Source organism: Anas acuta, chromosome 14 (genome assembly GCF_963932015.1).
Source record: "Anas acuta chromosome 14, bAnaAcu1.1, whole genome shotgun sequence".
NCBI lineage: Eukaryota > Metazoa > Chordata > Aves > Anseriformes > Anatidae > Anas > Anas acuta.
Window position 1 is genome coordinate 3,900,595 of NC_088992.1, and position 140,583 is coordinate 4,041,177.

At 37.8% G+C, this 140,583-nt stretch overlaps 1 protein-coding gene across 3 annotated transcripts; it reads right to left on the bottom strand.

Moving 5' to 3' along the window:
• Nucleotides 1-9,313: 9,313 nt before the first annotated feature.
• On the bottom strand, nucleotides 9,314-100,535 carry TRPC7 (transient receptor potential cation channel subfamily C member 7). 3 transcript variants are annotated; one of them, XM_068698292.1, is made up of 13 exons: nucleotides 100,382-100,535; nucleotides 71,351-72,128; nucleotides 54,023-54,205; nucleotides 40,257-40,421; nucleotides 35,748-35,964; nucleotides 30,183-30,416; nucleotides 28,035-28,299; nucleotides 21,519-21,714; nucleotides 18,586-18,807; nucleotides 15,778-15,858; nucleotides 13,709-13,762; nucleotides 11,848-11,923; nucleotides 9,314-11,107 (listed from the first exon to the last, which is right to left on the bottom strand). In XM_068698292.1, exons 1-13 carry the CDS (start codon nucleotides 100,396-100,398, stop codon nucleotides 10,965-10,967), a joined length of 2,631 nt encoding a protein of 876 aa, XP_068554393.1. In that variant the 5' UTR covers nucleotides 100,399-100,535; the 3' UTR covers nucleotides 9,314-10,964. The 3 variants fall into 3 exon arrangements, with proteins under 3 accessions (XP_068554393.1, XP_068554391.1, XP_068554392.1); XM_068698290.1 differs by lacking the exons at nucleotides 13,709-13,762; nucleotides 100,382-100,535 and adding an exon at nucleotides 79,132-79,483; XM_068698291.1 differs by lacking the exons at nucleotides 13,709-13,762; nucleotides 100,382-100,535 and adding an exon at nucleotides 77,324-77,403.
• Nucleotides 100,536-140,583: the final 40,048 nt, after the last annotated feature.

The following is a 140,583-nucleotide window of genomic DNA, read 5'->3' on the forward strand; positions in this document are numbered from 1 at the left end:
CTAGCTGACACTTGCAATTTATGTTGAGGGAATATCCATGTTTCAGCAATACAAATCTATTCCCTATCTTGTTATTTTTTCCAGTAATGTTCTTTGTGAAAAATAATGGGTGACGGCCTTGCTTATTTTTTCCAACTAGCAATTGCTTTACAGATCAAACTGCAAGCAGCTCTATAACTTTCTGACATGGCAGGATTATGAAAGACCTGCAGAAGTGTCATGCAGCTTCTGCTGTGAAATCCGACAATTTAGGAGGCTTCATCCTGGTCCTGGCAGCAAAGATTTTTGATACCCCATTAAAACTCACTTCTATTTCTGCTCTGACAGGTACTGGAGAAATAAATGAAATCTGCAATCCTCTGTGCAGATGGGAGGGCATTAGATGATTCACTGGCTTGGAGGGTGCTAACAGGCATCTTTTACACATCTTGTGTTGCTTTAATGGGTAGTTTGCAGCTGTAGGATCATTGCTATATTTTGTAGATTTGTTCTATAATTAGCTATGAAAGGAATATGAGACCACAGATAGCTTTGTATTAAACTACCAGTTCTGGTATTTATTGGCACCACCTGGGGATTAAAACAGATGCTGTCACTCTGCAAAGTTATCCTCAAAGCAGGGGAGATATAATGAATGTGTGATCAAAGCACCCTTGCTTCATCCAATTGTGTAGTAATTACAGATGGAAACACTTCTAAACCAGTAACATTGGCTCCGATTCTCACAGGAAAGCAAAGCCAGTCCCCAAAGCCTTCAGTGGTTAAGGGATGGGAAACACCCCCCAGTCACGACAGCCTCTTCTGGGTAAAGGCCACAGCAAATCGTCCTGCAGTACCTTATGGGCCAGGAAATACCTTGTAGGCGCTAAGTTGGCCACATATTGACAATGACTAGGAGCACTTTTATGATAAAACTCTTTCAGTGCCCTTTTGTGATGATTTCAATTCATTCAGCCATGGCTGCTGGGCATATTCCTGCCTTTTCAAAGGCTGATGGGGACCTCTTCACCAAAGGAAAACACATTTACCTCACAGATAATATGGTGATCTGTCCTTTGGAGGAAAGAAACCATAGGATGAGGTATCAAATCTGTGACATAGCCACCTGCTCATGTTCCTTCTATGTGTGATTTACTGAGCTGAGAATGCTCCAGGCTATCGTTTAGGCACTGTGGGGTCTGTCTGAGGTGTAGAAGAGCCCCACTTAAATTGACAGTGCCTCACACTTCATACATTGAGGGAGGTCTGCAGCCTCTCAGGCTTATGTCGGTGGTTCCCTGAGCTTGTTCCTTGTCTGTGCACCTTTCCTGACCACAGCAAGGCAGCTGCACAAGACCAGCATGGCCCTTCTCAGCTCTCTGAGCTCTGCTGAATCAGGGTCAGCTTTCACTGATGTATCAGTGGCAGCATTCCCGAAATCAAATGATGCTTTCCAGCCACCTTGCACACTGAGCTGCAGGTACAAGGTCTCAGAGGCTGCCCCTGGGTGTTACTGAGCACCATTCCCTTTCTCCTCCTGCTACTGACAGGCAAGTCTCATCTGAACATTAATTGCATTAAGTGTAATTGTGCTAGCCAGCTGCAGCCTGGTGCAGGTTGACCTGTGCTAGTGGTGTGCAAACGTCAATTGTCATGGGTGGGTTTGTGGTGACTTTTATGGTGTTTCCTTTCAAAGTCTGATGATAAGAACGTGTCAAAGTTAATGGTAAGTTTTACCTTCTTTTTTCAAAAAATGTGGGAAGTACTAAGGTAAAGCTGAGGCTGGAGGTTAATGGGAGAAAGGCAAGTCACAGTGAGGAGCTCTGTCCCTGCAGCCCTCGTGTTTGCTCGTACGAACTATGAATAAAGCACTGTTCTTCCAAATCTCTTTCTAAAATAAAACATCCAGATGGCTGTAAGTGAAAACCTCGTCGTCAAGCTGAGTAATGCGTATTTTGAGTGTGTTAACAAAGGAACTTGTAGAATTGTGCTGAATTATGCATAATGCCACTCAAACAGATACACACTCAGAGGCAGGAATATCACAAGTATCAGACAGTGGTGATTCATGCTGTTCTGGTCCTGGCTCATGGGACAGTCCTGAGAGCTATTTCAGGGTGTCTAACATGCAACATGTAAGAGAGGAAGAATGTGATTACTCTCTTACAGCAGTATAGGACTGGAATCACTCAAAAATAAATAGCAGTAAATATATAGTGCTTAGTGAAAATAAATGTTCTCTCCTTTCTTTTTTGAGAGGAGGTGGAGAGGACAGACTATTTATTATTTTTTTTATTCAGCTTAGGCAATACTGGGTTTCTTCCCCCCACTTGCCCCAGGATTTCCAATGCAAACTTGGAAAAAAAAAAGTTGAAAAGAGACACTAACAGAGGAAGGCAAAAGACAGGTGTTCTGCTAGGGCTGCATATGTGAGTAAAGTAATAGAATAAAATATAAATTCACAGAGATGTTTTCCAGCCCACTCCTCCCTAACTAACAAGCCTGGTGAGCGCTCACAGCGAAGGGGCTGGTGAGTGCAGAAAGGTGTGCTTGATTGCTTTTCATGGCACACTCAGTAGGATGGCTTTCAACAGCATTTACTGCATGAATGGCGAGGAATTGTCACAAGGTCTGTGCAGCTGAGGATTACTGGAAGGGTCTTGCTGGCTCCCACCAGTGCTTTATGTTTCCTGACTTCACTCCTCAAACCTCAAGTCAAAAGCTTTCTGCAGGCACCCCCCACAGTGCTGGGTGTTACTGGGGCTGCCGTGAGTGGTGTGCCCTGCACAGGGCCTGACTGCAAACCTCCAAAGCTCCAGCTGGGAAAAATATCACCTGGAACTCTGTTTGTCCACTACACACCAATTTTCATAGCAAACTTTGTGCTGAAATACAGGCTGAGTAATCGCTTTATAATTTTATTTTATTTCATTTTATTTTGCTTTCCCGAATGCAATTTTTATTTGCTGTTTAATCAAGTCCTTTCCCTAGCTGGAAGAATGTGAGCAACTTTCATGTATAGGAAGATTATAGTGGCACAGTGGAGAAATAAAACTATCAGAAGCTCTTGAGGAATAAATTCAAACCCTCATTAATCTCTGTGGGCTGCATCTCAAATCTGATTTTTTATAGAACGTGGGTGGTATTTTCAAAGCGAGTTGCTGGAACAGGTTGACTTCAAGGGTTGACTTAGATGATAACAATATATTTCTGAACCAGTCCTCTGCCAAAGAAGATGAAAGCTGTGGTTTATCCTGTGTATGTGCCCAATACACGTGTGCACCCATGGCGCTGGGGTGGCTCCAGGTCCCTGCACTACTCCTGCTGGAGAACAACAAGGCTGCGGGAGCACGTGAAGTAGTGGGATGGACACTCAGAGCTGCTGATAGGCTTGTTTTGGTTTCTTTGACATTCACTGGTACAGTTATGGTGGGATTTTAAATTTATTTATTTTTATCTATTATTTATTTATTTATTTATTTTAATCCCTTACCTAACACAACTCAACTTTTCTGCAGTAAAATTCTTATTCAAGTCAAAGAAAGTCTGGTGGATGTCATCCCAATAATTCTGTGTCACTCCTGCCTTTCATCCAGATCTCAGAGGAGTCCATATTTACTGACAGTGCATCTTGGAGACCCAAAAGTCATGAACGAGGTTAAACTGATTTCGGTGCAGGAGGGGTAGATTTCACCCCTGAGCTTTTGTCTGACTCTTATTTGCACCTGGGAGCATAAAATTCACTTGTTTAAACTGTCACAATGCAAAGATTTCTGACTCATCATTGCAAGAAGAAAAGCAAGAAATAAACTTCTGTATTTCTGGAAGTTTAGTCTGTTGCTGAAGTAGTGTCTCTAACCAAGTATAGACTAAGTGCCTAGAACGAGTAGTGGCTAAAAGGCTAAATTCTAGCCCCAGGAAGGATACATGCTGGAGGGATTTCCTATTAGAATTTGGAAAGCATCCAAGGAAGACTATTACAGGGGATCAGGGGCTGGCCCACTGCTGTCACTTGTGTGGCTCACAAGTATTTTTGTACTTAGAATCATATTATCATAGCATAGTTCGAGTTGCAAAGGACCTTGAGGGTCATCTAATTCCAATCCCTGGGCTGGGATCCCTTCCACCAGCCCAAGCTGCTCAAAGCCCCATCCCAAAGCCCTTGGGCACTGCCAGGGATGGGGTGCCCACAGCTCCTCTGGGCCTCACCACCCTTATAATAAATAATTTCTTCCTAATGTTTAATTTAAATCTACTTGTCTAATATGTCTTCATTATGTACCTCAGATGTACATATGTTCCCCATTTTGTTAATACCATTAAAATTTGAAGGATGGGTCAAGAAAACCCTACTTATTATATGAGATGATAGCAGAAACATGACTTTGTTTTCAAGTTCCAAACAATTTAATTTTGACTTGTGTAGGTATGGGTTGGAGAAGAATCTAATCATACTGTTTTAAAATAAGTGTAAGTAGCTGAATCTTCACTTTGGGGAAGCAGCAGGTGGTGATTTGGACACAGTAGGTCTGTAACACAAAATCCATCCAAAGGGTGAATTTTGCTTACAGAGATTTTTTTATCTTTGGGCAGGTGTGAATAAGTGTGAGACACTGAAAGATGTAGTCCCCTGGGAGCAGGGTAGATATTTACCAGAAAAATTAAGACTGTACAAAGAAACAAAACCTCTCTGAGCGCGCACTGAAATCAGATGAAGAAATGTTATCTAACAAGAAAGCGGCGTTTCCACATTTCCTTCATTTAATGACACAGTTTAATAAGAGCTACATTCATGTGGCTTTGTGTGTTGTTAAAGCATGTAGGCAGGTTGCTATACCGAGTTGAAAAAAAAAAAAAAGAAAAAAAAAAATCCTGCAGAAAGAGGATTTTTCTGCTTCTGTCGATCTGGCTTTATGTTGGAGCCTCAGAGGCAGAGCTGCAGATTGCTTGTTCGTGAGCACAGCCTGCTGGCCCCGAGTGCAAGCAGCAGCCAGGGCACGAGTCGTGCATCAGCTGCGCCACTGTGAGTCTTTTCACATTAAAGGCAGAAAAAAGCTCCTGAAATTATGGTAAATAGTTCCTCTCCTCTCAGACCACCAGGCTACCTGGGGGTATAAGGGATTGTGGGGTTATTGCAGGCTGTGGCTGTTATTTTAACTGGCACCTCCTGACACCCACTGTAACATTCCTTCCTCTCATTTCCTCTCATACTTTAGGTTACACTTCTCCCTCCTCCTCATTTTCCCCTTAGAAAGAGCTGCAGAACATGAACCCCACAAGTCTTTTCTTATGTATTAATAAAAAAAGCAATCAGAAAAGCCTGGGCTCCCCAGTACCAGAGGGACATGGAAGCACTGGAGCAAGTTCAGAGGAGGGCAGCAGCAGAATGAAAGGCAACGGGCACAAACTGAAGCACAGGAGGTTCTGGTTCAATATGAGGGGGGTCTTTCTTACAGGGAGGGTGACAGAGCAATGTGAGGGGTTGGACTGGATGATCTCCTGGGGTCCCTTCCAACCCTGCCCATTCTGTGAGTCTGTGGGAGAACAGAATGCTCTTAGACACAGGGCTACAGGTATGGGTTTCTTTTGGGGATTGGTTCATTTGTTTTCAGATGCCATTTGCTATGAAGTCCATGTGCCACCTCCTTGAATGACCTTCATCCTCTGGAAGATCTTGACCGTCACTCTTCTGCCTCCTCAGTATGTGGGGAGTAATTGCCCACTCTCAGGACCAGTGGCTGCAGCAGGGAAATTCAGCTCAGCACCAGGCCCCCAGTCCCTCCTGCTGTGTAAGCTTTAATTAAATCCTTGCAGCAGTATAATTAATCATTAGTATGGGAATTGCATATTAGTCTGCATTATAGTAAATATTAGCTAAAAATTAACAAGCTCGTTAGCTATTCAATAACCTTTAAAGCCCTTCCAAATCCTCTTTGTCATGCTGCAAATTTGTGTTAAATATCTCTCTCAAATGACCTTAAGTGGATACACTTTTACTTGCTGTTAAAGCCATTACAAACTCTACAAGCAGTTTAGTTATTTTGCCCCCTTGGCTATTATCTCCCTTTCTGTATGGATTTATTTAAATTAAACTGTAGTGAAGACTTATCTCAGTGTCATATGAAGCCATTAAAACCTCCCAGAGATTTAGAGAATCACATCCCCAAATGATATATTGCTATTGAGGCAGAGTCTTTTTTCTTGGTGTCCTTCCACTGCTTTCACTGGGCATTGGCAGAGCTTATCCCTCGCACATTGCATGTGCCCTACAAATGTGCAGTGCAGGGAGCGAGAGAGGGCAGAATTAATGTGTAAATATTGCTCCAAATAGGATTCAATTATCCAGAAACCTGTTTTGCACCCTGACTTCCAGCTCATTAAGGCAAATCCCTGAATTTCCCTGTGCCTCCCTCTCCTCACAGGAAGCTAGGGGTGTCATACCTGCTTCCCCTCTTTCCCCTTTTACTAAAAATTAAGTTCTTTAAGGCCCCATCTGAGAGACATCTTGCAGAACCTGCAGCCTTGGCTACAAAGTCAGGGTTGTTGTTTCCCTGTTGGTGAGCAGGGAGGCAAATGCAAGCCAAATGAATGAAGGAAAGTCCTGCTCACCAGGTGCCTGCGTGGCCTGAGAGGCCATGGAGCTGCTTTGTGGCCTGGTCCTGCCCCACGCAGCTCTGGAGCCCTGTCCCAGCCTGTGGTGCAGGGAGAGATGCCACCAGCCTGCGAGTTGTGGCAGAGGGATGTCTCACAGGTTGTCCTTGCTGAATGATCCTTAATCTCTTCCATCTTTTAATTAGGCCAGCTTCTTCTGGCCTGCTGGAAAGGCATTTCTCTTACAGATAATTAGAAATAAAGCCTATCTCTGACAATTTAATGTGCTGTGAGGGCTGATTGGAATGCAGGCAGTCTCCTAAACTGTTATTCATGCCACTGCTCTTGTTTTTTGTTTACTTTTAAGTTGTATTTTCTGGGGACAAGGGACAGCAGCAGTTCTCTGTAAAGTTGTGGGCAGCATTAGTCCAGCCCTGAGGGCAAAGCTGTGTATGAAGCATCACCCCCAGCCTGTGCCCTGCAAAGCCCATCCCATGCTGCTGAGAGCAGTGCCAAGATGCCAGATACCCTCGGGCAGCTCCTTTGTTTTAAGATTTGCATCTCTGGACAGGAGCAGTTCATGGCTTAAGGCTTTGCAGTTCACCTAATTAAAGGCATGTTAATGCTTTCTGCTTTTGCCCCCTTTCTGGTAGCATCAGCTGAAAGGTTTTGTGTTTGCAAGACAAGAAGCAATTGTCTGAACACTTGGGCAGTCAATAAATTGCTACTGGCTAGTAAAAGGCTTTGTTCCAATCTTCTTTAGTTTGTTTAACTTCTAGTTTGATTGGCCTGCTGGGTTTGCACAATTAGGAAGATCACTTGGAGAGCAGTCACCCTTATTTAATGTTTTCCTGACCACCCCTCTAACATATTGCTTATAAAATGTCACAACTCTCTATCTACAAATAGTTTGGGAAAAATCCCTTTACATTTTGAATTTGTCCAAGAAATATAAATTCTATATTTCAAAGCCACATGTAAGAACTGTTACAGACTGGATCAAATTTAAGCCATCAGAGGAGTTGTTCTGGAACCAGCTACGCCCACTGGTGATGGGAGATGGGGCAGGGGCCCTGCACATCCCAGGTCTAGTCCCAGCTATTCTGATTTTTCCTCTTCAAACTCTCTGAGTTCTCTCAGGGATCTTTTATTAAGGCTTCTTAACTTTAATTTATTGTAAACAGAGCTTGGAGAATAAACTATGCAGTGAATTTAACATAATTTCTGCTGGTAGCACATTAATACATAGTGTTCAGCTTCCTTATGTGTGTTTCTGGGACCAGATGAGAAAAGTGCTCTGAAGAAGTGGGATTTTGCTTGCCATGAATATTTATATAAGAAAACTCTGTGCCTTGATAGTTCATGGAACGTAAATGTAAAAAGGGAAGAAGCATATTTTTTAAGCTGTATTTTTCCTGTATACCTTTTAGTCTCCTTTTGAAGTTCTAGAAAATATTATGATCTTTCATAGATACACGTCTGCATGCAGAGCAGCATGCTGGCACGCTGTGGCAGGACTTATACTGATGGTACCAGGGCAGCAGGTGGTAGCTGGTGGGGCATGGCCGTGCTTCTGCATAGGCCCATGTAATTCAGCAAAGCTCTTCACAGTATGTGTGACCAGAATGTGCACTGACTGCAATACTGGGCAGCAGAATAATGTTCCTGTTGGTGTTGCTGGATGTTAGGACAGACCTTTTGTTGAGTTACATCTAAATATGCAAAGTGTAAATGTCTCGCTGCATTTCCACTTACCTTTTTCATGTGATTTTGCATGCAGTACAATGAGAAATGCAAATTATGGTTATTATTTGCTCTACATTGAAGAATTCTGCTTACATTCCTAGGAAATGTTAAAACACTGAATGGGAAGGGTAAAGTAATGCTTTGAGCAAGAGCCAGGTGTAGAGCTGTAATGAGACAAATCTTGAAGACAAGGCTGACGCAACAGAGCTGGTTTTCCAAAACTGAAATTAGTTTTGTACAGTGGTTGGAAGGGAGAAAAATTTACCAGGGAAGATATTCTTTCTTCTTCTGGGGAAAGAATAATATTTGAAATCAGCACCATTTTCTGATTTAGGTAAGGAAAGACAGGCCAGTGAGTTACTATTCCTGCAAATATTATTATATGCAGTGACTGTCTTACACTGGCATTCAGTACTTGCTTATGAATGCTGTCATCTAAATGTATCATCCTGACACTACATTATAAGAGCTACCATGCAAAACTAACAGATTTACCACATTTCCAGCCACGGCTCTGGGAAATGCTATTCTGTGCTGCAGCATTGGAAAGTACCTTTCATACAGATGGGGTAATGCAGAGGCAAACGCAGTTTCAGCTATATCTCAGCTAAAAGTCACTGCAAAAATGTTACTTATTTAATTTTTGATTGCACACTCAGCACCATCAATATATATGTGTGTAGCCACCTGAACTGAATTTCTGTTCTTAGAACAAAATTTTGCAAATGTGTTATTAAGTAAAGAATAATTTCAAATTAAGTACCACAAATACAGAGTCACTTTTGGAGAATATAGTTGGTCGCAGAACTTCTCATTCCCTAGTTTATTCCCTTGAAATGTATTTTAGTTAAAATTTTGTTTTTGACTACTTCAGGCTTCAGAAAATCTATGACAAAATTGCTTCATACAACAGTTTTGTTGTTCACCCATCACATTAAAACAATAAAATGTCCATGTATTGGATATTCAAATGATCAGGCAAATATTTCACCCAGTGTACAACAAAATATTATGAGGTAATTTTATTTTTTCCCATTTTTAGGTAAAAATATTACAGTATACAAGATAATCTTATTAAAGGTAAAAATACAGTATTTTGCTTTTTCTCTAAACAGATCTACGTACAGTACACTTTTTATTTTGTTTTCTTTTTTAATGTTTTTATACAAATATAACTATTATTCTATTAGGCTATCTGTGTTCTCATCTGGCACTTAAGAACTGATCACAGGTCACCTTCTGGTTCTGCTTGTTTTTCTTAGCTGATATCTAAATGCAATGGTCATCTTATAGGTGTATCTTGTAAACAAACAGGTCCATTCAGTGGTTCCCAAGTAGTAAGGTGTGCTTTAAATAGTTGAAATCACGTAGCTAAATGTAAAAACCCAAGCAATCGAAGTCTGTAGTTGCTTTGCATCGACTTATTTTTACCATTCATAAAAATGCAGTCTGATTATTTGTATTACTGCAGCCTTTAAAGCAGTTTTAATTCCTTCCTGGTCCTCTGAAAGAGCCAAACTCATAACTCAAGACAATCATTTCTCCGATGATTTTTTTTCTCTCTCTTTTTTTTTCTTTTCCTTTTTCTTTTAATTATTATTATTATTATTATTTTCACGTTGTCCTTGGTGGAATTGAAGCCTTTTCATATTGTTTTAAATGTTTGAAACTACTGGGTATGTTCTTTATGATTTATCTCACTCTATGGCTTGCTGACCTCTGAAATCCATAAGTAGAGCAGAGTTGTGTTGCTGTTGGATTAATGCTCTTCCTTGTACTGAACACGTTAGCACAATATATATTATTTCTGCTGTGGATATTACTGGGAAGTGAGTTTCATATCACTCTGAATATGTCAGTACACTGTTGTTGAAGCTGGGATCATCTGAGGATAAAAGAGAGGCTAGGTGTGTACGAAGAGACCATATCCATTAGTGGGTTAGATAATAGAGCTGGAAAAGGCAGAGAGGAATTTTTGGCTGGGAATCCCTTTATCAGGTTCTAGCAGAGGGATGAAAGGATGCTTTACCCAACAAGCTTTGTTTATTTTTCCAACTCTGTCATTCAGCCTAAAAAGTAGATGACCTCCACCTGAGACACTTGGCCTCGGTCATTTCAGCAGATGATTTCTCATTTATTTGTCATTAACCACAGTGCTGTTCAAAGTTATCTTCATGGATGCCCATGTAAACATAAAAGGAGAGTACACACCCAAGGTTAGGATTTTTTAAAAAATTTGCAAGGAGCATTTGCTTGGCACAGTTTTTCTTCAGACTTCACCCACTTCTGATCAGGTCAGTCTGAGTTGGTATAAACAAGCACAGTCCCTTCATTGGACTCAGGCGGGTGAAGATATGTTTTTGTTTCTGTTTTTTTTTGCTTTTAACTAAAGGTGCCTTCCCTATGGTGCATTTGTTTCTGATGTCAAAGGGCATATATTTTTACCAGTAAGTCACTTTTGTGTCTTAAAAGTTTTAACTGGTAATTCACCAAACACAGGAGTAACGTGAGGTGCTCCTACCAATACTTGCTAGTTCACAAAAGTTGAGTGTGTGGCACCCATCTTTTGCACTGCTTTTGCCCTCCTAAGATGCTGGTTGAGACTGAAAAATGTTTAGAAAACCAGTTGTTTTTCTCTGTGTCCACTATCAAATGTCCTTATTTAAATTCTTCCCAAATTTGTCACTCAACTGCTGTATTAGTCTTGCCAGCTCATTGGTAGCTTGTGACTTTTCCTCCAAGAGTTCATATCGGAGACTAGAAATATCTTGCTTAATCTCTTTAAGTTCTCCTAAAGGGAGGAAAATATTCTTGTTAGCAATATTGAATCAAAGGAGTCATCCCTATGGTTTTAAGACATGAGAGAACATTTAAGTGTGCTTGGTCAACAGTGTGTGTGACACTCTATATGATGTTGCTGGGTTCATGCCCTTCATATTTGGCTTTACAGTAAATAACCCATACTTGCAGCAGTGGTACCAACTGCAATAGCAAGTGCATATGGAAAGTTCATCTTTCTTCTAAAGTCTGTTCCCTCTCCATGTATAGATCCCCATCCATACTGGACATTTACAGAAGGGTAGCAGAGAGAAGGTATTACGAGGAGTTTCTTTTCCATCTACTTAAAATTCCTATATGACACCATGGCAGTGCACATCTTTATCCAGTTCCAAAAAGTCTGTGGGCTAAGTACAGGCAGCACAGTCAGAAACTGCTGTATTTAGACCTCAAGAAAAGGCCAGGTATTGGCCTTTACAACACCCTGTACCCTGGGTGTTGTAAAGCAAGGATAGGTAGAGGTGTGGGGCAGAGCAGGACTAAGTGTAGACAGATCCTACAATACTCGTGTTCTGCTAAGGAATATTTCAGAGCATTAAGGTGGCTCAGAGTCACCATTGTTCGCCTTTGTGTGAGCCTGAGCATGCTCTCTCTTCACAGAGGGTGTTAACAAAGCACAATCCTCTTACTGGAGGTATCAGTAGCAATAACATTACACGCTCTAATTTGTGGCAATAATAAAAATCCACTTGCCTTCATTGACTTCATCATTTTCTCGGTCAACCTGAGCCTTCAGTACATACCGCTTAATCAAACGTTTCATTATTTTCTGAAAAGAGAACAGAAACACTTATCTTAACATGAGCTTATCCACACCTCCTTAATTCTAGACTTATTATGAGCAATTCAAGTGCCTGATTTCTCTAAGGATGAAGCCTGGCCTCAGTGGAAACAAAGGGAATTTTATTACTGACTTTTCATTTATTCTCTACTTTATATTATGAACTCTGTATTAAAATAGTTGATTGACAGCAATTGCATAATGAGTACACATAAAGATACTTTGGGGTGTTTGTGGGATGCACACAAATGGACAGGATGAAAACACAGATGATGCAGTAGCAATTTAAGAAATGGGATCCAGATCATTTTTTAGCATGTTGCTATTTAATATATCAATAAAATACAATTTACTGGAAGGATTAAGTGGTTAATTAATGTTGTTAACAAAGCCACTCATGATGATGAGCTGAACATCTGACCCAAGGTTAAACAGAAAGACTCTGCTTCGGAATTCAGGCTTATGGAGAAAACAGACAATGAGGGACAGAGAAAGAGAGTTTGAACAAAAATGGAGAGCTTGGCAAGGGTAAAATGGCAGATTTTAAGGGACATACACAGGGTAAAAATAGCACCATGCAGATTTATAACATGGGCAATGACTGTTAGTATGGAACAGAGAATACGGAAATTGTAGGAAACGTTTATGAATACAACCTTGCAATGTGATATTGTTCCAAAAATGCATGTTACATTTCTGTAAAAGGAAAGTAACTTTGGCAGTCGATCTACACAGTGGGTTACAGCTGAAGGCCTGCATCATTGCCAGTGACACCAGTGTGAGAAATGTGAAATCATTGCTCTATCAGAGATGATGATTTAGGTGTCCCAACAGATATACCTAAATTTGGTTATCAGATATTTACATTACTTCTTTGGGTACCCAAGTGCTTGATCACCACAACTCAGACTTGGAGGTCCTCAGGCAGATAAGGCAGCACATGCTGTTATGTTGGGAGCAGCTTCTTGAAGCAGAGTATAATAGGAGAGCCTTTTACTCTCCTATTTTGATTTAACCACTGCCAGAAAGAGGTAGTATTCAAATCGCATTCTTTGAGACAAAAGAGTGATAGGTTCAATGAAGATTTCTGTGCCCTCAAAGCTTTCTGCATGCTCTGTAAACAACAGAGGCCTCAGCAAACATCCAAGAAAAGATAGAAAAAAGATAGAAAACATCTTTTATTTTATTTTTCTATTTTTTTTGATTAGATGGACGTTATTAAAGGAAAAACATCTCTCAGTGTGAGCTCATATATTCCCAGAGCAATCAGGACTGTCTTTAAATATCACTGAAAACACTGCAAAGATTATGGAACATGAATTAAGGAATCAGATTAGAGTAAATCATATTAGATATAAGGAAGAAATTCTTTACTATGAGGGTGGGGAGGCACTGAACAGGCTGCCCAGAGAAGCTGTGGGTGCCCTGTCCCTGACAGCACCCAAAGCCAGGCTGGATGGGGCTTGGGCAGCCTGGGCTGGGGGTAGGTCCCTGCCCAGGGCAGGGGGTGGGACTGGATGGGCTTTGAGGTCCCTGCCAATGCAAACCAGCCTACGATTCTATAAATACACCTGCTCTTTTTTCTTAGTAGCCAGCTCTGAATTATAATGGTACTAAAGGCATGTGAATATCAAAGGAGGATCCAGTCATTTATATAAAGGTCATGTAGTCATGGAATGCGGGATGTTTAGGACTCTGTCCTTGTCTCAGAGAGGCATCTGGCTAAGCAGGTGAGTCAATTAAGTCAACAGAGATGAGGCACAGTGCACGTACGGTGTGTTGAAGATGGCCAAGGTAGTAGAATCCAGAGGGAGGTAGGGTTGCCACCTGGGGAAACATAAATGAAGTAATGTTTGGGGAAAGTAGGGAAATTCTGGATCCAAAAAGAATTTTTATTTTTATTTTTTTCAGAACAGATGACAGAGGAAATTTAGAATAAAACAAGGAATCAACATAAACAATGGATGCTATTACTACCTGGACCAATATCTATCTACTCCAGTTTCCATATAGCTGGTACTGTGGATGGCCACTACTCAAATACATGTACTAACCATATTAACTGCTGTCTGTGATGAAAGCCAAAAGTTTAAGGGTGTCTGCCTAATTTATCAAATACACGATGTACTCAGATTTGTCTACAGAAACAAAATATTAAAAATGTGACCATTTAACATGAGGCTACTTAGTCACTTAATAGATATTTCTGCCATTAGGTTTAGGAAATTAATTCATTTTTGCCCCTGTGGTTTCCAAGTCTTGCTTCTCCTTGGTACTGTTCCTTATTGCTACACTAAATGAAATAACCTCTTAGAAAAATAAACCTGGTTACTGCAAGAAAATCCTGAATAAAACTTCAAGACAGACTCTTGGTAATGAATGCCAAGCTGTCTTTTTTTGGTATCCCTCAAGAGCACTGCACGTACATACATGTACATCAGGTGCACAAAACGCAGATACATCACTTGATAAATTTCACTAAAGAAAACAGTTCAGAGCTAAGCCACTACTTCAAAGGTTTTCCCATTTGCAGAAGAAAGCTTGCTGGCCAGACTATCAAAGTTTGTTCTTCTTTGTATTTAGATAATCAAGATTGTTACACCTTTCTTGTATTATTTGGAAAATTTCTTTCTGCAGCAATGGAAACTTTCTAAGATTATTTGAAGAGAAACCTAGTAGGGGCATTAGGAAAGTAAAATAACATGTAGTTATCTCTCTCTTTGAAAACACAAATACTTTTCACAGCTGCTTTTGGCTTTTTCAACCTTGGAAGTAAGGGCTTAATTTACCACAAACATTAGGTGTTCTCATTTAGAAATAATAGGTGCAGGAAGAGAATGAGTCCAGCAGAGGCTGATGCATCTTTCTGTTACTTGTGGGTCTGAATGTACAGAAAAATGTCAGAAATACTCAAGTGCCAGTTTGAGCATGACAATCAGCTCTCTTCCTTTTGCCTTTGATGGTGTAAAGCCAACTAACTCCAGATGCCAGAACAAATGAATTCTGTTTCTAACTGTAGTAGGTGTCTTAGAGACACCTACTATCTTGGCACAAAAGCCTAGACAACTTTTAAGACCAGGAAAATGTTATTACTGGTATGTTGTACGGACTAGGAACACATTGTGCTGGATGCCACACCAGTACATGACAAACAAGTCCTAGAATTGCCATTGCACATCACACCCCATTAAAATATTATTTTTCTCAACTCTCTTCAATGTTAGTTCCTTCAGACATAACAGTTCCCATCAGATTTCTTTCGGGATTCATCAAATCCCATGGGTTGCCTTCTGCTTATTGTGTTATCCTATTACATGCTTGCACAAGAAATAATATTTATGCTGGCACGAATGCTCCAACCGAGACAGAGAGCTGTGCTAGTTCGTGCAATGGCTGAGGTGCCCTGTGCCACTGCTACAGTTGTGGGTGTGTTTGAACCATACCACATTGCAGGTTTAGCTCTGCAGAACAAGTTACTGCCAGGGAAAGCACATGCAAATGATAATGAAAAGGCTGGAGACGTGACACGGTGTCATGACAAAATGAAATGCTGACAACGCAAGACCGGGAGATTAAAGCTCGAATGATATCTCTTGTATTAAATTATACACCCTTGAGTGGAATTAATTAGCGTGACATACATTAACACCATGTCTATTGCCATGGATGATATGCTGCGCTTTTCTCCGAGCACTGTGAACGTGAGGTGCCCCAGCCCAGTCCTGTGGCCACAGCGCAGCTCATCACAGGCTGGCAGCAGCTGGACCAGAGTGAATACAACCCCTGCAGAGCTCTTCAGTGACAGATCTCTTCCCTGGCTCTTGCTTTCATGCTGTGATTACCTGATATCTCGTGGGCTTGTTATAAGCATTCTTCCCCGAATAATTTTCTGAGTTTCGAGTGCTAGACTGAAAGCGAACTTTCTGAAATTATAAAACATCATGATAGATTAAATCAATGATAGCTTCTCATACCCAGGCAGCCCCAAAGTAAACAGAGCCTTATAGAAACAGTAGGAAATGGTTTGATCTATGGGTAGGATAAAAGCCAGCACATTCAGGTCTAAAAAAGTGAACTTTTGAAAGACAGAAAAGGTTGAAAAACACAAATTACAGAAAAAAAAAATAGATTCTAAATTGTCTAGACAAAAATGGCATGCTCACTCAATATTTGGACAAGAAGGTGCTAAGAGAAACAAAATATATTTGTCTTGGATTAGTGATTATCAAAGTAGAACACAATTTAAAAAATAGAATAAAAATAAATAGGTTTATAGAGGACAAGTCAATGCACCTATGAAAACATTCAGAAACCGAATTGATTTTCAGCAGGTTTTTTACAACTGTACAATTTGCTACTCATTTAGCTGAAAAAATACTCCTTTTTTAAAACAGATTTTATTTTTTAAATCAGATGACATTGGAACTATTAATTTTGCACTCTAGTAGCTTCTAAGGAGTTTTTACAGCACAGAGAATATTTGTAACAAATTTCTTTGACATTATTATTCACCTATGAATTTTTTGGTCCAAGTGCTAAAGAAAAAAATTTTCTCAAAGGAATTAAGTCATATCGTAGACCCAAAGGAGCTGGTGGGTATCAAAAACCCTTGTGACTGCATGCAAATGTATGTACAGGGAAGGCCTTAGTTAAGGACTTTTCATCCCTGACAGGCCCAGAGATCCTGTGAAATAATGGTGTTCCTGTTTTTTGTTGTTGGTTTTTGTTTGGTTGGTTTTTCTTTCTCATTCACCAGGTGTGCCATGGTAATATAGAGATGATCTGTGAAAAAAAAAATCAACAGGCAAGCAAGAAATGACTGGGAGTTGTCATTGCTTATGTCAAAGCCATGGAAACTGTGAGTTCTGCATGAATTCCACAAGAAAGGACAAGCCAGACACTTTCACTTATATGGCTTGGGGAAGAAGAATCTTAGAGAAAATTGTATTACTTTGCTTGATGCTCTGAAGCGGAAGAAATCCAGACTAAGCAGACATTTTGTAGTTTGATTAAAATAATGTTTTGAAAATGTTATCTTTCTAAATCATTATTTGAGATAGAGGAAAAAATATTTCTTTAATTTCAAGATTTTACTGTTCTAATGGGTCCTTCAGTAATCATTATTAGTGTTAAATGAGTTTATGAACTAAAATGCTGCCACGTTGTCTAACTTAAAAACTGTTCACAAATAAGGAACTCAGTTAAATTATATGAAAACATGGAGCAGGCCCAATACATATGCCATTCTCTTAGGTTCATATGAGCTTGATCTTGTCCCAGGTGTGGGCTTTGTCTGGAGCCAGGTGGCTCACCAAGAGTCATCATCCTGCCAGGCTGCGTGCTCCTCTAAGGAAAACCAACAGATCCAAACAAAGCCCAAAGCAGGCTACACAAAGGCAAACTGCAGAACCTTTTCCAAGCTCTCTTTCTTTTTCCTGGTGTAACTTGTTCCCTTTCTTTACTTCTGCAAGATTAAAAATGGGGGTAGGCTGCTCACTTCTGAAAGCAGGTTGTTAGAATAGCAATGTGCTGAGGAGCCACACCAGCCTCTCACATGCAGTGACCGTAAGAAATGAGACAACACATTTTGGAGGGCTTTTCTTTTCCCCCAGGAATCAATTCTCAGTATTGTTCTCTTGTTTCAAACCCAACCTGAGCTGAGAAAATTAAATTAGCAAAGCTGTCTCCTCACATCTTTTAATCCACTGAGTTTGATGACTGCAGCCAAGCAGCTGCAGCTGAGTTCCTGTGAATGTTTTGGACTTTTTCTTCTCCTGTGTAATGCAGAAATGTTGCAGGTGGATTTGTCCTGTGAGTAGGTTTGGGTGTGTTACAAATGTATACACTAGGAACACTCTGTCCTAGGCATGCTTTGTACATTGCGGATAAAAATTTCCATGGGTAACATCATTTTCTCTAATTTCTTTGGCATTTCCCTAGGGGAGGAACAAAACTAATTCTGTTGGGAAGGGTCTGGACATTAAGCATATTCTTGCAGCTCTCTTGGTTTGTCATGCAGACACTCACTTTTGATGGGAAAAGCGTGTCACCATGCAGCTGGTGCTTACAAAGCACATTTCTATTTTAAAATGACCAAAAAACGAGATGGAAGAGGCAGGATCTGCCCATTAGTAGCTACGCATCACTAGACAGATGCAAATAGAGAACTTGCTAATTACAGCTGTAGGTATTTAGGAGGTGTTATTAATCCCTACTTGGAAACTTGTTCCCAAACCTGGAATGGCAGTAAATGCTATTAATGTAATGGCAGTAAAATTTGGAAATCACTTAAAGGCCAGAGGATGTTTTGAATAGGCATAAAGGCCTGCTGAGTATGTTAGGAGCCACATCTAGGATCTGATTTATGCATCTGCTTTTTCCCTTGGTCTTTGACCTTGCTTATTTGTCTTTGCAAAGTGCCTCTGTTTAGAAGAGTTGCTCTTTCACTAGTGTCCAAACGGTGCCCTGTATAATGAGCCTGGGAGGACCCTCTAGGTGCTAATACAATACAAATAACATGCAATGACAATTCTGGGTAAGAGGTTGCTCTGTCCCTGGTCTACCTGTAAACCATGCAACCCTCTCCTGAAGGTCTCTGGCAGGTGTGGATCCATTACACAAAGAAAGTGAAAAGTAAAGATGCAACATACCCGTTGTTTTGAATTCAGCATCCCCATCTCAAGATCATTTTCACAGTTTTTGGCCTTAGATTTGCAAAGTTTTATGAGGCACATTTTTATTCTCAGTATGAGATAATAAAATGATTTAGGGCTTGGCACTAGATTAAAAGGAGCAGGTAAAGTCCTTCCTTCGTCAAAGTAGGATAGCCAGAGCTTGGCACGTGCAAACTTCCACTCCACATCTGCATCCTCCTTGGGAAGGGAAGAGAAAAGAACACACAAATACAAAATTAGTACATAGGAAAGAATTTAGCTATCATAAGGACAAACATACAGGTAAGATATTACTAGAATCAGTCTTGTTTTTGCCAAAACAAGACACCTGACACAACATGTCTTCTTAGGCTTCTCTGTGGTGATCTCAAACTAAGGAAAATTTGACCAAATAAATGAATAAACAAAGAGTACAAGCTCTCCAAATACTAGACTGAACAATAATGAAGGCTGCCTCTGATTAACTGCAATACTAATTACCAGGTAACCATTATCACTGCATTGGCCAAAAAATCCCCCATAAAGGAGACTTAAGTCCCTGACTTCTATCATCAGCTTATTTTCTCGTTAGTCCCATTTGCTTTCAGCATCATAATGTCCCCAGATAGATAGACCTGCCATTCACCTTCTGCCACTTAAGCAGGTGGAGAAAAAAAAAAATCAATCACTGTGCCTGTGAATCTCCTTTATGAATTGTTGGGATGGACCAGGATCACTTCCAAGTACAAGGGCAAGGTCAGCACACTCTTTATGGATCTGCTTGGCATTTATATAGGAGGATGGCCAGACCCAAGTATCAGGACCAGCTAGCAGACAAAGGAATGGAGGAGATACAGCTGCTCTACAGCTGTTTCCATCGCGGCTTATGTGGAGGCCAGCAGCATCAATAGAAGTGTGGGTCTGCCAATTCCCCATACTCATGTACATCTGTGTCATGCTAAAATTAATAACCTGTGATTACCCCGTACCTCTGAAACCCAGTCAAAAACTGGCAGAACACAATTGAGCTTAATTCTGTCATAGATATAAAAATGTCTGCCAATGGAGCTGTATTCACATCTGCTGTTTGGCCTTCTCATTCTTTGCGGTTGAACCTCACAAAAACCTAAAGCTGAATTACAATAGAAATCACTTATTAACATTTTTAATGCTTTTCTGCTAAAGAGATACTGATGGAAGTAGTTCTGGTTTCCGGCTGGCAGAAGAATTTTTTTTTTTTTCCATAAATGCAATGTAGCCAGGAAGTGCTAATACTTGAGGGATAAACAGAAGAAAAACAGAAGTAGCTGAAGAGTGATATTCAATGCAAAGCATAAAAATGTGGCCTTATATCTGCAGCTAAAAGTAATGCATGTCCCCACTGACTGTAATGGAATTTAATTCCTCAGTAATTGACATCCTCTGTCTTTATTGACATTGCTGTTGTCAGAAAAATACATTGGCAAAAGGGACTTTGTCTCGTCAGTAGAATGACTTTGTTTTTCCTTAATCTCCCTGTCGCTGAGGATTTAAAGGAATTAGTATGAGATTTACTAGGTTTCTCCCAGTTCTCAAGCAGGAGGATCTGGAATGAGTAGCTCACATTTGTTTTACTTGCTGATAGTTATAATATTCTTTAACAAAGTTTTATAGAATTCCAAGCAGCCAAAAAGGATGGTAAGGCCTTTTTCTAGGAAACTGGTAATCACATAGCTCAAACTAGAAAATTAATATAGTCTATCTAGTAAGATATTTCTTAAGATTTTTCTTTAGTAAACTTGCAAGGGCATCTCTACTTACTATATGCATTAATAGGCTGAGACCCCTTCAGAAATAACTCTTGTTTCTGTAGAAGAGGATTCAGGAAACACTTGATCTTATGTGATTAGAAATCTTTGGGGAAATGACTGCTTTCTGCACATAGGAAAGCTTCTGGGGCAGAGCACATATGTAAGGTCTCTCTGACATTTAGACTTAGTTGCAGCACAAAAGATAGAGCTATATTTGCACTACAGTACATGGAAGAATCAGACATTACAGTGAGGAAAGGTTTTTTACTCCGGCCTTTTCCAGTGTTAGGTTCTGAGGGAAGATTAGAACAAATAATTAATACAAAGTCAACTACAGAAACTTGACATTTAACAAATTCACATCAAAAGAGGTGAATCGGCATAAACATTGTCCAAATATTAATCTTTTTTATCTGTCACTATGTACATGAGCAGGGATTTGTTTATGTCCAAAGCATTTAACAAATCCAGCCTGCTAATATTAATACTACTGAACAAAGCTGGGTAAAACCTGCAAACACCTTCCTTGAGGGTTGTATTCATATCCTTTCAATGTTGACTTTTGCTCATGCCATTAAGTTTTGTAGGTCCAGGGACTCCTCCTCCACCTACATATATATAAAGATTGTGTGCCAGGTATTTGAAAAATACATAATTTTATATATGCATCCATGAGTTTCAGACCTAGGTGGGCTTTTGTGTTTAACCATTACAGAGCAGACAGAAAATAAACTGACAAACAACAACAAAAAAGGCAAACATGAGATATTCTTTGGTCTTTCTTAAGCAAACAGCACAGCTAAGGTAATACACATGGATAAATTATCATAAATAACAGGGAGTAAAAAATACCGCAAACTGCTTTCATTAAATACATGTAAAGGAAATTGGGTTTGCTCACAGATGGTCATTAAAAACAAGGAAGTTGAAGTTGTTATACGAATGATTCATTGTTAATTATTAATTCAGCCCTAATTTGGGGTCAGACTCAGCCTTGACTCTTGCACAGTGTAGGATTTGTGTTTCAACAACCCTCTAATCATGCATATGGAATAAACTGCAGCTTACTTGTTCTTTTCACATTTTCATTATCAATAATAATTATGTACACTGAGTTTGTAATTCAGTTTCTTATCTTACCTCAATTTCCTGATAGGAGTTGTTGATCATGGCTATTAGCATATTAAGCAGCACCACCACCATGGTCACGTTATATACTCCATAGAGTACGTATCCAATATTCTCAATGAATTTATGATCATACTTCAGCACCACAGATATCACTTCAGATAAGCCAAATATTGACCAGAATAAGGTTTTAAAACTTTCTTCTACCCTAAAAAATAAAGCAAATGATCACTTTATAGAGTCGGTACCAGGTTAGACAGGCCAAACCCTAATAGTAAAAGTGGTAATCCACCAATATAAGTATGATTCGTTGGCACAGCTATTACAAGCCATTATCTATCACCCAGGGACATGCCAGATCATATTTCCTGATCTGATAAAGAAATATGATTTCTAATAAATACTCTGAAGTGACAGTGCCCCTTTGTTTGCTCCATCTGTTCTTCTCAGATGTGTTACTTGCCATTTGGCCTTTGAGTCCCTATTAAGGACTCCTTCTCCATGGGCCACTTGCTGTTTGAAACATTTTGTGTAGGGCCCAGTACTTCTACTCAGTCACTCATTTCTCATCCAGAGAAGATAGACAGAGATTATCTAGGAAAGGGAAGAAGGAACCTATGTTGACTGCCTCATATGCAATTTCCAGGGCAAAAGAGACCTTTTACACAGAAGGAGTCAGTGAAAAGTTCTGTTTTGTGGCATTAACATAACCAGCACACTATGCAAGTAAAGTCATCCCCTGGTCTGATTTTCTTCTCTTCCTGCATTGAGGTTGCAAACAAATCAGACGCCCAAAGATGTGTAGTAAAAAATTTAAGTTCCTAAAGAATTTGAAATTAAGGAGTAGTAAAAGATGTTACAGAGAGGCACTTTAATTTTATTGTTACCCTTGCTTGAAAGTAGGAACTAGATGAAAATAAAAAACTGAAGGATGGGAAAAAAGGAAGGGATGACAAAGAGATGGGAAGTCTGCAGCTGAACTTACAGGCCAAAAGGAGACCTGGAGGGAGCCAAAGCTATAACAGGCAGAAGGGGAGCAGCCATAACTAGAAATGAAGGAAGGAGGAAAAGGAGGGAAACTGGTACATTTTGGAAGCTCTTTGCTTAGTTTAAGTTAGAAGCAAATATGCCTTTATTGAATAATCCTTAGAATATTAACAAGCAATTACCTCCGCTCCCCCCGGCCTCCCAGGAGGTAATGTCTTCTGAGAAAACAATGCCATTAACAAATGATTTTGATTTCTTTTAAATTATTATTATTAATATAAGGATGGCAGCTTAATTTTGCTACATGTTTATAAAAACAGATTATAGACACAAACTACAACATGTCCTAAGGCAACAATAAGCTTTACATCTACTCCAGTATCAATTACACTATACATGCAAGCAAAACAAATTAATTTCAACCCTTTGAAAGGCTAGTGAAGAGCACTGGGCAATTCCTTTCTGCCACAGCAGACTAGTACTTATGTCTCATCACAACTCATGGCATTCCCACTTCCATTTGCATGTAGCATTAGTAAGACTGCAGTAAATAATTAGGTACCATTCTCCGCCAGTATAACTGCATTTACATGTGGGGATAACCCTGAGCGATGTGTCAGAGAGATGTTGCACAACATCATTTAAAAATGTGGCTTTCTATTCAGTCTCCACGTTACTCAGAGTGTGCTGTCGTGTTCACTCCTTGCTGCTTTCATAAGGCTGGGACACTGTGCAGAGATGTATTTGTCTCCTGCCCTCAAGTGCAGGAAAGGGCAGCTGACATTATTATGTTAGAGACCCTCCACTTTTATAGTAGCAATCTGGTTTGCACTTATTATATTAAATGTTGTATTTTTAGATAAAGAATGCGTACAACACCAAAAACCTTTGGCTTTGAAACCTATCATCCAAGTCACTTATCAAACTAATAAAAAAACATAACCAATAGCCTTGATCCCAGCTGCACCCTGCTATTAACCTTCCTTTTTTAATTTGGAAAAGTTCCCTTAGTTTTCCACCCTGCCGGTGGGTTTTAATACAACACACCATTCTCTGCTCCTTCTCTGCAGCTCAGGCATTAACCTTTGCTCTGGAGTGCTGCCAGGTTCTCCTTGAAAAGTTAATTACTGCCTGTATGTGGCCCTGACTGCCCCAGGCAAGCATCGGCTCCAGCACAGCCACCATGCTCCTCTGCAAATGTCCACAGTCCTTATTCCCAGTGCCCTTGTGGGAACAGTGCCCACAGTAGTGGGAGGTGCTGTGAGAGGTGAACCTGTCCTGCAGCACCCCAAAACTGCTCAGCAATGCCTACAGACAGACACAGCTCTCCCACTCCTGGGGAAAAATATTTCTACGGAGACCTTGTACTAGTTCGTCCCTACCCTCTGGAAAGGCTGGGTGGCTTTCTCTCTCCCTTTTACTCTACTGTCAAATTGCAGAAGGTTTGGCAGAGGTTACAGGGAACAATTTTTTTTTCTTCTCCTTTTTGCGAATGTCTCACTGAAACACGAGACAAGGATGTTTGGAGCCAAGTTCCTGAAGTTTCCAAGATGTTGATGTGTCTCATCATTGCCAACTAAGCAATTTACCCCCCTCCTGCAACATCAGGAGGGGTTATCCTTCCTAGAAGCAGACAAATGAAGGAACAAAGGAGGTCAGGAGTCCTGCCCAGGCCGACAGCTCCTGACAGCAGGAGGAGCTGGCAGTGGCAGATTGACTGATGCTCCTTGCTGAGTTGGGTATGCTGTGCTCTCACTACTGTGGTCAGGGCCAGCTATGGCAGTGAGGAAAGAGCAAAGGGATTTTTGTTTCAACAGACATAGTCCTGTGGAAATTAAACACAGATTTTGCGTACAGGAAGAATACAGACCAGAGGTGATCACCTAGTTGCAAGTTTTCCTTGCTTCTGTAAACAGCAGTGTGCTGTTCATCGAAAAAGATCACAGCAAGGCCATAATTTCATGCCAGTCTTGTGTCCTCCTCTTTAAGAAAGCTTAAAGCATCCTTTTAGATTAAGTTATTCCTTAAATTGATTGGTAAAGCTTTAACACTGCCAGAAAAGCAATGGAGGTAATACAATCTGCAAAAAATATCACATTTTGACAAAGAAGAGTGAGAAGAAAAAAGCCTTCAAGCTTCTAAGTAACATTGGCACTGAACAGTGAGTCACACTTCCCTTCGGGGAGAAGCAGACAGAAAACCTTGTGCTGTAGCCTTCAGCCTGATTTGTGATGCAGAAAGCAAGATGAACACAATCAGTCTTGCCTCCATTTCAATTTTGTTTGCATAGCATGTTCTTAATTACAGGCTGTTTTGAGAGCTGTGTTCTGTACACAGCATACAATAAACAGATAAACATCACTAGGGTCGGCTGCAAGAGTCATGAAAATTGTCTACTTTTCAGCAATGAAGAACTTCAAAAATTTTTCAAAGTATACTATGGTTAGCTGAATAATCTCTGTATTTAACAGTGTGAAGTAAAGTACACCATGTTTTTATTTCCTTTGCGTCAAGAACATTAAGATCTTAGAAATGACAGAAAGTGCATGATAACATAGTTCAGAGGCCACTGGGGTGCTACGTGACTGCCCTGTAGAAGGCATCAAAAGCAAAACTCAGCACATGATTTTGAAAGTGCAACAACATGGTAAGTTACACCAAACATTCACGGATTATTATTATTAGAACTAAGAAAGCAATTCCCTCTCAGTGATATCTAGACACACTTTTTTTTTTTTTTTCTGCCTTCTTACTGTCCTGGTAAGCCATGGTTTTCTCAAATGTTCAATGCAAAGTTATTTCAGTGAGTAGCTCTTTGTCTGCTCACTGTGGAACTGGCCACAATCTAATTAATGAGCAAATCCAGAGGGCCTTCTTCTGTCCCGGTTAGGCAAGTGATATCTGATTCAGGACCCATATTAAAATAGACAAATTTTTTAGTACAAAACTTGCTTTCTGTAAAATTTCACCTATCCTCATAAGAATTCTCACCGTGCCTGCCAAGAAATGTATTCAGTGAAGTCACTGAAGCCACAGAGTTGTTACGAGTACAGCAAAGTACGCATTACTCTATGCCTCAGTGAATTTTGACAATATTTGAGTTATTTATTCTACTCTAATAGTGAAATCTTCCTTCTTTTCACAAACAAGTTAATGGCAGAAGGAGACCACAGCATTCTGCAAAGCCCACAGGCAGCTCAGGATAAACAGAGGAGGAAACGTTGCTGGAATTGGTAGCTGCCTGTCTGCCAACAAAATGTTGTTAATAGCTTACTAAAATTGTTTGGGACTGTACATTTCAAGGATTCTAGTTTGTTGAATGAGATATCTGAGAAGGATTTTTAGGATGAATGTTAATTGACAGTCTTTGTTTCATACGATGAAGAATCTCATTTTCACTCATCATCATTTGACACTCCCGTGTGCTTAAGTAACCAGAAGCCAGTAAGTCTATTTTAAATCTTTTCCAAATTCTTAAAAGGAAAATTCATGTTTGTGGAAAATTTGCTTCATAACAAAATGAAGTCCCTCCAGGATAGGATAGGTAATCACAAGGCTGAAGTTAATGAAGAAGAGCACTACCTTTTGACAAGACTCTCCCCAGCCCAGACATCCCTTGGCATTTAAGACATCTCTAGTCCAGTGAGCAGTCCTCATTTTGGTCAATGTTTACTCATTATTTCTATCAAAAGACAGTAATTCCTAGAAGACCCATTTGGGTCCCATGTGTTAATCCGACAGTTACCACCATTGCACTGGAGACTGGAATTTGTTAATGCTGTGCTCCTGTGATATGCCTGAGACTTGTACTGAGGACCATAACTGAGGCAACCAGGGATGGTATCGACTCAACTTCTCATTACCTCTCGTGCTTCAAGGACATCTCCTTTTCAAATAAGCGGCAAGTCACATCCCACACACTCAATTTTCTTCTACCTTACTACCAAGCACAGATAAATGTAATTGCGTCTAGCCTCATAAATCCTTCCATTAAAATGTATCCTGAGGTTACAAGAAAGGTTCGGAAGGCATATTTGGCTCAATCAGAAAATTTAAACATTAGGGTACAAAGTACATGTTGCACAAAAGAGCAGGGCGGTAAAACTGGCTCCTGAGCATTTGGAAGGAAACAGCCACTTGCAGGAGAAATTATGCTGAAAAGGTCATTTCTCCTAGAGGAGCTACAAGCTAAGCCCCCAGCTCGCTGTGTGACACGTTAGAGAAATGACACATCAAATGCCAGCTGCTGCCTGCTCTGCAGCTCAGGTATTTCCAGTGTGGCACGGTTGCCTTGAAGGCAGATCATAGCAAGGGGAAAACATCACACCCAGCTTTCCTCCTCCCTCACAGGTTGGCATATGGGAAGGGAAGTCCCCACTGTGTCCCCAGGGCAGTCACAGTGATTTTGTGTGCATGTAAAGCTGCCTGCTGCGGTCTTCTGCTGGTGCTGGTGCCTTTCCTCTGGGCACAGGGGACATTCCTGCAGATACAGCAGATCACTGGGATGTTCCCACCTCTGAAACCTCCCATGGTGGCACTGCAGTAAGTTGCAGGATGGCCAGCGCACAGGAGGGAGGCTGCTGCCCTGCACTATTAATAGAGAAACAGAGAAACTGAAAATTTCCTGAACATCTCACAGAATGTTTTCCTGATCTGTTATTTTGATTTCCAGAAATAAACATTTCTGAACTACCCATCTCCCCAAGCTCAGGCCTTGAGCTATCTGCCAGGACTGGAGGCTGTGGTACGAGTTTCCCAGCCAAAGTCTGGATCTGATTTCCCCACGCAGCTAGAAGAGAAACTTTAGATAGCTCTCTCAAATGAGCAGAGCATACAATCTCTGAAAAATTACAAAATGGCAGAATTCTTATAAAATGCCATTAATTATTTCCAAGGAAATAAAGTGCTTATACAAATAAAAAGTGTTGTGGGGGGGATAGAGGGAGGGGGAGGTGGTGGTATATAAAACCCATTAGTTGTATCATTTCCAGCCTTCTTTGTAACCCTAGTAATATCATATACATTTGGAAGCTCTAACCCTGCAAACACTGGTTCTGCAGAGCCATGCAGGTATGTTTTGGGCTCATATCTGGTTGAGATTAAAAGTTTTGTTTTGTTTTTTGTTGTTTTTTTTTTTTGGTGGAGGAGATTAAATAGAGTTGAATGAGTGTGTTGGTTGCACAGAGAGATGATTGAACCTAAAGAATCAGGGCCAAAGAGGAATGTGGGCAGCCCTGGCAGAAATAGGAAGGGAGCAGCTGATGATGAAGGGAGAATTAAAATTGTTGGGCTCACAGAAAGAGGAATAAGAACACAAAGATATATTTAAGCATGTTTAGGAGATGGACTTACGTTTGCACACAGAATCACCTGCTATACAGACACTTCTCTGTTTTCAGCCGAGCACCTTACATGGTCTTTACAGAACTACCACAGAAGAGTGTTTGGCAGCATCCTGGCTATCTGCGCACACTTAGCAGCAGCAATGGACCAGGATGGACTCAGCCCTGCAAGAGCAGCCGTTTTTCCTTAGGTACTCACGTTGTAAACGCTGGGTTGTATTTCGCACCAAGGTAGTAAGAGTAAAGGTTGAACATTCCAATCATGAAGGCCAGGAACACCATGATGAAGATGACCATGAACTTGAAGATATCCTTCACAGTCCTCCCCAGAGAGATCTGCAGGGGGCCGAAGCTTTCGTTGGCTGGAAGAATGTAAGCAATGCGGGAGAAGCTGAGTACCACAGCTATTGCATACAGTCCTTCTGAAATGATCTGAGGATCCGAGGGAAGCCACTTGTTCCTGGCTAAAACAATACACGTACATTAGGTATTAGTAATGAAAAGAGGCAGATGGAAGTTATGATGACAAATGACCCCTTCTGAAGGCAGAATCTTAGTTTTGTCCACGTGAAAAAAAATAAGGTTGGAAGCAACTGGTTATTGAAGTCCTAAGCATGCTTTACAAGGATAGGTAAGATATAGTTGTATTTTTCACATGGAAAAGATGAGAAATGAAAAAGTCACTGGGATTTACCAAAGTCACACAGCAAATAAATAACATGGGTTTAAACAAATTCGGTATTTTCAGTATCCTCGTTGAACAAAAACTGTGCTGTCCCTTTTCCAGCTGAAGCCCTTGAGACGGAAAACCAAAACTACAACACAGTGGAGCTTGGCCATAGCTTTGGATACATGGCACTGTGTCAGTATAAGGAATATAAGAAAACATTAGGGAGGCTGAGACTTCTCTCCCTACCATTATGCAAGGAGGCTTGGATTTGTTCAGATAAAGCAGATATAGCCATCAAGTGTATTATCTTTGTGTTATCTTTAAATTAAAACCAATTCTGGCAATGTAATCATTCTAATATTTCTACTTTGAAAATCTTGTTGATAGCAGATATGCATCATTTGTTTAATCTACTGAAAATGTGAAAATTTATATTAATGTAGCTTATAAGTGTCATTGCATCAGCTGAGCAACTCGACAAAAATATTGACTCAGAGCTAAAACACAGGACATCTTTAAGGACACAGCAGTAAACTCAGGCATTATTTTCAGTAATCTGAACCCAAGGACAAGAAGCAGATGGAGGAATTCACAGAATCTGGTTGTGACATTCTGTTCTAGACCTTTTGCATCTCTGTAGCATGAACTGACTTTAAATGGGTCAGCAGCAAACCAGAGAGAGGCAAACCACAGTGTAAGTTCAGAAGCCTCTTGCTTGCCCAGGCAGGGAGAGGGATGCTTACCTGCAGGGGGACCACACCAAGCAGGAGGATGAGCCAGTGCCAGCTCATCCCATCAGCAAACCTGTGGCTGTGCACCCTGGTGTGGGGTCAAGGCACGTTTCTGGTGCTGCATGGTGTAAGCCTACAATGGATGAAATCTGACAGCCTGGATCTGCTTTTCCAGCCCCAAGCACATTGCTAGAACATTGTCTTGCAAACCTAGGGAGCTAAGGGTTTTCCTCTGTGCCCAGATCTCTAGATCCTGCAGCCTTCCATGAAGAAAGTCCCCACAGATTTTGCTCAGGGTTACATCTCATGCTTGCAGAGTTGTGCATTGAGTCCAGCCCCTACATATAAGGCACAAAGCTCTATTCATTTGTGAATATCAAAGAACCATTTCAGCCATCAAAAATAATGTCAAGGCTATACTATTGCTTGCATTTTCAAATGTTAGAACTTACAGATGATATAGGATCTCCAAAATAGAGATTTTCTCTAGAAGAAGCAGCTTATAGGTGTACTTTGTGTTTCTGTGTCTATTACACAGGTATTGGTTTTAGCAGAGATGCATAGCACACCACCAGTTGGAAATGCAGCTCCAGATCTTATTTACTTTTTTTTTTTTTTCCATGTCCCCTCTGTTGCATTTGGAAAATGGAGCAGGTTCATTCATCTTTAATTTAAATTATATCCTGCTCACTCACAGTTCCTGATAATTTGTTGCTCAAGCTATTTTGCAAAGATGTGATTGACTTAGCCTTATAAGAGACTCAATGAGGTTCAGTTCTTGATTCCTTTGGGCTGTTTATGAAGATGGCTGGAATGGGCAAATCTCAGAAGAACATTTTATCTTAATTTGAAAATAACCTTTATAAATACCACAAAAACTGATTTCATCAGTTCCACACACAAGCCTGAAAGAACAGGAAGCATTAGATAGCAGAAAGCATCTTACCATAAGTAAAGTAAGCAACTTCAGGGGGAAGGGTGACATTATTGAGGTCATCGTCTTGAACGTACTGATCTACGTACTGTTGTGCTTCAGTGGCTTTGAGAAAAGCCATGAACCTGGCAGTGAATGATGCCACGAAGATGGACAGCATCCCAAAGTCCAGCAGGTTCCAGAGATGCAACACATATTCTCGTGGACCTTCTTCCCAAATCTCCTTACACTCTGACCATATCATGCCTGCGGAAAGGCCAGAGCGCGTTTAACCAACATAAACAGAAGGTACTTTTTGGATTCAGACAGCCCATTGCCTGGCTACTGGTGGCTTCTAAGACCAAAGCAAATAAAATAAAAATCTACAGTTAAACTGAATCTCTCAAGATAATACTTCATATGTCACCTTAAAAAATAATAAATAAATAAAAATAATAAAATAATCTTTTAAGCATGTGAGGCTAAAATTTCACTATATTATTAAAAACTAAAATAAGTTTCTGATGTTGTCAGTAAAAGCATGGTTTTCAAATACTGAAGGCAACTACAGCTGATCTACTAGGATAAAAACATAGATTTCCTCTCTTCCCTCTAAAATCTTCATGCTAAATTAGGCCACTGAGGGTGGTGTTGCTTGCTCTGCAAGAGCTTTTCTTCTCTCCTAACCTAGAGGGTGAGTCCATTTTGAAAATGGAAACAGCTTTGTGAAAAGAACTCTGATCTAGCAGGAAATACCACCTGATTAGAGAAAAGAGAAGCCAGGAGGTCTGCCACTGCAGAACTTCTCATGAAGTTTTGTCTATTAATTAATAATGAATTTCCAAACACTAAAGTCTGCTTTACCACTTCAAATATCCTGAGTTTAACCTGAACTTAGAACCCTCCTAATGATAAAGTTACAGATAAAACCAAATGCCAAAGCCAGAAAATTCATATATTTTGACATCCGTCTTCTACTGGGTAGTGCTAAGGAGGACAGGCAAATTCACTGGGAAACTGGAGCTAAATGATTCAGGTCAGATTCACCAGTTTGCCTGATTCTCAATCACAGCAACGATCTGGGGCCAAAATCTTGCTTCTGACTGGATAAAATGTCACAGTAATTTACCCACTGATAATTATAAATATTTCCTCCAATCCTGTTTCCATGGCAGCAGCAAAATTCACTTTTAATCAAGCAGGAGCAGGGCCTGCCAATTGCCATGCGGCCTCCTGCAACCTTGTCCTTTATATGAACTCTTCTTTGCTGGAAGCTCTCATGGTGTGGCGTGTAAATGCATTTGCTTGGCTACTTCAGAGACTCCTGGAAGCACACGGTGTCCCACGGGGCACAGCCAGAGGTTGGTTATAGGGAAGGAAACAAGACTGTGTGAATCTAGCCGGAGGCTGGAGGAATGCAGAGCAGCAGCGTGTTCCCCGTGCCCTGGGAAGGCTTTGAAAGGCAAAGGAAAACTAAACTAGCTTTCTAAGGCACTGCTAGCCCGTGACCTAGGAGCCCTGGGATCTCCAGGCAGATTTCAGGAGCTGTGCCGTGATATAGATTATAGCTCCTATAAGTCTGTCTTGAGAGAAAACCTGTGGTCTGCTGAGTGGTGAGCAGGGGGAGGGTAGAGAGGAGCCTCCCAGCTCTTCTGCTCGTGTCCACAGGTGCACAGCTGAGTAAAAGCAAGAGCTTCATCCCCAGCCATCACTCACCACGATGAGATTTAATAATAAATAGCCTAAGGCAGAAGGTGAAAGAATTGGTTTCTCAGGAACTGTCCTGGAGTGAGGATGAAATATTAAAGAAACACATTTCTATCTTAAAAAAAAAAAAAAAAAGTCCCAGAAGTGATAGCCGTGAAACATTAGGCTGCACATTACGTGTGCACGCAGTATAAAAAGTACCAAAGTACTTCAGGAGATATTACTTGCACGTCATTGCCAAACACAGCACTTCTTCACTAATGCCCATAAATGTCTTTCCTGGTTTAAATATTAACTCTCCCACCCAAATTTATTTCTAATCTCGGTCACTTAATATACCTAAGTCACACGTTAATGAAGTAAGACGTGTCTAAAATCGAGTAGACTGACTAAAATTAGAATCACTCTGTGAAAGTATCACACTATTGGCCTATAATTTACATCATTCTTTTTGCCAACTACGTGACAGTCATTTTTTATCCATACATATGGAAAAATGTCTATTCAGGACAAGTAGATAAGTTACAGTGATTATGTGGTCAGTGCTGCTGGGTAATTGTATATACACTGTGGAGGAGTAATTCAAAGCTTCTAAAATAAAAATATTGAGGAGAGAGAAAGCTGCTAAAAATCAGGGGATCAGACATAAGACGAGACATGAGAACAGAGATAAGGGCAGGCAGCTGGGTAAAGCAGACTTTGCAGGGTGTGCTGGCACCTCAGTAATGGTGTTTCTGAGGCCCATTGATGGCTCTGGGGGAGGTTGTTTCCCTGACTTTGATGCACAGAGAGGTGATATGAGCAACTTCTGCTCTCCAGTTTCTGGAGATCTCTCGTGCCTGCTATCCCACAGTGAGGATAACTGGAAATGTCACCTTGACGAGCTCTTCTGGTGTCAGCAGGGGAGAGTCAAGCTACAGGCACAGCCTGTCTAGGAGAAAAATGGAAGCACGCAAGAAGTGCTGTTCACCACCTGTGCACAAAGAGGAACAGTTTGTCAGATTTTTATATCCACTGGCCTGATACATAAATCATGAGCAGCCGGTGTTGGAGAACCTACTTTGAGCCCTTCTCAATCTGCCAAAGGCCGTAGGATTAGCAGAGGCAGTGGTGCTCAGATTGCGTCCACCCAGAGCTTAACTGCTTCCTCTGCTGCTTTTGCAACAGGGAATTTGTCTCTCAAAATGAAATCTCTCTGCTTTCAGTGAACATTTTGAGCCTATCACTCACGCAGAAAATCCCAGCCTTCCTCACAGAAGAAATGGGAAAACTGGGATGCAAGGGGAGAAAGGTAGCCAAGGGATGACGAGCCGCAGGTGCATAAATCTAAATTGCTGTGCCCAGCACTGCAAGGCTATGGACCAAGGGGCAAGTTCTTGTACAACAGCATTGCCATATTTCTCTGTGCTGACAGGGCTGTCAGCAGCAGCCCTTGAACTCTCATTTGTAACAAAGAGGAGTGAGACCAAACCAGCATTTTCTCATCTAAAATGCTATTCCTTATCTGGCTGTTCACAGGGATGTTAAATGGGCTACCAACACTACCTGGCTGATCCAACAATGCTTTATATCTATTTCAGAACTGCAGGCTAATGGAAAATAAAGGCACTGATATAGACTTGTAAGCAGGATGAAACGTTTGCCTGGCTGAGATTTGTTGCCTCTGCTGGGTTTACTCCATTACTCACTTCCATTACAGACAGTTAGGAATCAGACATGGCAATGTGAGCTTTTTGCCTAGCTGTAGCTTGAAATTCTTGCACTGGTAGTTTTCTCTTACAGTATATGTATGTGGGTCAATTTTCATACCTCCAGGAAGATTAACTGTAGGGCGTGCTATTACAGGTTGTACTCACTCATGGCCACAGTATATTATGTTAATGTGTCACATTATTCTCAAATAATGCTATTCTGAACATGCATCATTATTTTATGGTTGACAGCCAAATAACTCAGACATCCAATTTTTCTCCCCCAAAAGGAACCAAGAGCAGGGACCTGTAAACTAATTGATCAAAAATCATCTTCTATGGTTGGAACAAGTAAGGTGTCATCAGCATTCATCATTGCTGTCATAGTATAAAGGAGAAAAGAGAAAGTACAGAAACAGGAGGAAGGAATTTATGAGCTGAGAATAAATAAATTTTCACTTTTGAATTGTACTGTGAACTGCAATCTAGGTAACACACCTATGCTCTTGAGACTGAAGAGGGCAGCTGCAGATGTTGCCAAGCAGGATTAAATACATCTATGCATATTTAGTACCTAAGAGTTTTCTTACACTTCAGCATATACTTACTATCTACTTATATTTGTCTCTTTGGAAAGCATGTCTTGCTATGTTTGCCTGTGATATTTATCTATAACTTTTATTTTTATTTAATTATATTTACACTTACACATGTATATTTCCAATATCTATAATATTTTTGCACCAAAACTTTGGGCAGTTCATGACCCTTCATGTTTTGACAGTTCTTAAATTTGAGGGTCACATACAGGACCACAGCAAGTGCCCGAACCCCCAGGACAGCTGTCCACTGGCCGTGTACACTAGAATTTCTCCATAGTATTGCTGAAATATTATCCATGAAGACAGATAGGTAAAATGGCCAGAGAAGACTGTCAGTGCAGATGTAGGCAGTCATTAGAAAATCTCATTATATTCAGAAGTCTGTACAATGAATCACCTTTCTTCTGCCAGGAAAGTGAAAACCCTTGCTTTAAATGAAATGTTTTCTTCTTCATCTTTCAGGAACTCACCAGGCAGGCAGATACCTACTGCCTATAAGAAAAGAATACCTAGGCTAAAATCTAATCATCTTGTCCAACTGCTTTAATATCATTTTTAAAATATCTCTTACAGACTTACTCTATCCAGTCTGACATCTATTCATTTTTTTTTCTTGTCTAATATCCTGTATGGGATTCTGCTTATTGTGGGGACTGGGAACAAAGAAATGGTGGCCGGGAAGTCATCAGATAGAGCAGTCCTATCCTATTTTTCAGAGCAGTTTAATGCCATCAGTGCTTATAGAACCATGGAATTATTTGTCCTTCTGCAACAAAATAATCAAAATCATGGTGATGAATAAAAATAGATATAGAAGAGATACATAAAGATTCTGCAGAGTTGATAGACTCAATTTCCCAATAAATCCTTCTGAGCTTGTTTAGATTAGTGGTTCAAAGTAGCTGATCTGCTGGGAATTAATTGTGCCTACAGAAAAATTAATACATCTGAGTCTTCCTAAAACTCCCAAGAAGTTTTTTAGCATGTGACATAGTTTTGCACTTGAAGGGTTCATCCAAATGAATTCATAACTTAGAATTTTTGGATAACTTCATTGGTAAATAAAACAAAAATAGAAAATAGAAAATATTTCATACTATAAATTTCATAAAATTTATAATTTTTGCCCTTATTTACCCAGTAATTTTCATCACTAGATCTCAGAGAGCTTTACATATCACCAAATAACAATAATATTCCTATTTTACAGATGAGGAAACTGAGGTTCAGTGAGTTACAATAGGATTTTATGTGAGGGTAATAAAACAGGCTAGTCATTCATGTCCCAAACAACACATTTTTTTTACTCACTTTAGATAGAGCAATGTCCTATGGAGAAACTGTAGGTTATTATGACTACATAGATTACTATATTCTTTAAGACGCAATGATTAAACAAGTAGGGCAAACAAATATCATCTATAACGTTCAATATGGAAAATGAAAAAGTAGAAAAGTGACAATTTGCTAATCATTATTCATTTCATTTTATTTATTTATTTATTTATTTCTCTCTTTGGCAGATCACTGTCTATCACACTATTCCTAGTCATGTTTAATTTCCCTGGAGGACTTGTAGATATTTTGGTTTTGCTTACCCAATACCCACTTCATGATCAGCAATTCTGTCCATGAGAACTGTGTTGTTTTGACTCTAAATATTTGTTTTGGATGATCCGTGATGGTTTCATTGGGAAGATTTTTTACTCCTTCAAACCGATCTGAAGCATTTACTACTAACAGTCCAAGGAAGATTGTGAAAGAAACAGCATGTGCCACAAACTTCATGAAAGGACTTCGGAGGGTCCGTCCCAACTGAAATGAAATGTACACAAGACATCAGATTTTTTATTTATTTATTTATCTATTTATTTATTTATTTTCCAACTACACTTTGGAAGTTTTTTCCTATAAAATTTTAACCATTTGTCCAAGGTAAAAAGGATCAAATTTTAACAAAAATTCAGAAATGAATTCTATATCTTGAATGCAAGGAGTTTTAGATTTCTCCAAGTTGTTTTTTGCTATTACCAGATGTTCTTTCTTGCAGTTTAAATTATGCTGTGAAAATTAATGAAGCATCAATTCTTCCAGTCAGTCTAATGTTTTATGACAACACGATATTTTTTCCAAGCAACACGACACAGTTAAACTCAAGGTGTGTAACTACTTGTACGTACCAATTTCTCAATTACTTTATTAAATCAAAATTTGATCTTTCATCAGAATGGGACTGCAGGGAAGTGCCTGCCTGCCACTGTTAGGATGACAAAAATGCTGACAGAATGTGAATACAAAGATTAATTCTTAAGAGAATAGCTCATTTCAAGACTTAATATCCTATCTGTATCAGAAGAAGCATAAAAACACATAAAAAAGAAAATACAAAAAAAATGTGATAGTGAAACAAAGTTTTCCTAATGTAAATTAATCTCAACTCCAAGATATAGGAACAAATAAAGATAGAAATATCAAAAAGAAAAAACTTTACTATTTTCAATAGTGTGTTCATAGCAGAAGCTTGACAAAGATTGCTGTAGAAAGTAGGTGAACTAAACCATTATAGTTCCAGTGCATAAACGATACTGAGTCTTTCCCAGTGGAAGCTATGGTTCGTAAATCCCCAGCATGGTTACAATAAAGCTGAAGAACAACCCAGATAATGAAAGCTGCTTATCAATTATCTCTGTTACTTCTGTAGCATTTGAATGGACTTCAATGGACTAGAGAAGAAAGGTGACACTTTGTAAAACTCTGCAGGCAGGCCAAACAGACATGCTTGCTCTTGTCATTACATTTTTGAGCAGCAGACTGTGCAATTTTTCCATCCTAACTCTTATCTTCTCTATTGATCACCAGTAAAATGCTCTGGAGAACAGCATATAAACCAGCAGTTTGTTTCAGAGTCTCAATCTCCATGAGATGGGTAAGTCAACACAGACATTTCAGGATAGGGTAGGCTTCCACTCCACAAGTTTTGTGCTAACACTTCATCTATCCAGTGAATGAAAAACTGACACTAAAATTGCTTTTAATAAACATAATGCTGTGCAACTGAATGTAAAAGAAGAGTTCAGTTGCAAACTCCGGTTAACTCTACTTACTAAGTTTTTGGGAATAATATTTGCTATTGTATATAATAGACCACAGAGCTTCATTAAAGAAGATTTTCAATTAGAGAGTAAAGGCTTGAAAATATATTTACTCAAATTCAAGTAAACAAATTGTTCTGAGATATAAATTATTCTATATGAAATTGTAGATTTTGATTAGTGCATCTTAAGAATGGGATGCACAGCAATATTGGTCAGTACAGCTTTTATAAGCAGGATTTCTCATTACAGAGGTTTATTTATTTTATTTTATTTATTTATTTATTTATGTATTTTGTGTCACTGTCTGAGCTGAGCAACGGGTGCCTGACAGTAAAACTTGAACACAGCCCTAGCCCTGTGCAAAAAATCTGGTGAGAGCTAAAACTCCAGACAAAGCACTTTAAGCCATACTCACTAAATCTTCAGCCTATCGGGTTAAAAACAGAACTAGAGATTGACTCATATATCTTCAGAATAATATCATAAATAATTACAAAATATAACATTAGATGAAAGCAGTGAAAAAGGCCCAGGAAAGTGGCTTTATCACCTAGGGTCTGTCCCCTGGTTTCCCTGGAGGCTGCAGAAGCTGTCCTGGCACTGCCAGGCAACTCCTTTGCTCGAGCATGTGCCTTTTAGGTCAGGACTGATTTAAGTTAAATATCTTTAGTTGATTGTTACTAGGGAAAAAATATTTAATTCTCACCCAGTTGTGTAAAATTACAATTGTTTTAGTGACTTAAAGACAAAAACAAACAAACAAACAAACAAAAACTTATAAAAAGTGACCAGGGGAAACATGGACTGTCTAGAGAATCACACACGAATCTCTCAGTATTATCTTCCTGTCATAGGATAGCTGCCTGTGTAAAATTGCAGTAATAGTATGCTCATGCATCAACCCTCAGCCCTTGAACTTAATAATGATGATTTTGGGTGAGTTTTCAGTTCACAGGGGGAAAATGCATTCATTATGCCAATATTCGGTTATTTATATCAAAGGCCCCAATCAAAAATCAAGACTACATTGTTCTGATCAATGGCAAACCATGCATTGAAAGACAATTGACGAAAGAACTTACAATTTGACTTTAGGATAGAAAGTTACATGTGGTTTTTCAAAATCTAAAGTGGTATGAAGAAAAAATTGACACTGAAAATTGAGAATGCATGAAAGGTTTAGTGGAATAAAATCACAGTCACTGAAAAGTCCAAGGGGATTGTGCTGTCTCCATCTTATTTTTAACACGGCTACCTCATTAAATTAAAACCAAATAACTTTTTCAATTATTTATTGTTTCTCCTGTAAAAGTAATTTACTTCAAGACTTTGACTCTTTTTCTGGCTTTTTTTTTTTTTTTTTTAATGTTTTTCATTTAAATTCTCTGCTTATTTCTACTCTAACTGTACTCCTTACCTATTACTCTATTCAAACACAAGCCTTGTAATGGTGAGAATACACCACAAATGTAGTTGTTGGCTAGTGTGCCAGCTCACAGGACATTCAGCAGATGTGAAGGAAATTAAAGAGTTTCATAAATCCCTCCTAGACTGAATTCTGACATAAAGCAGTCAACAGTACTTTCACACACAAATTCCCACCGTGGCCTAACCAAAACCAACCACAGTGCAGCCCTGGTTTCACATGCACTTCTCCATGAGAAACCCTGGAGTCTTGTCCAGTATTCATTAGAGCTGTGGGCTTTTGTGTTGGTACCTAGCTTGAGAAAATGAAGTTACATTTTCAAGCACTCTAAGAGAAAGTACTTGTCTTGGAGATATTTTGAAGGACACCAAGACTTAAACATGTTTTATTATCTCAGATATTCTAAGAAGACTGTTTTCAAAAGGTTTGCCTGGTTATACTACCAGATGAATCTTTTGAAATTATAGGGTTTCCTTAATAACAGTCAGTGGATCTATACTTTCTTGGGCTTGACAAAGTTAGAAATAATTCCTTGCTGAGTTTTGGACAGAAATGGAAAAAGTTGCTTTCAAGACTGAGTAATATTACCAATGCCAGGAGTCATTTCTATCAGATTTAAGTACCTTTGATAACCCTCTTGCTGAGGACACTTTATCTTGTAATAGATGGTGTTGCTGAACATAAAATGAACTTCTCCCCTCCCACCATTTTTTCTCTCTCTATCTATCTATATTTCTTTTACCAAGAGTAGTGAGAAAGATTTTCATCACTCTGCCACATACCTATTTATCTCAACTCGTTTGAGCAGTTTCCCTCGAGATGGAAACCTACTTACCGAGTTCAAACCACAGACAACTCAGGATTTTACACAAACTAATGTTTGGTTCTGTGACCTCTAAGCCTTGGCAAAACTCTCCTGCTCCATTTGATGTTGTGAGATATAGCATGGCCATATTTAGGCAAAGGGAAGTTTTCCAAGTTTCATCATCTTTTCCCTCAAATCTGTAAAGATTGTATGATTAAGTCTAGTCTCCAGCACTAAGCTGTCCACCATGGCTGGCCAGAATTTCAGGCACATGTGCCATAATAATACTCCACTAACTGAAAATATAAGATCAGAAAGGAGGAAGAAAAGGATGAAAGGAACCTTGAAAAACGGACAAATCTGTTACACAAAGTACAGAAAAGTAATGAGAGTCTAAACAGCAGAGTGAACTTAAAGGGCAACAAAACCCTTCCATTAGTTATTCCCCATTTTGGCAGTTCTTCTATTCTTTCGTCACCCCACTCCAATGTTGTCATCCCCTTTCCATTTGTTATCATTCTTATTTCTTATTCTCACCTGTTATCTCAATGCTCCTTCCCCCACAACCACCACTTTCATTAATTTTGAAGATGAACCTGAGACCATGCCTAACAGGTCTATTTGCACCTATCAAGCAACCTCTCGAGGTAGCCCTTCTCTGAGGCAATATTAGAAGATAATCACAAATCACCTCCCAACAGTGGCACAGAAACATCTGTGACTTCATTCCAGGCCCTGAATAGAAATCACCATCAACAATATGCACTTAAAGAGTTTGTACCTTGCTGCAGGGAGCAATCCAGTAGGCTATGGCAAGGAAGGGCAGGCCAATGGAGACCCCGAAGACAGCCAGAAACTTCACAGCTATAGACTGCTGCCGTAAGCCTGAGAGGTTTTCATACCACATGGTGAGTAATTGCTGCTGGCAGTTGGGGTGAGCAACAAACTGTAAGAGAAAAAGAAGCATCAGTAGCATTGTCTGAAGAGAATGAGATTTTGGTGAGCAGCCTGCTGAATGTGCCCAGTGGAACGTCATGTCTTTGTAGTCCAACACAGCTTTTGGTGTCACAAACAGAAGATTGCAAACCCAACATCTGTCAGTGGTCAGCATGGACAAAGCAACTCTGTGGGGTCAGGGTCTGCAGCTAAGACAGTCCACATCATGATTCAGAAAAGAAAGAGAGGCACTTTGATGCCAAACTCAAAAAAAAACCTCTGTTAAATTGCTAAAGACATAGGCTATTGAAGTAGTAGCTCAACGCAGCCCTAAAATTATATTGTTTTCATTCACTACATATTGACCTTAAATGAACCATTCTGCACTATTCTTCTTCTCTTGAAACCCATAAGATGTCTGGCTGATATTTTGCAGTGAACAACTTTAAATACTTTATCTCAAATTATCTTTCAAAAATGATGGTTCATTCTTTACTGCTCAGGCAAAAAGACAAATTTAGAAGCAGAAGGAAGCGCTCTGGTACAGAAAGTACATGTTTTGTATCCTGCAACTGAGATTCTTCATCAGCTTATTGTTCAGAGGAAGAAGAAAAGGCAAGAAGCAAACAACTGAAAAGGGCAATTTCTTAATGGGAAAATGACAGCCCCACTGGATCCCTTGGAAGATTTTTATAATAAAAGATTAAGCTTCTCTATTTCATATTATTCTTCAGAGTGATTGAATTTAGCATATGACTGTTTTTAATAACAAAGAAAGATAATTAAAAGGAAAATAACTGGAAGAAAAGATGAAAAATAAATATGTTGCTAATGTAGCTGATTACATTTGGAGAACTGATTGTTTCATTTATGAGTTTGATGGGTGAGTAAAAGTTCTTAGAAGGGAAATATAAAACCCTCCACTATTTCAAAAAGCAAAACTTTCTCAAGGGAGAGAGAGGTTGGAAGAGCACAGAAATAGGAGAAAAGAGGAGGCTACTGGGGGTCTGTGGCTGTTGTGGCCCCACACAGGGGTGTGTTGCATCGTGGACATGCACCAGGTCTGCCAGCTGTTGCCTCACTCCAGCCCTTTTCCCTGCAAACAGATGGAGGTATTTCAGCTGTCCCCAAAAACCTGTCAGTCCAGACATCTTAGAAAAAACACTGTTCATCCAAATGCATCCTAGAAAAGCGATACACAAAGCTGAAAACCAGAAAATTCCAACTGCGTTTTTATCTTCATTGTCTTTGCAAAGATGATCACATCAGAAATCTAATGGACTATTTTCTAGATGGTTGTATAATAACAAAACAGTTACTTGATTTTTAATGACCAGTTCATTGCTAGTGCTGAATGAAATACAGTTGCACAGCAATTAAGATGGCTGTGGAATACTGCATTTCCTCTTTAACAGCACATTAATGACCATTTAAAATACACTTCTTCAGATGAATTTGATAAGCTTCGGGGTAGGGGAGCTATGTTTCTCAAAAAGAAAAAGAAAAGGAAAAAATGACTACCTCTCACTGAATAAAACTTTCCGAGTGAAGGAATTTGATAGGTTCTTTAGTTGAAGTGGAAGCACTAGCAGTAGGGAGGACTGCAAGGGTCGCAAAAAGTGGCCATTTAAAAACATTAAGTGCTTTACCTCCTGGTCAGAAGTCCTCCAAGCTAACAAGGATGATCCATCAGGATCTGTGAGCTCAAGCAGACTGCTTTCCAATGTTTCTGGTTTCAGAAGTGGCTGCAGCAGCTTTTCTGATCCCATGCCATACACATGCTGGTAGATGGTCACATTTTTTTCCTTATGCCATATATGCCTATATGATTTACTAAAATATAACACTTCTCTCCAGCCTATCAGTTACATGTATTTTTTAAGTTAAAAAGGCTTAAAAAAATAAATAAAAAATCACATGCCAATGTGAAAAGACAGCTTAAATAACAAATTTACCAGCGTGACATTTTTGAGAGCTGCTGAAAGACATAGCCACATTGACAGCTCCAAAAGTCAGCGTTCTGTGCCACAGGTAAGCAAGCTCTGGATGAGATGTGGCTTTGAATAAAACATGGAAAAAAATCTCAAAGCCTTTAGTGTGAATTGAGAGTCCAAAAGAACTGTTTTGCACAGAGAAATAAAGAGGATGTTTTAGAGATGACTGTAGATAACTCATTGGATGATATCTTTTCCACATTGCTGTCTAATCTGATGCATGACAGCTCATTCTTGTAGCTTATCATGCATACGTGTTGTGGGAAAGCACTTTACAGCTCTCATGACAGAGAGCAAGACTATTTCCTCAGCATCTGTGTTCTAAAATGCATGAGTTTCACTACACAGACAATAAAATATCTTTATATCCCTATAAAGTTCCTTCAGATCCAGAACACTGTAAAATAGAGGAATTTCTGTCCTTTTTTTTTCTTTTTTTTTTTTTCTAGTATATTATACAGAGACCTGTGATGAGGACCCAGATACTTCTGATGGTCAGTATTAACACTGCTGGTGCCTGAGCTGGCAGTGGTTAGGCACCCTGCAAACACTCCATTCAGCACCACCCACCACAGCCCTTAAGTGAAGGGCATCTCTCCATCATCCAAGTACTGGATAAACTACAGCAGTTTAAACTAAGCAGGTGACAGAAAGATAGGAAATTCTTGAGAGCACCAGCCCATGTTGAGACATCAAACAGGAAAAATATCTATCTCAGAAAAAATGCTGCAAATCTATCAGCAGGAATAAGAAAACTTATGGCAAGATAGGTAAAAGGCAGAGATTGGCCTCAGGTGATTGGAATTAATCACACGGGGGAAAAAAAAAACACAAACAAACATGTTTTTATTACAGAAATAATTGTAATTAACTTATGAGTGCAGAAATCCACCATCAAGGCAAAAAAATTAACCACTCAGATATGTTTATCTGCTCCGCTCAGGCACATGATGCTAAATAGCCAAGGGCTGAGGCAGGAAGGAAAAACTCCTCAGTGGGGCAGTGCAAACAGTTCAAGAACTTCATGCCAGAACCAACAATGCAAACCAGACACTTCAACATCCTGCTTTCACAGGGAACACCCCTGTCACATTCCCTCCCGCTCACCCCTTCACCACAAGCCCCGTAGTGCTGGCAAATATCAGCAAATGAAAGCTGCAGTTCAGAGGAGCAGTGGTGTGTTTAATCAGCAAGTGAGAGCTAGGAAAGAAGCCGCATCAACAGATTTGCAGGAGAACATTTGTAATGTCAGCAGACACTGCAAGAGGCAGAGCTGGGCCATTTTTCTTTCAATCATGTAACTGTGTTCATCTCCTTTGAACCAGTTTTCTGAGTTATTAAACGTTTGTCTTTTGATGTAGTTTGTTGCTTCTGCAAACCTTCCCTAACAGGCTTAAAACTGCAGCACCTGCTCATGGGAACCCTGACTTGGCTGCGTGATGCTTCCAACACTGGAGATCCTAGAGAAAACACCAAAAGTAATCCCGTGACTCATTTGAGTCAAGCATAATCACCCTGTGCCTCTGTACCACCTTGCCTCTCTGTGCCACCATGTACAAGGGAAAATGAGGTGAGCATAGCATGGTGTTTACACGCGGCTTCTCCTGTTTTGCCAGGGATGTCAGCAGGGAACTAAGAAACAATGGTGCAGCTGGAATCCACTCATATCAAAACCCAGGTGGGACCTGAACCACATGCATCATGTGCTCTGAGATGATGAAAGTACCTTACTGTTATTAGAGAACTTCTTGTTATACCTCACAGAGTTGCTGTGCTGCTGCTTCCAGCAGGGTGGAGGCCAGCCCTGATCCAGGCAGCAGCAAAAACAGAGGCAGAGAGGGCTGGAAAGCAAGACTTGCCCTCCTCCACCTCTCTGTAGAACATGTCATGTTTCTTGCACCAAATCCTTCATCAAAGGAGATATGAAATCATCCTTTTTCAGTGGGCTGCTGGAGATATTCTGGGAGTATCAGAAACATAGGTAGAGGTGGATGAAGCTCAGAAAGCAGGATATTACTGCTGCTTCCCTGAAGGGTAACAAATTTACTGCCATTTCACCAAAGAGGATGAGCTGAATCAAAGGGTTAAACAGGTGCCCACATGCACATAACTTAAAGAAATTAAAAACAAATATATATATATTGCTTTCAAAGCACTTATTACTTCTGAGGGTTCATTTGATAGTTAAAGCATTTTTAAGGTTTGGGACCTAAATATCTACATTTATGCTGAATAAAAGCTTTTGTCTGAACTGAAGCATTTCTTTTCTTTTTTTTTTTTTTTTTTTTTTCAAAAATCTTGGAAATAAAAAGAAAAAAAGAAAAAAGGAAAACAGCTTTTGATCTAGTAAAAGACCCCCAATACTTGCAGTGCTTTTTCACCAATGCAGAACAGGAGATGAAAGAGCACGGTGAAAATTACTGAAGCTTTCTAAGAAATACACAGTAGAGGAAAAGGCCAATGCATATATACAGATAAGCCTTTTCTTATTCTCACCTTGTACTCTGTGTTCTCTGAACTTCCAAATGAACAGAGAGAGCTTTGTTTTGAATAAACTATTTTGAGATACCTTAACAAAACAAGACGGGACATATTTATTTCATGATCCAGAGTGGGGAAAAAAAAAATCTGCCTTCAGCAGTGCTTGTGTTGCTAAACTCCAACAAACATGGTTGTCAGAGGGTAAACATTGTGGGAGCTTGACTCTCCACTTTCTGTCGGGCCTGATAAGGAGTGCAAGGAACACTGTAGAAATTTTAAGAAAGAAATAGAAAAGTACTTGGACTCAAATCATTATCCTTTTACTTATTAATTTAAAAAAAATAAGTGAAGTTCCAACCCAAATAGCCATGCTGTGGGACTGTGACCTCTTCACAAATAAGATCTGCTTCAATTACGGTTAAATGCTATCCATGGCCACAGGCCCAGTTTTTAAAACCCTTTGCACCAGAGTAGCCTTACAAGGGAAGGCACATCAGCTGGCCCAAATTCCTTCATCCAGGGGAGCAAAAAAGAATTTAATGGATCCCTGTTCAACTTAGATGAAAGAAAATTCAGCAGATCAAACCAGCTTCAGTGGGATCTGACCACAGCATAACAATAAACCATGCATGAGGAAGGGTCCCCTGGGCTGTTGCAGTTGCTGGAGAGACACACAGAAAACATGAAGCAAGGAAATGCCCCTGCCCTGAGGATTTCTGCAGCTTTTCCTCTCTCCCGGGGGTTCATTTGACTGTCTAATGTCATCGCACAAATATTCATGAGGTTCTTGCTCATCCTGTAGATGATCTTTATGACAGCCTTGGTGAATATTCAGACCTGCTATCTGGAGTTAAATATCAGCATTTATAAACTTTGTGGTAAAGGGGAAAAGATTTTATTTGCATTCAGAACTCAGATGACCTGAAATTATCAGGACAAAATAAAAACAAATTGTGCTACCTTGATCTCTGAGTTATTTAAAAAAAAAAAAAAAAAAGCTTTAAGGTATTTATTACGCTTTTAGTAATAAACTAAGCCTTTTGTAAAACCTCTCACGTGTGCCTTTCTTAACTAAGAAATCTTTCTTATTGGAGCAATTTGGCAATGGGGAAATACATGCTTGCGTCAGATCCCAAGACACCTGTGCAGTTTTATCTAATATCTGGATCCACTTGCTGGTTAACCTGAGTTCTCTAGCGCAAAATGTTGGTTTTGTACACTTCAAACTTTAGCATAGATACTGTCTGCAACCATATAGCTTTCCTGTGACTCAGTCTGCTCTATAAAAGCATGCATGTTGTTTGGGATAGATGTTCTGCTAAATCAGCGAGCACATTAACAGGGTTGGGATCTCACTTCGTAAAAGTGACAAGAAGCTAGGGCTAAAGCGACAAAGGTCAGCCCAGCATCCCAATGCTGGTGTAATTGCCTAAACTACCCATGCAGTGCAGAGCTTTAAAGGAGGCAGCCTGGTCCCATGTGAATGAGCAATGCGAATAGAAACAGGATTTGACTGGGCACAAAATATGAAATGGGAACAACATATTAAACAGGCACAGAATAAACTCAAATAAAAACAGATTAGCCTAATATAAAACAAAAATAATGGGGTAAATAAAGCTGCCAGGACCATTTCAAATGCAATTTGCCTATTGACAGAAATGCTCTCTAGTGCCAAGTGAAAACACAAAGTTAATAATCCTTTTAGTAATGGATTCTTCTTCTTCTTCTTCTTTTTTTTTTTTTTAATTGTTGATGTTCTCTCATATTTTCAATTCATGTTATGCAAAATTTAGTCTGATAAATTTTAGATACATAACTAGAAAATGTTTACAAAAAATCTTTAATTATTTCAGTTTAAATGTTGTTCTGTCTGAATTTTCTTAATAATTTGTTGAGACAAGAATGGGGGCTCTTTTTTAGTGCTAGGCATTTTTCTCTAGAGTAATGAATATGGTGGTTGGCTCCTGAGAAAACTCCAGTTTCACAATCTAATGAGTTGCATGTTTTAAGAAGAGATTTGTTGCTAATGTCTAGTATGTCTTTTTACATGTATGAATAAGTCTTATCATTGAATTATTTATCTGAAAACAAGCAAATGAATTAGCAATCCCAGCCTCCAGGTTTTTCATACCTCTGCAGAATCAAATCCCCTTGGAAATCCTTATTATTTAATTATTCATCTGAAAATATGCCACAATAAAAAGCTACCAAAAAACAAGTTCCTTGCCTCTTCCTCTCCCCAGCAAGTGTGTCAACTTCTTTTCCTTGGCTGCGTGATGAAGAAAGGCTGGGCTGGTGCTCATACTCTGAGTATGCCTTCGCGGTATAGAGAACTCCACTCCCAAGGCTACAAGACTTGCTTGTAAGATAAGACTCCTCACTATGAGGTAGACAGTCCTCCCAAAATTATTAAATGTAGCCATCTACAGGTGTATGACAAGAATAGGATAGATGCAGCTTAGGTAACTACCCATGGAAACATCCAAATTTAAAAACCACTTAGGAAAATTTCTTCAATTTGAAATATTGAATCTTATTCTTTTCCTGAGGGTTGGTATCCATCCCCATCTGATTTTCCATCCCAAATACACATTTACATGCCTACTGCCTATGGGGAGATAGATGAAGCCCAAATTGGGGGCACCTAAGGTCAGGTTTATAGCAGACAATATAAATTGTTCTTTTCTAAGAGGTTTTTAATATTAATAAAGATATTTTTAAGTCCTTTTGTCTATGATGGAGATACATGCAAAAGATTCGATGTATTCCTCTGCTCTCTTGTCAATGTCTTGATGAACATCTAAGACCCTGTGACACTTTGCAAATGAAAGTAATTAAGTCTGCATATTACAGTAAATTGGGAATATTGCAAACACCACTCAGGATGGAGAAATGATTCATTCAAGTCTTGAGAGGATGTATGTATGGGCAGGAAATAACAAAATGAGATTCAACTTGGAATAGAAAAGAAATTAAAACATCTGGGCAAAAGAAAATCATCAGAGCCATGAATTTTAGTGGGAGGAAGGAACCTTGCTAATGAAATACTCAGACATAGAAACTGCTTCTGTGAGGAAGGGAGATAACTTCTTCCCTTTCCTATCTCTAAAAAAAATAATTAATACACAAATAAAAATATAAAAAGAGTAGTTACATGGATAAACTTAAGAGTCCACAATGACCTGGGTGTTTACCCTAGTCACATAGAAACTATTGAACACACGACTGTTCATGTAGAAGCTAATGACATTTATACAATATCAGCTGGCTCCAGTGATGGAGGCAAGAGGCACTTTTCGTTCCCCACCACAGTCCCAACCATTAATGAATGACCTCAGTTAAACATTCCTGAAACTAAAGAGTTGAAAAAAATAGATGAGGAATTGCAGAAAGCAAAAACAAAAAGCCAATTTCTGAAAGCTTTTTTTCTCGGGGAGTTCTCCTTGAGACCTCACTTTTGGATGGTAAAACAGAGCCCTGTCCTGCTTCAAGCTTTCATCTGTGCACTTTACAGCCATAGGAGTACAGAAAATCAGTGCTCATCCCATGGGAAACTCCTAACTTTCATCCTGTTCCAAAGAGGGACAAACAGCCACAAGAGACATTTTCTGTGACCTAGACAGCTCTGAAAGCTGTGGAGGTGAAACTCTTCATTTGGGTTACTGAAATGCCATTTTCCATTGGTGTTAAGAAGAGCACACAGGCTGTGAGCGAGGCTGTGGGTGGTGTGCCCTCTCCACCTCTGCCCTGCAGCGTGCTCCCCAGGGCACAGCCTTGCAGGAATTTGCAGGATAACTGCAAACTAAGAGCACTCAGAGCTCGCCCACGATGGTGCATGGCACAGATATGCTCATTGCTTTCTGAAGAGAGGAGCTGCAGTACTTTTTGTTGGCCCTGCACTTCCTCTGCCATCCATTCTCCAACATATTTCCTTGCGTCCCTCTTGCAAACACTGAGCTTTCCCAGTCCGGCTTGCTAGCTGAGCTCTGCTCCAGCCTGTGCTTGGGGAAGTGGTTGGTATCACACACTTTGAGAGGAAGACCTGGCCCCTCAACAGGAGCAAGGGCTGCCTCTTTTGCCCATTCCACAGACTAACCTGAGGCTTCCCTGCAGCATGGAAATACTGCAGCTGGTGCCCCACTCAATGGGGAGGAGCACCCTGGAAGGCAGTTTGTGTACAAGACATTGTACAAGGTGAAACTGCATCCTCTGAGCAAGCGAACAGGGAGCACAGGTTGTTGCAGCAGTGTACAATAGCTAGGACTGCTCATGTCCTTGAGTACCTGAGTCGCGTGACCAAGGCAGTGAAAAAATTATAATCTAATGCAGCCATGAGTATTCTGTTTGGAGCATCCTCCATATGTTAATTATTAATAATACATTTATGAGAAAAGTTCCTGTTCCAGCTCTCCATTAAATAGGATTTAAACAGCCATCTGGTGTTCTGTTTAACTCTTATTAATTTTTTTTTAAACCCAATTTGTGTGTCTTACTGTTAATTAATTTAAAACTCGTGAAAGAGAGAGGTGCTCTGGCTTTGTGATAAATATGAACCGAGCTGCTGAGAAAATAGAGATGGGCACTCAACATTTGCATTTAAAAGAATACAGCAACAATGAGTCTGACTTTGGGGAAGAAGAGAATGAATGTCACCTCCTACAGAGAAACAACAGCTTTAGACAGAAAGGTAAATGTCAACATGGAAGCCCCCTGCCAGTATTAAAGGATGACAAGAAAGGAGCGTAGCAACATGGACAAAAATGAGAACAGAAAGCACAGAGTGCTCTGTAAAGCTGATGTACACTAGTAAAATGGTTTTGTTGGGCTCCATCCATAAACCATGTTTCTACACTATTGGTGGTCTAAGGGAAGAGTCCAAGAGAGTGCTATCCCAGCTTCTATAGCTATACTTCTCACTAGCAAAAATCACACCCTGGCTTAATTAGAAATTAATTCACACACAAGGGAAACTTGACCCACCTTTATATTTCCAGTACCTGACTGGAATTCTTCAATTGTTTCAATAAAAGAAAAAACAAAATCAAAAAAACAAACAAACAACACTTTTGTGCAATTTCCAATCAAGAACATGAAGTTAACTCTCACTTAGATCTTATGAGCCTATTGCTAACCAGCTATAGAGATGGGGAATGGCCCAGTGCTTCAGTGCAGATGAACTTTTAAGGTATCAAAATTCTGCTGGAATTCACTTAGTTTGGGGCTAATCTGGTTCTTGTAGAGCCCACATGAAAAAGTGTAGAAGAGAAACTGGCTTGGTTGTTGAGAGTAATTTTATTTTCTTTCATTGGAACCAGAACTCAAATTTAGCATCTCAAACTTTTGGTTATAATCCATCTGAAACAGCCAATCTAAATAATTACTGTTTCACCTTAATGCTACTTTTTAATTTTGCCATTTCCATGAGTAGCTGCTGGACTCCTCCACGGGGTTTGCTCTCATGCAGCGTAGGAGAGGGCTGGGAGCCATGGCAGCCCAAAGGACTCATGTGCACAGCAGCAACAACACAAAGGGCTCTGCTGCTTGTCCAGCACCCAGCCTTTCTCCTCCCTTTGCCAGCAGTCCTGTACAGCTGGAGGAGAAAGAAATCTGTCCTTGACTGGGGTATGCACATGCAAAGCATAATTAAATAATTATGCTTTGGGGTGACAACAGTAAATTTGCAACAGTTCCAGAGCATGGGCTAAAAGTCCATTTCTTGAAAAGCATCCAGAATTTAATACATGCCCAAATGTTTGCAAATTGTTTACCTCACTCCTGACAAACTGTTCTGATTGTAATAATTTTCAAGGAATCATGACTCATTAAGATACCTAATTTGAAGGGAGCAATAACTCTGAAAAACTTGAACAGAGGACATTTGAGCGCAGTTTTCCAAGAATCCTGGGGTACAAAATGATTTAGTTCTTTCAGGTATAGAATTAGAGTAATATGGTTTTTAAGGACGGCTTTTAAACTATTGTAGTTTTGGCTTTTTCCTTGCTGTGAAATATGTACAAGCAGAGTCTCTTAATTCTTCAGTGACCTTCAATATAAAGTATTTCAATTACGTTACAGAGTTAAACTTGCTTTCTAGCCAGTGTGCCATATATGCTAGGAGGTTGTTTGTCAGAAAAAAAAAAAAAAAAAAAAAAAAGGAGAGACGGACAGAGCTCCAATGTCTGGAGCTTCTGATGCTTTCTTGAATGAGTTGAGTGTTGAAGTTTCCAGCTGCAGGTTTACGAGATGGAGGAGGTAAGGAGGCTTCTGTCCTCCTTTTAGCATTCAAGATATTTCCTGCACCATCAGGGTGTGATGGCTAAGCAGCTCTTACCTCCTATTCAGTTCAAAGCCATAAGAAAATGTGAAATAAGAAGCTAGTGGTAGAGATAAATTAAAAAAAATAATAAAATATTTCTTAAAATTTCATTTGAAAATGCAAATATTTAATCCAGAGATTAACTTAATAATAAACCCCACCACATAACATTGAACAACATTTATTATTATTATTTTTTTTTTTTTTTCCCTCAATCAGACTTCTCTGGGGCTGTTTCTGGGTGAGTTGCAGACAGCCCTGTCTCAGCACCCAGACTTGGCCAGGGCAGGCAGTGCTGTCAGACAAGTTGATGAGGTCTGGGGGTCTGCGTACTGTAGGTGGAAGTCACCCAGAGCACCTCTGTCTGCATTTCACACTTGGAGGGCCAGATGATGCCTGTGAGTCATTGCATTAGCTTAGGAAATGTGACTTGAAATTTACAGCATCAGTGCAAGAATTTAGTAAATTTGTATTATAATTCACTCTCCATCTTACCCTTCTCTATTATATGATTTTTCATAAAATGAAATAGATTTTACAGCACAGGTTTTGTATACTTAAGCCTAAATGCCTCTCCGATGGTTACAAAATTTGTATCTGAATTCTATTGCCTCTTCAGGAAATCATTTCTGTGTTATCATAACACAATTTCTTTGTTCAGCAAGTATGTGTAATAAATATCAGTCTATTATCATAAGTCACTGCCAATAACCAAAGCCATTTATCTGAATATTCATCTGTATCTCTGCCTCCCACAAATGAAACTATCTTATTTTCGAGTTAGCAGTTAAATGCTCATCTTACACAGACATATACTGCCTGCTGAAATGACTATTCTGAAAAATACTAAGCTGAGAGTCACCATGAGATTGACTAATGCTCATGTTTATGTTTTGTGATTAGTTTAACAGTTATTATCTGTGAACAACAAGTTTCTGATCCAGAAAGGATAATCAGCTTTCCTGGGCATGGGAAGTTATTTATACATAAAGAGACCAACTGCATATGACCTACCACAGATGCTTTAGATTAGTGGCCATGCGTTAAGAAATGATACACTACTATAAAATGCAAGAAATGGAGGAAACGTTCCTTTGAAACAGGCTCTTAGGACAAATGTGCTCAAAGAAGCACTGTAGAATTCAGCCCTGGCTAACGATCTTGGTGTCTAAAGTATGACACAAATATTTAGAAGAATAAACAAGGAAAATGGTATAGAAAACTTCATACATTGAAAGGGCTTGATGTTCTGACCAGCTTTGTGGTAACTGTCGGACCGTGGGTCACTGGGGACTGCTCCTTGATGATGTGCTGTGAGTGTCTTTTAGGCGAGTTCATGAGCATCAGAACAAGTTTGGTCCCCTGTCACCAAAGCAACAGCTTTAATAGCTGAATTTGACCCAGCTTGTTGAAAAGCATCTTACTAAGCACAGCCTGAGATGTTATGCTCAGTTTTAGTGATGGAACGATGCAGACAGACAACACCCTAAGAGGAAATATCTCACTCCTTACCATGAGCTCCTGCGTGAAAGCAATTCATTTGAAATAAGTTTTAAGATTCTCTAACTAATGGCTTTCATAATAGGAAAAGACCTTCTCTGGCCAGCACAGTAACAAAGTCAAGAGGCAAACTGGAGCAGGTGATGGGTTTGCAAGGGGGAAGAGAGAGCAGATGTTGGCACACAAATTTGGAACACTCTTCCAGATCTGTTGCAGGAGCCCAGTTCCCATCAATGCATGTTGAAGAAGCAATTAATTGGGACCATGCAGACCCAGGATTTGCCAGAATCAAATTTTCCACTCACAGAACATAATCCCATAAAATTATTATTATTATTTTTATAAAACTTCTAGAAGTCTTTTTTTTTTTCCCCAATAAATTTACAATATATATGTCCCTTCTATTTACTAGATTTGATGGAAATCTGCACACTTAGTATATGGATGGGAGTTTTAGGGGAGTGGAAGTTGCAAAACTATCACTTTTAAGCAATCTTTATCTGTTTTAACAAGTTTCCAAAAAATATAGAATGAGTTCATCAGATTATTTTTTTTTAAGGTTTTAATCTAACTCTGATCAAAAATCCTCAAGTTATATATACATATATATTTAATTCAAATTCCACTTTCCTGTGGACTGCTATAAAGGGTCTTGACTGTGAAGAAATTGGTACTTTTTGTATATGTTAGTTCAGTAACATTACAGAAAAGGGAACATTTTTGATGGTTGCAAGTGCTTCTGGAGAGTAACCAACCGGAGCTGTGGATCAAAGCAAAGTGATCAGGGAGCATTTGAGAGAAGACTAAGGCAACCAGAGACTTGGTCTGCTAACTTCAATCAGGCTATAAAGTCATCCCCAGTCTAAACAGAGATCTAGTTTGAAGGAAAGACAGATAGTCTGGGACCAGTGAGCAGCTGATTTATATCCTTCGCTTTTATAATTTTAGGCTAAAGCTGCCGCAGCATCTGGTAGGTTCAACACTCACCTCCCTGTAAGTTGCAGTGAAGGAAGCAATACCCTCACAGTCTGCTACAGCAACACACCCTGGTCCCTGCTGAAGACTTCTCAGACCTCATCTATATATCCATGTCTATCACATTAACAGAAACATTGCACCTTCTATAACATGTCCTTTGCAAATATCCCTCTGCACATAAAAGTATGTGAGCAAATCATGCCATAAAATGCTAAAACCTGAGGGACAGTTCTGGTTCCACTGAAATCCATCTTTCAATTATTATTTTCCAGGTGACTTCAAAGAATCATAATTTAAATGTGAATACATATCTAGCAGACAATCAAATACATAGCTTACCTTTTTGACCTCGTATTTAATAGCCAGTTTAATTCTGCTCAGACTTGGTCGATGGTGATCAGGGCACAGATGTATGTTCACATCTCCATTCAGGATTGCCTCTACTTCTTCAGTGTCTCTGCAGAGGTCCAGCACCCCCACTACAAAGTCCTTGCATTGCATAGATAGCTTCCTATAGTCATTCTAAGGCAAAAGAGAGAAACACAAGATATTCAGCCGTGCACTTAAGAGTATGCCTCAAACAAACCAACAGAAAAAAACAGAGCAAGCAACAGTGAGAAGGGTTACTTTTGCAAAACCTGCTGGCTGGAATAGTAAGAAAGCACTTGATTTCAGCCAACATACAGCTAACTTTTTGCAAATATATATGAAATATATATATGAAATCCTTCCACAATTAATCAGCAATGGTCCTATCAGCAGCATATTTTGCATTACCAAAAAAAAAAGCCTCTGTGGAATAAATAATAAATTAACACAAATAAATAAACAAATAATGTAAAAAGGAATTTTTATTTTAATCAATCATACAACCTCTTCTTTTTACATGACTATCTTCTAGAAAGGTCTTCCTACTGGGTTTGAATTTATATCAAATTTTACTATTTAGATCCTTTACTAATAATTTTCTTTAATAACTTTTGAGAAACAGATTGCTACATCTAACTGCAGCATCACACCCAGATGTGTTCAAATAAATGATATGGTTGTAACATCAATTTCAGTTTCAAATGTATTACCTAACAATTTGACAAAACTGTCCCAGAAGAGTATCCAGAGGGTAATTTCTGTCATAACTCTTCTCCAGGAAATAGGACCTCAGAAACTCAACATGATTTCCTATGAAATAATTTCACCTTGCAAACCCAAATTACACTTGTGGGAAAAGAGATGGTACGTAGCTGACTTGATAGCTGACTGGAAGAGTAATTTTACTGCCTTAAATTGTGATTGATTTTCACATGCTGACACTTAAAAATGAGGAAAATGCCACCATCTGAGTAAATGCAGTAAATTAGAACACAATTAAGGCTACCATTAATATCCTGACAAAATGGTGATATTAAAGACTCAATGCAACAAATAGAAATAATAAGCATAAGACAAGCTCTTACTGACTTGAGAGATCTTTTCAAATTAGGTTTGATGAGTTAATTAAATTCAGCAGCTTATCTAATTAAGCAAACAGCCAAAAGAGAGGATAGTTAAACCTGACTTTGATGAAATGATAAGAGTAACCTGGCTTTGTACTCTTATATTTTCTAAATTATTAATTCTTTCATTTACACATAGCAACATATTGGCCTTCCTTGTTGGGCAAAGATCTCAAAGCACTGTGCAAATATTAGTTGGGCAGCACAGCAGTGGCTAGAAGATGGTGTTATGCTTAGAGGTGACTAAATGTCTTTGAATGTATTTTTTTGTTGCTGTTGTTGTTCTTTAGAATTGAGATGTTCTTGGTAATAAATGCTTTCTTAACAAAGTTGGTTTGATTATTTTTTTATGGCTTTTATTTTTTCCCAAGTCACAATATGATGTTGTTACACTACCTTTTTAAATGCATGAGTGTTTATTTGTACAGCAGCCACTTTGAGGGGTCTTCAGACTAGGGAAATCACCAGCATCAAGTTTACTTCCCAGTTTCATGCACAAGGATTTGCCAACAAAACTTGGATTCACATTAGCCCATTAAGGAAGTGATGGAGGAAACAGGGTTCCTGTTCCAGGGTTCCCCAGCCCTGGCCTCCTTTTGAGAACAGGAATTCTGTCCCAAGGCAGCTCTCTTGCAGCATGGAAGAGCTGTTTCACCCAATACAAACAAATTCGGTAGTTACAGGTAGTACAAAAGTGCTTCAGAGATGGGAGCATTCTTGCAGAAATGGGAAGCTGCCAGTTCTGATAGGTGTTTGGGAGAATGGGCTGGTGAGAGGAGCTGGACAATAGCCTGTATTTTTGTGGTGACATCTTGTGTGAGGGGAAATGTGTTTACATCCTATCTGCCCAAAATTTTGATTTCTGGAAAAGGTTTCCCCTTTCCTCCTTCATTTAAAGGGGATCTAATATAATCACAAGCACATTTTTTTTCTCTGGTAGGGCAGAGGTTACCATAGAGGTAACCTTGACATCAAGACATCTATCGAAAGGCCAGATTAGGACAGTAAGATTTAAGGCATCTTCAAGGTCAGGCAGAAAATGATTGTACATTTACATCTAAATCTAATACCTAAGTATTATGTGGAGATAGGGTTTGTAGAGTGAATGTTATCAAATACAGTGTGAATTAGAGTCTGAAATGTAAATGAAAGACAGATTGCACTGTGTGGATTCAAAGCACTCCTCTCTAATCATTTCTGTGCTTTAATCTTCACCCTGCCAAGATATGTTTCAGTACGTAGAAAACTTGCCTGTTCACTGAGAGAATAGATGACCAAACACTTTGGCACGGAAATAACTGCAGGAATCATGAAAAGCAACAAATATAGATAGATCTAAAAATAGATGTAGGCTGGAAATGAAATGTGTAACTGCCCCAGGTAATGCAGACACTTAATTAGCCCAGCAGATTGAAAAGAAACAGGGTGAAAACTTTGCTAAGCTGTAATAATATTCCCCATTTATACACTGTTTAGAAAGTTCAGAAGCTTATCTCTTAGCCAGCACATTTTAGGTAATTCTCATCACCATTTCCACATCATCTGAACAACTAGTATGCATTAGCTCTGATTAATTTTCCTTTTCTGCTTTTTTTAAGGAAATTAGTTTAGTTAGCAACCAGGAAAGTGCAGATATAAATGGCATACTCCCAGCTGGCAAACTCCATCAAGGATCACTGCAAGTGGTGTGACTTCTGACTAGATCTCTTATACAAAAAAAATTGTATTTTTTTTTTCTTGCTTCCCTGATGCTCACTGTCAGCATAGAAATCTTACTCCATTTGATGATGAGAACACAGCACTCAGTGATTCTCCTGAGGTCAGTGTCTTTCCCTTTGCAAGCAGTTTGTTGGCTGTATCTTTAGTAAAAACTGAGATTAGAAGGACACTGCCAGGCAAACATCTCCTGACCCAGGCTTGCACAGAAAGCTTTGATGACGCAAGCAGAAATGCCCTACCTGTGTATAAAATACTGAGTTATGAGTCACAGGAAAGGGTAAAATCTGACAGAAAACTAGATTTACAAGTGTATGCACATGGTATCGGTGTATATGCCAGTGCTGCATCAACTGCCTGTAGTTCACACATTTGGGGGCATCTGAGATACTGCACAAGGAGTGCTGAGATGAGCTTTTGAGAAGGATGAAAGTCCCCAGCCCCAGGCATGGCTTTGTGAGTGGTGGCAGAGCCAAGAGGAAACCCAGCTCAGTTCTCGGAGCAGCAATGCAAAAGACAGGTTTTGTACCCAGGCAGTGACTATAACCCAACGCTTCCTGAGTATTCTGATTAACCACCACATTAGAAAAGTCTGAAAAGTAGGAGTTTCATAAAGCAGACTAATCTTTACAGTAATGAAAACCACAAATCATATATGAGGGATGCTGGGGCCTCATCCTCACAGCCTGAGTGCTGGCAAGCCTCAGGGAGGGAGATGAAGGATGCAACCAAGGGCACAAGAGTGCCAATCTGCTTCAGATAACACAGTATTTTATTTCCTATAGAGACAGTGATCAGAGAAAAATCTGGATAACACTTGGGAATGTTACAATATAATTTTTTAAAACTAGAACATAATAAAAAAATAAATCCAAATCAGTCATTTCCTGCTCCTCCTGACACTGTTGTTCATGTGGAGTTAAAAATGTCTGATTTTGCTGTTTTGAAAAGGCTAATGGTACTTGTCATTCACTGCAATTTCTCTGAGTACCGTATTATTATCTGTTGATTATGTTCTAAATGAAGTCTGTCATATCTCTACATCTGTTCAAAACCACCCATACTTCTACAGAAAAGGGCTGTTTCAGGTCAGAGGGATACAGTTTGAGTAAAAAGTTAAGTGAAATGGCAAAAGTAAGACCAGTCACCTGTCTTGGTTAGTTAATGAAAAAATAACTATTTCAAAAGCAATCCTCATCAAAGATTGAAGAGGAACGTCCTCATCCAGGGGAGCCTACCTCTGAAATGCCAGCACTGCAAGTGCTTTTTGGATGGCAAGTTGAGAAATTTGGTGTCAATGCTGTGACGTGCAGCAAGCAGGTCTGAGATTTGCTGAACCCATCAGTGCAGATGAGAAACTGAAGTGGTGCCAATGGTTCAGAAACAAAGAGGATCAAACAACTTTGTATACAATTATGAAAATCCTCCATGTCCCTCAAAATTGCTTTCAAGCCTTCTACCTTCCCAGTCCCAGCTTCAAGAGCACACTTTAGGCTCTAGTTCTATGAATGCTGACAAAATACTTTCAAGCAATGTGCTTGAAACTGTCTTTTTTGTCAATCAGCTTTTTTTTTTTTTTTAATTATTATGTTTATTTTTTTGGTGGTAATTGTTGTAGACTACTCAGTACACAGTTGCTGCTGTAAATGGGCCACAGAGCCACAGGATAGTGCACAATACATGAGTAAAATACAGCCTGCACCATTCATGAAAATCAGTCCATACATTACCATTTAGGGCATTTCATTAAATTAACTCTAATTTCTTCCAAATAGCATGTATAAAAAGCAGGGCAGGCACCACAACCACTAATTGTTCTGTTAGCCTCTGCTAAATCTACAAGGTCAGATCAAGAAAGCTAATATCAGAGAAGAGTACCCATTTGAATATACAACAATGTATCTGGCTCAGGATGATTTCACCTACACCCTTTTTTCTATTAAAAAATACAGCCTAATGTTGCTTATCAATACACATTTCATGTCCAAACAAAAGTCAGCAAATAAAAAGGGGAGCAGAGAGGATGGTTGGTCTATATACTATATATATATATATATATATATACACATATATATGTATATATGTATATATAATGTCCATCTTATATTGCCTGTCTTATAAACCTGGCTTTCTGGAATATGAGGGTTTCCACACAAATCCAGGATGTCTACAACTCATGACAATGCACGTCCAGCACCTGTGACTGGGGCCGTCATGGCACCAGAAAACCTCTGTGTGCTCTCAGTGTATTCATAGGTTAACTGCATGGCACAGACCTGTTAAATCCAACCTTGTCTGTGAGGTATCTATTTGGCAGTAAATCTGGCATTTCTGCCTAACATTAAATTTGCAGTGCACATAAAAGCTGTAGGCATGTAGCACAGAGACTCTTGATATCTCCTTGAAGCTCTTGGCTCTTTGCATTTAGTCCGCATCACACATACACATATATCACGGAGGGAAATACTGCATTGATGAGATTATCTTTTTGAGGAGAAGCAGCAGAAAGGAAATAAAATGTTAAATAAATCTGTAAAACTGCCTCAAATAAAAATGAATGTAGAAAGAAAAAAAAGGTAAGAGAAAGGAGGGGGGAAGCCAGTAAGATTACATGCCAGATTTGAAATGAAGATTTTAAATAACAATCATGTCAAATACTCAGAGTGCTTATAAATATTTACCAATTAGATTTCACATGAAAAATGCAAGAGCCAGTTTAGAAGCTGTTGGACCAATTTCCTTCTGGGTGTTTACACTGTCTATGACTGGCCATATGCTTCAGAAGGAAAAAAAGCACAAGGCCTGTGGGAGGAAGGGAGATGAGAGGAGTTGCTATGAAAGGTCCTAGCACTGCTCCTGCTCCTGTAACCATGTTGTCTTCTCAGGGGCACTGAAAACCCTTCCTCAGAGCTCTGTTGACTATGCATGTAACTGCTGGTATCTTTGAATACAGCCAAGTGCATTTCTATTATTTCCAGACTGAATGCCTGTATGCACAGATGATGCCAAGGCTATAGAGTTAATCTTCCAGAAAGAACAACATCTCATTGGTTTATGTTCTCTTATTTCTTAAGTGGCAGCACATCAGTGATTTTTTAGAGCTTTGAGTGTGCTGTGTCACATTCAATGGGCATATCTCTGAAAATAAAGACAAGTGCTCATTTTAAACATTTCACTACTCAGGTGCATGTTGCTAAGTCTGTCTGGAGATAGCAACAGATGCCACTGGTTCATTTTGAAACGATCCAGACCTTGACTTCTTCACCCCCAAAGAGCATAATATAATAAACAAGCTGTTCAAATACAAGAGTTTGACATTTCAAAAATGTGCCTGTGTTGTTTTCCAAACAATTTGGTCCTTTCTAAATGGAGCCAAGCTAAGCATGGCACTTGCATTGCTCTCTGAGGAGTGCCAGGTCGCTGTGTGGCAGTGCAGAGGGGCAGTGCCTCAAGGCAAAGTGCTTTTACGTCCTGCAAGGGAGTGTCAGAAGACAGCAAGAGATGCATGCAATAAAAGAGCCCAAGGACAAAGCAGACAGTATTGTGTTCATGCTATTTTTGGCAAAAGAAGTCCAGAAAACAACAGTATGCTTTGAGTGGGGACCAAAAATTGCGTGCCTTCCAATGAGCCATGAAAATATCATCCCCTGCATCATTACAGGGATTTCAATGGCAGCTTTACTGACTGATTCATCACAGTTGTTTTTTTTTTTTACCTTTTTTTTCTCTATAGATCAGGCTTTCTAGCTGCAATTCATCTCCTCATATGCATTGCTGAAGCTGATCTCTGAGATATCTCCCTTCAACAAGGGGATGGAGCTGTATGAAAACAACCCAATGACTGCAATTCATCTTGCAGTTTTTTCCGACAGATACACCAGACCATTAAAGAAGCTAGCCAAGACAGTGATAAGGATTTCTGTGGTTGACTTAGGAAATCCCTTAAAATTTATGACTGTGCTTTTATAACATCCTCCACAGGTCCAGATGAATAACATTGAGTAAGCTTCTGCAATAATAGATTATTGATGTTACACCAGATGTCACTAAATATAAATTATGTTCAACAGAAGGTTGTTTCCTTCTATTTTTTCTCAATAAAAACCTCATTATGCAGTATGATTTATATCCATCATCAGTTCATAAAACTGAATGCAGAATAAAGTTCGTTATTGAAAGTGATAACTATGAGAAACAGATCCTGTAAATTTATCACTGAATATTCCAAGAACTATAAAGTTTAAATGGTCAAAGGCAGCAGAAACCTCCCCACTTTATGTCTACTGTTTTTCTCCATGTCTCTTATATGTCTACCAACTATATCAATATATACAGCTTCTGTAGGACCTAAACTAACAGATTTTATGCACTCTTTCCATTAATAAAAATATAGGAACATGGAAAACACTTCACTTTTATATCCTAAAAGCTTTCATTTTATGCAAAGATCTTAAAAACACACTCACACACACACATATATATATATAAATTGTAATCTAAAATGACTTTGGATTGTACAAATGGATTATTTGAGGAAGTAAATACAATAATATTTTCAAATATCCTATGGGGAAGGAAAAAAAAAAAAAAAGTAAAGGAAAAAGACAATTCCTAACTCTTTAGCCAAAACTTTAGATTCCTTGGCATAAGAGAATTTTAAATATTTCCTCTACAAGTGAATACTGAAATTGGTAGATCATTTGACTTATTTAAAGTTCTCACCCTGAACAGAGTATAATACTTTTTTTTTTTTTTTTTTTTTTTAAGTCATCTAAGAAGTTACCTGAAGAACATCTCCTGCTCCTGCACTCCTTTCACACAATGTAACCTTCATCCTGACAAATACTGTCACTGAACATCTCCATTGCATGCCAGGGCACAGAATAAAATCAATCTTATTCAGCAGAGAACTAACACTTTATTCCAGGTCTCTTTAGATATTTAAATACACTTACAACATAAATGATGTTAGTTGACAATTTTTTATTTTTTTTTTAAATTAGAGTATTTAAATCTCAGAGTTGGCACAGTAGCTTTTTAGCATAAGAAAAAAGCTGAAAAACTTTGATTCTTGATATGCTTCTCTTTCGTAAAATCTCAGCTGGTTTTCAAACCCACATCACAAGTAAGCCACGTGTTTTTGATTGCTCAACTAATTAAAAGGTGTTTTTTTACCTTCCTGCAGATTTTCTCAAGCTCATTTGAATGTTTATGCTGAAACACCTGTTTTCAGAAGATAGCAGCCCTGGATATAACATAAACAGGACAGGCTATACAGGGGTATTAGCTAAATGCTTTGGCATTCAAAGTGCAGGGATGCACACATTCAGTGAAGGTCTGTCTCCCTATGCCTTGTTGACAGCTTCTCTTTATTAATTACAAAATACTCATTTCAAAATAATATCCTGCTAATTCTATTGGTGAAGAACTTAACATCCATTAATACCAGCTGCAAAATCAAGCCCATGATGATCCAGTGCAAGGCTCGATCCTTCTGCATTATTCGCAAATATTTGCTTGCTCTTTCTGTGGGGATATGACACTGAGAAATGGCTTTTCTTATTTTTAAAAAATGGAAGCATCCCTTGCGTTAGAGGAACGTTTATCACAACCTTAATTCTGTCATCTTGCAGAAATAATTCCTTTTCTTACCCCATAAGTATTTCATAAAAGCAGGAGCCCAGTGCAGTGCAGGGGTTAACTTACATTTTTGTCACCTATTTTGTTTTCTTCAAGAGCACTTGCACACAACAAGAGGATGTGTAGCACATCTGCAGATCAGATGTGGTAGATATATAAAAGTAAAAGTTACCTCTGGGCCACACTCCTCATTTCACATACCTTCCATACTTTTTCTCTGTGGGATTTTCCCATGGTTATTACTTCCCTGACCTTTCTGTTACCAGCTCCACTGGCAGAAATCAACATTTCCTATACAACTTGAGACAGATTAGGTAGTTTGCACTAAATGCATTAGCTACTCTTCCTCAATTGTATGGCTTATTTCAGATCAGCTGCTTAAAAACCCTTGTGTTTCCTCATAACCAGATGGAAAAAATAATGGATTTAAATTTAAATCAATCAATTGCTTAACACACCTATGCTTTTTTTTTTTCTTTTTTTCTTTTTTTTTTTTTTCCTAAGATGACCTAAATTTGTCACTTTCAGCTTAAGTCCCATCTCTCAGAAGAGTTTTGATTACAGGCTGCACCAGTATATAAGGAGGCAGACTCCTTTTAATTGAGCCTGCAAGTAATGCTGGCTTAATTGAGAGCCACAATGTAACTACTTTGATTACTAAAACAAGTGTATGTCTTTCAGGTCTCAAACAGTCAACAGCCACAGTTCCCAATGTCCAACAAAAACAGCTCCTTGGAAAACTAGAAACAAGCACCAGTGTACAAAGTGCTAGTGGAAGAAATACTGGTCCCCACAGCATCTAACCAGCAGCTGAGCACTTCAGAAAACCTTTCCAACTGCAGAGCACTGAGCTGTATGGACATCAATCCTCTCCCTTAGAACACTAAGAGATGATGCTGTGACACTTTTTAAAGTAAAAGTATGAATATAGAAAGTGTATAATTACATTTCTCTGTTCTGAAATGAGTCCAGTTCCTGATGATCGAATGGTGACAATGAAATGACACACTCGGCAAAGAGCAATTTCTACACTGCACTGGTGTAAAATTCTCTGCAACAAATTTTATTCCAGGAAATTGGTATTTTTTATCACGTAAATGCCAAAAACCATAGACACTAAAGTACCTAGCTCCATTTTGTGGTAATATAAAATTGTTTGTATACCATTCCTGTTTATCCACAATCCAGTGGATAGCCTGCCTAGATGCAGTGAGGATGGGTTCATTATAATTATCTACAATAACAACAATTAACAACACAATGAGCGATAAACTAAATCACTTCCCATCTGCATCCACTTTGATGTTGGACTTGAGATGCTCAGAATGTATTACTTCGTTTACATTCATTAATACAATATGAATTCCCTACAGTGCCTTGGATAAATGTACCTGACTCTATTCTCCCATCTGCTGATCTAGTGTTATTATTCTATTCAGAGCAATAGTCCTAATTATGCTCTTTTGTAGTTCCAGTAGATATCCTTGCCCAATGTGAATAATAAGCAGCAGTCTTTGGAAACCAGTCATCTTGCTCATCACAAACTGCTTGGCTCCTAACTATTCCCTAAAAACCAATGCACTGGTATTAGCTGAAAGCTTGGGCATTTGGTGTTTCCAATTAAACACAAAGCTTACCAATATTGTGTTACTCTGATATTGCAATAGTGGTAGAATCATTTTCCATCTGTTTTCCCCATCAATAATTTGATTTCATCTTTCTGAAAAATGTCTTCATCTTTGGTGCTCTAGAGTATACCTCTTGGTACCATTTATTGCTGAGGGGAGGAGAAAGGGTAATTGCATTACTGTGCAATTTTATTTCCATAAGTGCTCCTAGAAAACTCTCTAAAATGAATGGTGAGTGTGCTGGTAAGGGCAAGCTCAAAGGCACACAAACTCTGTGCTTTTTGTTGGAGACCTGGCATGGAAAGGGCCAACAAGTCTCCTCTAGAAATGTCCAGCTGCATGTGGCAGGAGCCCCGTCCGCATTTCCATCGAGTAGATGCACCAGTTTTGAACACCAGGACTCATTTGGCCTTGCACACTCAGTGGGTAAGAAAAGAAAACACTCCGTCACTGTTAACTAAACCCAGGCAACTGGCCAAATCATTCCCCCTATTTATCCCAGTGCTACTAGCAGCTGGCAGCAAAACAGCAGGGAAACAGGAGTGCTCCTCTCCGCAGCAGCAGCAGTGAGGATGCAGCTGAGCCAGTCCTGAGCAGCTCAGCACTGCAGCAGCAGCCACCTCCATCTGCCTGCACAAGCCCATGTCCCCTGGCAGAGCAGCAAGGGACAGCACAGAGAAATTCACCCCACCCATCCTGTCTAGAGACCGGAGAGACAAAAATAAACTGCTCTGGGATAGCCCAGACTCTTGGTAAAGGTTGGGCTGGAGCATAAATCCTATCAAGCAAAACAACTGCTGATTGCTTAGTTTGCTGTGATGGATCTCTCCATCCAAGATGTGACAGATTATTTCTCATTTGTACAAAGAGAGGAACCTATGAGCAGTAAGCAGCTGTAGATCAGACTTTCTGGTTTAACTTTACGTATTTCTTTCAAAAGGTGGGGATGAAATCCTGGTTTCAACAAATCCCAAGAGGGTGGGATGGTTAAATAAGCCATGATTTTACTAAGTACTGGAGCTTTTCTCCCACATTAAACCTGTTACAAAATATGAAATTAATACAATTGTGAGAAGCTGAAGTTTTTATATGCAATCAAATTTTGAAATTAGTTCTAAATTATTTGTACCCTGCTATCAAAATATGTTAAATTCCTGTTTAACTTGTTACAAGATTATTATGTTTTACCCTGACTACAAAATATTCAGAGATGGTCTATATCAAAAGTAAATGACTCTCCCCTTCTACTTATTATCAAAAGTCAACTCTTAAAGAAGATTTATTTATTTATTTATTTATTTATTTTTTACCAATATTAGCTGGGAGATTTTAACAATGTCACTCAACCACCCAAAAAGTAGGCTAAATGACCTTGTAAGCAGTGAGTACTGCTGCTAGAGTTACAACTTTCATGAATAAGTCTTATTTTTTCCAGATGCAGATGTGGGTTGTATATAGCTGAGTTATACCCTTTACTATGAATCATAGCATCCACTACTCTGCTTTACTGTGAATAGACATAGACAGATGCTAACATACCTTCACATTCACAGATACAGATTTATTTTTTCAAGACAGCTCCAGGCATCACAGCTTTGGCATTGGTTCTAAACCATGCTGAAAAGCTTTGGAGATTTTCTTCTCAAGCAACATTTTAAAACCATTTTGCTTGGGCAATGTGCCAGGCAGAAAATGATTTAATCACAGAACAGGCATAGAGAAAGCACTTAAAATAACAGCTCTCAAAAAAAAAAAAAAAAAAAAAAAAAAAAAAAAAAAAGATACTTCGGATACTTCTTAATTTATAAGTATTTAAATAAAACAATAAAAGAGTAATATTTGTTGTTGTTGTTGTTGTTGTTGTTGCTTTGTTTTTAAGGTCAGAAGGTTTCTCTGCATCAATTTTCCACAGTCCCTGCTATATATCAATGCAAAATATATCTGTGGTTAATTAATTTACCTCAGACAAATGCAGTGTACAATCTATTATTAGTGGATTGGTGTTTGATAAAGAACAGCATGAAGAATGAATTCCTCATGTGCAGAATCCCACTTGGTGAGTGAAACACAAATTTCACTACAAGACTTAAATATATTTTCCTTCTCTCAGGTTATTCCCATGACTGTCTTTAATTTCCTCTCTTATTTTAATACCTACGTTCTTCCAAGAACAAGTTAAAATTTTAATAATAGGAAATTTGTTTTTTCTGCTTTACTGGGACTTGATTGTTTCCTGTACTATGAGCTGAGTAATTGGTTATACCTTTTATGCATCTGCAAAATGAAAAAAGAAAGAAAGAAAAAAAAAGACCAATAGCTTTTAAATATATGTTTTCAAGGCAGTAAGGTTAAAGGGCTTTTAGGTGAGAGTGAAAAAGAAAAGGGACAATTATTTTCTAAAGTTAAAAAATACCAAACCACATCCCTAACCTCACCTCTAAGAACAAATAATGTTCTCATTAAAGACTGACCTTGAAATGTTTATATGCCCTCCCCCCCAAAAAAAAAAAAAAAAATTGAAAAAAAAGATTATAAGTTACAAGCATACTTTAAAACATAACAGCTTTCATCATTTCTACAGAAGTGTACAAGTCTTGTGTATTAGAAGTATAAATGCATTTAGCTTTGTATTGATTTTTCTTCTTTCTCAGGGGCCATACTTGAGTAAAAAAATAAATCATAAAGTGAGTCATCCTTTTGACTTTGGTACCAAGATGGCCTCTAAGGCAGCAGGGATTTCCCTTAGAGGAGCCAAAGATAATTGATGTAGCACAGAGACAACAGAACAAGCTAATTACAACACAGACTGCAGATCAACAGGCATCTGAAAGGGATGTTTTGGCCCAGCCACATCAAAGGTCAGTGTCATCAGGCATTAATTTTGGATAAAGCTGAATAACCTGCTGGCCTGCTCTCTCAATAGGAAATTTAGCAATGAGTCACAAGAGGCAGCAGAGGAAAGGGATGCAGTGAGAAGTGTTTTTCACTCCTGAGCAGATGCTCTTTGGAGCAGTTGCCGGAGAATCCCCAGGAAGAGAAATAACCATTCCACTGCAGTGTGCACAGAGCTGGTGCAAGAAACAATCACTTGGGAATTGTGACCATTCATATACTCGAAAGAATTTATAATGGCGAGTCTTACTTTTCAAAATACGAACTAGATAAATTGATTGTATTTGTGGAGGAAAAAATAAAATTGTTGAAAAAGGGAGTGAGTATATTCCACCTATGGGACTAGATTTTAGAAGTTTCTTCTGTCTTCTCTTCTTAAAACCCAACAAAGAGAAGCAGCAAAAAGGCTGCACAAGTGAAAAGATGTCTTTTTAAAAGCACAGGTCCCATCTGACTGAAAAAAAAAATAATAAAAAGAACAAAAATGCTGGAAAATTAAATGAAAATCTAAAGTAACTCCACATAAAAACACTAAAGTCTCAAAAACCATCTTGCTGAATTAATAAATATGACTAATAAAAGGTGTTTCTGAACATATCTGAAGTAAGATGCTTGCCAGAGAGTATGTCAAGGCAAGGGATTATGGAGGGATAAAAGGATCACTCAAGGAAGAGCAGGTCAGAGTAGAAAAATTAAGCAATTGATTTGCAAGAGTGTTCATGAAGCTAATTAGGAAAGTTCCCACAACAGTGTCTTTTTTTTTAATGGAAGATGAATCTCAGGGGCTGTCTCCAATCAGTCTGTTCTGAGAGCAAAAAGGTCTAAGGGTTTCTTCAGTTTGGATAGGCAGCAAATAATCTTCCTTCCAATTTCAAAGTAGCATCTTATTGTTTATCATCTGGATGGTTTTCAGTATTTTTTTGTTGCTATTTCCCTTCTCACAAAATGCTTCCTCTCCCAGCTATTTTGCCTCCACAAGTTTTCTGCTCTTTTCCATTTTCTTATCATTCATTTCAAAAAGCAATAGTATAAATAATTTTTTTTTTCCTAACTCCATATGTTTTTATGCCAAAATATTTCCCATTCAGGACTGCAGAGATTCATCTTTTCAGTCAGCTCTTCTTTCCAAGTTTTCTTAGAACTTCACATTATTTTTACATTCCATATAGAATAAATAAATAAATAAATAAACAAAAAGTGGTACAGGATCTGATCCAAGTTCCTCATTTATACAGCTAAAGCCAGAAATCCTGAACAACTTTATAAGGTCATTTTTCATAAAATGTTTAGGTCAAGTACTTCTTGTGAAGTTAAAAATTTAGGTACAAAAAAGGTGGTGTTACTGGAAAAAGAGTTTAATTGTGGGGATACCAGATCATCCCTAACTGATACAAGCCATTGAGACTCCTGGGCCATTTTACCACTCTTTTTTGATACCGTGAGGATTTAGTATTTTGAGCCTCAGCTGTCTCACATTACTGCAGCCCCACTGAAACGACAAGCAGTTCCTAGCAGGCATATCTCTGTAGGCATCTACACACTTGACTTGCTGTCACAAGAGCCATTGTTCCTCAAAATAGGGCAGCAGCCAGTTGCAGCCCATCAGCCTGGACATTCCACAAATACATGGTCAATTTTGGATCTCAGCATTTTATAAAGAAAGGACAACAGGCAAAAGAACAACAGCAGGAGGCATATCATTTAGAAACAAAACACATGCTATAGTAAATGAACTGACAACATTGGTAGGATTGATAAAGAAAGACCACACACCATATGTCTTCCAGGTGGTGTTTTTGATCATGCTTTCAGTAACATTTTAATCAACAGGACCTGAGATCTTATTTACCACTTACAATTGGTGAGATATTTTCATAGCCTACTTTGTGATTCTGTAATTTAATTTGCCTGGATTGCTAAATGGAATGAATTGGCTGATGGTCTTCATCACAAGGACATCTCCTGATCTTGAAGAATGTAGTTTATTTTGGGAGCATGGAAGGTTGTAACACAGACCTGGGTGTAGAGTAGGATCCCATCAGAACCAGGAGTTCACAGTCACAGCTTTAAGAAAAGAGTAAATAAACACAGCTGCTATCCTGCCTTTCTGTCAGTTTTCAGGCCATGTAGAGTAATATTACATGTAAGCCTGCTGCTGCTCTTAAAAGTAGTTGCAAGGACACTTCCTGCAGATGTTTTCCTAGAAATTTAATCTGCCAAGGGGATCAATGAAACTATAAAAATGGTTCTGTTATCTCTGCTATTAACATTTCAGTCTTAGAAGAGTCACCTGGCTGTGAAGATATCTGCATGAGAAATGTTGAGTTCTCTGGGCTAATGGTAATTACAGAACTTCAAAAAAAAAAAAAAAAAAAGAAAAAGAAAAAAGTAAAAGGTTGGGGAAAATATTTTTTTAAAAGCACGCACAAAAGAAGCCCTCTGGAACTTGTCTGATTTCATAAATTTTTCACCATTTGTGAACTTCTTAAATACATTTTCCGAAAATGTTATATTTTCTAGAAATAAAATCCTATAATTTTCTGTAAAAAAAATAAAACAATAAAAAAACACTGCTGTATTAATACCCTTTTCTGTACCACAATGATTATATTAATAAGAATAAATATTTTTGAATAAATACATACATCTTAATTTCTTTTCCTACAATGAGAATACATTATAATATTGAGATGTTTCCTATTTCTGGAAATGTAAATATATTAAAAGAATATGAAAATTTTGAAGTGCACTACTGCTGAGGTACTTCACTAACATACAGAACCTTCTAATAAGGCAATGAAAATTGGAAAACCTTCCTGGAAATACAAAAAAAAAAAAAAATGGCAAAGGATTTTTAATGATTTTCCTCTATTGATTTATTCTATTTGTCAGCCTGGGGAGCTGTAGGCTAACCACCATGAGACTATTCAACACTCAAGATCTTGTTTGCTCCCAGAGGATTCATGTATCTGCCAGTGCCAGTCTCAACTATGTTGGCAGCTCTATGAACAAAAGGAAGGATTCTGGTAGACTTGTTTTTTTGCAACAAGCCACTTTTCAGAGATGACAGACATGCAATACGGAGACTTCTCATGCTTCACACAGGATATGTTTTCCTACTAAAAAGAAGCTGGAACATTAATGAGATATTAATGTTGTTAGCTGCTTTTCCAGGACTGAATGTTACATGGGTTAAAACTTTCTTTTAAAATGTTAAGTCTTTCCAATTCTGATTCACAAGGGGAAAAAGAGTTTGCAAGATCTTCCCTAATTTTGTTGCCTAAAAAGGTCTGTGGTTTGGGTATTTTTCCCTTATTACAGACTTACTACAAAGTTTCAAGTGTAACAGCTTGAGAGCATGCTTCTTGTCACTCTTAAATTAGAGAGCATATAGCTGTATACCTTGAAAGGAATGCTTTAACGCTTGAATAGTTTACTAAATTGAAAATAATGGATTCCTGACAGGCATCGTGCCCCAGTTTACCCACAACATAGACTCTATTACCCCAGAGTCATTGATCATGAGTGTAGCTGCACAGTAGTTATAAGTCAGAAAACAGTCTTAACTTGATGACTGAGCTACTGAAAATGAATTTTTCCATGATTAATTTATGTTATAAAGGAAGACAATACTATTTATCCCATGTACATGACTTAGTGAAATAATGCAAATGACATTGGATATTTACAAACTCGTTATGATAATGCAAATCTTGAAGAACATGTCAAAGAGTTCTGCAAGTGTCACTGTTATGTTTGGCACAAAAATAAACTCCATAACAATCTCTTTATCATTTCCCCCCTCCTTTTTCATGATATTCATCAGTCATCAATTCATCATTCACGCAATTTGAATTGTTTTGCAGAAAAGTAAAAGTGCTGAATTTACACTTTTTGTCATTTTAACACAACTAGATATGCTGAATTCTTAATCAATTAAGACAATCTGTTGATCTTTGTCTCTAAAATAGATTAAAAATCAATTAAGAAAGACTTACCTTTCTTACAGGAAATGGGTTTGCATTTTTGGAATAAAATAATTTGATTTTTATTCCTGCTGCAAGCTAAAGATTCTAAGTAATCACAATAAACAAAATAAAAATTCCAAGTAAGGATGGCTCTGTTAAAATAAGCAATATTCAGTCCCAAATATTTATTATCTGGAGAATGCATATGACAGATTTTATTGCTTCTGTTTCCTCCCCCCAAGACTGCAAGCCAGGACTTGATCAGACATATGAAATATACAGTACTCTGAACACATTCAAACCAAGGATAAAGCCATGGTAGTAAATTACCTTAAATTCAGTTTCAATGTTGGCTAGTCTGGCCAATTCATTGCTTAATTCTAAAGCGGTAAGGACAGGGTCTTCACTGGAAAGAGACAAATAAGCAGCACTGGCTAATCCTTTGTAGGCATTCATTCTTGATCGAGAGTGACTAAAGGAGTCTTTCCTCTGTTTCTCAATACATTCGTTGCACTTGCAAAAATAGTCATGTGGCCTTTCAATCCGTGCGCCTTTTAGTAGTAAGATGTGAACAATTTCATACTCCTGGCAGTGGGCAGCAAGTATGATGGGGGTAATGTCATGGGAGAACCTAGTTCCATCTTCATCATAGGCATAAAAATCATCATCTCTCAGTTCCTGCTCAAGGGGGCTGAGTGTGAGACGTTGCCCTTGTGCAAAGGCTGGATGATTCAATATTGCTTCGACTATGCGCACATATCCTTTACTGATGGCTAACAAAAGTGCATCCCCAACTCGAGCTAGATTCTCCTTTTTGAGGAGGAGCTCCGTCACTTCCAGATGCTCATTCCCTACAGCTAACTGTAGGGCATTTTGTCCCATATAATCAACACAATTAAAGTTCAAGGTTTTGGATTCCTCCAGCATTTTTCGGACAACTGGAATGTTGCCATATTCTGCAGAATCGAGAAAACGTTCCTCTTCTGCAGTCAGGCTGGTGCCTTTCTCATTGAACATGTAGGCTGGACCCCGAATGGCCTGCCTCCGGCCCTTCTCCCGAAGGGTTGTGTGCCTTCGATGCATGTTTTTATAATTGGTGTTTCTCAACCTGCAGAAGAACAGAAAAGAATGTTGGTTTTATTCTTGGAGATTTAGAATTTCACATAACTTGAAGTAAGGTTAGAAATACCTCATTACTCTTTGAGCTTACTGGATTTTTATGATATGAAACAGATGTTTAAAATTGTTTAGGATACCTGTGGAATAAATAACAGTTTTCTGGACAACAGGCAAGTTTTCTGCTGACATACACCCTTCTAGATTTGAACAAGAATACCCAATACTGCTTGCTTACGTGTGACATTATATCATTTTTCTGTTTCCTCATCTAGAGTAGTTCAATGTATGACTGCTTAAATTTTCATGCTAAAATACAGTTGGTAGTTACTCTAAATACAAGTACTCAAATCTAGGGCCCACTACTATAAAACACAGGTAAAATTCCTGATTTAGGATCATGTCTCTTCCCAATAAGCAGTTTTCTGAGAGCTAGTACTGAAAAACAACAAGACTACAAACAAGATAAAAGAATGAACTGATCAGAAAGGATCATTAGTTTCCCCACTGATTATGTGGTGGAGAAGCCTTCACTTGGAGTAGACAGGTGAAGACAAACTACTCTTATTACATCTCCACTGAAATCTTCAAAGAAAACTGTTATGTGCAACTGGGCTCCAAGGGGATGTAGACTCCCCCATTGTACAAAATCAAAAGAGATCCTGAATCTCCCTACCTTCTTAAAATTCACACTTTACATTTAGTGCTGTCTCGCTGTTAATCTTCACATTTTACTTCAATAACATCTCAACAAAATCTCTTTGTTAGACTCTAAACACATGAAGTTAATTGACACCCCCAAAGAAAGCACAGCTTGAGTAAAAAGATAAAAACAAAAACACTTTCACAAATGGCATTTGCACTCAGTCCAATAGCAAGTCCTAAATCACTTGGGTAAAATTTTCAGGAGCATCTAAGCTGTAGCAGGCAGATGTAACAAATAAGCAGGTGTTAATGCTCAGTGGGTGGCAAAGGTTCATCTTTCCATGCTCCATCTGTTCTCCAACTCAGTTTTGACCTTCACTCAATGAAAAGTTCATGTGGTGCTCTGAAAAAAAAAATTACTACTGGAGTTTTAAAGTGCTGTCATGAATGATGAGAAGAAAAGGTACCAAGAGACAAAGAGACAAAGTGGAGTAGAAACATTGCTTTCAGTAATGTGTTCTTTGGGAGAAGAAAAAAGCAAAGGAAGGAAGATTGAAAAAAAAAAAAAAAAAAGAGACAGAGAGAGTATATATGAACCCCCAAATACCAGAATACCAGTGTCCAGATACAGAAATTCTTCAGATAGCTGTTCTTATGGAATTAAGATATACACATATATACCTGTCATTTTAACTCTTTTTTTTTTTTTTCAGCTGATCCAGGTGAGAAAACTAGTATTGAAGAGAGGTTTATATTTATATATAAATTTTACAGTATTGTTTAACAGCTGCATTAAAATTCAAACAAATCCTAATAAAACTTTTTTTTTTTTCTTCTGACTATACAAGGTTGAAAATGAGGTTCATAATTAAGTAAGAACCATTCCCCGTAGGCTTTAATACATCAGTAGAACAACTTGAAAACTGAAAGGAACTGAACGTAACATTCCGTGCTCCACTGGGAGATAAAATTCTACATGAATCTTAAAATTAATCCCTTCCAGTATGAATAAAAGTTGAGGAAGTACACAAAGACGAGGGGCAGAATAATGGAGGACAAAGAGTTAAATAAATTAATCCTCAAGAGTGCACAAATTTTTTTTACAGGAGAAAACAGCAGAAGGTAAAATAAAATAAAATAAAATAAAATAAAATAAAATAAAATAAAATAAAATAAAATAAAATAAAATAAAATAAAATAAAATAAAATAAAATAAAATAAAATAAAATATACTGTGCTACTAACATACCTAACATTGAGAAGAAGACAGGGGTCTCTAAAGCAGCAAAATGCCTGGAGTAAAACTGGGACCTCTTTGAAGTTGACTGAACAGGTTCCATGGATTGTAGTGGAGCCCAAATATTACAAACAGCAATTAGCTTTCATCTCACAGCCAGTCTCAGTGAGGTCAAGACTAGTGTGCTTAAAATGAACTATTATGAACCATATGCTAAAGTGCTTGTGTAAACTGGAGCCCTTGTCCATAGCTATTCAGGACAGCACTTAAGAAACCTGTAAAGGTTAAGAAACAGAAAATTGAAGACTTTCTGAGTTCAAGCAAGATCTTCACATATAAATAAATGCTTTCCATCTGAATTGTGGTTTTGTTCATTGAGGACATACAGTACCCCAAAACACTTTACACATTTTCAGTCTTGGGATTTCCTGGATGTTAAAAGAAATAAAAGAAATATCTTAAAATGTTAAGAACCTTATAAGGATGATCTGGCAATGGTTCAAACAACTGCTGGAAATTAATCCTTTTCCTTCAAAAAAGGACCTTCATTTCACTTTCTTCAATCCAGAGACAATGCTGGTTTCAAACACTGTTTCTAGCAACAGAAATTGCATCAGAAAAAAAAAAAAAAGGAAACAGAATAGCATACCTGCCCTCCAAAAAGATAATTAATATACAAAATTGTGCTTATAATAAATGTTCTGCAGGGATTTCCCACAGCACAGAGTTAATCTCCACTGCTTACAGACAGGGGCAAGAGCACCGTAAATCAGAAGGCTTTGACTCAGGGGAATTATGACCCCCAGTCTTGCTCATGTGCAGGGAAGATCAATATCTCAGCACTGCACTTTATTGTCTTTCTAGAGAGCAGGAGAAGAATAAAAATTTATACTTTTAACTTTGAATGATTTCATGAGAAATGCTCAGCTATCAACTCTTGTTCTGAAAATAAAGTTATAATTACTCTTTGACCTGAACACTGAATCGTGATAGAGAAGTGGCAGTGCAAAGAGTAATATATGCAGTAGCTGAGAATCTTGGAAACCCAAGTCTTCTCTAATGTCATGACTGTACTCGGCACATTTTCTACTCTGCTTTTCAGTTATATGCAGGCAGTTTCAGAAATAATTATATTTACTGAATGTGTGTAATGTGCTCTCTTAAAAAAGTAATTGTAACTTGATTGCATTTATCTTACCATTTTTATTTAAAGGTGGTTTGCATTGAAATGACTCTGCATTTGCATATTTTATTGAGACAGCTAGCGATCAAACTCATCAGGCACTGCAATTAAATATTGTGTTTTTCTAGGAAAGAATGCCAATGTATGCGGTGTTGTTGGAGAGAAAATGTTCTGGGAAAAGGAAACCAAAAATTTCAGGGCCTAAATACTGCTTACAGCAATGTGCATCCAGCTTTATAAAGCCAACTGAGCTATAATACATCTGGACTCCTGTGGTAAGTGAAGAAGAATAGCCATTTCTGAAAGGTGATTTAGCTCTTAACAAATCATCATCTGGGAGTATCTCAGCTCTTAATTAAAGTGACTAAGAATAGATACTTGAACTTGCACTGAAGTTACTAGGAGCTGAGACACTCAACATCTCACATGGGAACATGGCATAACATGAGGTTTGTTCTTGGTGTGTTGTCACTTGAAAACACTGTTGAAGCTGAAAATCTTACTCTGGCAACAAAACTCTCTTGGTTGAGTGCCATACATGTAGGACAAGGGAAACACAGAGAAGAAACTGGGCTGCTTCATTTTGAGCCTACCCTAAAAAATGCTTTTTCTCCTTGGTCCTCCCTTCCACAGTGCTCTAGTCTACACCATGTAGGGTCTTTTGTCACCTCTCAGGTCCCACGCAGCATATTCCCATACAGCATGTTCCCACACAGCAAAAGCAACTCTGGATCAGCAAAACTTCCATCTCGACATCAGGCTTGGAGAAAATGTTCAAAGACACCTTAACCTCCAATAACCTTAAGAGGTTAAATTGGAGTTTTTACAACAGGGCTTTGAACCAGAACTTTAAAAGCATGTAGGACAGACTGAATGATATCTGGTTGAGTAGATATATCTGAAGTCTGAATAGGTATTGAAATGAATGGGTATTAGGGTCTATAGTAATTCTGGAATTCTCAAGAGATGTCACCTTTAAAATGACCAAAAGCCTGAAAATTGAGCAGGGCATTCACAAAGGTGCCTTTAGTTACTTAAGGACTCTGACTAGTCTTTGAATTTCATTTTTGTGAAGAGAGGCTGACATGATTCTCCCTTGTTCCCTTTCAATTGGCCTCTTTGTCTAGAAACTACTACAGAAAACTAGGGTAAGTAACCATTACTATGAGCCACGCTTGGTAAAACAACCATGAGGGGAGGCTTTGATAAAACATTGACTCTGTCATGGTGAAAAGTAAATTTTAGCTTTGGAAAGCCATTCTCAGAACATAACCCTTGGTTCTTGTGCAGCCTCAGAAACTGTCAGAATGAAATTTTACTTGTTCTTTTTCTTTTTACTTACACCAATGTTTATAAAAAGAATCTGGGCACAGAAAGGCTGTAGAATCCCTGAGGCCTCTTTGGAATTGCCACAGCTATTATATATCAAATGGAACATTTTTTCCCTATTAGCCCTTCCACAAAGAAAATCTGATCACTGAAGCCATGCTATAACCATGAAGAAAAAATAAGGGAACAAAGCTCTACAAATAGACACAAATCTATATATAGAAATTAACACATTTAAAACAGTAAATAAAATTGCTCTGAGCAAAAATAGTAAGATGTTGTACCTTTTGGTTAAAAAATTGACAACATATTTTGTAGGAGACTCCAGACTTCAGGTGAGGAGCACAGACTGAACACAAACTGCAAATATTTGTTATAGTATATGCAACAGGGTACTCTGGAGTTCCAAGTGCTGTGTAGGCATATGTTATCAGATCTCTCTGAGATCTTTATTTTCTCTAGTATCTTAAATAAACTCTCTAAGTCTTACTTTAAGTCAGGACATTTTCCTTTAAGACAAAAGTTTTAAGTGTTGTTTTTTACTTATTGCTGACTTACTATGTATACAGCTGAATATCATTTGGGATAGCTGGCGTGGTTTTAGAACAGTTTATTCTGAAGCTTTTTATGCTTTGAAATGCAGAAGTACCTTTCTATTTAGTCTTGAGATAGCTAAAACTGTTACAGTACTATTAAAAACTTGGTCATTCTGCATACATATCCAAGGATAATTAATAGACTATTTTAGTTCTATTCAGGCTGGGGGTTGTGGGGGTGGGTGGTGTGCACATACCCAATAAATATTGCAGATATTCATTCCTTTGCAGAGTAGTCCTACAAAGCAGTTGCAGGAAGCTGTATTCCCAACAGCTCCTATAGATAAAGGAAAATGATATTTCAAGGTCAGTCTCTGAAAAGAGGCCTCTTTACTTGTGGAAGTACAGGTGCAGACAGCAAAGCCACACCTTCTGAAATCCCTTTGATAAATGCTATGGTGAGATACATTCAGGCAGAGAAAAAAAAAAAAGTCTTTCACATCATTAAAGGACATTGATGAATGACACACACTAACACTCTCATAATCTTCTTGTCATGAAGCATGAGGTCTGAGGCTAATACCCCCAAAACATTGAGAGAGAACTAAAGCTTTATTGACACGTAAATTTTCATGTCTTCTCTGAAGTCTAGTAGAAGGGAGCCAACTCTTCCCTGTGGCTTGAAAAAAAAGGAAATGGAATTTGACTCTTACCAGACATCTTTCACAGAAAAACAAAAATGAAACCAAAATAATAATAATAATAATAATAATAATAATAATAATAATAATAATAATAATAATAATAATAATAATAATAATAATAATAATAATAATAATAATAATAAACCACAACAAAATAAACAGAAACACCCACCACTTCTTAGCTGTTTTCTCCTCACAAACTAAAAATAAGCATGTTCTTTCCCTTTCCAAAGCAAAGTCACTCACCAACACAAGTCTTTTACATCAAAAGAGATTGTGAAATAATCACCTTGGTTCTTGTGTTAAATTTCCTCTTGTTTTTATAATCTATTTACTGTGTACTTTTTTTTTTTTTCCCCTTCCTTATTTTTCCTTCATATAGAGTAGTGAAAATGACTGATTATTGCAAAGGTATAATAGACCTCTTATGAGATATATCAAAATCAAGTCTACTATTACATTACCTCCAGCTGTCCATTCATTAACATTTTTAGCCACCAAATGAACTATCATGAAGAGAATCTGTCCTTTAAAACAAAAATCTGGCTAGTTGAACTAGGAATGATTTATCTTCACTGTTGAAGCACTTTAAAAGTCAGTCTTAGATCACACCCAGAACACAACAGAGGAATACCTGTTCATTCATAATTTTTTACTACTGATGACAGCAATGAAAATTGTTTCTAATTGTGCAAGCAGGGGGCACTGTAATGCTGAATTTCAACAAATTCTTCCATTAAAAAGAGAAAGAAAAGGGTCTGAAAAGAAATGAAAATCTCAGTTGTCAGTGTATTTCATTTTCCCCTATTGCTGCACCCTTTTTACCTGATATTTATTTGCTTGATACTTAATATGACTGGAAAAAAATATAGAGAGAAAGACTCCTGACACTCAGACCCAGCAAGCTGAAACAGGCATGATACAATGTCCAAAATTAACACCTGTCATTTTTCCTCCTTTTGTATTGGTCAAACTATTTCCAGGAAGAATAAACCCTTTTAAAAAAATCACCCAGCTACAAGAGATGACAACAGCATGGCTCCAAACCATGTGGCCAGCAACAAACACCAAGCCCTTTCGAGGTACACCAAGACCAAACAGATTTGCACAAATTCCAAGGCTAGAAAGCCGAACCGATTTTATCCACAGCCACCCACCCCGCTCAGCACCAGCCCAGACCCAGGCTCGTAGGAAACCAAGCTGCACCGAGACATGTCCAACCCCAACAAAACTTCCCGGAGCACAACTAGGGGCCGGCACTGGAGCCAGGGCGCTTCTCAGACGAACCGAAAATCGAGCCGGCTCTGGATGAGGCAGAGCCCGGGAGCTCCTAGCCTCTCGGCTTAGGTGCAGCAGCTTACATGTGCGCGTCGGGGCCGGGTCCGCTTCACCCTAGAGGCGCGGGGCGCTGCGCGGCGCTGCGCGGGCGCGGCCCCCCATGGCCGCGCTGTCCGTGGTGCTGAAAGGGAGCTGTCCGTGGTGCTGAACTGGAGCTGTCCGTGGTGCTGGAGCAGAGCTCAGCCGTGCCGGACGGGGCGGGAGCGGTCCACGCTGCTGCAGCCGCTGGCGGCTCGATGAAGGCGGCTCCTCATCCTCATCCCCTCCGCGCGGCTGGGGCAGAGCTCCCCGGGAGAGCCGTGGATTCGCTTCCCGGTGGAAGAGCCTGCTGCTGCGAGGTTGGCATGTGGGTTGCGTTGTCCTCCCCGCCCTCCCTCCCTTCCCACGCCGTCCTCCTCTTGTAGGTGTGGATTCAGTGTGTTTTTTTTTTTGTTTGTTTGTCTGTTTGTTTTTCAGGGAGCCCCCTCCTCGTCCGGAGCTCAGCAAGTGCCCTCGCGCCCTTCCAAGGGCTGCCCTAGCGGAGGCGTGGCGAGAGAGCCCTGCTGGAGAGGGCAGAGCTGCCTCTGGGCCGGCCCAGCTGGGCGGGGGGCTCTGCTGGGGTCTCTCCCTCTCACACGCTGCACGTCTGCCTCATTTGACTGTGCCACCCCCTCTGCTTCTCCGTCTCCCGGGCACAGGTTGAGATCGGTTTTCTGTCTTTAGACAGCTTGTCTCTTAGGGGGACCGCCCAAGGAAGTGTGTGTATGTGATGGGGGGAAGTAAGGGAGGAGGGAGAAAGTGAAACCAACAAACAAACAAAACAATCAATGCAATCAATCCCCTCTCTCCCCTGACAGAGGAGGGCCACCAGAACAACAGCTTCAGACTGTACCCAGGATCCCTGTGTAAAGCAGCCTTCTGGACTCTCTCCTGAATGGTAAGAGCCGACATGTTCACTGGAACCCCTCCCAGGATATTTCCACCATCTCCCATTTAATGCCAGCCATATGGGTCCATCCAAGGCCATGACATTTATTGTCCTTCCCCATCAGTGCTGTTCCCATCTGACCCTTGCTACAGAGACACAAGTATCCCCATCACCTAATACACTCCAGTGAAATTACCACATAAACCAGCCCACCTCACGTGGTATGTCCTGTTTCACATCAAATTATGATGATAAACTTCAGCAAATTTCAGATATATGTTTAAAAAAAAAGTTTAAATTTCTCCATGTTAGCTTAGACTCTCATTCAACACAACTGAATGTATACTTAACTTTAAGCACCTGCTCAAACCCGTACTTATTCACTATATTACTTTGAGCACATATCCAAAGCCACACATGCATGCATGTGACTGTATCACAAATATGAAGAATAGAGCTGTCGTCTGTACTATCATCTGTTCTTTACAGTCTGAATTCTGTTGATTCTGCAGGTCAGGGTCATGCTAGGAGTCAGAAATATCAGAGTGCAACAACTTTTCTTTCATTTTCATTTATACAACAGCAGCTGTATCCTTGTTAAACATATCTCAGCAGAAGTCTGTGAAAGGCTACATGCTTACAATTGCCTTATTAACCCCTGCCCTGTACAATCCATACCTTACCTTTCAGTTCATCTCCAGTTCCATTGTATCTTCCCAAACTTTACATAAGCTTTCTAGACTCTTCCTAACTCTCTTTACCCTATTTGTGTTTTTAAGTGGTTGCTTGTTTCTACTAATGTTTTAGATGTAAAAAATCATTGTTTCTTTTCTCCTCCAGGTACAGGTAAAGGGTGAGTTGCCAGATGGACACTCTTACATTTGAGCATGTATTAATTTAGTATTCAACACTTCCCTTTTCCCTTCTGAATCCTTTCCCTCTGCTGTCTTTTCTAATCAGATTTTATGCAACACTTCCTGCACATTTCCAAAATATGTTTGGTTAAAATCCCTATGGACATTTTCCCCCATGATACCTTCTCATTCTGTATTCCACTCTAATTGCATTTAAAAGTCAGAACATATGTCTTACTCTCACAAAGATGTCCCATCTTAACATTTCAACTGATGTCTTCTGAATTACTTATATCTCAATTAAATATTATTCCCTCCAGAAGTATCATATAACAAGACAAATTCAGAAGCATTTAGTCAAGTAATATTTTTCTTGATCATAGATGATATAGAAACCAATGACCAACAAGAGAATATTTCCAATATAACATTTACTTATTTATTTTTGTCCTGGTAGAGTTATCTATGCTATTTATTTATTTCCTTTCCAGACCTTCCCAATTTTTCATAACATTCTGTTCATCTTTTTGTTCCTCTGTAAGTTGTTGTAATTTCAAGGAAAAATGATTTTACTGTAATTACATAATAAAGAATTTTTACATTTGTTATTACAGAAATCTTTCTGTACTTTGTAAAATGAAATAAATACATATAGAGAAAGAACTTCACAAATTAAAAAAAAAAAAAAAAAAGAATAGGAAAAAAAAAGAATACAATTGTGTGATTATTACAAAATGACATTCCCATATTTTTATTTCCATTCAAGTATCCCTATGGATAAGAGTATGGATAAGAGTATGCCCTAAAACACTGTCCATAAAGAAAATCAACATATGACTGATTTTTAGCTCATTTTAGCAAGAATTAATACACACATTGAAGAGCTGAAATAAAAGCCCTTAAATGGAAGAATAAGCTACCCATCTCTTGGAGTAAAAATCTCAAAACACTCAATATTCAAGAGGGGAAAAGGACATAAAATAAAACTAGATATTCTGTGTAAGAACAAAAACATTATGAGAAATCTCAGCTTTTTTTTTTTTTTTTTCTATGCAAAACAAAAATAAACCATTATAAAATTACAACTTTAAAAACAAAAAACAAAAAACACACCATCAATTAATTATAGATCAAAGGAGATATTTTTGCTTCTATGACAGAAAATTACTTCATGCTTACTTTCATTATCTGATTCTAGATTGTAATCTGTAAATATAAAGCCATTTCAAAGTGGAAAATAAATGCAAATATTATCATATTTTAAAAGTAATATTTAAACATGTTTTGAAGAACAGACATTCCATGTGAAATGATATGTCTACACTAACCTTTCATTTCTGGTTCAGATTTTGAGCACAAGAATATTATTTGACTTTTCAACCCCCAGAAGTATGCACTGTTCCTAGTTCTTCTAAAATACTGTATTCTTGATGCCTCATAAGAGGTGAACACAACTTCTACCAGTGGCATTCCAAACCCTCAGCTGTGCCATACTTATCCTGTAGATAGCTGAAGCAATCAGAGAATAGAAGCATGATATCAAAGCTGTTTTTCTCCACTCCCACTTTTCATCAGGGGTAATTTAGAGTAGCTCACTGTTGCAGGTTAATTCAGAGTAGCTCTGAACTCCCACAGGGATTATCACTAAGGCTGACAAGCAGGAGTTTGCAAGTCTTCACTATGGCCAGTGTGATTCTGATGAGTTTCATGCAGAGACAAGCTCCTGGGAGCTACTCTTCACATTTTCTCTCTTTACAGGGAAAATCAGATAACATTTTGGGATAGCTTTTCAATTCCTTCAAGCATTTCAAGAGGCCAAAAAACAGAACCAAAATTAACTGTGCTTGTCTAAAATAAGCTTTTCCATCTCAATTTTCAAGCACTGAAAACAATACACAATGTATGACAGATAATAATCAACTTCATTCAATTTTACTTTAGTTTAAAAAAGTCTTAGGTAATAACCCAAGTTATAAAATGGAAAAGCTTAGCCCTTGAAATCAGTGTTTCCATTAAATTTTCACTTTAATACTTGGAAACACAGAGGGTTCAAGCTGTATTGGTGACACTCAAGGCAGTACACTTAAGCACCGATATTGTCAACTTTTGCAGTTAGCAGCCTGTATGTCCTAAAGTATCCTACTTTTCCTGGGCCTGAAAGACAACATCTGAAAATACACTTCTGAACCTAACTTTGTTTTGGCCTTTCTTCCTCTCTGAAGCACTATTGTAAACAGTGTTATCACCAGACCAAGCTTGTCTAAAACACAGTTGCTTATGGATGCTGGTGTGATGCCAGTACTCTCAGAGTTATCAGCTAATGCAAGCTAGCTGAAGGTGAACTTCCCAGCAGTACTTCAAAAACTTTTAATCTCAATAACATAAATTGGCAAATAGTTATTTAAGATCTCTCAGAAACAAAAAATGTTGGTAGAAACTGTTGTCCAGGACTGTCAGTAACTAGCCAAAAGCAGTTATGCTTGGAAACAGTAAAGTCTGAGCAGCAGTAGAGAGATAGAGATCATGCAATGGTGTCTTTTCACTTTAAGATAAAGACAGTGATAAAGGATCAGTTCATACACACATCAATCTCAGTACCTGAAGAAAATAACTCCCAAAGTAACTAACAATTTCATATGGGAGACCACAGTCCCTCTTTGTTCTCTTTAAAATCAACAGGAGGAATCGAAAAGATAAAGGTTTTGGGTAGGCAGGTCCAGCACTACAAGCTGATGACAGAAAGATTTAGTAAGTGCACCAAATTTAGCCTGGAGAAATGCCAGACATTTTCCAAAGTGCTTCACATAATGTATCTACTCATTGATAGAACAAAAGTGAAAACTAGCAAAGATGCCAGCTCAGTTAAGAAAACCACTAGTAAATTCCTTGTTCACAGTCTGAATGAAGTTAACATGCTCCATAGGCACTGTATTTAACTCATGCCTTCTGTCTTTGATCTTTTATCTCTAACAATTTTTCTGACCTTCAAACAATATCCACAAAAGAATAGGTATTCCATATTACATTCTATTGTTTTTAGCATGCAGCTTGGATTTGTGGGCCCCTTGTCTCATGCTGCCTTTTCAGGACAGAAGAAAATATAAGGAAAGAAAATATGAGACAACACAATCCTTCTGCCAGTGTCCACATTGGCTTTGTCAGGTTCACATATGGTGAACACTGTGAGAGTATTAGACAAGAAAAGCATCTACAGTAGACTACAGTAGCTTCCTCAGCTTCTCCCAGAAGCTAAAACAGAATTTCTCACTGGCACCCTTCTCAGCTTCTGGTATTTCAAAACAAAATACTTTTTTTTTTTTTTTTTTTTTTTGTCTATATGACTTAGCTCTTTTTAGCAAAGTCTGCATTAATATCATCATTGTGCTATGAAATGTGACTAGCTCATGAGACATTTTTCAGTGACTCTATTAACAGTATTTTTAAGTGTCCACTGGTTTGATACATGCATAAATCAAATATAATGGTAGTAATGGTGTGCCAAAATGGAACTGGCTTGTGGTTGCATCCCAGCAAAGCTGGGAAATTTCTTGATCCTGGTAATTACAAGATGGGGATATGGGGGATGTCTATGAAAAATTCAAATCCTCCAAACATCTTCACTACAAAGAGGGAAGCTCATTTTGTCACCAACACTAGCAGCTTTCCCACACATTAATGCTAAAAAGGAATTAATAGTCTATATGTGGTATTGAGGGCAGAACCTGAAGCAAACCTCAGGACAAACTACACAAATAAAACCTTTTCCAAAACTTGAGCAGATTCACATTAATCTGCTTTATTGTGGAGTGAATAAGGTATTTCTCTTCTTAAAATCTTCACTCATGAGTGTATCAAGGTGGTGGTGGGAAGGGGGTTGAGGATCTCAGTCTTTTGTTGAAAAACAATTTCAGAACATCTGAAACACGTTTTTACACTTATGTAAATTTTGGCAGTGTGAGAAAAGAATCAGAAATGTTGAAATGTGTTTAGGATGACTCAAAGGCTGAGGATTCATTTCATGCAACTGTTATCATCTAAAAGCATTCAGGCATCCTCTTTTGTCAATGACCAGAAATAGTTTGCAAAAAAATAGACATTTTCTATGCCTTCTGAAATACTATAATAAAGAATATCCATGTTGTGATAGGTAGGCTGTGAACTTCAGATGTACTTAAAGTCCTTACCTTCAGTGATTAAAAATAAATAAATAAAATAAAATAAAATATAATACTGAGAGGGAGTAGATTGATAGCTTTCTGGTTATATTTCCTAATTTAGCAAAGACTATTTTTCTTTCAAAGGCAAGTTTATTTGTCCAGTGAGATAACTCTGGATGACTCTGTCTGGAAAACACCCTTGCAAAGTAGGTATTACATAAACATTAATCTGAAGACTACTTTAAATAGTTATTAGTATTAGATACATGATACCTAGCTTCCTAGGTTGAATTGTGTTACATGCCACAAGTGAAGAAATACTAAAGATAAATTCACTTCAGATCTCTTTCTGAAGGCTAGAAATCCATTACTTGTCTTAAACTCCTATTTCTATTTTGGCTACTGCCTTTGCTTGCTCCGTCTTGGACAAGAAAAACTCAAGAAAGGAACAGAGCTTGTCCTCTTCCTTTGCCTCATCTTTTGTACTCTAATTCAATGCTTCAATTACATAAGCTATCGGTTATCACTTTCAATTCAGTCCCCGCTGAAATGAAGAGAGCCCAGAAATAGGTGTTTTAAGCTCACAATGGGTTCTTATATTTGGATTAAGAAGTTGCAACCTTCTCATCATCTATAGTTCTATCACAGATTCAGTACAAGCAATGTGCAGAATGAACCTGAAGTACATATCCCAGTATGCCACAGGATGCTCTCAGAAATGGGAAGCATCAGATTCAGCACAAAATTTTTATTTTTTTTAACTCTGCCATAACATAACAGTTCAGACACTGTGTTGCACACATCTACTCAGGCGTCTTAGGTGTGAAATTTTACACCTCTAAAATGTCGTGATTATTAGTAATAATCCACATATGGGTATCACTAAGGTTCTTGCTTAGTATCCAACCAAACCAAAGACAAGACAGCTCTTTGGCATCTATTTAGCAACCTGAGGATGAAGGGGTTAAATACTCTACAAAATCCTTCAGCATCAGTTCAACTGGGGGCCAACATAATCTGACTAATATTAGTCCAGGCTATGCATTGCAGTTAATCAGCGTGCATGCCAATTGACTTCAAATTTTTTCTGTTCTATTGCATTTACTACCCAGGGGTAGTACAATGTACTTTCTTTTGCTCACGTGCCTGGAAAACATATTTCTTGCTTTTTAGTTTTCTAGGAAATTAACTTTGTGAATGAGCCCCTCGGAGCATTTGAAATGTACAATACACTTTATTTTGAAGGCAGCATAATTCGAGCACCCTTGAAACTGCACATTTTGTTTCAAGATAAAAACAAAATGTCAATACTGTCACCTTTGAGAGTCAGGCAAAATAGGTCTTTCATTTCACTATGGCAAGTAGAGTTGTGAGTCACTTACAGTTATACTTGGCATGCTCCTATTTTGCAAGGAAGGATACAAGAAAATCAGATTTACAAACAGACATGATATGCTATCACAAAAAGGTGGCAAGAACATTACATACTTTTCAAGCAGTGCTGAAGGATCTGGAAGTCTCTCTGGTCTTTCACATTCTGGATTTCACGTCATATTTTTGTGAACCTAACGGGTAGGATAAATACATCGTGTTTATACTGTGATTTCTAATCTATGTAGTAATCAACTGTGACATTTAAGACTCTTGATGACTGAACCTTCAGAAACTTTGACTTGGTGGTTGATAGGTGAAAAACACGCAAATGTTTTGAGCAAAGGAAGATTGACTAGCACACTTAAAAGAAAAAAAAAAAAAATAGAAACATCATTTCTAAAATGCAGTGTGCTGAGTATAAGGCAACATAAAATATAGCACACTGTGACCAGAACAGTAATTCATTCTAGAACACACCTGTGGTTATTTAACATCTTTTTTAACATCTTTGCTATGCACAGCCTTCCCCGCAGAAAGGGATGACACCAGCTAAAGGACACAATTAGGAGAATGTTTTCTTCTTTTTTAACTAGACATTTATTTGGGGGAAAAAAAATAAAATAAAATTTTGGCCATTGAAACCATGGTGAAAAGAAGGTTCTCTGTGTCCCTTATTTTCTTTTCTGATGCCATTAGGCCTGACTTAGAGATCAGATACATTATTTACTCTTCAAACAGTGCCAAAACTATGCAGGAAGGTTAAAAGACTGGTGCATTTGTGGAATGAGCAGAAAAAAAATGAAAGAAGAATCCTTTTTCTCAGCCACAGGTCAGGTAGATGATAATCTGACAATGTAGGCTTTAGTTTCCCAGTGTCTGATAGCAATTTTTATTTTTTTCCACTAGTCTTTGCTTTTAGAGGAGCAGGTTGTTTTATGCTCCTCTAACCTGCTTTGTTTTGATTATATATGAGGCTTCTCATTAGGCTCCTTTTTAATTTTCTCTCCAAATTAAAGCAATAAGCCCAAAGCATGAAATTTATGGGGTCATACATGCTTCATACTTATACTATTCCACCCAAATCAATCATTTCCATTCATTTAAGCAGAAATCCTGAATAAACATGTACCTCCCTAGTCACCAGTCTGCCTACTTCATCTTGCTACCCAGCAAGGAAAGTCCGAACTACTACAGGCTTGCTACTTCCTGAGGCAAAAACACTTTACTACCTGCTGTGTTGGGTACAGAACCAGCTCTTCAGCTATTGTAGGTAAAAAGGAGAGACTGTGCCTGTAGACTAAGGTTCCCAATGAAGATGCTTAGGAAGACAAAGAGATGACCAAAATTTAGGTCTGCTCTTCCCTGGGGCTCTCCCTGTTTAGGTGTATTATCAGAGGGATTCATTCCCAGAAACGGCAGCTTAGTCCTTTTTATATATTTTTTTTTTTTTTTTGTTTCCCCCTCCCCTATTAAATTGGTTTGCTAAAATGACCAGAAAGCAAATCCAGCATGGGAGTATTTTGGGGAGATTGAAGGGAAGGATACAGCTGCAGCCCCTTGAAAGCCTAATAGGAAAATAAATTCCACATGAAATGAGGAGTGGATAATTATGTGTTGCCTAAGAAAAATAAAACTGTTCCCTCCTAGAGCTTATTTTGTTTTGAATTTAAGTGCTGCTGGTGAATTTCTATCTATTCAGAATGATTGGAAGAGATGAAAGTGGTGAGGAGAATCTACAAAAGAAGACTGTATACAGAAACAAGAAAATGCTCAAAATGAAATTGGCTTTTTCATCTTGAAACATGGATATTTTGGAGATGGTGAAGTAGTTACCTAATAAAAGAGAAAACAGCATGCCTATTAAAAGAGGGATTTAGAATGTTACATGTAAGTGATGGGTTTCTGTTCCTTAAGGGTAAAAATTAAGTGTTTTAAAGGAAAAAATAAACCCTGCAGTTTCCTAATCATGTTTCAAATGATAAATATGTCTATCAGAGAAGGAGAAAAGTGTTCCTATAAACTAGCAGCAGTATCTGCACATAGAGATGAGGCAAAACTCCACAGGCAGCCTCTTAATGGTGCTTGAAACTGAAAGAAAAAACATCCCTTTTAAAATATCCTATTGAAAACATGGAGGGATTGGAAAGCATACGAAGTTCAGATTCCTCTTAAGACGTGATTACAGTGACAAGAGGATTTTTTTGAGGACATGCAATCCTGTGGACTGCTCTGGAGTCTGAAAGGCTTGAGTCAGGCAGAGTTACAGAGAGGACAGAAACAAGCTGGCTCTAGGTATGAAAACCCTGAGCTAGCTCTGGGCAAAAACTCATATAAACAGTTCAGTGTTATTCATTATATGAATGAAAAGCAAATGAATTTCTTGGCTGAACAGAAAAATGAGTCAAAATACATAAAGACGAGAGACGACTCATAACCACTATGCAATTAATGAAGAAAAAGTTTTATAAATATTGTTTGTTTTTTTTTTTAGGTCACATATTTTGCATTCACAGAATCAGAGATGGGTTAAGGTTGAAAGGGACCTCTGAAGTTCATCTGCTCCAGCCACCTGCTCAAGCAGGGTCACTAGAGCTTTTCAGTATCTACAAGGAGAAGACTCCACAACCTTCTGGGCAACTAGGGCCAGTGTGCTCCATCACCCTAACATTTTTTATTTTGTTGTTGTTGTGAGGAAAAAGCATTTCCTCACCTACGGCCAGCCACTTGTGGATGCAGTTGTGATATGGTAAGGACATGTGGAACATGTCTTTAATTCTAAGGTATGAACCTTCCATCACTTTACTTCAGTAATAAGCATTTTTCTTCCAAGGTTTAGCCTTCAAACCCATAAATCTCAGCAGCAAGTACCACATAAGTCTTCAATATTGGGCAGTGGATAGAACCTGTTTTTGTTTGCCATTTAACATTTGATGAACTACTGTTTTTTAAAATGCTGCAACAGCTACTTAATTTCTCCAGTATTGTGTTGGTTGAGCTTTATTTATTTATTTATTTGGGATTTATTAATTTTAAAGAGGTTATTGTTTTTTTTATTTTTAATGATATCTATATTTCTTCTTCTTGTTTACATGGTGGAAGGTGTGTCACACCTCAGAGCACAGCACTAACTCTGGGCACCTGCCCTGGCTGTGTCACAGCAGACAGAACATTGGAGGTGGCCATGTCACAAAGAGTGATATGGGCTGCCCAGGATGGGTATAAGAAGGGCTGCTGGTACTGCTGATGTCAGAAGAGCAGCTGGGCCACTCATTATTCCAACAAAATGAACTTTCTTACAAGACAGACAAATAGAGCGTACTGTGAAGTTACATGCAAGGACCTGTGGTTTTCCAGATAAGGAACATACTGCATGGCAGCCAGGTGACCTACACTTACAGCTGAAGACAAAAAGGTAAGCCAACAGGGAACTGTTGGCTAACATACAGACACAGAAGGGGGGCTACTCAAATGGACCGTGCTTTTTAAAAGGGTAACCTGAGCAGGAGCAGCTGCATGGGGACAGTTTTTCCTGCTGCTATACATAAGAAGAAAAAGAGATCAATACTTAATTTTCAAGGATTATCTATGATTGACAATACCCATTGTGTAAAGTGAGCCTAGACAAGTCCGAAGCAGTTTCTAATGCAATACTAACTCCCTAGTGAATAAAAAAGTTTTTCCTTCCCATATACTGTTCAAGCAGTGCCTGTCCCACTGTTGTTCTGGGTCCCAGCAAAGGAATTGACTGGTCCAAGGTATGTCTTCTGTTCAGACCTAAAAGATTTTTGCTCTATTTACAATTGTAAGGCAAGTCTATTTTCATAAATACTTGACTTGCCTGTTTAGAGGTTTGACATTTTATTGACAGCCATACAAGTTAGATTATGCAGATGGAACAGACGCTGCCATTTTTAGGTATAATTAGCATTTCATTTCCTTTCAAACAATTTCCCCCATCATGTTCAGCACCATCCCGGCAATGGAAACGTTCAAAAGAACACTCCACTACAGGTTAGTGCTATTTAAAAACAACAACAAAACACAAACAAAAACCTAAACAAAACTAGAAACCACACACCTTAATTTCTGAACTAAAGAACTGAAGTTTTTTTTTTTTTTTTTTTTTTGTCTTTAATATCAATGTTCTACCAGTGAGTTAACACCTGGTAACTTCAAATATTTTAATATTTTTAATATATATTTTTAGCTTTAATTATCTTTTTAGTACTTAAATATCTTTTTAGTGAGTTAATACCAAGTATATTTAAATATTAAAATATTTAAATATTTTTTAGTTTTGTTTAATTTAATTTCTCTCACAGACTTCAGTCATTTTATTAAATTTTTTCTTGAAGAAGGGTAAGAAAGGAGACCATGAATCTCCCTGACATTTGCACAAACAACTGGGTTGGCATTCCCATCAACCCAACACCTTGCTGTGTACATACAGCAGCCCTGTTACAATCCTGGTGAGCTTCTGAGGTGTGTAAAAGCGGAGATGAATCTCATTAGACTTGAGTCAGGCTGCAGGGGTATTTTACTGGGCTGCTACAGAGGTGGATGAGGTCCAGCAGTCTGTCGCATCTATCCCAAATGCAGACAGAAGATGACACTTTCTTGTCAAGAGGATACCTGGACCATTACCGCGCTTTCCCAATTACCACAGGGCCCTCTGAAGGCAATATATATTTATTTATTTATTTATTAAAAGCAGCCTGATTCTTGCTGAATCCTAGCCCAAAATTCATGATCCATAAGAGCGTGTGGAATGGAGAAAAAAAAAAAAATGCCAACACATGATAGTAATTTCCAAAGCTTCTCTCTGACATGATTTAACAACAGTTTGCTACCAACGTCAGCCTCTGCTTTAATAGACCTGATGTGTCATTTATGTTATTCTTGCCACCCACACATTTTCTGTAAAACATGAGGAATATTCATTTTGCTGTTCACTTCAGTGACAGCAGGAGAATGCCCTAAACAGTGTCTGGCATGTATCAGTCTAGTCTTGGAGACAAATATATAAGAAAAGCAGCCTCTAGATTTAGAGTCTGTAATATAGGCCTGTAAAACTTGCCAGTGGTACACTACCATGCAATGGAGCTGCAGGATCCTCCCAGTATCACAATAAATAACCAGAATATGTTACAGAAATTTTCTCTGCAAAGCGCCCAGTTACTTGTTACCTTAATAAAATTGTTTACTGGTCATTTACTGTTAATTATGTATGCCTTAAGCTAACCATCAATAGAAAGAAGTTTTTAAAACTTTAAAGAGACAATCTAACAGTATTTAAGAAGCATGAGCTCCCACATCTGAAGTGTTACTGAATCTAGACAAATTTTAAGCTGAAAAATGAGCTGCAAAAGATTCTAACAGCACGGGTTGGGTTTTCATGCTAACTGGTGTAAGCAAGGTTTACTTGGTTATGAAATTACCTGTAGGGTTGTGGTTTCTGTGCTAGGAACATACCTGACACACATGCAGTCATCATCAAGCAAATGCACAAAAATAAAAAATAAAATAAAAAGGATTTCACACTTACTTGCCACCTTGAGATAAATAGCAGAACTGAACTCGTTGCAAAGGGAGCCTGAAAGCTGCAGCAATAAAATTGAAAGAGTTGGGCAATTGCTCATATTTATTGAAAGTGTAAAAAAAGATTAATTTTCTGAATAATGAATTCTAAACATAAGCATCCATTTCTACTATTGTAGTCCAATAAAAGTAAATTAAACAGCAGCATAATTGATGGCTTTTCCTTGTGAGATAACATTCACAAATGAGGCTATGGAAATGAATCAAACTGTAAGTGCAGATCACATTGTTTACACAGAACGGGGAAAACCATCAGCCAAGTGTGAACAGACTGTGTGGCAGCAATAGAAAAAAAAAAGAAAAAGTAAACTTTGAAACTTTACCTCACTCCTCTTACCTTAAAAAAAATAAAAATAAAAATAAAAATAAAAAAGCACTTTCATTGTACTTTCATTCTTTGTTAGTTTTTCTTAGTCTTAAAAGGTGAGGAATGATATTGTAAGCTAGTGGCAGCCAAATGAAAAAAAAAGAAAAAAAACTTTCATGATGAGAAAGTTTCAAACATTGACAAGTCTCTGTCAGCTCTATATACAAATGGATTTTAAAAACAGGCTGTTTCTTTGTGCTGAACAGCCAGATGAGTCACTGATAGATGGAGGAGTTTGTAGTGCAGCAGACATGAAAACTGTTCCTTATTATAAACCAATATAGGAAATTGCATACAGAAAACCTATATTTAAAGACAGACACACAAAAGAGTTTAATGAAGATGTTTTTGCAGTCTCACTTCAGCCTCCTCAGGCACAGGCATTTCCCTACTCCTCCCAGCATTGCAGAGAAACACAGACATACAGTCAGTGACAGAAACCCACTTCTGGGGGCTCCACTCCTGATCTCTGAACCCTGAGTGTGTGTGTATGTGTATATATATGTGTACATGCACACACACACACACAATATATGTATTTCACCCAGAGACAGAGGGAATGTGTGCAATTAAGTATGTGTAATAATTATATGCAAAATTATATATAGATAACATAAACTACTTTCTGACTTGTTATCTAACCTGCATATAAAGGAGACAGGGACTTTCAAACAAGGTCCCTATCCTCTACACAGCTGGACTACAAGGTTTGCACAGAATGTGGCAGAGCCTTAAGATGTTCCCTTAAGGTGCTGCTTAACTTTGCAAATCAATGCTCTCAAATTGGAAGTTAACCATTCTTGCACCTGTTCCCCTCCCCCCCCCCCCCAAAAAAAAAAAAAAATCCACCAAAGAAAGTCCCAAACTTCACATGCGTGTCCCAGTCAGCTATTCTTTGACTTCATGAGATGAAATCCAAGCTCTCACTGATGCATGAGGGTTGTAGACAACATCAGAATTTTTGGTCTTTTCTTGGGGGGGATGGGGAAGGAGTTGCCCCTTGTGTAAAGTCTGTTAGCTGAATGCCAAGCACACAAGCACATGGCTATGCTTGTTTTTTTCCTCCTACTGTAGTGTTGGGAATCAGATGCAGCAAAGGCACAAATGATCTCTCAATTTCTCACAGAAAATCTCAGATGACCTCAGAGATGTGCTACAAGCACAATGCTTATGTTTTTTAGATAAGGCTAGTCTGATCACCCTTTTCAAGGCAACTAAGTTTTAGAAATATGCCAGCGCTTATTTGTCTCTTCCAAAACACCTAATATAGAGGATATTCTGGCATAAGGCTTTTCTGGATGTCACACAAAAGCAATAGCAAGAGCTGAAGCTGAAATTATGAGCTAAGTAAAAACAAAAATAGATTCATACAATATCAAAATACGTGTTTTCCCTTATATGGTTAATTCTCTCCCTTGACATATTAGAAGCTAACTCTGAAATCAATAAACCAAAACATCTCAGAGTAAATTACGTGCAAGTAAAAGAGAATCCGATTCAAAGATTTTTTTTCTCCACAACATAAGCTAATAAATGAAACAGCTACACAAAGTAATAAAGAGGAAATATTTCTAATTTATGCAATGTTACAAAAGCTATATCCATCAAGTTTCTCTGGGGAAATGGACTGTATTAATAGATCCCCTTCAAATCTAGCCAAGAAGGAAATTAAAACTGGCTTAAATTAGAAATCAAAACCCTCACTATAACAATGAAAAAAGGATTGCTGAACAACAGACAAAAAAAAAAAAATAAAGAAAAGAAAAAAATAAAAGAAAAAAATTCAAAAAGCCCAAGAGCTAACTGTAAGACTGACCTAGCAAAACTGTTTTGTGAACATGCATGTTAGAAGAACAGCTCTGTACAGGAAACAGGAAACAGGAAAAAAAAAGTCACCACAGCATTATGTAGTTCCCACTTTTAAATGTATTTCTGAATCCTGAAGATATCACTCAACTCTGTTTCTTTAAAGAATAATTATTGCATTACTACTATATATTATATATGTATCTGTGTGTGTATATATATATATATATATATATATATTTAGTTAGTTAGTTTTGATGCTTCATTGACAGGACAAAGAGCAACTATCCAAATTGCAACCTGACTCTGGCACAGGCAGAAATATAAGTCTGACTTCACACATAACCTTCACATTAGCAGAGTTTATCACAGCTAACTGAGCTCAGTCCTTTTCAAGGACACTAAAACCTTCAGCTGCTGAACAGTTTGAAATGTGGCAAGTCCTCAGCAAGAACTACTATGCTATACCAATCTGCCCTTGTAGACCTCTCTGCTTGTTAAGGGAGACACAGAAACTCTTCTTAAGCCAAAAGCAGAGTTCATTGCACAAAAACAAACAAACAAACAAACAAATAGCTGTGAAAAAAAAAAAAAAAGTAAAACAAACAAAAACCTAACAATTTCTCATAATTTCTCTCACACCATGAGATCCTTGGTGCAAAGGTTTTTTTTTTTATCTGTGGGGCTGTTTTGGGGGGGGTGAGGGTGGTGGAAATGGGGCTGGCTTGTTTTACTTAAAAAAAAAAAAAAAAAAAAAAAAAAAGGCATAATTGAAATGGCTTGTAGGCGATAGTGTTAGATGTCCTAGAAAGTTTGTAAAGATTTGCAAAATCTCCTGCATATGTAAAACTAGGGAAAAGAGAGGACCATGCAATCAGAAAAAGCATTTACCAGCTCAAAGTCTGAGGGAGCATCTTTAAAGGCAAAGAACTAAAAAGAAAAACTGTTTACTGTACTATGCTATTGTTAAGAGTCACAGTAAAGAAAAACAGACAAAGAAAACAATGAGAAGATAAAAGCAAATAGGTATTCTCAAAAGAATAGTAAAAATAAAAGTTGAACTTCCCTTAGAAGCAATATCTTAAAAGTATTCCTCTCCTAAAAGCTCCAAAGATCTCCTATCCCTGCAAACTCATAGACACTAATGACACTCTTGTCATTGCAAAACCTGAACACTATGTAATATGTTTGTCTGGATTTTGAAGACGATGGAAAGAAGAGAAAGCCATCCTTAGTGTAAAATACAGCTCAAAGTACACCTGATTTTTCAAACAATGCTAAACAGACTTTGGTAGTGGAGAATAGTGAGGGAAAAGAGGACAGTGGCTAAATTCAAAAGTCCCCAAATACTGATTTCTTTAATATTTGCCTAGAAGTTTAAGAGACCTTTCAAAGTGTTTAAAAGACTATAAAAATAAGCAGGTTTTCTACATGACTTCTTCAACCATCTTGTTACTACGTACTTTCACTGAACATTGAAGATTTTCTATGTACTTGCTAATTGAATCTTTGTACTATCATGCTCAATTACTCCTCTCAGTGGTCTTCTGTCCGTCTCCCACATCTACATTATGCCTGCCAAACAGATAGTTCCAAAACCAGCTGTTAAGTGTAATGAAAAAAAAAAAAAAAAGCATATATTTGTTTTTGTATTCCAAGATTTTGATTGCATGCAGTATAAGTTTTAGCTCGAAATTTTAGGGCTTTTTATAATCACTGCAGATGTTATATTCAGTGCAGATGGAACTCCCTACTCAAAATCAAACCAGTCCAGCACACTGTGATAAAACAGAACTGCTGCAGAGTATGGAAGGAAACAAGCTTTCAAAACCTATTTTTTCTTGCAACTGCTCTCTCACACACCTTTATCTTCACCCTCCAGAGAAAACAGTTCCACTGCATTGGGGCTGCCTTGACAGCCAGCAGTGTACTACTGCCGGCTGAGTGAGAATTTAGAAAGGAACTAGTTCAAATTCAAACAACTTCTACAGAGTGCATCTGGAATTATACCATCCAGGCCAAACAACTGGATTGTTCATTAAAATCATCTGATTGCCATGCACTTATCTTTGTGCTCGCAACAAAAGAAAGAAAGAGAAAGAAGAGCTGCTTTTTTCAGTCCTTTGTACTATCATCTCTTTCTATTAGAGTCTGCCTATTGGACAGAGATTTTGCCGTGATTGGTTTCTTTGACATGTATTTCTATTGCTTTTCATCTGAAAGGAGAAGGTGTCTAAAAATTAAGCGAATTGTTCATTAAATAGCCACCCCTGCTTTGAGAAAAGGTTATTCTTTCTTTGGATTCTTTGATGCTGCGTTAATGATGCCTTTCCTTCCAGAGTCTTTGTGCATAAAAGGCAAGCTCTTGGAGAAAATTTTGGAAAATAAACCTTTTTCCTCCCATCCTTTCCATGGCAGTAATTTAAAAGATAACTGTTTTGAAGATAAAGTTGATTTCTGATAAAAGATCTACTCTTTAAAATGGGAGTCTGTTGCTGTTAGCAGATGATTGACATGAAAAAAAAAAAAGATCCAGCAGAAGGAATGTCCAGACTGGCAACAACAACAACAAAAAAAAACAGTAGTCATAAGTCAAAATGACTCCGCTGAAGTATTTCTGGGCTAGAACTGTTTTTGTTGTTTGTATTTCTATTGTGTTTAAACTATTTGTGCATTTAGATACAGCAGGAACATGTTATCTCACTTGAAATTATATTATAAAAGAGAGGAAGAGAGGAACCAGACAAAAGTCTCCTTTCTGCTATACCCTGTATGCAAAAGCCATCACCACACCCTACCAGACTGCAGGGGTGGGGGGGGGAAGAGAAGTGCCAAGTAAAGGAAACAACAAGGAAAAGAAATATAAGCCTAAAAAGAAAACAACAACAAAAAGCAAAAAGGAAACTCGATCAGGAGGTACTAATGTTAATAGGCTTGATAAGAGAAATATCACAAAGAACATGCTGTGTGCTGCCTGGGGAGATGTTTAACTTGTGTGTGGACCCTAGCACTAACTACGTACAAATTGTATGGTTTGTGTTTATTTCTTTTAGGAATAAATAAATAAATAAATTTAGATATATCCAGATTTCACAACCAATTTCAAAATAAAGCTTGCCATGGAATATATCTTTTTTGAAAGACAAACTACTTTGGATTATGCCATATATAATTAATATCTGGAACCCCCTCCCTCTAAAATATATATACATATTTGGTAGGATATTGAAAGTGACTGAAGGAATGGCTCTGCAGTGCTCAGCCACTGTCCCAACAACCTATAACTATCTGAAAGATTTGAGACCCCCACCGCTTGCACAGCTTCATGGTGACCAGCATACAGGATGTGTTCAAGCTCCTGTACAGGGGAGGATCTCCTTTGTTGGTGCAGAACCTTCTAGTCTGCTTCAACAGCAGCAGCTGAAGCCAGCACTGGGACAGATTCCTGGAGCGTTGCCTTTTATCAGCACCCTCTTCCTCTGGACATGAGTGTAGCTGGCTGCTGGTCTGCATCAACTTCTGTTCAATCTGTGGACATCTGGAGAGCACATCTGTTGCAGAAGACATGTACAGCTGGATGCCAACAGCATATCAAGGCAAGGGAGTCCCCAGAAGTCTCAAATATATGCTGAAAACCAGAAGAGAAAGGCCAATACTCATGAGGGTCCATATGCCAGTGCCACAAGGGACAAGATCAGATGTTTCTCATGCTCCTCTGGGGTCTCCCAGTCCTTCTCTCTCTCCCTGCTTCCTTTCAAACTACAGATACTGTCAGGATGACAGGGAGCCCACAGCTGCCTGTTGTCCTGAGATCTTCTAGATTGCAGACAGATAACTTATTTCATCTTTGTTCTGATGATCCTTTCCTCCAGGTGCTTGCGGGCAAGGGTGTTCCCAAAACAGGCACTGTGAGGATTGTCTAGAAGATGGTAGTCATTCCTGAGCCAGTAAATGAACCCCTCAAAGCATTCAGACAAACAGGATAGCAACTGGCTCAGGAATGACTACCACCTTGTCCTGAGTCACAAGCCCAGATACCACAGACATAGCTACTGATGAAAGGTATAGAAAAAGCTCTTGTACTTTCTTGTACTAGAAAGTTCTGAAAAACAAAAGATTTACAGTAAACCCAAAGTATAATTCCAAGAGGTGTTTGCAAAAATAATCAGCAGAGATGAGAATTTTTAATTGATGACATTTTTCTTACAAGAAGAAAATCATGGGAGAAAAATCCAGTACAAGGAGAGACAACTAAATCAATACAGCAGGCAGAACAGTCACAGGAAGATTATAATCAGATCTGTTCCTTTTTTGTGTTCTGTAAAGTCATTACACAAAACAGAAGCTTGAATGTAAAATTTCAACTAAAAATTTAGATTTTTTTTAAAGTATTTTTGCTGGATTTGTTTAAGCTAAAACCTTTACAACCCATCCATGATGGGGAATGAAAAAATTCTGCTTTCTCCCAGCTCTGTGAGTGTTTAACCTTGGAGCACAGTGTGATGAGCTTAGCTGCAGATGTCACTGTATGGTTCAATGTGGGAGAGATGTGAAGAAGAAAGATGAGCTACTGCAGTTCGCAGATCAGGTTATTTATGGTGAGAGGATCTAGAGGTAGCCTTGAGTATGAAGACCTGCATCCAACTGAGTGCATTTTTTCTGCAATTATAATCAATTAAATAATAAGATTATTGTGTCTTAATAGAACACTTTCCTTGTTCTGTCATACTCTAAGCAGTAAAACAAAATTAAGAATGTTAGCTATATATAAGTAAAAAAGAAATAGTGAAAATAGGAAAAAGCCATTTTAATTCTTGCAAAATTCAGCAGAATGAGGTATGCTCTAGGTTGTAGTAGTGTTCTTCTCAGATTTTCAGTACATTATTTCCATAAATATACAAGAAAAAGAAAACAGACTCATCCTGTGAAATTTGTGAAGTAACGAAGATTTAAGGCAAGAAGCTGGGTCACATCATACAAAGACAGTGTAGAAAAGGATAATGATATATTAAGATGTATAAACTGGATATTCCTCAGAAAACACAAGTAGTAATCATTTCATTTTACCCAGAATTATCCAGGGGTTAAAGTACTACTCTCAGTTGGTATTTATGTGTTGTTTTGTATCTTTTAATTATTTAGAATTAAAATTAAAAGGGTAAGATGTAGAAAACATGAACTACAATGAGCTGTTGAAGTAATTTGAATCAGATTGCCTGGAATAGAGAAGGCTTGAATGGAAGTGACATTAATCTAGAAACCTGACTTAAGAATCAGATCGTGAATATAGTGTGACAATGACATTTAGAAGTGATTTTGTAATAGCTCACCCCACCTTAGGTGAGTAAGGGACAGATTTGTGTGTCTCAATTGGATGTATGAAAAAAAATCACTCAAAAAGAATCCTGCAAAGATGCAGTGAAAGCAATAATTTTTTGAGAAGTGAAGGAAGAAAACTGCAGATGCACAAAGCTGATAACGATGCTTGTTCCACTAACAGTACCCAAGATAGGTCTCTTTTTACAATCAGAGAAACCTCACTAGCTTAAGATATAACATTGCACGAAAGTCAGACTTAACACTCTCTAGAGGCCATATTATCTTCTATACTTAGTTATCAACTAAGTGATCTGCATTTTTTGCAGTCCACACAACTTAGAAAGCAAGTAAAGGAGAAGTTTCAAAATATTCACTCTTAATATATGACACGTACATCACAACAGTCTGTCTGTAGCTCCACATAAACGTCCAATTTTAGATGTGCTAAGGAATCACAGAAAAAGTATATTATCATTAATCAGCTGATGATAAAGTTTCCTTATGAAATAATGAGACATAGGACAAGACATCTTTGTTATAATAATGTTTTATTACTGTATTTCTTTCTTCCTAAAGATCCTTAATATTATTCTGTCTCACAGTACTTTTTAAATATATTCATTAAGGGAATTAATCTAATATACACTTAGATAAAGGAGACAACTTATTGTCAAGATATTTCTATGTTTGTTTTTGCTACTTAAAAACAAGACTGAAAATCTTGATATGGGTTTGAAAACCAAGAGAAGTTATGTATGTTGTTATCATTGTTACAACTTTAATATTAATTAGTTTTAAAATCACACTTGTAAGGAAAAACAAACAAACAAAAAAAGGATTCAAAGGGAATCAGCCTTTTTAAGCTCAAAAATGAAAAAGTTAGCAAGTTACCTTGAATGAACCTGCATGCTTGCACAGATCAGTCAGATTTAAACTCTGGAAGGAAAATGAAAACCACACAACAAAACTGATATTTTCAGAAACGCTTGTTTAGAAAAGTAAGAATATTGCAATGAATTCAGCAACATTTCAGGTACTCAGACAGCACTAACAGAGGTAATTGAACGATAAACAGCAGTTGGACAGGACATGAGGAACAGCTGAGACTTACCCTCCCTTTCTGCTATTCAAGATGAAATTCAGCTGTAAACTGAGAGGGTTAATTTCTCTTCAGACTGGAGTCTATGGCAGAAGTTATCAGGCTGCTCCTTGACTTCCATCAACCCTGGAAATAGAGGAAAGCGTACATTTTGGGGAAAGGTTACCTGATTTTCTCTGACAGTTCAAGGAAATAATGAGCCCGGAAAACTTCTCAGCTTATAAAATAAAATAATAAAATAAAAGAATATATAAAGCTAAACATCCCTAAATATAAGAAGGTGATGATGTCTGCTGTGTTATAGGCAGGGATTGAGGCTTAAGGGTCTGAGCATCAACTGACTTTCACGTAATTTGCTTGATGCTTGTCCTGTCTGCAGCTGCAGAACGACGCCAGCATGAGCATTCCAGGGTTTCTCTCCTTTCCTGACAGGTGTCAGTGTATTACAGACATAAAGGTAGCTCACGGGACATTTTCTGTTTATCTTATATCTAGCAAGTAACAGAGCATACAAGGAAAGCTCAATCACTTTTTATTTTCAATAATCATACTGCCTTTGCCAGGGGACATTGGCTCAGTTATTTGCACATGAGCACAAACCCACACAACTGCTCCCTCTGATGCAGCGGCATTTTGGCTCTGCTGTTGGCTCCAGGTGAGTGGTGCAGTACAGTTTTTGCTTCCCTCCAGTGTGTTATCCAAGAGAAGGGAAACTACAGGAAAGGGGAGGATATTCACTCAGTGGTCCAAGGAGGATCTTGTTTTAACAACCGATTAGTATTGCTGTGCCATTGCATTTCTCATTAATATCCCTTTCTTGAAGCTAGGTACAATTTGCACCATGTTTTCCACTTGTTTGAGCTTCAAGCTGTCGCTCAAAAAATTAATTTTAGCTGGGTTCATCTTTCCATCACAATCTTTTTTTGTCACAGTGGTTGATTAATTCTATGTCATTGTTTGCTCCGTTACAAGATTAATTGCAGGATGAGAGAATATATGACATTCTGGTGAGAATATATCAAGTTATAATAATTCCTCAATGCTGCAAAACAGCTTTTTTCCTTATCTAAATTCAAGCAAAATGCAAGTAGTGGAGTGATACTGGTTTGGTCTGTACTGGATAAATATCATTGATAGAAGGTAAGGCCTTCTTTGGTGTTTTGGTCAAGGTTTGCTACCATACTGTTCATTCCCTCCACCTCCGTTAAGCAAAGACCTTAACCTCTGCACTGTATCTCCTGAGCTCTTGAAAGAGACAAGGTATTAGAGCCCAGATAGACTGATAACAACAGACAACTGAATGGAAATTTCTAACATTAAGAACAAGTCTACAGTCAAGGCAAACACTTGGAACAGTCAAAACACATATCTAGTGATACATCACAGAACAGCCACTGATAATCTGCATATTTCCTGGTAGGGAACACTGTGGCTGGGGTTTTCCTCAGGTGAGGCTTGTCCCTTTCCAATCCATGTGAGCTGACACCTCTGGTTTTAATGCACTCAAGATGCAATTCATGTATCTGAAGAAAGGACAGGGAGGGGTCTTTGGGACACTCTTTCTTTAGTATGAAATGGCATAAGATAAACAGCACGTTTTATCTAACCCTTCATTGGCTTACATTATAGTATACACTTATTTCCTCATGTAGCTGCTTTGCAAAGCGCATTTGCAATGCTGTACTTCTGCTTGCAATGTATGATGTAGTCACACATCTCTGTGAACTTTATTTGTACAGATTTTATTCAATTTATTCCACCTAATAATTTGAAGTTATGGAATAAATATTATCAACGAGTTAGACAACTGACTTGGTATTTCACCACTGGTATTTCATCTAAGTTTTAATGTATTTTCCCTGTTCTTCACTTTGCCCCATTGTATGGAGAAATAAAAGTTTTTTTCCAGAAATGCCTATGCTCCCCTGGTGCATAACATTGTAAAGGCTTATTCCCTTCTGTCTCAAAGCCAAGGAGAACGTTCTCTCCAGTTTCAATGAGAGACAGCTTAGGCACTGCTTGTTAAATTACTTTTATTAATAAAGCTAAATGAATTGCTTTGCATCATAATAAATTGAGGCATCCAAGCCAAAAAGACAGAACACTGCACAAATACAATACTGTTTCATACCATTCGTAATCTGTGAGATTTTTACTGAGTTAAATCAATAAATATAATAGTACAGTATTAACTTTCCTATAAGTCTTGCTCCCAGATTTTGAATCCCATATTTCTTATTCCCTTCCTCTTCTCTTTTTTCTCTTCCATACCAAAACAGGTTTTGACCTTGCACCTTTTTGCCACTATTGCATTGCACAGTTCTATTGAAAAGTAAAAAAATTAAAGCCTGTGCTGTAACAACATAGTGAAGCTAAGAAATATGGAAAAAATATAAAATGAATTTCATTATTCACAGGCAAAACCAACAACAACAAAAAAACAACCCTCTTTAATACTGCAAGAATGTTATAATTCAAAAACAGACAAAAAATTGGTAATCCATTGAAGAGTATACTTAACAAAAAAGCACACAAGGTCCCTAGGTATTCCTGGCCATATGTCTTCAATTTATGAAAGCTTTCTATCTCCTTGTCTTTGTTCTTTTCACATCTGCAGTATAATTTATGAGAGCATTTTTAATGGAGAGCTTTGCTTCATCAGTTCAGTCCTTAGTGGTCAAAGAAAATGGAAGGTGTAGCAAAATAACTCCCATGCATAAAACACAGATGTAACATGCTGGAATTCATTAAAGGTCTCCTTTCTTTGACCCCTCTTACTCAGTCTCTTCTAGTGTTGAAATTTCATAGTATAAGAGTGAGTTTTCACAGTGTAGGAAAACTGTGTGAAGAAAAATGTTTTATTCCTTTTTTTTTTTTTTTTTAATTATGTGTTCCTGTACAGCTTTATGTTTTGCATGAACAAACTTTTTATTATTACGGTGTTTAATAATTGGTGCTTATTTAACATCACGGAACTGATTTTTGATTTTTTTTTTTCTCATTCTCTTTTTTACAGGCTTTTGACTTATTCTTCTTTCCTCTTCTTGTATACCAGTTCATCACATTCAATTCATAAATGTTCCCCTTAAAAATTAACTTTAGCTTTAATTTTATCAGCACCGATCTACCAAGATGAATACAATACAGATTATCCTGATTTGAGTATTGCCTATGTATGTGTCAGAGATGTATCAAAGTCCAGTTGATCTTTGCAGAGATAGAGCCAGGCATGCAGTGCCAGAAGTACTTGGGATTTTGTTCCATGCCACATGCAATTCCAGTAAGACCAATGGAGACCCATTCATATAAGGAAAAGATTACTGTACACACGCATAATGGGCCATTTGAAAACATTATACATAAAGAAATCAGGGAATAAAATCCTAAAAACAGGTGTTGAAAATATTTTGTCATTTTAGCAGCAACTTCTTGATTTATGCATCAGCATTGCTTGTAAGGTAACCACGCTCAAGACCCAAAGCCAACAGCCTACCTACTTCCTTACTTCTTTCAATATTCAGACTTTTCCAATGTGTCATAACATATCGTGTGAGGCAAATCTGACCACAGAGGAAAATAAACCAGATTTGTCTTTTACAGGTAAGTAAAATACGTGCTGTATAGGGAACTGATGTACCCAATTGACTGAAATCATTATTGGTGTTACAGCACCAAGGCTGTGATTTTGAAAGTCATACAATGACTTTGGGGACTTAATTTGTAATTTAATAGGAAATACATGACTAAATTCTATTGGGAAAATCCCATAAGTAGCTTGGAAAAATTCAATATAAAAATTGAAGCTCAGTGAATTGGTCTGGAAAAAGTTTCACTCAGTCTCTGTGTTCATTTGTCCAAGTAGCAGGGGTGAAATCATGCCCTGTGTGGAAGAGGCAAAGGAAATATGTGGAATGTGAACAGTGAAGAATAAGCTACTTCTAAAAGTTCGCTCCCACAGGAATATTAAATATACCCTTTTACAATGATCATTACAATACTGCACTGCAATATTCCTGCTGGTTGAGCAATTACTGCAATTCCTCTTCAGTCTCAGCTTTTTCAGCCTTCCTGCACCACAGAGAAATGCACAGAGGAGGGAACTTGCAATTTTTTGTCACCAGGCAGATGTCACCACATCATCAAAATGTCACGTGTTACAGTCTACAAGTAAGGAGGGGAATTAATGAGGCAATATGTACATAAAGAAAAAATGTGTACTTTATTTTTAAAAACCTCAGGTTTTTCCTCCTTCAATTAAAAGTTTTTATTAAGTGTTCATCAAGGTATCAGGATTTAAACAGGATTACTCAGCTGCTTGAAGTTTGCCATTCATTTAAATATCTCATAGCATAAGGAACCTAACGCTAATGCATGAATTGCTTTTAAGTACTCACACAGTGCTGTTTTTTCCCTGTCTTGGGACTCTTAGATATTGTTCTGAGCAATGCTGGAGAGCATGAATAAGTAGGTAGAGTGGCATCCAGAAAGAACATCTGGACATATAAAGCCTTGTAGGATTTTGCAGGTATTTTTCTCCCTCTATGTTCATTAAAAAAAAAAAAAAAAAAAAAAAAAGGAAAAGTGAAAGGCATATCAATAAATCTAATGTGTAAATTAAAGATGTTTCAAAACAGTTTAGGTTTTTATATGCCTCTAAGAAAGTAGGACGCTTTTATTACCTACTGTCAGGTAGCACGTAAATAACTGCAGATCCAATTGCCTGGATTTCTGAAACTTGTCAGGGAGCTTAATAGAAAGATTTATGAGAACTTCAAGCCTTGGATTTAAATTCCTCAGTATCTTTCAAACTGCAGTCTTAATACTAAACTTCTCATCCTCCAAACTGTCTGTAAATTCAAATTGAAGCTATGAAGAGATGTTAAAGGCTTTTATTTTGCATCTTAAATTCCATTCTCGTGTCCTGTTCAATATGCATTATTGCTGGGAAGTCCTTTGTGCTTTGAAGTAATCTTATAGCTCATACCAGCTCAACCTGCCTTACTTTTCCCTAATATGCATTCAATTTACCCCCTACCTCTCCCCAACAGTACGTTGCTGGCAATTCATTGTAATATTTAATGTCAGTAATTGGTACAAATAGATTATTTTTCTCCTGAAAAGGTCCATTGGGAGATTTTGATGTCTGTATTGGTTCACATAATGGGGGTTGGATTTGGATTACAGGACTGTGGTCCAATGCCAGGAGAACAAGGATGGTGGTAAACATGATTTGAAAGGACAAAATAAATTCCTGTCCTTGCAGCTAACACCAGACACCTCAGTCTCCTTTCAAAAAGCCTATATATATATATATATATATATTCTGTATATATATATATACACAGAATTTTAAAATGTCAGGAAAAAATAAATTCAAAAATGATCTGCATCTCTATTAGAAATGCTAATAATGAATGTAAGATATGGAAAATTGTTTCTCACACAGAACAGGTACTAAAGTCTTCTAAGATTTAAACATATCTCAGCATGTTGCATTTAGATTTTAGAAATTATTTTTTCTATTAAAACAACGTAACTGTATATTAGATGCATACCAAGTTGTATCTAAACATTCTTATCTTCGTAGTTATCTACATTTTTTCTTAGTTAAAAAAATAGGTTAAAAGTTATTGAAACTATGTTTTAGTTAAATAGCTGTGATATATCTCCAAATAAAAAAAATAAATATATATATATATATAAATCAATTGCGATCTAATACAGAATGTGATTATGCAGAGTGACATATAGCTCTTTTGGCTATACTTGAACTAGATGCGTACATACTGCCACAATGAAACCTGCACCTGCACTTTCTTCAGAATGATTTGTGTTCAAGCTGTAAAAACATTCTCTGTGAACAGCAAGGTAACAACCTACAAATAGGTATATATCCACTAAAATCAATATAGCCATGATTATGCAGCAAATGGGGGGAGGGAGGGCAAATTCACTACTGTTTAGGCAAATCATATTTTTTATATAAATATGTAATTGAATTTAGGAAAAGGTAAATGTCTAAGTAAGAAAACACACTCCTGCTCTTCATGGCCATACTATTAAAGATCACTGCAGCACACATTTTCATCTTTAGTTTCATCTTTAGAAAGTTACATCTTTCTGCATTCTGCAGTGAGAAAAAACATAATGCATTACTTAAAATTCATGTTAATAATTTAACAGATTTTTCATGTCTCAAATTTACTAACAAAATTGTATTTTTGTTTTATTACAAACAAAATTTTTTTTCAAGGAAATTATATTCAAAAAAAGTATTCCTAAACTTTCATGGAAACATAAAAATTCAGCAATCAAGACCAAAACCAATTCCTAGCAATCTATTCTTGAAATTCTTTAATTTTCTAAGTTATATATCTTTGGAAAAAGTTTCAATCTAATTTTAGAGTTATACTCTTCAAAAGAAAACATAACTTTATATAACTGTGTATGGTGGCATTTGTTAGGAATTTACAGAATACTGGAAAAACAGCATACCAAAGAGCAACCACAATTAATTCAGGCACCTGGCACAGCTGTACCCCAAATAACATTTACCAAGGCATATTTTTGGAGATTGTAAGATTATATCATATGATATATGATATAAGTGAGATAAGATGCTACCTGGCACACCAGAAAATGTTTCAAGTTCTTTTAATAGAAAACTTGCCTCAGTAGACTTCACTGAAGTACCATGTAGTGACAGATTGCACTGTTGGTTTTTTTTTTTTTCTTCCCCAAATCACACAGATTTCCCTTGAGGTTAAGTTTAAAGTCAAAAGAAATTCTTAGCTCACAAAAGGCTTTTGTTAGTGTCTCAAACAATCTTTGAAACATTGTTAGGCCTCAGCATCCCGTCGCAGAATAAAAAGTGTTCTGTGTTCAAACAGAAGGTGAGATTTCCAACCTCAACTTCAATATAGATTTGCCATTGCATAGCAGCAAGTAAGGGTAATTTCACAATCCTTTGGTTAGAGCTTTATTTCAATGTTCAAAAGTTGATAAAGTGAAAATAAATGTTTACTAAATTGGTTTATGACAATTGGCTTCAATGAACAGGAGCAATGAACAATACCCAAAGCAGAAAAGTCTTGAGGATTACAAAGATTTTCATCCATTTATTCAGGTAAAAGCAGAACAGTCTCTACTGGCTGGAGTAGCATAACCCACAGAAGTAATTTCTGCGTCAGAATATGTTTTCCCCATCCTCACTGTAATTTTAAACTCAAGTTCTCTGATTCTTTACGCATTGGTACATGTCTCCCAAGGTGAAATGAACTTTCAAACTGTTAAGAGCTGAAACGGTTAAAACAAGGAAAATGCTTGATTTATCATTCCTACTATCAGTTCAAATTCATGTGGTCTCAGTGACATAAAATAAATCAACTGATTAAATAAAATAATAGCTTGTATTGTCAATGAATATATTGGCACTTAATCAGTGAACTACTTTGTGTTGTTCTTCACATGCATTAATCCCCAGCCTAAATGAAATATTCTGTCTTTTTATTTAATTTTTCAATGTTCTTTCACAAAGTAAACTCTAATTATAAATGAAATTGTTCAATTTTTCCTTCTGAACCTATTTTGAAATATATAGGACTGAAGAAAATCATTTTCAGAAAACACATATTTGAATTACAAGCAGCTGACAAGCCATCTGGAACCACTAATTTCTAACAACTCTTGAAGCTGCAAATCCATTTAAGAAAGTGGGAAAGGGAGGGACAACATTGGCTCCATTTAAGTTTCATCATAACAGACTGGTAGTCCCAAAGCTAAAATCTTCAAACCAAGTCTTATAGCTTTTTAGCAGTTTTAATTAAAGTGAAAGGTATTTGAGAGGCTGTGTAGAGGAGTTTATATCCTGATAGAGGTCAGTTATTGGTCAGCAGTGGGAATGCTGCTAAGCTAACTTCAAAATTCCCTAGGTTGACCTGTACTAAAACCTGTTATGCCAAGTCTGAAGTTGCTCCAGATACCACTTTATCCTTATTTTCTCCTGGGCTTTACTGACTTGTGCATGAGAGCAACAACACTGCTGCTCTCATACTCTCCAGCTATCTTCTCTTAGGTTCCAAATGCCTGCAAAAATACCCGGAAAAAGTAATATCTACTCCTCTTAAAGAGCAGAAATGTACTCTAAGACTGGGATAAAACAATTTTTTTATACGCTTTTCCCACAGTTCTGATTCCCAGATCAGAAGTCATTTTTACGTGTACTAACAAAACGTATATTTATAATTGCGTGTATTTTTTTTTTTTTAAATGTCATATGTTTTTTGTCCAGAAAATTACTTTTCCCTACACACAGCCATCATTTCCCTATAAGGATATACACAATATCCTCTCCCCAGTATGGGGTTTGAGAAGGGTCTGGGTTCACCTTCAGTTATAGCAGTGTAAAAACAAACTCAATCAAAATTTGCTTGGGCTGGAAACAAAAGCCATATTTCTGCATAGCCAGGAATTTGCTAAATAAGGTAATACCATCCACAAATGAAGTATTACCTTTCCCAAAGGTGAGGACTGCAGTGTTTTTTCTTCTCTGGTGAAGTCCCCTCAGGGGAGCGCAGAGGTTCCCCGGGTGAAATGAGTGCCTGCACTGGAGCATGAGCAAGCCATGCCTCTAGAGCTTACCGGACTGATGCTGGAAATCCTTCTTATGATTTCCTCATTTAGAGAAAATTTTACAAAGAAACTAAGTTGCGAGGGAAGCAGTAACACCGGACTTCTGTGCCCTGCCCTATCCAGGAATTGTTTTTCCCCTGCAAACACCTGTAGGTAGTATAATTTGATAGCTAAGTTATGATTTGGTTTTCCTGGAAAAATAGTAGCTCATACAGATCTTTATCAAGCCTTTTAGGAATAGTCACATCTTTCCCTTCCCCTACAGCCCCCCACCCCCCCGCCTCCAACTTTTGCATTTTCCTGTCGGTGTGTAATTATCCACATACTCAGATCAATTTATTAATGTATGCATAAGCACATTCTCTCTCATTTTTTCTTTCCTGTAGGACTTTTACATTAAAATAACAACTCAGACTGCTCAAATCACCCAATTGCAAATGCTCTTTGATCAAACAATGACTCAAGGAGACTCAGAGATTACTTCTGGAGGGAACGACACGACAAATTGATCCGTGCTGTCACTGGTGAGAAACAGCTCCTGAAAGGATAGTTCTAAAATGCATTATCTTTAATGTAATCAAAGGAACACTTCATTTAATTTTAAAATGCCTGGCAATATTTGTTAGTCCTATTGTTTCAGGGGTTACTGTGACAAAAGTTAATCACACTGACTAGACAAACACTAAATTGTTTAATTACGGCTGTCCTACTTGATTTGTGTAATATTTTTCTAAGTAATGTATGCATAGATCCTTTTTAAAATAGTAAAAGCATAGGTGCAAATAATCTTACAGTGTCGAGGTGCTGAGAGTGAAGATTTGAGGGTTCTGGTTGTCTAACAAAATTAAAAAGTAAAAACATCCTTTTCTTAATACCTCATGTCACATTTTAGATGGAAATGAGGAGATGAGGCATGCCCATGGCATGGTTTTTCCAGAAGGCATGAAGTAGATCATAATCCACCCATGGATTACCCAGGCAGCATGAGTGAAAATTTGGTATATTGCCCAGACACTGTTCCCAAAGTCAGAGATTAGTAGGGGTTTGCAGCCTTCTGCCTATTTTTCAGCTTCAGCTTTGTACTTCTTGGGAAAGAAATGTAGCTCCAATGGCACTGAGGAGTTGGAGAGGGTCTCCGGAGGCAAAACCCTTCCATCATCAAGCAGCAAGAGGCCCTGCTAACAGAGGGAGCTGAAAGAGCTGTGTCCATATAGGGTATGAGACGTACACTAGCCAAAGCTTGCTTTTAGCAGGCTGGTACAAGGCAGGTTTTAAATGCTTTATCTGAACAAAAGGAGAATATTTCTCTATTCTTAGGTATTCCCATAGGCTCTAGAAAGCAAGTTAACATCGAAGCTGGCTCTTCCTTATGACATTTATTTCTGCAGCAGTGATTCATTATCCTTCTGCTTTATCCTCTCTGAGATGATGATGGCATTCACTTGTCAAAGAAAAAGAAAAGTTTATGAGCCAGTAGAAGGTGGACAGCTGGATTTAGATAGCTAAAAGATATGGCAGGAAAGAGAAGCTAAAATGAAAAAAAGGAAAGGGCATCTAGAAAAATGAAGTTCTTGAAGTGGAAGACTGTGTAAGATTAACAATTTGTTTTAGGGATCTTCCAGTGGCCATTCCATGCATAACAATTCACAGAAATAAAAAGAAAGATAAACTTTAAAAATTTTACAAGGGAAAGAAATGGAGTTTGAAGAACTTTTGTATATTCTCAATATCATGGGACATTAAATGTAAATCATGAACAGACCACAACCTTATAACAGATGGAGAAAAGATCAGAATAATTACATATGAAAAACAGGATTGCACCAAAGGAAAGAAACTGAGTACTAGAGAGATTTGGCTCTTAAAGCCAGGCCAACTCTCTGTTAAACCAGGGATGATGTCCTCTCTGTCCATCTGTAAGCTATGTGGTTCCCCAGAAAAAGAATTAGCCCCTGTATTCCATGTTTCAAGACAACAAGATGTCTCGCATTCTAGCATAAAATTAATATACATGGAACTTAGCAGGGAGGTTTCAGATTTATTGTTGTAAGTAAAGAATTTATTGCAACACATTTTTTTTTCACATTTTTCATATATGCTTTTTTTTGTTCAAGAAACTATGTTCTCAGAGATCATCAGCAATAAAATGTTTTTTAGAGCCAGCATATCTCTTCTGATTTGTTTTCTTTGACATCCCCCACCTCAAAGTGAGCCAAGCTTAAACATAGCAGGAATAAGTTTTAGTGGAAAAGTATCCTTTAAATAAAGCATATACTTACTAGCATAAACATATCAAACCACCATCAAGACCTAGATTTTGGGTGATCGATATATTTTCCAGTACTCATTTCTTTTTTCTTTTTTTTTTTTTTCCAAGACATCAACCCTCATTCCACCATTGCTCACCTTCACACCCATCATTTTCTCACTCCAGCAGAAAAGTGAAAATGGAAGTAACACTTCAAGTCAAGAAAACAAACAAAAGCACTCAATGTGGTGATTTAAATAAAAGCATTTCTGTGCAGCCTCACTCTTTGTTGCAGAAACAAGAAAGGAGACGCGCTTGGTCTGCTTTTCATTTGCAGCTACAGCTGCGGTTGCAGGTGCAAGAGCTGCTCCCAAAGGAACTACATGCACAGGAAGAGCCCAAAAGTAGTAGCATAATTTAAGAATAAATCACAGAATAAAATTAGGAAAAGCAAAAACAAAGCAAACAAACAAAAAACCACAACCAAAGACCAAAAAACAACAACAACAAAAAAAAAAAAAAAAAAAAAAAAAAAAAAAACAAGAATCAGATTTTCAGATTTTAAAGTTCCAATGAAAACACTATGTATGTCAGGTGAAAATACAGCTTCTTAAGGTCTACTGACTAGTTACTAGTAACTTACTAGTTACACTGCAATGCTGAGTTCCTACCTTCTCTTGGCTCATGTATTACCTACTCTCAATATATATATAGCATGATATATTATCACATGATATATTTCTATGGCAAAGTAGGACAAGTTTATGGAGAATACTGATGGTTACAGCACTAGTTCATGAAAACACCTTTCTACTGAGTTGTGGCTCTATTACTGAGAATACAGAATTAGATTCTGGTATATGTGCAGTAATAGTGCTACAGATGTAGTCTGCCATTAAGAAATAGTTAATTGCCCTTCAAGATCTGTTACAGAGAATTATTTTTTTCTGACTTACCTGACTGTAGCTCAAACACTTTCTCATAAAGCTAAGCTGTAACGGATCTTTTCTGCCAAACAACACTTATCAGCTGCTGAACTTAGGGGTCACTGAGGTGGAAAATGCATAGAACTGCTTTAATATTCTAGAGCTTGATTACAGGCTTGTAACTAGTTACACCACTTATTTGATGTACAATGCAATTCCCTTCTGCCCAGCACATAGTCATTGTAATGAAAAAAAGATTACATTTTCCTCTTTCAAATAGATGCATAATACTATGAAAAAAAAAAAAAAAGTGGTTTGTAAGGGGAAAAAAAATAAAGGTATGCTTACACTAATTTCCCTCCAAGATTTCATTAAATTCAACAGCAGCAGCTGCATTCCCAAATAACCTGTATGATGGTTGTTTGGGAGTAGTACGAGGGTAGTGTGAGTGCAAACTACAAAACAGGGCTTTAAGTCCAAACTTCATCATCTACAAGCCAAACAAATTCATGCTAAAATAGTAATTACCTTGGATCGCTTCCCCAGGATAGTTACTCCAGGTCAGACTATTTACTTGTAATTTAACTTCTTTATCATTTTGAACCTAAACTGATTCAAAGATCCCTCTTTCTGGGATGGAAGGAAAACAAGGAAAACAGGAAAAACATATATAAACAGCTTTTTTATTTTTTTCCTCTTTCAAATGCATTAAACCTTTTTTTTTTGTTTGTTTGTTTTTTGTTTTTTGTCACTAACCACCACCAGAGTTAACTGCAGTGTGTATGCCCTGTATTTCCTACCCTAGGAAAGCACTTTGGTGTTTGTTGAAAGCTACACCTGATAAGCTAGGCTGAGAAGAGGACCAAAGGAAAATCAGTGCTGTAGACTGGTGATTTACAGGTGAGCAAGCCAACTACAGGGAATGGAAACAAGAAATGAATTGAAGACTACAAAACAGAGAAAATAAAGGGTAAGAACTGGGAAAAAAATGTGTCAGAAAATTCCTCAGTGGGAATAGACAGAATTTCAGAAAAAATGCTCTCATATGTGCTACTAAGAAAAGACCTTGCCAGAGCAAAGCCATGTGCCCCCAGGGCATCTTAAATTTCTGGGCAAAGTCATACTGGTAACTGCCTCCATAGCCTGGAGCAAGTCAATACTGGAGGAGGAGAGTAAAGCAAGTTCAAATGACACCTCAGCAGCAACCCTGCAAAACTAAGTATAAACTCTCACTGGATTATTTCCCCTGCTTCTTCTGGATAGTCTGCAGCTAGACGTTGTGCTCAAGTTAGCTGGTTAAGGTTTACTGCATCAGTCACAGACCTGTTCCCTTCCACTAAGTCAACCATGCTGTCACTGCCATTATATACTTATGAAAATAAGACAGATGGAAGCAGTTTAAGAACAGGCAAAAACCAAAAACAAAACAAAAAAAACACCTCCGAATTAGTGCTAAAATCAGAGCAGCCAAGACAGTGGGAGAGAACAGTCTGAAAGACCACAGCAAGGGGGTTTATTCCTCCACCCTTTTTACATTGGAGCTAAACTAGGTGGCTCTTACACTGTAAAAGCTCAGGGGAGAAGTGAAATATTTCTTCAGTACTGAATCAGACACTATTTTGCAGTACAGTACCTTGGGCTGCTACTGAGTACCTCTGGCTATACCAAGTAGCAGAGCCTCTGAAAGATCAGAAAGTCAACATCTGGATTTATACAACATATATAATAGAAAGTAAACGAAAAAAAAAGGGGAGGTGAGAGGGGGAAGAAAAACAGAAAGCTTCCTTCTGATAGGTAAGTACATTTCCAATTAATGTACCCCAAAATATTCCAAATAATAGCACCCATCCAGAACTTCTATCATGTACAAATCTTTAAAACAACAGACTGTCTCAGTAATAAACTGATCCCATTTGTGTCATCAGTTACATTTTAGGGTTAAAAGTAAAACAGCTATTGGAACTTCTTCAATTTTTATACACGTTTTCTACCACAACAGCATCAAGATTTAGGATGCTTAGAGTTTATTCCAGCTTTAATTTTATTCATAAATTTTTCTCCTCTGTAGTAAATTAAAGAGGCAGATGCATCCTTGGGAAGGTTTCCAGACTGATTTTGAAGAAAGTGACACATTCAATACTTCCTGAGCTGTGTTTTCTGATCAATGATAATACCACGCATAGGATCAAAGGAGACTTTGTAGTAAATATCTGATATGCAAACTCATATGAAATAGTTCAGGTGCAGATGGTTTCTGTACTTCCCTATGGACTTCTGCTGAAGATATAAACACCTAATCCCTATGTTTGAGTAGCCCAGAAATCATTTCTTTATTCTTTGATTCATTTGAATGCTCTGCTTTCTTATATAAGTAACTATTAAATTTGTATTTATTTTCAAAGATTATGCAAAATCTTTCAAATATACATATAAATGTTCCATGATTAATATTGTTAAACTAGCATAATTCCACATAATTCCAAGTGTTTTCTACAAAGACCTGGCTTTTATCTCACTTCCATTTTATAGCATCTGAATAGCAAATCCTAGTACTTCATCTCTGCTTCCCTGGGCAATACAACAATAGAAAATATCTGCCTGTTTTCTTCTTAATGCAGGTCTAAAGTAACTGTCACAGAGCATTTCAAACACTAGGTTGTTTGAGACAATCTGTTCAGTTTATTATATGTTAACTCCCACTAATTTTAATGGGGTTAATGAGCATAGAAAATGTGTTAGAGAAATATCAATTTTAAAATGAAACTGACCGTGGCACATCTGACTATGCAAAGTAATTTTAATCCTCTATGTGTAGGCAAATGAGTGTCAGGCAGGGATGTGCTTAATCCCAGAGACTGGATGTAGAAAGCTGATTGAGTGGGTACAATTCTCTTTATATACCTCTGCAGAACTGAAGTTTTAAGAACTAAACTTAATTAAATTAGGTACATCAGGTAATATTCTACAAACATGCTTCAAATGCTAATAAATTACTATTTAACTAATACAAACAGACAAATTTAGAAGCAGACAACCTCTGTAATTTGTAATACTTACAGTAATATCTTACTTTGGTAGCCAAATGCTCTTTTCTCAACATGACTCCTTGCCTTTTACTGCAAGAGACATTTCTGGAGAAGATCATTTTGTTTTTAATAATGTGGGTAAAGTCTGTGAGGAAATTTTAATATAAGCTGTAATTCACTCATTTTCATTCAGCTCTGAAAGAGAGATTGGCCAAAACAACTTTCATTTCATACTTATAACTTTATATTTCCCTTAGTATGGAGTAAAGTACCATTTTTTGTTGCTCTTGTTGAAGCTATTGTCTCTGTTGTAAGATCAAAATTACAAATACAAAGACAGAAGTTTCATTTATAATAAAAGAAACATAAAAACATCTCTCTAAATTATGTTCAAAATGTGTTCTTTCCCTCAAATGTACAGTTCATTATACAGCATAAAGCAATACTACTGAACTACACAACCACAGCCTTCAGCAGAGCCCTAAATGGATAAGGGAAAAAAATAATAATTAAAAATAATAATAATAAAAAAATAATACTGCAGCTCCATTAGGAAAAAAGAAAAAGGATTAGTAAGTTTTATTGTACTCCACTTGTGTCAAGTAAGTCTAAGTTTGTAACGTGAAATGCTTTCAGTAGTGGCTTTTGGAAACAGCTATCAAAAAGTGATGTCAATGGGCAAAAAAACTTGAGCTTAAGAGCTCTCATACATAGAAAGGTGGACCCTGCTGATCATTGTACTGTAGGTATACATTTCCACGGAAGAAGTAATTTCAGTACGACAGCATTTCCCCATTCCACAGTGGAAGAAGAGCAAGAACCTCAGACGCTAATAATGCCTGTAAAATCAGATCCATCTCAAAGCATGCAATATGGCTGGGCATCAGGAATTGGATGGTGATGGGGCAGAAGAGCAGATCAGGATGAGGACACAGGTTCTGAAGCTCCCAGTCTTCCTTCTCTCTCTAGTTTTGACTGGTTATCTCCATAATGAGAGAAAACTAGTTTCAATTCACAGTTAACGTTCCTCTAAACAAGTAAAATTCTGTGATATATGTAAGTTTGGGCAAGAAAGATCACAATTCTTTCTAGTTTTACATGGATAGTTTCCTCTGAAACACTTTAAAGTTTACAAAACTGTAGTTTCTGAAACCAGATTTTATCAGGAAAAGTGCTGGCAACTACAGCTAGCGCTGCATGAACTGCTTATAATGCTTATTAGTGATGGCAACCTACTATGGAGAAAGAAATTAATAGACTGCAAGTCCCTCTTATCACGGTTAATATTTCTGCAGTGATTAAAATGAAATTTCTCGTGGAGGAAGGGGAAAGGTGGTACAACATTAAAGTAACTGCATGGATGCACTGTGTTAAATTGACAGGTAAGGTGGAGCAGAGCACAGGGGACACTGCACTAGTCTATACCTGAAATGCTAATTGCTGTGATCCTTATAGAAGTCTTTGAGTATGTGGTTTCCCACCAAGCTGATGCTCTCAATTCAAAGGCTTCATGGAAAACAATAGTCAAATATATTTGTACCTTTTGGCTTAATTTTATTATTTAAATTCTAAATTAAACTCTTTTTCCTGGAATGCCTGCAAGGAAATATTGTCATTGAAAATACCTTCCAATATTAAGACCAGATGGAAAAGTCTGCCGCCATTGCTTGTTTTATACAAGGTGAAGGAAATAACCAAAAAACATTGGGGACACACATTCATTACTTAATGAAAGCAATAAAAAACAGCTTCTGGCCCTGCATTTTATGCTTTCATTCCAATTATTAGAGGGATAAGCAAAATTATTTTCGTTGAGGCTGTACTTTCCCTCATATTTTATTTATTTTTATTTTTTTCCTGATTGGTATGAACTGTTTTGGCTTTAAGATCCCAAGTACTCCCTGACATAAGCTCTCATCCACCAGAAATCATCTTCCAGGAAGTAGACGTTTCATCTAAAATGGTATCATTCCCACAAAATTTTCCTCTCCCCAGTGAGCCAGATAATGGTTTAGGACACGTAGTCAGCAGAGATTATTATCTTTATATAGGAATAGTTATATTTTCCTGTTAATTCTCCTGTATGCATTAATTTCCCAAAGACTAAATAAGATCCAATTATTCTTCATGCAGAGTCACAGCTAGACAGAGGGGCAGAGTAAGTGCTCCCTAGCAGTTACCTGGAGACAACCTGAAAAAAGCCTTGCAGAAGTACTGCTACAACAAGCATTTGGTCATATCTTTTGAATAACAATGTGTATTCACAGCTGCATTTACAGGGCAGGGCTCATCACGTGCAGTTGTATTCAAATTTTCCCCTTTATTGCATTTGTAGTCTACACACAGCATAGATTTTTTTTTTTTTTGGTTGTTTAGTAACATGAAAAATATGGAAAAGTTAAAACTTCAAAACAGTCTTATTTATTTATTTTCGGTTTTGTTTAAACTCTGTGTATAGGCCTCAGTCTGATTACAGGTCTCAGCATGAGAAGGCTCAGAATGGTAGAATAAGAGGAGCCACTTTTTCAGGACAAAATCAATATATTCCTGAGAAACATCAGGGGGATTTCTTGTGCTGAATATTTTCCTATCCTTCTCTTAACCTTCTATAGACTGTTTTCTTTTCACTTTACACCAGTGTTTTTCACAGCTCCATAAACCTTGTAACACAATTTCCAGTTATAAACAATGCATTAACTTCTGCCTACTCTGCCCCTATTCTGATTTCAGTTATCTGTGAATTCAGCCTTAGCAGGGAATAGCTTAGAATGAGGGAGATGGTCACCAAGAGTATTGAAAGCCATCTCTTTGTGCAATATAGCCTTTTCAAAAGAGTAGAGACAAAGCAAACCTTTCTATCAGAAACAATCCTCAAAGTGAAAGGATTTTAAAATTTCAATGAATTCATAAAATAAAAAATAAAAACAAACAGAAAAGGAAGGTCAAAAGGCTTCAATAACACCATAGTATAAACAAAACAAAAGATTCAAACTTGTCTCCAAATTAAATTTTTGTGGAAGAAGGAAGAAACACTAGCTGAGAGCAAACAAAGTAACAGCAAAAAAGAATGTCGAGTTTTTGTCTACCAAAACCAAGCATTTTTCCACTTTTCTTTTCTTCTTGGACTCACTTTTTCCATTTGGCATCTGAGCTGACGCATCTGTTTAGCTCTGGAGGGGGAGGGAGTATAAAGTTGGGATGGACAAGAAGCAGAAGGATACGTCACAGCCAAGAAACCCTGTCACTTACTGCAAGGACACAAAATGATGCCAAGGGGGGTACAAAAGTTATCTGCTAACAAACCTGCCTATCTTGTCAGCTCTGAAGGACTTTCTAAAATATTGTCCACTGTTATTACCACATCTTACATCTGAACATTCAAGGGAATGTAAGTGTTAAATGAGGATAACAGTAGGGTATCCTTATGTAGCTCTTCTTAGGCATTATTTGAAATAAACTTGCCATTCACACAGAGGACCACGAGGTACTTTCAGAAGTACACTTCATTTTTGAGTTTGTGTAATGAGCTCCAACCAAAATTTTATCTCAGATCCTCTAAAGATGTGCGCTTTTCCTTTTCCAGGGTGAAAGATTTTACAAGATTAGTCCTAAGCAGACATACTTACCTTCATTTTAATGGCATAACCAATGCCTTTCCAAGGCAATTCAAGCGATTTGTTAAGCATTAGTGTACCAGAAACAAAGCATGCTTCACCCTCCCCTCTCAGAAGGGATCCTGGCTCTGGGGATGCTGTTGCATGCTACCCTCTGCCCTGTTGCACTGAAGAGCAGCCTCCTTCCCCAGCTCTCAGCCATCTGCTCTCCCACTGCTCCAGCAGCAGTGGAAATTTCCATTTTGTCTGAAAGGTGAATTGCATGCTAAATCTAGATGACAGGTTCAGGAAACATCTTAAAATAAATTAGCAAGACAGCAAAGCAGAGTGAGCAAGTTATAAATTGCATTAGCCATTCTGAGTGTCCCTCTAGCCTTGCCTCTTGCTCTTTGCTTTTAATCTTAACAAAAGAATAGTCACACAATTAGTTTCTTAATGCTTTGTCTGCCCATTTTAGGAGCTGTGGATGGATTTCCAACAGTGGTGTCTTTAGACAGATTTGATGGTGTGACCTGTAGAAAGATCCAGTAGTACCCAAATTACTGAGATTATTTGCAGAGACAAATCCAGGTAGAGCTACCTAATCCTGTACAATGATTTCTTCCAGGAAAACGTATACCTGCCAGGAGACAGACATTAAGACCTCTGTAAATTGAAAGGACCAAAAACATTAACAGACTTATTAGTAACAATTTTTCAACCATGTATGTGATTTCACTTCTGTTTTCTCCAGTGCCGCCTCCTTTCCTGCCTCTAATTACTTTTCTAATTTAGTTTTCTGTATATAAATATCTTACCCATTGTATTGTACTTGCATACACACCGAGGATTCAGTAGTATATTTTATACAATGTGATGACACGAAGACAAGAACTTCATTTAAAATCACTGCTCAGCACCAGAACATTAGCACAACAGAAAGATGATGCCACACCTGATGAACTCCTATATGAAAATTAAGTACTTTTTAAGGTATAAATTTGTAACATGAATTGGAAGCTGCTAATTTGATCTTTCGTTGCCATCTTGAACACAAGGTGAAAGAGCCTTTGAGATTCCTTGTATCCTGGGACCACAGAGGGACTCGTGTTATCTGCTCCTCCCTGACTTTAACTCAAGTGCTACTGCAAGAACATGGTTGAAAAGATCAAAAGACACTTCCTGTCTTTTGTGCTGAACTTGCACTTTGTCAGCAGCTATATAAAGGCATCAGGGACACTTTTCTCATGAAGAAATAAAATCCCAAACTGCATTTATCGGTGTATTTGAAACTATTCTGTTTTTTATCCCAAGATGTTATTTTCAACTAAATCTTAAAAGGATTTTCTCAGGGCTGTCCTTGATGCTCTGCCAGATGTAAAGCCTGAAACTCAGAGAGAAGGTCCTTGGAAATCTGAGGAACACAGAAAGGGTACTACATGGAGGACATTCTCCATTCACCTTTCCTTAATGAGGTAACCATTTGCTGCGCAAGCAGAAATGATAATGAGGCATTTAATTGTTATTCTACAGCTCTAATCTGCATGAAGGCATTGTTCAATACAGCATAAGTCTGGACTTTCTGTGCTGAATCCCATACAGCTCTTCGAGAAATTGATTTTCAATGGCCCCCACAGCCATATACAAAATCCAAAAATCTTAATGAATTAAATCCTAGCACCACTGAAACAACAGAATGAATTTTCAGAGTTGCTAAACCCTTGGAAATGGCCATTACAAGAACAATGAAACTGTCATGAACCCAGAAGCAATCTTTTTCCTGATCCAACTAACCCTGAAATATTGAAATTCCATATCCAGTGACTCCAAAATTGTTCTGTGGGATTAATTATCAGAGCTGCTTAATACCGACAGTGATATATACAAATATATTTTTATTAAAAACAAACAAACAAACAAACAAACAAAACAAAACACAACTTCATGTTGGAGGTAAGTACCCTGTAAGTAAAAAAATAAAAAAATAATCCATGTATTTTCACGCTCCAGTTGCTTCAGCTGTGCTTCTTGCATAAAGACTGTGTTCTAAATAAGATGTCTACAGTGAAGCAGTAGGTATTTATCCTCTGATTTTCACTATAGATCTATTTAATGAAATATAATGAAGCATGACTAATAGTAAAAAACACTTTCTTGTCGGGAGTTTCTTTTTGTGACTATGGCTTCCACTGGTTGCAGATGTTCCCAGTAGCTCAACAGTACTTATTTGAAACCTATGTCTGCAGTTTATTAAGACTTCTACATCTGCTAATGTCTGTGGCACCTTGAAAGAAATAAACCAGCAAGCATAAGACCACAGGTTCTTTCCAGTCTTCATAGCAGCACGCTCTGGAGAAAGCAGGATGCAAATCTAAATGATGGAGGATAGAATAAATTTCATAAAGAGGTCCTGCCAGAATAATGACCAGCTGAAACAGCCAGAGATATAAGTATCCATGCAGCAGAATGGCTGGTAAATAGAGGTAATGGGCATTCCTTAAACTTCCATGTTAAACTGGCCTTTGAAAACAACTACTCCTTGATTTGCTATCTGAATTTTCATGCTATACAACTATGAATATTGCCTGGGCTAATAAGAGGTACAACTAGCTGGATTTTTTTCTTAAAGATCAATTTTCAATTGGGAAAATATGAGCTGTCATTGTAAATTAAGTGTACTCTCAATATATCTCATTCAATGGATTACCCTGATCTGTTCCTCCCCTCTTGTTCTGCACCTACATATTTTTACAATTTTTAACTAATGTTCAAGCGCATCAGGGATTACTGAAGTTTTAATCTGACAGAGCCAGAAACCCTGTAATGATAGTTATACTATTGCCATGGTTAAAGCTCTAACAAGTTTAGCATACCTGACAAAAATGAACCTTCATTTGAACCTGTGTCCATCCCAACATAGCTGAAAACACATCACCGATTGCCTTGTTTTAGGTATGCTCATTTGTCTACCGCTGTCATATTTATGATCTGAATAGGCCTCCTCTTCCTTAATATTTAAGGGGCTGAATGATAACACAATACAGCTTCTAAAGCTGGGTCTGCCATCTATAAATTATCTTCTGTCAAAACCTTCAGTTTAACTCAGTATTCTGATAGCCAGCTTGACAGACTGTGTAAAGTTTTTAAAGGTAGATATGGAAGAAATCCTGCAGTGTCTCCCTTAGTTGCTACATATGTGCTTCAAAGAGAAAGACTTCAAAAATTTATTTCTTTTGATATGGTGGTTAAAAAGACTTGCAATGCAGTTTGTATTCTGTTGATTATTCCTGTTCAGGGTTAAAGGGCAGTGGTAAGAATTCATTTCCTCTCAAATACAACTTTCATGTAAAGTCCAAAACAGCCTTATCTTTGGTCATTTTAAAACAGCAACTCTCAAAAACTCATCCCTCCTTTAGCATGTGCCCCTGCAGTGCCTGGGAACAGCACTTGTTGAGGGTCACAAGGATGAGAGGCTTTCAGAACTTTCACTCTGGATTAGAGGAAAGCTGTGGGAGAGGCACTGCCAGCTCACATGAAAGGATGGACCACTAAAATAGGGTTCATTGTCTGTGACCATCAAGACTTTCTTGTCCCCTAAATGTGAAATCCAACTGCTTAACTTTGTCTATAAGAAACTTTGACCACAAGGAACGTGCTGGTTAGTAGTTTGGTTTACATATATCCACAGTTACTAATTCGGCTGAGTCTGTTTACTGGGCCAATGGGTTAGTCTCTTTATGGTATATTTGTCTTCCTCCTGTGCAAATTGCTTTGGAAATTAATGTTTAAAATAAGACCTCTCTTTTCAGAAACACATTCACCCACACAGCCTGCATTGAGTTTGCCAACAATTAACTAGTCAATCTGTATGAAAAATAATAACATATGTTATAAGGAAAAAAATATTTCTATTTAAATATAAAAATTCAGACTAAACAGCATGATTTGTTTTTGCTACATGCTATACACATTTGTTGAAGACAACATCACCTGGGTTTTGTGACGGTGAACTATAAGAAAAATGTGGTTAAAACCTAAGGGCAAAGAGCTTCCTCTCACAATCAATCTTAGATGTCTAGGTTTAGTTGTTGTTGTTGTTGTATTTTTAAAGCAAAAATGCTTACCAAGGTTGAATAACGTTGCATTTCCGTTGATAGCAACCTGAAACATGGAAGCTTTCAAACATAATGGATTTCTTGCAAGTTGATTCTGTCCATTCATTTTGTATAAGTTTCCCAAATATAATTTTTAAAAGTGAATCAAATCACATTCCATTTCAGTCATCAACCATAACACACTGGGCCAAGATGTTTCCAAAATAGATTCTGCATTACAGGTCTCCAACACAGCTTGAGAGAAAGCAGCTTGTGTATCCATATCAAATTCCAGGAGGCATCACCACACAGGATGATGTTTGCAGAATAAATAGTGCTGCAACCTTGTTATCATGACTGCTGTCTTTTGGACCATTCCTAGATTTACTTTCTTAATCTTAAACTTTTTTTTTTTTTTTTTTTTTTTTGACATTTGAGGTTCTTGAATCTATGCCTGAATAAATCTCCATGCCCTTTCTAGTTGATATAACTAATCACCTTTCTGCAAATCTACAGAAGAGAACCTTACAGTATTGAGAAAACTTCAATACTAAATGCTTTGAGAATACTTGATGTCCTTTCTATATGCAGATGAAGTATGTTTGCCATTCTGTGCTATAGATATCTCAGGGATGAAGAACTTGGTTCTTCAAGATGCTAAGCACTCTGGCCATAATTTAACATTTTGTATGCTCAAAGCTCAGCATATGACTCTCAGTCAGAGAGTCAACCTCACTTATTCCCTGGCAGTGCAGACATTCCTCGGAGTTGGGGTGTATTGGAATGAGATTACAAGATCGATAGCGATTCAGCAGTATCAGCTGAAATTAGTGTAATAAATTGCACAAAACTGGAATCATATGGTTTTAGCAGTTCTCGTATTTAGGATGACAGAAAATACTGCCAGTCTTTCTAGCATACAAAGGGGATCATTATACAGCTTGAGCACTTCAAATTTGTTTCAATTAAAATTATTTTATATTTAATTTCTGAATTGTCTAAAACTGATTTAAGAATTTGTTAATTCTCCAACAGCAAATGGGCACAACTGTGCAAGATATATTATGCCTGTGACATTGCCAAGCAGAATTTTGCCTGGTACAGCATGTATTATTTTTGAAGATTGAAATGTACTGTTGTAAGAGAAGAACAGACTCAGCTCCAAAATGTAGGATTACATCACATCACAAGTTAATGATCTGTATTATCATGCCATGAATACTTCATTTTTCGTCTCTCTCCCTCCATGTGATATTTATCTGATTAAAAAGAACAATGAAAAAAAGAATAAATATAAACTGAATGGAGAGCTGTATATTTTGACAGACTTTCATGACCTTTCACATTGCAATTTACATATAAATGTTTCCAAGACTTTTTATTCAATTGAAAAAATGAATTAGCATTTTGAAAATAAATATAACCTTTATAGAAAATGTGACCCCAAAGAAAAAGTAAAAACCACTTGATATTTTATAAACAAAATTACATTTGAAATGTTAAATAAACATATATATAAATCTGTTTGTGTATGTGTATACACACACATATGTACATCCACATACTTACATTTATTTGCTTGGTTTTAATTATATTCACTGTGATATTCCTTACATAACATGATATTATGATATTCCTTTTTGTAATGACATCAACATGTCAATAGAAATCCTCTCACAAACTTTTTTTTTTTTTTTTTAAACAATTGCTGAATCCTGGCCTAATCCTGTTTTGGATTGCAACAAACATATCACTCTGCTACCAAAAGATACTCCCAGGGTACTGAAGGATACTCTGAGTCTACAGCCAGCCAAACTCCTCTCTCATCTGGAGTTATTAGAGCTGCCGAAAGGACAGGCTGTCTGAGAGAAAGCACAGCTTTCTGACCATATTCTTGGAAAATGATTTTGCCTCAGTCAGTATTATTTAAAAGCAAAACAGAGAAAAAATAAACAACCATAAAACCACCCACCAGCCACAACGAAAAATTTTAGTCCAAACTGGGGGTATGACAAAAAAAAAAGTTATAAATAAATAAAATACAAAGCTCAAGTTTGTACTACATGACCCCAACCTTATACTCTGGAGTAGCACTCTCTTCAATAATGCAAAAAGCTGTAAAAAAGGTACATGTGTGCTTATAGACATAGCTTACCCTAGCTGAAGGTTAGGTCTTATATATCATGAATATAGCCAACATTAAACAAGTCAAAAGATATAACACTAGTATAAGGTGAAGTTCTCCGTTAAAGTATCCTGAAGTCTGAATGATGTCAGTCTGCATATCCTATGAACAAGCAAACATTACAAAAATCCACCCTCAGAGAGAAATGGCGGAAAGAAAGTGAGGCAAAGGGCGTTCAGTCCCGGTTTTATCTATTATTCAGAAAACCTAAAAGCTTTAGGTAAGTCAGATAACATTAAATATCACGTAACACATTTTGCCTCAAATCTTTGTGTTCACTTTCAACCCACATTTATTTCTTTCAAGCTATTTAAATCATCTGAAACTCAATCTGCTTTAAAAGCTTTTCTGTCATTGCTACAACGCATTTCTTTTAACATGGCATTCTGAACCACCAGCGTTGGGTATTCTGATTGGAAAAGTGTTAAACCAAATATAAATGGAGAATTACAGCTTGGGTCACGATGTACCACACAGTTGTCTAAAGACCTCAACAAAATGTATTGTATGGAGCTGGACACTGATACTGCCATAAGGTCTAATCCAGAATTCCTCCTTCGTTGGTAAATCAACTGAACAAGTTATCTTGGGTCAGCTGCACTGCAGTAATAGTCTTGAGTGTACAGCCATAGCCTTGAGCAACCAAACCTACTCAGGGTTCTTATTTACAACATCTAACTCTTTCCCAAATGTTTGGATTGCTCAAACTGTAAAGTGTTTGCTTTATGCAAGTGCTGGCTTCCCAGTATCAACACAAAACTATCCTCCAGTCATAAAGCACTTTCTTCTGGGTCATGGTGCCTGAAAGCTCAATATTTTCCACAACCATTAGAAATAAAAGGCATCTTCAGTCTAACAGGCTCACAGGTGTTGCAAACCTGAGCAATCCCACCAAAGGCAGGGGAGCCCACCCAACACCTTGAACTACCTCTTCTGGTGCCAAGGTACGTGGGAGATCCTGCACTAAATGCTGTCCTAATTAAGTACTGGCCCATGTCTGAAGTACTCCCTGATGTTCTTTTGAGACAATATTCCTGTTAAATCCTGCCTCCCACATGCCCAGAGAGATAAAAAATTTCTCAACTAGCTGCAAAATACGCTGACCTGCTTAAAGTTTATGCCAGTTCCATTCTGCAAGCAGCAGTGTAAGGTACGTGGAAAGAAAAAAACCCTAGTTGAGAAATGAACAACCTTCATACTGATTTAAAGAATCTTACAATACTTATCAGATAGATTATTCATCACTTCATCTTTCTTGAAAATGAAGCTCCTCTTGACGTATCACAATCTAGATTTATTTATGGCCTGATTTCTTTCTCTATTTCTGAGAAAAACCTGCGACTTGATGAATTTCAGCTCAAGCTACCAATTCTCAAGAGCTTTGACTGTCAGATGTGAATTTGCCACGCCTTGATTTCCCCATCCCTTTAATGTCAAGAGGGGGCAAAATCCTTAGCAGGTTTAGGTAGCCATAATTTCTTGATTTCCAAGGAACACACTCCACTAACACGCCCATCTCACAGGCAGCACAGTGAAACACAATCATCATCATGCACATTGCTTTAGGAACACTAGGTGGAAGTGCCTTTGATCAAAAATATAGTCAGAGCATGCTTTTCAAAATATTCAACTCCCACTGATACTCAGATTCTTCACACCAGCTTTAAGAAAACAGATTTCCAAACACTTTCAAAAATCCAAATCTGAAGGAGAATAACACCATGTGGGCACTAATTCTTGAATGAAAATGAAACAGGAAAATCAGGTCTGACTAAACACAGAACTACTACATTTACTTAAAGCCACACTTGAACCTTTGTTGAGCTTTAAATATTTTTTTTCCTCCACAATTAATTTGCTATGTTTTTTTTCCTTGCTTCTCAAATGCAGAGCCAGGAGCTGGACTATCACAAGTGTTGTTTCCATGGCATTTCCAGTCTGACAGGAAGCCAGAAACATTAGAAAGCTCATGAGACAGGCTGCTTTCAGGAGTTCTCAAGCAAATTTTGGCTGATCCAGGATGCTTTGATTTGCTTTTTTTCAGAAAAGCATCCAAACTGGGGCATATCTCATTGCCAAGCTAAACCCAAACCCTAGAAAGGTTTGCCTGTTAAAGTAATGTAATTTTGGGGAGGCAGGGGTGGGCAAATATTTCCTATGGTTTGTTATAAGCATTTTAAGGCCAATGAAACAGAAGCAGTAAAAAGAATGTATTGAGAAATACATGATCATTGCTTTCCACCTAAAGTTTTCATACTTTACTGAAAATCCAGCTCTTCTGCTACACAAAAGAAATAATTTGGATTAAATTATTTTTTTTAGGGTTTAAAAGTGTGTTTGTTGGGATCTGTGAGGGAATGCTTCTACATAGATTTATTGTTTTCTGTATTTTACCCAAACCAAGTGTGACATCTAAGTTCCCAGCAAGATGCCAGTTTAACCATTAGGATGTAGGCTTTTCTACCTATAAATCTGTAAGAGCAAAGCTAAAAATTTATAGTTAATCTTTGCATTTGTAATTCACATTTTCGTTCCTGTTACAGATGCTTTCTTTCTGCAAGTTAGTTACTACCTTGTTATCAAATTTTCCTTGAAAGCCAAATTGAAACCACAAAAAAATAATAGTTCATTCCTTCAGAACACTTGTATCCGAGGTGCCAAGTTAAGAGAAATTTGTTATAGCAATAGCTTGCAGCTTGAGCACTCAGGTAAGTAATGAATTTTCCTGGATATGCAATAATGTTGGAGAAGTCTATAACCTGACTTGAGAGAGATGAATTTATAGAAAATTTCAGCTTCGCCCTAACTTGGGTTATCAGGAAGCCATTCACATGCTTCACTCTAAGCAATTTAGAGCCTCAGCTACCTCTGTTGGCCAGAGGCAAATACAGAAATGCACTTGTTTTGTACCCTCTGCTGCTGCACACACATCCCGCTTTACTTACTCCTTCTGACCAAGTTTTCTTTACCACCTCCACATGCATTTAATGATTTAAAAGGCTCATTGCAGTCCAGTGCCAATGCTGCTAGAAATATTTTCAAATATCAGTAACGCTTTCAAGACAGAGCATATGAGTATCCCTTCCATCTGGCTGAGTTCACGCCTGTCTACTCAGCAGAAGCACTCAGGCTCTGACCCAGAAGATTCACTGCAGCTACACTTTTCACAAACGAGAAAATTTTGAGACTCTGTTCAGTTCCTATTCCTCCCCAGACAGTTCTTATTCCATGAGAGATCAGTTTCTGATTTAGTACTATCGCATGGTGTGGACAGTCTGGAGGGTCTAAATACCTTTCTGTTTTTCCTGCCTCCACAACAGACCCACATCTATGGTGGAACAAGAGAAGGTGCTGAAGCCCACTATCCACTTGCTAGTCTTCCCCAGTGCATGTTACATTGCTTCGTGTAGCCAAAAGTAGAGTGTCAGAAGGAGAGTGGAGCAGAAGCTGTGAGTGGAATACGTCCCCGTGGCAGGGGGGCATGGACAGGGTGGCATTGCCTAGCACAGGACAACCCCCATCTGCCCAGGAGGGCTCAGTGGAACAAGACAACAGGATTGTTTTCATGTGCCTGGCATGGACACTGTTCACTTCACAGCTTGGGTAGGTGTCTAATTTTTTCAGTAGCACCTTCTGAAAACTAAGGTTCATACAAGTGGCTAGGGGGTCACTGCTGGAGAGTAGCTACCCACAGCTTTGTAGTACTGCTTGCCCTACTGCCTGGCTCAGGGATGTGCAGAGCTTGTAGAGACACAGCCTGCAGCTCCTCAAATCCTTAAACCAACTGATTTATCGATGTTATACATGCCCTACTTTTCTAACCCCTAAGACTTTCTGTCCTCATGAAAGACACCTTCTTTGTAAATGGAAAATACATAGTTTCAGATACAGATTATTCCTCCTGTTCTTGGTGGAAGCAGAACTAATTAATTGCCTGCTATAGTGCCTCAATAAACAGGAAAAACAAAACAAAATAAAACATAAAAACAACAACAACAAAATGAATTCATTCATTTACCTTTCTCTCCATGAAGTAGAGTTCATCATTTTCTGTAAATCACAGACAAGTTGAATGCTAAATGTGATTCTAGCTTCTCAGTGGAGATATAACAAACTATTTCCTGGCTCCAAATCTCAATCAAGAAAATACATATGCATGTTTGTATTTCTTATTAGGTCAATGTCAGGATTTCTTTCTTTATTATTATTATTATTATTATTTCAAAGGAATAAGAAAACACTTTTTTTTTTTTTTTTTAATTCACTGCAAATAAGTTCGGATAGAAGAACTCCCCATTGACTGCATTATTCAGGGTCACTACAGTGAATTCGAGGTATCAACTGTTTTACTTCTTAGAAATCAGACATAACACATTACCAAATCTTTAGTTTTATTAGCTGCATCACAGATCCCAAAGAGACCTCGGCACAGTTAATTTATCTTTCTGCTGTGTAAAATGCCCCTGGCTTCTGCTGTATGTGCTACTTCTTCTGCATTTGAATTTCTAGCTCAGAACCATGGCCCTCTTTTCCTGAACGGGCTTCAAAGCTCATAAAACAGGACAATTCTTTCAAATAAATATGTTGATTTTAAGAGCATACTCGTAGTTCAAAAGAACAGTTTGGGTTTGAAGCAATATTCCCTGCTATCGTCTCACAATCTGAGCAGTGAGATGGATGTTGCTGAATCTAACATGTGGTTACTCATCACAAGGTATAGCTGCAAATTTCACACAGCAGGACTCCTTTGTCAAAACAGTCCTCTGCTGGGAGAGTCTCTTCTGTGGGAGCTCCACAGGGCTCTGAGGCTGAGTACTTTGACATTTAAATCAACTTCTCGCAGCTCACATCTCATTTTCTTCTCTCTGCTCTGAGCAGGTTAGCTCTGGAATTGCACAAGCAAAACGTTTGTTCCTTTTCCACCAGCTCACATGGGCTGTTGTGGTTCTCAGTTCTCCAGCAATTCACTCCATGGAGAGCATTAAACAGATCAGTGCAAAGCCCAGGATAGCTCCAAAGATATTTTATACCCAGAGAACATTTCAACATTTTTCCTGAGCCCACTTGCTTGCCTTCAAATATAACACACACACACAGTATTCAATGCTTAGTCTGTATGTGAGAATTACTGAAGAAATATATTTTCATCAGGAAGCCTTGCTAATTCCATAGAGAAAAACATTCTTATTTGCTTTTCTTGTTTCCTAAATAGGTGAAATATGTGTTGATGAATTTTACTTAAAGTTAATTTAGTTAATTTTGTATCAAGTCACTGAGTCTGACTGCAATCATTTCTGGGACAAAAAATCTCCAGGAAAATCTCTTAGAGATGGATCAAACTAAGTGTCCCTTCTATTGTCCCTGCAGGTCAGAGGAATTTCTAGTATACCTTGAAAAATTAACAGAGAACTTTTGACTTTGAAGACAACCATCCTGTGGAAGAGAAATTAGCATGTTGAATAAGAAATTAGTGTGAAATTTCCAGGGACAGAACTGTTGTGGTTCACCTGTAGATTTGTGAGGGGATGATCTTAGAAAAAAAGATATCAAAAAATGACACTGGTAAAATTGATTCAATCTAGTATTGAAAGTTTAAATTTTTAGATACAGAATGAGTTAAAATATTTTTATAAGGAAAATATCTTTAGTCTTATGGATATCTGCAATCACTTTGTAGCAGAAATAAGCCTATGAATATAGATCAATAGCTGGAAAATATATAACAACCATTTCCTTATGAAGAGAGGAAAGGTTGTTGCAAGTGAAAGAGATATTGCTATAGGTTGGTTCAGCAAAATACAGAGAACATGCCAAGTAGACTAAAGGACCCTCAGAATCTATAACTTTACCTGTAAAGACAGTCTGTATTTTTTTTTTTTTTTTTTTTTTAAATACAGAACAATTGAGCCAAATGCAATACCCGAAAGAACAGAAAGTTAACTTTAATTTTTCAAAGCTTCTTACGAAATATATCACCACAAAGAAAAATGATGAAAGTTATATCATTATATCAGATGTTGAGATGTCATTGCAAACATCAGGGTTTTTCTGCAAGAGGGCAATCTAGCAACAGTAGTATAGATTTAGATGGGAGAAAAGAAAAGAAAAGAAAAGAAAAGAAAAGAAAAGAAAAGAAAAGAAAAGAAAAGAAAAGAAAAGAAAAGAAAAGAAAAGAAAAGAAAAGAAAAGAAAAGAAAAGAAAAGAAAAGAAAAGAAAAGAAAAGAAAAGAAAAGAAAAGAAAAGAAAAGAAAAGAAAATTGACAAGGAACAAAGAAATGGACGTGAATCCATCTGCTCATATTTCAGAAAATAGCTCACCACAAATATATCTGAAAACTCTTTGAATTTGCCAGAACAAATTGCTCCAACAATGGTAGAAGATATTTCTTTATTTGAAGATGTTAATAATTTATAAGGTATAATAACTAGCTAACAATAATCACAAATAAACCTAATCATCAGGTTGTCTAGCTGAACAATAACCCATGGAGTTCATAACTGATGAAGGAAAAATAATACTCATTGTTAATATAAGTGGTGCTGACAAAGCAAAAAAGAGTCTAATTTACAAAGTATGATGTAAAGAAAACAACCAACCAAACAACAACAACAAAAAGCATCACAAAAAGAAAAACCCTGTAAAAGAGAAAAAGAAAAAAGAAAGAAAAAGGAAAACCGTATAAAATACAGGACTCTTCCAGCCAAATCCTTAATTCTTTCAATAAGAGAACCATTCTTCTCCATTTCTAGTAATAATGAATGTTGGATTATAACCCAGGAGGAGTCATTTCAGTGATTCCACGTGAGCAAAAATTATCATAAGCAATCTGTGTCAGATCAGCATAACTTTTTAGCATGCATACTTTTCGAGAACGTGGCCATATTTTTCTTACTTTTAACCATGCACTAAGTCTGCAAAAATACTAGTTAGGTTCTACCCTGAGCTGCAAATATATGTATCCAGAACAGTCACTTTTAAGTGGAACAGAGTGGAAGTGCCTTCTGTATATGGATAGCGGGCTGTAGATAAACATTGAGAAAACATTCCATAAAGCTAATAAAACACTAAGACAAGTGTTTTTTGTTTTTTTGTTTTGTTTTGTTTTTTTTTTGTTTTTCCCCCCCTCTGTTATAAGAGTTTTCCCTATGTTTAAGAATTAAGTCTATCCACATCAGGAAAATCCCATCCTTATACAAATGTTTTCTTAAGAGTTAATAAGTTAATATTATTAAGTTAACTCCTTTGGAGGTCTCCAACACTATCACCTATTTATTAAAAGTTGCCTTTATTTGTTAGTACAAATGTGAAGCAGGATTTTAATGAACTGTTTTATAATAGTTAAGCAAATATAGAGAGGTAATAAAATAGATTAATTTTATCATGTTTTTTAATTTTCAGCATTGATTATTCAACACTATTATTAGGGAGCATTTTTTCCCATGGAAAAGATCACACAACCCATTGCGTTACACATTAATTTTCTTGTTATTAAATTTATGTCTACACATATGCAAAGATTAGAACCTCAGACTAATCCACTTTATAATTTTCCTCTTTTCATCCACCGCTTTAGTAAGAATTCTTACATATCTCACCTCTTCTAGGTAAAACAAATGCATTTGAAACAGACAAGTTTTCCTTTACCAGAACCCAGTCTTCATTTATATTTAGTAATAAAAATACTTAAACCAAACAACGTCATTCTTGAAATCCTACATATTCCTATGTATCTCCCTTCAATAGTTAACACCCTTACATACACCTTCTGACATAGAACAAACCCTTCTCTTACTCACAAAAACTGAGATTTGCAGGTCAGGCAAATCAGGCTTTCTCATTACCTGAGAAAGCACAGTTTTTTTCTGTACCTATGTGCCTTGCATCCATGTGAAGAAGTAACAGAGCAAAACCTTGGTGGCTCTTGAAAAGAAGAAGAATGCAATGAGCAAGGAATAGACACAACCTTAACTCTCCTCCAGCTGAAGGACTTGGAAGACCAAAGCTCATCAAGGTTTGGTTCATCAGGGCTACTAGTCACCACACACCACACAAAGGCAGGTGATTGAGATTTGCATTTGGAGATAGTTTATTAAGAATAGGTTTTAAGGTTCAAATACACGCTTATGTGAAACTTTAAAACAGAAGATTTTGCTTCAAGAGCAAGGGACATTTTGCTATGTCTTTGAAGAGCAATAGCCCTAATTTTAGGGAGAGCATCTTTTTTTGCAAAGGAAATTAGCTAAATTCCTATTCAAAAAAGCAATATGGAAAGTTTTTACTTTTAAGATGCCCATAAGAAACTATGATTTCCTGATTGTGAAACACCATTTCTGAGTGAATAATTTTCTCCCAGTTGTTTTTATAAAATCTATGCATTAACAATTCTGGAGCATATCTTTCATGTAATGAGGTACGTAAAGTTTTTCTTTATAAATTATATACTTTTTTTATATGAGCAGAGATGTAAAGTCAGATAGAGAAAATAAGTCAGTGGTACAAAGCCTCTAGGCAGTTTTCATTTCCATGTAATTTTCTGTGAGTACAGTTGTTGCATCTGTTTTTCCTCTGATTCCTACTCCCATCAGTTCATATTCTGTGCAATAATGTGAGGGTTTTATCTTAACTGTGTTTCAGGACAGCTGAAGTTATTGAAAGTAAAGACCAATAGTAAATGTTGCTTAATATTAGGACATAAGGATGTTTCAAAAGAAAGAAATAGGATTATTTTTTTTTCTTATCTTCTGAATGTTGCTTGTTCTTAACTGCCAACACTGGGAGTAGGCTTCTGAATGGAAAATTCCTAGTGCATATGATGATCCATTTTTCTTCTCATTCTCTTGTTTGTCAAAGCCCTCAGTGTGTTGAACTGTTATCTCTCTTCTGTTTAAGATCTAGGATGATCTTAAGTAAGACAGATAGTCTGTCTTCAGTGCTGTGACATGTATCTGTTTATGAGTAATGAGTATCACTGACAGACTGATTAATAGTAATTTTATATTGTGGAAGGAAGCTAGAAAGGGGGACAAAGGGGGAATATTTATTAATGAAGTACAGTCAGCACTGCACAATGGAGAAAGACTTTTTGGGGAAAAAAAAGTGGAACGATAAAGGGAAAACTACAGAAGCTCCAGAGAGCATGGGAAGTAGGTGGCGAAGCAGAACAGTGTAGAAGGAGGAAGATAAATTACCACATGAATGAAAGGCAGCGAGAAGTGAACAAGAGATTCACATTAATTCATGTGCACGAAGGGCCTCTGATTAATTCTGTAATGCAGGTAAAGAACAGAGATGATCAGGGCAGTACTTCACTGGCAAAATAATGGTACATACTTAAAGGGGCAATCTTTATCTTGAGCTGAATTGATGAACACACATCTTATCTGTATCAGTAGAGCTATAGTTTGAGTCTTACTCAGTCATTTAAACCTGCCATTCAAACACTAAATTGCAGTTCTTAAATTAAAGATCTGCCACTGTGAGCACCTGCTGGGATTTCCCTGCTACTGGTATTAATGTCTGACAACACCTTCTAAAAAGTTCCAGACTGAATTATCTGTAAGTTTCAGACAGACCATACAGTATTTATTGGAACTCCAATATCTATAGTGGGAGAGCATATATTTGCAGCTTATCAATGATTATCTTTTTCTTTGACTTAGCCATTCCTGGCAAAATTCAAGTATTCAAGATAGACATATTTGAATCACGTTTGTCATGCTTAAGAACCAGGGCACACAGCAGTTCACCTTCAGTGACAAACACTTGTCATGGACATTTTAACTATCCACTAATAGCTTCTAAAATTCTCAGCAAACCAAAGGAAAAACCTTAGGAAAATCAAACAAACAAAATTTTACCATGCATATTTTAAAGCTGAAAACAAAATTTGAGAGTAATTGCAACACAGAGAGTAAGGAAAGAAACAACATGTTTATATCCATCCATGCACAAGACAAGCTACTGCATATTTAATGTAGTATGTTCAAGGTTTTAAAAGTCCACAAACTGTACAAAGGAATACCCCTCAGCTCTTGCACATGTGAAGTGACAGACACTATCTACACCACATACGGCCTGTATTTTTTTCTGTTGGTCAGTTTGTCAATACTTTCTAGGCTTATAGCTTCTGTAAGGAAGAATTTGAAATCCCACACAGGGCGGCTGGATGGGAAATCCTGAGAGGCCATACTCTGCCCACAGAGGACACCAAAACCTGGGCACCTTGGGAAACTAACCCTGCAGCCCTGCATTAAAAACAGCTGCCAGAGGTGACTCTGTCAGAGCTTATTTAAAGAAACGCTTTGTGAGCCTGTTGAACTTTGACTGCTTTAATATAGTGTCTATGTTTTGATGAAAAAGTATTTTTCTGAGGAAACTTTTCTAATATAGTTTCTGTACAGGTCTCTCAAAAATAAATAAATAAAATAAAGCATATTTAAATATTATTGATTATTGCCAGGGTTCAAAGTTCAGGTTGCATTATCCAGCAAAGAAAAGTAGGTGTTGTTCATCTTAAACATAAAGTAAGATCGAAAAATAATTGACCAGAAAAGAGTCCCAAATCTGGGACTTATTCTGGGACTATTCCAAGAGAATAAGGCCAGGTGTATCTGGCCTTATTCTCTTGGAAGCAGCATCCATGCCAGCAAAATCAATGGGATTTTACTGCTCTGGGCTCACTGGAGATCTCGTCTAAATGTTTTACATCCACTGTAGCATTTCTATCATCTATGCAGGCAAAAGAAACACTCATTTTTCAGCTCCGGAACACCGATGAAGTTTATGACCACAGACAGACCATTTCTCTGGGTGACTGGCTCACTGCTACAATGGCCACAGACATTTATTCTTCCTTGGAGTATTTTTTACAGAGGCCACCAGGCTGCAGCTCTGCTTGTGGATGATGCTGGAGGCGAGTTAGGTACAATAACCTAGCAGAACAGGCAGTAGTGGCACAAAACACAGGCTGTGACAATGTACAAATGTAAGGTAGAATTCAGTTTTGTCCCTTTCACTTCATTTCAGGTCTGTCATCACATGAACAGTTCCTTTAAATCTAAATACAATAAGGAGTTAAGGTGAACTAATCTACAAAAAAGAACTCCAAGTACAGAGGAAAAAAAAAAAGAGACAAAAAAAAAAAAAGACAAAATTTGTGTTCACTTCAGTATTTCTTCCTAATATTGATGCAGAAATTAAGACACTGCAAACTGAAAGAAAATCCTACCTCCAAAAGCATGCCAAGACTTAAAAACCGAAGACTTTTTTTATTAGGAAAGGATGCTGCTAGGCTACAATAAGCTTCTCAAATCTCAGTCTCAGTGGGATCTCAATTCATGCAAGGTTCTCACAGCAGGTTTGCCATACCCACCAAGTCCTATCATTCACAAAATGTTCTGTCATTCACAAAATAGTTAGTGATTACCTTTAGAAATTAAGTGGTGCCTATCTTGTATATCACAGGTTTATGTCAGACTGAAAATCTGGGTCTGATTACATCCAGCTTCACAGTTTCAGAAAGGTCCAAAGATTTTTTCTTGCAAACAAGTGCCACAGATGTCACCGCAGCAAACATCTCACATCAGCAGCTATATCTGACGCACCTGGATATAGCCACACATGCTCCACAATTATTATTGATATTGGTGGCATTCTCTGAGCTGAATTTAACAGTCTGTATATGGCTAAAGAACTGTCTGTTGTCAACATATCCCCTTCATCAGATCATTATCTGAGGAGAACTGCACTACTGGGGCTTTTTAGAGTACTAAGCCAACTTCTAATGTCACTTCAGCAACAACAAAACACAAATAAATACATAATATAAATAAACAAAAGCTTTCTCCCCCCCCCCAGTATTTATTTCTCTACTAGTATTTTTTTTTACAAGTGTCAGAAGTAACCTTGATATCACTTTAATTTTCTTTGAAAAACTGGAAAATTACTGTATATATGTACATCCATGATTAACAAAAATGTTGCATCTTGCTTATTACTGACCTTTCTTACAAAGTAGTATTTTCATCCTTTAAAAAGACCATAAATTAATCTTAGTGTCAAAAATAAACTCAGAATCAGTAAGAGACCTTCAATTCCTTTTCCAGTAACATGATCATCCACTAAAGAAGCTTGATTTTGATTTTTTTTAGTCCCTTCTTTATAGTTATCTGTTATTCTTAAATTAGTGGTAATTTTCCTCTGTTACTCCACTTGATCATAAAAAGGAGTGTAATTGCAATCCTGTTTTTTTTTTTGTTTGTTTGTTTGTTTTTTTTTTGTAATTTTCTTTAAAACCCACACTTCCTCATTTAGGTTACAGTAGGGAATTATTATTTTAGCTACTATCTTTGTAGTTGTTTTTTGTTGTTTTGTCTTGTATATTAGTTACTACTTTATGGGAGATATGCAGAGCTCACTTGGAAAAAATATATAATGGAGTTTGCCATTCTCTTTTCAAGGTTATTTGTCTTTCTGTTTATGCTTCTCAAAGGTCTTTATTTTCAATTTCTTCTTTGTCTCAATACCCATATATTATGATTTATTTTTTTTCTTTGGTGAATAACTGCCCTAGCAATATGCAAAATCAGGCAAAAACCTCATTTGCAGTATATAATTTCTTTTTCCAGTTACTAGTCCTGTCAATCAGCTGGTCTCAGGCTCCCACAAAAGTATGTCAGGAGCTGTATTTTTCTTGCTATTATCCATAATCTCTGTGAAAGGAGAAAGCACATTATTTCATCTATGGTTGTGTCATACAAAAAAGAAAAAAAAAAGTCTTTTAAACATCACCAAGATTCAGCAGCCGCAGATAAGACAAAGCCTCAGTTAATTTCTCATCATCAGATCTTTCTGCATCAGAATTTTTTTGACCCCACCAGTTTGAATCTGGCAAGGTGGATGATCAGAGAGGCTATATGCAGTGACAGTCCTTTACAAGCAGATAAAATATCATGAGAGAAAGGAAGAATATTTTCACTCTTTCTCCTTTGACACTGTTTGGCCTTTTATGCAGCTCAAGATGTTCTTCCAGAAAAGATTGCTCGTATTCAGTACCATCTTCCTGTGAGATGTTTTTCTGTCCTAGATAAGGACATTATCTCTTGAAATTCAGAACATTATTAATATGAATTTTGTAAGATGCTCCATTACAGACATCTGGGGGTCAAGTTCTCTTTGCAATATGTAGTAAACCATACAGGAAGCTGCTCACTTTAAGATAACCTAAGGAAGGCCCATACCCCAACCCCATACTGTTTACTGGGAGACCACAGGGTGAACTGGTGAGAGAAGAAATGGCTTTGACAAAGTCCCATACCCTTAGGACTCTTGCAGACATTCCCCAGTATATCTACGTGTTATTTCAGCTCATAAACTCATCGTTGCCCTCCCATGGGCAGGGATTTGGATATGGACCAACCACACACCACCTCTCCAGAACTACTACACACAGCCCTACAAGGTGAGCAGACTCCACACTTACTATGCCTCTCCATCTTTATTTTCCTCTGATTTGCAGCTTAAATATGCATTAATCACCAAAGGAAGTGCTACTAGATCATCATCCCCACATGGTGAAATGGGAGCTGATAGAAACAACATTTCTGATGATGCTCAGCCCAACCTTGTATGGAGCAGATATGAGGACAACCGGTCCCTCCTGCATCAAGTACTCACTTGGCAGTTATGAAAGGAAGCTGTTCCTGACATTTCTGTGCAGGTTGAACCACTCCTTTCCTCCTCTGGACTTTTTTGTCATTTATTTTCACAAGTGTGTAAAGTGGGACTTGATGAAATTCAGATGCTAAGACAGTAGAAAGCTAGAAACTCTATTGATTCAGTGTCATTTATTTGTTAGTCACATACTGTGAGTACAAATTCCCATCTGAGAGAGGACTATGTGGATTAACAGAGTGGCATGCCCTCTTGAAGAACACAGCCTTCTCAGAAAAAAGGAGGATTTATTGTTTGTATTTCGTATATATATAAATCTTAATGTAACTCCATCCTCGTCTTTATATCATTTCTTGTACTTCTGCCCATTTCAAGATTATATCTTTGTTCCATAAAATGTAAAAGCTTCTGAAAATTGCTTGAAAGGGACCGTATTAGGGAAAAAAAATCACAAAACCAGATGAGCTCTATTTCTTTTTAACAGCTCATCATCGGTTTTCTTAAGAGAATACTTGTTTCTCTGGAAAGAAAACCACTTCAACTGAAGTAATTCCTCAGCTTTTTAATTATTACACTCCTCTTTGGTACTCAGATTTAATAACTAATTCCTTCACCTGCCCATCTTCCTTAACTCTTGAAAACAATCTTCTCAGCAGTTCCAGCAGCGATGTGTTTTGCGTGACCATATTTATAAATGTATTGCAAAAGAAGTAATAAAACTGACCAGTTCAGATGAGCATTTTAAAGTGAATATAGACTAAGTCCCAGCTACTTCTCTGGCCTAATTTTATTTAATTTAATGCAAACAGAAGAGAGTAGAGGCAATATTTCCCTGTGACGTGGCCTTGTTAAATGTGAGAAAAAGCAAAAAGCACTGGCTATTTAAAAGCCTCGAGCTTTTAAAGTGCAGCTTCCACCATAGAACAATAGGTTTTTTGGCCCCTTGTGTTATAGCACTAACTCCTCTCTCCTCTGAGTGCTGCAGACAAGCACATCTCCCACTCTCCCCAGGCCCAGTGAGAGAACTTTGAGTTCTGCTTGCAAATAGCTTCTGACCTTTCCAGTAGCAGAAGTGCCAGCGTACCCACTAGAGCTCTGTGTACTTTTGCAGGTGTAAACCTGTCATTTTAAGTTATCATCCAGGAAACCTGAGAAATGAAGTTAGAAAAATCTCAATATTTTATGTCTTGTAATCATTCCAGTTCAGTACCGAAGATCTCAGGAACGCTCTTTAGAGCGTGTCTTTAAATCTACAACTTGAGGAGTCCCAAGCTCCTACCACTTCTTCCACTGACAAACATATTCAAACAGTATTCAGGTGAACACCTGTTGTTGTTTTTGTTGTTGGTTTTTTTGTTTGTTTGTTTTGTTTTTTTCTTTTGTTTTCTTAAACATGGAACTATAAGTAGAAGAAAAGATAAATTACTTAGAGTCAAATGCAGATTTCTCTTTTAAACTACCTCCGTGTATATATATATATATATTTAAGGGAGAACACTTAAATTTAGAAATAAGCTGAAGAGTTATTTTCCAGAAGAGTTACCCTCTCAGTTCTGCACCATGCACTGCCTGTTCTAATTCTGCTGCTCAAGAATTATTTCATGTCAACTTCAGGAAT

Coding starts and splice junctions, on each gene's coding strand:
- TRPC7 (XM_068698292.1), bottom strand. Junction 15,859..18,585: donor TGCTGAATTCAAAACAACGG/GTATGTTGCATC, acceptor TTATAATTTCAG/AAAGTTCGCTTTCAGTCTAG. Junction 11,924..13,708: donor TTGGCCATCTTCAACACACC/GTACGTGCACTG, acceptor TTCTCTTTTCAG/AAAATAATGAAACGTTTGAT.